Source organism: Bufo bufo, chromosome 3 (genome assembly GCF_905171765.1).
Source record: "Bufo bufo chromosome 3, aBufBuf1.1, whole genome shotgun sequence".
Taxonomy (NCBI): domain Eukaryota; kingdom Metazoa; phylum Chordata; class Amphibia; order Anura; family Bufonidae; genus Bufo; species Bufo bufo.
This window is the reverse complement of record NC_053391.1, coordinates 684,017,155-684,161,333: the sequence shown is the minus strand read 5'-3', so window position 1 is coordinate 684,161,333 and position 144,179 is coordinate 684,017,155. Positions and strand designations below refer to the sequence as shown.

Here is a 144,179-nt window from a genome sequence, read left to right as displayed (position 1 = left end):
ACAGACTGTACTATAAACAAGGACCCAGGTTAATCCTGAAGAAGGTAAAAAATAAGGTTCCTTCCTGAATCAACATTTTGGAAATACAGTATACCGGTACCATCATCTAGCTGAAGATTTCCCAGGTGGGCAATGCAGATATCCCATCATTCCGATTTTTGCCATGGGAAGATGATCCCATCATTGGCAAATATCGTAACCCTCGCCCAATCATATAAGAAGAACCCTATTCTGACCTGTATGAGGATCTTGTTCCCTTGTCCTCCATCCCTTGACTTTGAAGTGGGCTTGCTGCCTCCTTGGATGTCGGATTGGCACTGGTTAGCTTTTCCAGTTGCTGGATGACTTTAGTTTCCTCCACTACCGATACCAAAATCTCGGGGGTCACATTATACGCAATGGCTACCCTTCCTGCAACCTCAGCATCGCTTATCCTCTTGTCCACAGGTGGTAAGATAGAACCCATGAGATCCTTCTTCTTTCTGTCCTCGACAGGAGGAGCGTAAATGGGACCTTGGATGGGTTTAGGAATCCAAGGATGGTCATCTTGTCGAGGGATTGGCCATGACCTGTAGTCTTTCTTGTACTGGGTCTCTCTTTCCAGAGGAGCTTCAGAAGGCAGATATTCACTCCTTGGTTTGCAGCTTTGCTCGGGGGTTGCCCTCCAGGGCTTGAAATCCTGCCTGGTAACCGAACCCCTGGTAGACTCCCATCTCCTAGAGTAGTCCCTAGATGACCTAGACTGGCCTCCATAGTAGGAATCTGCCAGCGGTGGCTGAGTTTCTATGGCAGCAGATCCTGGGCGTGGTGGCTGGCTCAGATGAGGTCCATCTGTCACTTCGGAATATTTGGAGAACATTAAAGGGACTGCAATGTCCCCCTTGTCTTGTTTATTCCCAAAGCGAGCAATGCAACAAGCCCGGGTGACACAAGGCCATGCCATTTTTCTCAACCTTGAGGATTCCTAGCTTCTAGTGGATGAGAAGCTTTGTCTTTATTTCTCCTTAGATGAAGAAATTTTTGATCTATCTATTGCTGGTTACCAAATGAGGAAGCCAAAATTCCTTGGAAAACAAAAAACCCAAAATTCTTGTCCTGTAGTGCAAATAATTTTTTTTTTTTTTACCTAAAGGCTTCCATGGATTTACGAGGTTCTATGGCTGAACTGCAAGTAGAAGATGCCTGGGGTTGTCTCATGCCTCTTTTCCCATTGATTGTAAATTTTAATTTTGCATCCAGTGACCTCCAGTCACAGTCGGAAAAAGGAATCCGGCAAACATCTCTAAAAGAAGGAACCCCACCCACCTTGCTCTCTGCATCCCCAGATGCCAAGGAAAAAGAAGAGTGAGAAGAGAGGGGGAGGAGAATTTAATGCTGGCACAAGATCTCCACTATGCAGTACCTAAAATGTAATATCAAAGGAGGGAGCGGGAGCGAGGGAGGGCGTTCAATACATTTAACCCTCAATGGTCACATCTGACATCTGCACCAATCACTGGAAGGCTGAGGACTGCAAGAGATGCGGAGGGTGCAGCACTTGCCTTTCAGGCGATAATAAAGACGATTCAATGAGTCTCTAACCTTTGCAGTGCCGATGCCAACCCTCCAACAACTGCACCCCTTAATACCCCTGTAATACCATATATAATCCCAACACATCTATGCAGACCAGGGGCGTATACTGTCTCTGTAGGAAATTCTCTGCTCTGCAGTACTCCTCACCACCAGTTGGGTGGATTTCAGCACCAGAGTCTTTGGACAGTGCCCATCACATCTCTATGATATTGCAAATATACAGTCAACCCTACATCCAGCCCTCAGCTCCTAAGATGACGAAAATTGTTTTTCCCCTTTTTTTAAATGTTGGTTTTTTAAATTTCAAATTCCAAGAGTTCTCTTATTTTCCTTATCTACGCTGATTTATTAGGACCATCAAAGCTGGTAATCCCAAGCCTAGTAGATTCGTCACATTACATCTGCATAGAAATTCAATTATGTACATTCATGCTCTGGCATAAGACACCTTTGTTTTTGTTCTTTGGAACAAAAATTCTAATGATTTTTTTAAATGTTGTAATCTCAATCTCAAACTATATTCAGAGCTTAATTATGGAATGCTTGGTCATATTTAGTTACTATTTTTTTTTTTTATGGCAGAATTACAAAAATGACATTTATTATCTGATGTGCAAATGTTTTTGGTTCTATTATGAGACTTGGACGACGAGCAGCTGATTGTATAGAGCGGCTGCATAATCCTGATGGCTGCCTGGTTGCTAGGGAGTCATCCTGACCTGTTTACAGTTGCTAAAATTCCCTAGTGTGTAGAGCGTTTTCAAAGGAATTATGTCCCTTCTATCTACCAATCCTATTACATTTTTGGCGATTATATATATATTTATGGGTTTTTGAGCAGTAAAAAAAAAAATAATTAAGGAAAAATAGGGTGAAAGAAAAAGTAGCTAAAAATAGAACAGAATAGAAAAAATAAATGAATGAATATAAAATACATTACATAAAAATAAAATAAACAATGCAAATTGATTAAAATAAAAAACACCAGAAGAAATTAAGAATAATAAATAGTAAAAATAAAACTCGATAAATAAGTAAAATAAATAATAAAAAATGTAATGAAAAAAAATAAATCTGGTCCTGATAATATGACAGTGCTGAGATGTTTCACATAACATAATTTAGTCCTTTAAAGCATCTAAAAAATGAATAATTGGAGCTCGGCAATATCATCTCTGATGAGAAAAGAATAATGAATATAATCTCCAAGCTCTACATTTTTTTTAAATTGTTAGAATTTTTTTAAATTTGGCCCAGATGTATTTTGTAGGTATTTCATTGGAAAGCAAAATGAATGACAAATGAATAATTAATTGCCATTGTGCCTTTCTAGGCCATGGGATAATTGGCCTTAAGCTCTTCCATAATAAAACAAAAAAAGGTTGCTATTTTATTTTTGAAAAGTTATTTTGCAGCAACAGTCAAGCTGTTTCTATAGCAACCGTCCTATCAACCAACCAGATGCTTACATTTACTAGCCTGACTAGTCATAGCAACTCTCTGATTGGTCGCTATGGACGATATTATGTTTTGAGAGTTGCGATTGGGCCGTGGTGTTTACGAGGACTTTATGGGACAGGTGTGCGTGGCCCTACAAAATGTGAAGCCAATGATGCATGCAATGTATAGACATTTGCTGACCTGTATGAGGTGCCCACTCCTCCTTCCTCTTTGATCTGTCTGTTGAGTATGTCAGCTGCATCTCTTGGTCTCAGGCCTTCCATGGACCATCGTGTAGATGGAGATTTTTCCCTGTTTTGCTTTTCTTGGACCTCTTTATGACTGGACTGTATATCTGCTGCACTGCTAAAAGTAACAGATGCCTTGACTCTGGGAACCACTGTTTCTGTAGGCTCCGCTTTAGGTGGTTCCTCTGCCTTTTTCTCTGGTAAGGCTACTGGTGTTTTCTTAATTTTGGCAGCACTTGAGGCTGTTGGGGCAGTGAGGCCTGGCGAAGGCTTTGGAATCCATGGATGGTCCCCACGACGAGGAATGGGCCAAGCTTTGTAATCCTTCTGATACTGGGTCTTGCTGTCAAAAGGTTTTTCAGATGGTAGGTACTCACTCTTGGGTTTGCAGCTAACCCCTGGCTTTACATTCCAAGCCTTATAATCCTGACGCATGACCGAACCTGACGGCTCTTTGGTATGGCCAGGCCCAGGTTGGTGGGACAAGTCTCTGGTAGAGCCAGCACCATGATCTGCCTCTATTTGGGGAGGCTGTGCTTCAATGGCAGAAGAACTAGGACGGGCTTGCGGCTGTTGAAGGTGAGCCTGATATTGCTGACCTCCTTCGGTGGCTTCGGAATACTTGGTGAAGACCAACGAGACCGCAATGTCATCCTTATCCAACTGGTTCCAGAAACGGGCAATGCAGCATGCCCTGGTAATACAGGGCCATGCCATAGTCTCTACCCTAACAATAGTAAGGAGCCTCTTACAAACTAGAAAAAGGTGTCGCTACAATGAGGACAGTCGTCTTGCCCCTCCACCCACCTTGCAAGACGCTGAATAACACTAGTTTACTATGGTACAATCCTGATGATCTCCTTCCAAGAGATTGCACCACCAGATGTTTTGGGCTTTTCTCCTAAGTCATGGTGCAAGTAAACCTCTTCCAATGGTTGCCCCTTCAACGCCTTCCCCTTGTCGTAGTATCACTGCAAGGACCCCTCGGCAAGACAAGCCCTGAAATATGAAGATCTGGAAGCTCCTTCCCTTAGGTCAATCATGAAAGACTTTCTGCAACTGTCTCTATGGCATGATGCTGCAGGAGCTTGAGTCAATCCTGGTGGACATCCTTCCACACTAACAATTCGAGCAAATGGTGTTTCCTTTGCAATCCTGGCAGTGAGACCCTGCCACAATCAGAAAGCAAGATCTCTGCAGGAAGTGGTCCCACCCACCCTGGTATCTGCATCCCAAATGCTGCTGCTGATGATGAGGAGGTGGGGGTTTGGAGGAGGAGAGATGCTGGGAGAGAGAGATGGCTCCTCCGTCAGCACGCAAGGCAACGTCTCAAATGAATGGAGAGGAGGCAGCTTGTTACTGCAGCTTGTTAACTGTTCATTGTCTGGATGGGGGGGGGGGGGATCAGGCAGGGAGCAGATGGGTTTAATTACCCCATTGTCACTTTCCACTTAGCCGAAGCTTTGTTGCAGGTTACACATGGATGATGGAGCCCTCATGTGAATTATTTATGGTTGAACATTCACTGTCTCCGATGGAAGCGACACATCAAGGTCACCAGACATTCAAATAATGACATCAAATATTTAGTTTCATCACAGGCTCTTGACTCTGAAGCAAAAAATGTATATGTATCATGCAAATTTGCATTTTTTCTAACTTTTTGAAAAATGCTAATTTGCAAAAAAAGATACTAAATTTTTCTAATGTTACAGTTCAGTTTGCGGCTTTTTCAAAGAGTACTTTTTGGAAAGTTTGTAACTAATTTTAAACATTTTTAGGCACAAAATGAATACATATTGTGGAAGATTTATTAAGTCTGATTGACTCTGCTTCCCTCTTAGATGGGGTTTTGAAGTGAATTGTGGAACGGATGCGGACTAATTCATACGGTCGTATCCATGAGCCCTAAGAGTGATCTCCACCATGTAAATTAGAGGACGCTGTCCCATCACCAAGCCCTGTAGCCATAACACACTGGTTTGGGCTAATAAACTGTATTTGGGGGATGGGGGGAGGGTCAGTCTTCACTACCATGGACCCTATTGGGGTTATTCCTCTTCTGTCTAAATCTACGGAGAGAAGAGTCCTGTGACTGTCTGAAGATTTCCAGTATGGCCGGGAGTCTTCTAATCGTTGGAAGTTAACTGCGCAACAATTTTGCATTTTCAGTGGGATTCTCATGGGACTGTGCCTCCCTGTAAAGCCTGACACAGCATATCTCCTGCAAATTTTGATGAATTTTCTCCTCCATCAGTCTCAGGGCCCATTCACACGAGAATAAGGGCTCCATGTCCGTGCTCCAGACCGCAAATAGCGGTCCACAATGCACGGGTGCCGGCCGTGTAAATCCCATATTGCGGTGTGGACCCACTGACTTGAATGGGTCCTTGATCCACAAAATAAGGCAAAAGATAGACATGTCTTATCTTTTGCGGTGCTGAGGCACAGACCCGAAAACCCATGGAAGTGATTCCGAGTATTCCCTTGGGCTTCCACACCGCAAAAGATAGGACATGTCCATCTTTTGCCATATTTTGCAGATCGTGGACCCATTCAAGCCAATGGGTCCTCATCCGCAGCACAGAGTTCACACGACCGCTGCCTGTGTATTGGGGACCGCTATTTGCACTGGTATGGGAGCCAGTGACAGCAAAGGGGAACCCGGTTGAATTAGTTTTACCATCTCTCTGCTCAGTGGTGCTGTCCAGCATGGGTGGTCCTGAAATATGCTTTATACTGTACGTATTATAGGGACTGAGGGCCGATGTACTGACCCTGGAGCTAACAATAATCTATATCAATATAACAATAATCTATCGGATTCTGATCCCAGATGAAAATATGCAAGGAGAGGCTTAGGTGAAGCTCAATCCCATTCCAGTGAATTGGGCTCATCTGCAATACCAAGCACAGCCACTATCCCAGGGCCGGGACAGTGCTGGGTAAGGTGCGAGGAGGCGGTGGCTGATCGGCGGGGGTGCCGAGTGTTGGACTCCCACCGATCACATACTGATGACCTATCCTGAGGACAGGTCATCAGTATTAAACATCTGGAAAACCCCTTTTAAAAAAAATGAAGAATAGTGTAACTTTCCTATAGACTTTCTGTTTCAATTTCCTGCCACTTTCAAGATCTCTACTTGCTACTAAAGAACAGAAACAATATTGTTTATATCTAGAGGATGGAAATCCACTAGACCTAATGCTTTTCACAGCTGAGGGTTTGTTACAATCTAGATACACCTTTGGGGACATCATCAGCAGAAATCCTTCTCCTAATTACAATGTATCATTCTAGATAAAATGTATCAATCTAGAGTCCGGACTGTTACGTTCACCAAGGGTTGTCTCGGCTGGATACAACTGTAGCAAACCCCCAATTATCAGAATATATAGGTCTTTACAAGTGTTTATGCTCTAATTGTTCTCCTTCATTGAAAGCAAGCAGAGATCTTAACCCCTTAAGGACTCAGCCCTATTTCACCTTAAGGACTTGGCCATTTTTTGCAAATCTGACCAGTGTCACTTTAAGTGCTGATAACTTTAAAACGCTTTGACTTATCCAGGCCATTCTGAGATTGTTTTTTCGTCACATATTGTACTTCATGACACTGGTAAATTGAAGTAAAAATAATTCATTTTTATTTATAAAAAAATACCAAATTTACCAAAAATTTGTAAAAAAATTGCAAATTTCTAAGTTTCAATTTCTCTACTTCTATAATACATAGTAATACCTCCAAAATAGTTATTACTTTACATTCCCCATATGTCTACTTCATGTTTGGATCATTTTGGGAATGATATTTTATTTTTTGGGGATGTTACAAGGCTTAGAAGTTTAGAAGCAAATCTTGAAATTTTTCTGAAATTTTCAAAAACCAAATTTTTAGGGACCAGTTCAGGTCTGAAGTCACTTTGCGAGGCTTAAATAATAGAAACCACCCAAAAATGACCCCATTCTATAAACTACACCCCTCAAGGTATTCAAAACTGATTTTACAAACGTCGTTAACCCTTTAGGTGTTCCACAAGAATTAATGGAATATAGAGATACAATTTCAAAATTTCACTTTTTTGGCAGATTTTCCATTTTAATAATTTTTTTCCGGTTACAAAGCAAGGGTTAACAGCCAAACCAAACTCAATATTTATGGCCCTGATTCTGTAGTTTACAGAAACACCCCATATGTGGTCGTAAACCGTTGTACGGGCACACGGCAGGGCGCAGAAGGAAAGGAATGCCATACGGTTTTTGGAAGGCAGATTTTGCTGGACTGGTTTTTTTTACACTATGTCCCATTTGAAGCCCCCCTGATGCACCCCTAGAGTAGAAACTCCAAAAAAGTGACCCCATTTTAGAAACTACGGGATAGGGTGGCAGTATTGTTGGTACTAGTTTAGGGTACATATGATTTTTGGTTGCTCTATATTACACTTTTTTGAGGCAAGATAACAAGAAATAGCTGTTTTGGCACCGTTTTTATTTTTTATTTGCAACATTCATCTGACAGGTTAGATCATGTGGTATTTTTATAGACCAGGTTGTCACGGATGCGGCGATACCTAATATGTATACTAGCACTATTTTGGGGTGCGTGTGACTTTTTGATCGCTTGCTATTACACTTTTTGTGATGTAAGGTGACAAAAAATTGTTTATTTAGCACAGTTTTTTTTTTTTACGGTGTTCATCTGAGAGGTTAGGTCATATGATATTTTTATAGAGCCGGTCGATAGGAACGCAGCGATACCAAATATGTATACTTTTTTTTTATTTATGTAAGTTTTACACAATGACAGCTTTTTTCAAACGGGATGAGGTGACGGTTAGATTGGTACTATTTTGGTGGGCAAACGCCTTTTTGATCGCTTGCTGTTGTACTTTTTGTGATGTAAGGTGACAAAAAAATAGTTTATTTAGCACAGTTTTTATTTTTTATTTTTTACGGTGTTCATCTGAGGGGTTAGGTCATGTGATATGTTTATAGAGCCAGTCGATACGGACGTGGCGATACCTAATTTGTATAAAAAAAAAATTCCCCCTATTTTTTACCAATTTGTTTTAACTTTATTTTAGGGAAAATTATGTTTTTTTTTTTGTTTTTTTTTACTTGAAACTTTTAATTTTTTGGGGGGAAAAATTTATTTTTTAAACTTTGTTTTCACTTTTTTTTTGTCCCACTTTGGGACTTGAACTTTTTGGGGTATATTCCTTTACAATGCATTCCAATACTTCTGTATTGGAATGCATTGGTTGTATGAGTAATACAGCTTCCGGGGCCTGTGAGGTCCAGGGGGCTGGATCTCACAGGCTCTTCACCAGAAGGCAGTGCAGATGCCTCAGGAAGGCATCGCGCTGCCTTCCATGCCATCGGGTCCCCCCCACTGCCCCATGGGGACCCGATGGCACCTCCGATCACCGCCGCCGCATATGGTAAAAGCCGCAAACCGCAGGTCTGAATTGACCTGCGGTTTGTGGCGATCGCCGACACGGGGGGGGTCACGGGACCCCCCGCGCATTTAGCCGAGGTGCCTGATCAATGATTTGAGCAGGCACCTTGTTCCGATCACCGCCCGCCGGGCGGCGGTGATCGGAACAACACATGACGTACCTGTACGTCATGTGTCCTTAAGGACTCGGGAAATATGCTGTACCGGTACGTCATGTGTCCGTAAGGGGTTAAAAGAGAAGTGGCAAAAAGTTGCAAAGCCTTTCTGTATACAATGGTTATTAGCTGTGTGCAGGGAGAAATTAAAGGTTCTGCGAACATCTAATATATTTTGTATTTCAAGTCCACAACATTGCAAGATCTCTGCTTGCTGTAAAGTGAAAGGTTACCCCAAAGGATAAAAATGGATCCTGAGTTGACCAAATACTTCTTACAGCTGAGGGTTTGATACAAGTGTATCCAGTCTGGACAATCGATAAGCAGCACTTAGCCCTCTTCTGAAATGACGGTTTGTTACAATTAGAAATGAGCAAAGCTTTGAAAAATTTGATTTGGCAGCTTTGCCGAAGTTTGACAAGAAATTCAATTAGTTACAAATCGCTATTAATCAGGTATAGCCAGGCCAATCTGCCTAAAAGTAACAGTGGCCCATAATACTGATGCACAGTAACTCTACACCAAACAGAAGGGTTTAAAGGGGTTCTGCAGTTTTTTTAAACTGATGATCTATCCTCTGGATAGATCATCAGCATCTGATCGGCGGGGGTCAGACACCCGGGACCCAGGCCAATCATCTGTTTGAGAAGGCTGCGGCGCTCCAAGAGCGCCACTGCCTTCTCGCTGTTTACCGCAGGCCCAGTGACGTCACGACTAGTATCGATGGCCTGGGCGCGGCTAAGCTCTGTTCACTTGAATGGAGCATAGCCCGCCCAGGCCAGTGATACTAGTCGTGACGTCACTGGGCCTGCGGTAAACGGCAAGAAGGCCGCGCCACTACTGCCAGGGCCGCTGCCTTCTCAAACAGCTGATCGGCAGGGGTGTGTCGGACCTCCGCCGATCAGATGCTGATGATCTATCCAGAGGATCGATCATCAGGTTAAAAAAACTGCAGAACCCCTTTAACTATAAATATTGGTGCACTGCACACTTATGTACACGGTGATATATTAGACCTGCCTGTAATACTGATGTACAGTAACTCTACAGCTAAAAGAAGGGTTTAACTATAAATATTGGTGCACTGCACACTTATGTACACGGTGATAAATTAGACCTGCCTGTAATACTGACGTACAGTAACTCTACAGCTAAAAGAAGGGTTTAACTATAAATATTGGTGCACTGCACACTTATGTACACGGTGATAAATTAGACCTGCCTGTAATACTGACGTACAGTAACTCTACAGCTAAAAGAAGGGTTTAACTATAAATATTGGTGCACTGCACACTTATGTACACGGTGATGAATTAGACCTGCCTGTAATACTGACGTACAGTAACTCTATAGCTAACAGAAAGGATTAGCTATGAATCTTGGTGCACTGCACACTTGTGTACATGGTGATGAATTATAGCAGACTCTGTAGTTCAGCAGTCTCCCACGCTCTCCCTGCAGTCTCCCTCCGCAATATTGTCCTACTCTGTGTTAACAATTTGCAGCAGCGCTGTCCCCAGTGCATAGCGTCTTGTCACTTCTCCCCCTATGCTTAGCTCACTGGAAAATGGTGGCACTGGATCAGGGTTTAATAGGGCTCACAGGGTGATGGCCACCTGTGGATTGGCTGGCTGCACGGCATTATGGGTGACCTCGCATTCCCGGGCTTGAGCACCTACTAACTCCCCTCCCAATGTCCATTGTCACATCTCGTGGCTTCTTTATATTTCCAGTTACTTCCAGGCTCTGATCCTGGATTCTTCCTTGAGGTTTATACTGATGAGTCTGCAGGGGAGCTGCTAGGTTAAAACATTCGGGGCCTGGTCCCCTGAAGTTTTGTCCCAGGCCCGAATGTCCTGCCTGCCTGCTAGATACAACTGTATTGCCATCCTCAGAACGGCAATACAATTGAATCTAATGTCCTGCAAGAGCTGAAGGACCTATGATGACATCACAGGTCATGTGATCAGTGCTAAATGCAGTAGCTGAAAAGGACCTGCGATGATGTCACCGTCATGTGACCAGTGCAGGAGAGGACGGCTCAGCAGTGAAGAGAAGTCCTGGGAAGAAGCTGTGGTGAGGTCTGCTACATGAGGAGAGGTAAGTGAAGGGAGAGGCAGAGCAATGCTGGGAGTTGTAGTTATTTAACTGGGACTGTATGTTAAGGCTGAAGGGAGGGAAGTTATTTACATGGGACTGGAAGTTGAGGGGAAGATGTTATTTACATGGGAATGCATGTTGAAGGCGGCTGTGGGAGGGAGTGATATTATTTACATGGGACTGAGCATTGAGGGGTAGTGTGATTTACATGGGACTGTATGTTCGAGGTAGCTGGGGAAGAAATTATGTTATTTACATGGGACTGAATATTGAGGGGGGGATGTTATTTACATGAGACTATGTTGAAAGTAGCTGGGGAGGGGGTAATGTTATTTACGTGGGACTGTATATTGAGGGGGGCAGGAGAGATGGTGTGATGTTATTTACATGAGACTATTTTAGAGGGGGCTGTAGATAGAAAGGGATGTTATTTACATGGGACTGTATATTGAGGGGGGCTGGAGAGATGGTATTTACATGGCACTCTATGGCGGAGAAGGGAAATCATGTAATTATTTACATGGGACTGTATGGTGGAGGGGCTGAGGAATTATTAATGATCATTTTTGAGGACAGTAAAAGGAGGAATATAACTACAGGGGGCACTGAAGGGGGCATTATAAATACTGCCAGGGCTTCAGGGCGAGTATTATAACAGTAGGGGGCAGTATAAATACTGGGGGCACTGTGGGGGCATTTTAAATCCAGGAGACATTAGGCTTTCTTATTACTACTGGGGGCCCTACAGGAGGGACTTATAGATCTGCATTATTTCTACTAAGAGCACTGTGGGGGTCTTATTACTACTGAGGGGTCTGTAGAGAGCTTTATTACCACTGGGGGAACAATAGGGGGGCTTATTTAGAGTAGGGGCTCTGTAAGGACATTATTAATCCCGGAGGACTCTTCTACTAATGGGGGCACTCTTGGTGAGCATTATCACTGTTGGGGGCACTGTAGGGGGCAGCAATACTAATGAGGGTATTCTAGAAGGGAATTACTATTGGTGGGACTATGAGGAGCACTATTACTATGGGGGGCACTCATTTTTCTTCAGGATAGTATTTGGGGGTACAGAAAAATGAGGAAGCTAAGATGTCCGTGCATCACACTCTGCAGAGACGAGTCGCGGCTGAGAGAAGTTGTCTGAACTAAATGGAGAAGATGATGACAGAGAAGATCTACATCGGAGGAGACGTCACCTGGGAGGCCCTGGATGTGAGAGGTTCGGGCTGCTGTATAGCTATAGCGGGCTTAGGGGTCGGTTTGTCGACTTAGATAAGTGGGCCATATGCATTGGGGCTTCGTCCCCGGATCTTTTGAGACCCTAGCAACGCCCCTGTGAGTCTGGATCTGCTGGAGCCGAGCAGAAAACGCTGAATCACAGCCCCTCCTCTTATCAATGGGCCGTACGTACATCTCTGCATGACTATCCACCCTGGTCAATGCTGCCATAGGGACTGTAGGACAGGAGAATACAACCCACTGCTCCCTGTTATATGAGGACCATACACGTTCAGTATACAGTACCTGTAGTAATAACTCACATTAATGCATTAAACAAGGGCAGAAGGAGTTAAATGGAAAACGGGGACCCACCAGATGCGGCCCCTGATTGACCCTCCAGTCTTCACGGTCACCCTGGACATGCACTGGCCTCCCAAAAACAGCAAGTTCAGAAAAAGAGACAGAAACTGAAGCACTCCCCCCTCCCCCCCAAGTGCCAGTACATTAGAAACTGGGCAGACAGGGTGGGCTCTGGACCCCCGTAGCAGTAATCCACCCCTATGACGTATGGATCCCTCTCCCACATAAGACGGGCGTCAGGGCTGATTATCAGGGGGCCCTCCGCACGCTGACGCCCATCATTACTGACTGTGGCGTGATGTCTGCCGCCTGACAACCTTGGAGGTTTCCGTTGCTATGTGAGAGCGGCCCTCCGCACGCTGCAGGCAGATCTCTAATTAACCCTTCACCGTCATTAAAGACAAAGGATTCAACATTTATCATTCACCCCACATGTCACGGGGTGCACACTGATAAACTGCACCCCATTAATGCCCGGCTAATGCCAACACTGACGTAGACCATGTATCATTACAATGGTTTAGGTCAGTGATGGAGAACCTTTTACAGACCAGTGCCCAAACTGTAACTCAAAGCCCACTTATTTATTGCAAAGTGCCAACATGGCGATGTAACCTGAGTACTACGGTCCAATACAGTGTCTCCGCCATGTACTTTATCATTAGCTATAATAGCTGCCTGTGCCCTTCATAGTGCGCCCTGCAGGCAGGAAAAGTCTAAGGCATATTGGTACACCTTAGACTTTTTCCAGGGCATGGGTGCCCACAGGGAGGGCTCCGAGTGCCGCCTCTGGCACCCGTGCCATAGGTTCGCCACCACGGATTTTGGTTGACATTTTTATAGGAAAGTAGCAGAATTACCCTGTGTCACACAGGTCTATATTATCTGTTGTTTGTCTGCATAGTTTAAAGATATGCACAGTGCCCCCATAACAGTGACATCCACAGTGCCCTCGTAACAGTGACACCCACAGTGCCCCCATAACAGTGACATCCACAGCGCCCCCATAACAGTGACACCCACAGAGCCCTCATAACAGTGACACCCACAGTGACACCCACAGTGTCCCCATAACAGTGACACCCACAGTGCCCCCATAACAGTGACACCCACAGTGCCCCCATAACAGTGACACCCACAGTGTCCCCATAACAGTGACACCCACAGTGCCCCCATAACAGTAACACCCACAGTGTCCCCATAACAGTGACACCCACAGTGCCCCGATAACAGTAACACCCACAGTGTCCCCATAACAGTGACACCCACAGAGCCCCCATAACAGTGACACCCACAGTGTCCCCATAACAGTGACACCCACAGTGCCCCGATAACAGTAACACCCACAGTGTCCCCATAACAGTGACACCCACAGTGTCCCCATAACAGTGACATCCACAGTGCCCCCATAACAGTGACATCCACAGTGCCCTCATAATAGTGACATCCACAGTGCCCCCATAACAGTGATACTGTCGGGATTCGAACCCGTGACCAGCCACATCCCAGGCAGTACTAGGCTACCGCCCTCTCTGGACATTCCTCCCTGAGGCCTATTAGTTAACCTCAGTCTTGACAAGCCTTGCTCATTACCCTTGATTCCCCACACCTGGTACTTCCCTATATAAGTCCAGCCCCTTGCACTCCAGTTTGCTGATTATTGAGCTCCTGAGCCTTGATCAAGCTTCTCCTCATCTGCTGCTCTTGCTACTGCTGGAAGTCCACTGCTGACCAGGAATTGCCTACCGACTACTCTTCTGCTTTGTCCCTACCTACTGAACTGCTACCACCGTTGCCATCCGGATTGTCTGACCACGCTTACTGCCGCCCACCGCCTGCCTGCCCACCGCCTGCCTGCTGACTACTCTTCTGCTTTGTCCCTACCTACTGAACTGCCTCCACCGTTGCCATCTGGATTGTCTGACCACGCTTACTGCCGCCTGCCCTGACCCACCGCCTGCCTACCGACTACGCCTCTGCCAGACTTCCTGCACCTACTACCTGCCTGCGGTCCTTGCCACTGGGCTCCACTCCTACCTCCAGCAAGCGGTCCTCTGACTCAGGTGAGCCTGTAGGACTGTTACAGAATAATCAGCCCCACTATGGAGTCCGCAATGGCCACTCTGCGTAAGCAGGTCTCCGAACTTCAAGAATTTGGTACTACATATCAGGAGAAATTTGCCCAGCTCCAAGGCGTAGTCCAAAGCCAGCAAAGGGAGATTATTGAACTACAGAGGCAACACCTGGACGTCCGCGGAGCTGCCGCAGACACTCGCATGCCACTCCCATCAAGATTCAGCGGCGACAGACGCCAGTATCGGGGGTTTCTAAACCAATTCCGCATCTATTTTCAGATGTACCTGGCCCCCTTCACCACCGAGAAAAAGAAGGTGCTATTCATGGTCAATCTCCTGACGGAAGAAGCATTAGCATGGGCATCACCTTACGTGGATACTAACAGTCAGCTCCTGGACAACCTAAACAACTTCATCACCGCCATGAGCCAAGTCTTCGACGACCCCAACCGCTGTGCGACAGCTGAGGTGCGACTACATGGTCTGCGGCAAGGGAGACGCTCCGTCGCCGAATACACCGCCGAGTTTCGCCGTTGGGTCACGGACACCACCTGGAACCCAGCGGCACAGAGGAGCCAATTCCGGCGAGGCCTGTCAGAATTAATAAAGGACGAACTCGCCAGAGTTGAGGCCCCGGACGATCTGGATGACTTCATTCAGTTATGCATCCGGATAGATCAAAGACTCTCCGAGAGGAAGAAAGAAAGACTCTGGTCCTCGGACCACAGACCCACTTACTCCTTCTCTTCCAACGCCCAGCGCGACCCCCAATCAGCAACTGAACCTATGCAGGTCGACGCTCTACGTAGGTCTCTATCTACAGCTGAGAAGGAGAGACGGCTGGCCGAAAACCTCTGCCTCTACTGTGGGTAGCCGGGTCATTTTGCCATCAAATGTCCTCATACGATCCGAAAGACTATTGCCGTCACGGAACTAAAGGAGCAACCACAGACTCCAACCCCGCCAGCAGCCCCGGAAAATAACAACACGGCGGCTCATGGATCCCACTTCATCGTTCCCATCCTCATCGACATTGAGGGGCGACAACTTCCCTGTTCAGCGATGTTAGACTCCGGGGCGGGAGGCAACTTCATGGACCTAACCTTCGCCCGCGAAAAGAACATTCCACTGACAATCAAGGCAGCCCCCGTTGACTTGGAAACCGTCGACGGATCCCCACTCTCCTCGGGGCCGGCCACTCACGAGACCACTGAACTACAACTCCTCATAGAACCCGATCACCGCGAAAAGATCCACTTCTCGCTGATCGCTTCCCCGAAGTTCCGGGTGATCTTGGGCATCCCTTGGTTGGCCACCCACAACCCCTCGGTGGACTGGGAAAACCGCTGCATACGATTCCCGTCCGAGTTCTGCTCGCTAAATTGCTCCCACAAACCCGTCCTTCCACCCGAAGACACCACCATCTCAAAACTATCCGTCAAGGATCTGCTACCCCCTCAATACAGCGAGTTCCAGGATGTCTGCGACAAGAAAAACGCAGACAAGCTGCCACCACACCGACTCTACGACTGCCCTATAGAACTGTTGCCCAGGGCTGAAATACCCTTTGGCAGTATCTACCCCCTCTCAGAGCCTGAACTCAAGGCTCTGAAAGAGCACCTGGACGAGGACCTGAGGAAGGGGTTCATCCGGCCCTCTACCTCCCCAGCGGGAGCCCCCTTTTTCTTCGTAGAGAAAAAAGACTCCTCCCTGCGTCCCTGCATAGACTACAGAAAGCTTAACAACATAACCGTAAAAAAACGGTACCCGCTCCCACTAATTTCAGAACTTCTCGAGAGACTCCGGACAGCGAAGATCTTCGAGGGGCCTACAACCTCATCCGAATCCGCCCTGGGGACGAATGGAAGACTGCCTTCCGGACACGTTATGGTCATTTCGAGTACCTGGTCATGCCTTTCGGACTCTGCAATGCTCCCGCCACCTTCCAGCACTTCATTAACGACGTCCTCAGGGACATGCTGGATCTGTTTGTAGTCGTTTACCTGGACGACATCTTGATCTTCTCTGAAGACCTCGAGCAGCACCGCGAACACGTCCGCAGGGTACTGCAGAGACTCCAACAGAACTCTCTCTATATCAAGCTAGAGAAATGCGAGTTTGAGCGAACCACCACTCAGTTCCTTGGATACATCATCTCCCCTGAGGGCCTAAGTATGGATCCGGTGAGGGTCCAAGCTGTGATGAACTGGCCCGTTCCGAGAAACGAGAAGGAGATACAAAGATTCATTGGCTTCGCCAACTTCTATCGGAAGTTTATCCGGAACTTCTCCAAGGTCATAGCACCAATCACCCAACTCACCAAGAAGGCAGTCCCCTTCTCCTGGACACTCAAGGCCCAGGAGGCCTTCACCAAGTTGAAACTCCTCTTCACTTCTGCTCCAATCCTAATCCACCCGAACCCCGAGCTGCCATTTACAGTCGAAGTGGATGCATCAGACTCCGCGGTGGGGGCAGTTTTGTCACAACGGACAGGGGAGAGGATGCTATTACACCCGTGCGCATATTTCTCCCGCCAGATGTCCCCCTCCGAGAAGAACTATGACATCGGGAACAAAGAACTACTGGCGATCAAGGATGCCTTCTCTGAGTGGAGACACCTGATGGAGGGAGCCACCAACCCCATAATCGTACTAACTGACCACAAGAACCTCGAGTTCATCCGCAGCGCTAAGAGACTCTCAGCCAGACAGGCCAGATGGAGCCTATTCTTTTCCCGCTTCAACTTTCTCATCACCTATCGCCCCGGATCAAAAAACGGCAAGGCTGACGCCCTCTCCAGAATGTTTTCCGAGCCCTCACAGAGTAACAAGGGCCAAAATAACATCCTACCCGAGAGAAGGGTCGTAGGGGCCACCTACTCTAAAGAACTCCTGGGCGCAATCAAAGAAGGATATGAAAATGACCCCTTCCTCTCCCACCCCACAGGGAATGTCAGCCTTACGTTTAAGAACGGTTATTGGTTTCATCAGGACCTACAACTATATGTACCAGAAATCGCACGGCTCGAAGTGCTCAAACTCAACCATGACTCCAAGATGGCCAGCCATTTTGGCACAAGAAAGACCCAGGAGCTTCTCTCCCGCTCCTTCTGGTGGCCAACATACAAGGAGGACATCAAGAGGTACATCTCCTCGTGCACGGTCTGTGCCCGCAATAAGACTCCTCGTTCCTCTCCCGTGGGTCTGTTACAACCCCTCCCGATTCCCTCCCGCCCCTGGGGCTCGATCTCCATGGACTTTGTGGTAGACCTTCCTCCTTCAACAGGGATCACCATCCTGGTCGTGGTCGACTGTCTCACCAAGATGGCCCATTTCATCCCCTACAAAGGCCTACCCACAGCCAAACAGACGGCTGATCTTATTCTCAGAGAGGTCTTCAGGCTGCATGGGATCCCGGACGACGTGGTCTCCGACCGAGGCGTACAATTCGCCTCAAAGTTCTGGAAGAACTTCTGCCTTGCGCTCGGGGTTAAAGTGAACCTGTCCTCTGCTTTCCACCCTCAGTCAAACAGGCAGACGGAGAGAACTAATCAGACCCTAGAGCAATACCTACGCTGTTTCAGCTCCCACCTGCAGGATGACTGGCTTGATCATCTCCCCACGGCCGAGTTCGCCTACAACAATGCTGAGCACAGCTCAACCAAGCACAGCCCCTTCTTTGCTAACACAGGCTCGCACCTGGTGTTCATTCCCCACCTACCTGTCGCCTCCACCCTCCCAGCAGTGGCCGAACGCCTAACAACCCTACAGGAGGCACAAAAGAACATTATAGACAACCTCCAGCTTGCCCAGAGGTGCTTTAAACAGGGAGCAGACAGATGTCGCAAACCCACCACGGGCTTCCATGTGGGAGACAAGGTGTGGCTGTCCACCAGAAACCTCAGATTGAAGGTCCCCTCCAAAAAATTTGCCCAAAGATACATGGGTCCGTTCCAGGTCACCGCACAAATCAACGAGGTTACGTTCCGGCTCGACCTTCCGGACTCCATTAGGGTGCACCCTGTCTTCCATTGCTCTCTCCTCAAGCCATACGTGGAGAACACCTTCACAGGCCGCCACTCGCCCCCTCCACCACCCGTGAGGGTACAGGGTGAAGAAGAATACGTTGTCTCAAAGATTCTCGACTCCAGGATCCACCGGGGAAGACTACAATACCTAATTGGGTGGGAGGGTTACCCTCCCGAGGATAACTCCTGGGAGCGAGAAGAAAATGTCCACGCCCCCAGACTGGTAAAAGAGTTCCACCAACCAGTAAGCCTGCCCCTGCGGTGCCCGGAGGTCACCTTGGAAGGGGGGGAGTACTGTCGGGATTTGAACCCGTGACCAGCCACATCCCAGGCGGTAGCCCTGCTTACTAGGCTAACGCCCTCTCTGGACATTCCTCCCTGAAGCCTATTAGTTAACCTCAGTCTTGCCAAGCCTTGCTCATTACCCTTGATTCCCCACACCTGGTACTTCCCTATATAAGTCCAGCCCCTTGCACTCCAGTTTGCTGATAATTGAGCTCCTGAGCCTTGATCAAGCTTCTCCTCATCTGCTGCTCTTGCTACTGCTGGAAGTCCACTGCTGACCAGGAATTGCCTACCGACTACTCTTCTGCTTTGTCCCTACCTACTGAACTGCCTCCACCGTTGCCATCCAGATAGTCTGACCACGCTTACTGCCGCCTGCCCTTACCCACCGCCTGCCTACCGACTACACCTCTGCCAGACTTCCTGCACCTACTACCTGCCTGCGGTCCTTGCCACTGGGCTCCACTCCTACCTCCAGCAAGCGGTCCTCTGACTCAGGTGAGCCTGTAGGACTGTTACAGATACCCACAGTGCCCCCATAACAGTGACATCCACAGTGTCCCCATAACAGTGACATCCACAGTGTCCCCATAACAGTGACATCCACATTGTCCCCATAACAGTGACATCCACAGTGTCCCCATAACAGTGACATCCACAGTGTCCCCATAACAGTGACATCCACAGTGTCCCCATAACAGTGACACCCACAGTGCCCCCATAACAGTGACACCCACAGTGCCCCCATAACAGTGACACCCACACTGCCCCCATAACAGTGACATCCACAGTGCCCCCATAACAGTGACATCCACAGTGCCCCATAACAGTGATACCCACAGTGCCCCCCATAACAGTGACATCCACAGTGCCCCAATAACAGTGACATCCACAGTGCCCCCCATAACAGTGACATCCACAGTGCCCCCATAACAGTGATACCCACAGTGCCCCCCATAACAATGACACCCACAGTGCCCCCATAACAGTGATACCCACAGTGCCCCCTTAACAGTGACATCCACAGTTTACCCCATAACAGTGACATCCACAGTTCCCCCCATAACAGAGACATCCACAGTTCACCCCATAACAGTGATACCCACAGTTCACCCCATAACAGTGACATCCACAGTGCCCCCATAACAGAGACATCCACAGTGCCCCCATAACAGAGACATCCACAGTGCCCCCATAACAGAGACATCCACAGTGCCCCCATAACAGTGACATCCACAGTGCCCCCATAACAGAGACATCCACAGTGCCCCCATAACAGAGACATCCACAGTGCCCCCATAACAGTGACATCCACAGTGCCCCCATAACAGAGACATCCACAGTGCCCCCCATAACAGTGACATCCACAGTGCCCCCATAACAGAGACATCCACAGTGCCCCCCATAACAGTGACATCCACAGTTGACATAATATTTAATGAACTATAAATATGGAAGAAATTGCACTGTTAATCACTGCTACATAGAGATATAGCTATAAAATATACGGTAATACTAATCTACTGCCATAATCTGTTCAGGACTGGTTGAGTTACGATACTCTGCAGCTGTTTTAGGGTCTTAAAGCCGGGACTGACTCCACATTTGTTATTTATGCCAATTGCCATTTTATATGTACAATTTGTCAGTCATTTGTTATGTGCACAGGAGTCCCTCCCAGCTCTTTTACCAATTACGTGCTATGTATCCTATCCAGCTATGGCGGTGTAGTCGGTAGTATTATATTTTATAGCTATATCTTTATGTAGCAGTGATTAACGGTGCCATTTCTTCCATATTTATGGTTCATTAACCCTTTCATGACCAAGGGTCATTAATGCCCCGGTGTCCAGGTCACAATTTACAGTTCTTTACAAGTGCTTTGCATATCATAACTGTTTTGACTTTATTTTTTCCAAGACACCTAGGGTATTTATTTTCTTAACTGATTTCATAATGTTTTTTTTTTTTATTATTATGAGCAGATAAACAGTTTTTTGTTAATTTGGCCACTATACTCCCTTGATTAGTAGTACAAATGCAAATATTGATACCAAAATATATTACCTTACTAATTTGGATGTACAGAATATCTGAATTGTGTACGTGGCCCACTCCCAGGGCACTTCATCCCTTTCAAGACCAAGCCATTTTTTACCCCCGTGAACATGTCTAATTTTGCAAATCTGACATGTGTCAATTTATGTGCTATTAGTTTTAGAATGCTTTTACTTATCCAAACCATTCTGAGATAGTTTTCTCGTGACACATTATACTTTATGATAGTCATAAATTTGAGTCAATATATTTCACCTTTATTTATGAAAAAATCCCAAATTTTCCAAAAATGTCAGAAAATTCGCAGTTTTCTAAATTTCTATTTCTCTGCTCTTAAAACAGAAAGTGATACTTATAATAAAATATTTATTACTTAACATTCCCCATATGTCTACTTTATGTTGGCATCATTTTGGAAATGTCATTTAAATTTTTTAGGACATTAGAAGGCTTCGAATTTTAGAAGCAATTCTTAAAATATTTAAGAAAATTGCCAGAACCAACTTTTTAAGGACCAGTTCAGGTCTGAAGTCACTTTGTGACTTTGTGGGGCTTACATAGTGGAAACCCTCCATAAATAACCCCCTTCGCAGAAACTACACCCTCAAGTTACTCAAAACTGATTTTACTAACTTTGTTAACCCTTAAAGGAAAATGGAGATTAAATTTCTAAATTTCACATTTTTGGCAGATTTTCCATTTTAATCCATTTTTTTCTTTAACACATCGGGGGTTAAGAGCCAAACAAAACTCAATATTTATTACCCTGATTCTGCAGTTTACAGAAACACCCCATATGTGGACGTAAACTGATGTAAGGGCACACGGCAGGGCGCAGAATAAAATGAGCGCCGTATGGTTTTTGGAAGACAGATTATACTGGACTGGTTTTTAGACAACATGTCCCATTTGAAGCCCCCCGATGCACCCTTACAGTAGAAACTCCCAAAAAGTGACCCCATTTTGGAAACTAGGGGATAAGGTGCCAGTGTTATTGTACTATTGGTGTCTTTTCTGCTGCAGCTCAAGGGACGTGGCTTTTCTGCTGCAGCTCAGGAGGCGTGTCTTTTCTGCTACAGCTCAGGAGGCGTGTCTTTACTGCTGCAGCTCAGGAGGCGTGTCTTTTCTGCTACAGCTCAGGAGGCGTGTCTCTTCTGCTGCAGCTCAGGAGGCGTGTCTTTACTGCTGCAGCTCAGGAGACGTGTCTTTTCTGCTGCAGCTCAGGAGGCGTGTCTTTACTGCTGCAGCTCAGGAGGCGTGTCTTTACTGCTGCAGCTCAGGAGACGTGTCTTTTCTGCTGCAGTTAAGGAGGCGTGTCTTTACTGCTGCAGCTCAGGAGACGTGTCTTTTCTGCTGCAGCTCAGGAGGCGTGTCTTTACTGCTGCAGCTCAGGAGGCGTGTCTTTTCTGCTGCAGCTCAGGAGGTGTGTCTTTACTGCTGCAGCTCAGGAGGCGTGTCTTTTCTGCTACAGCTCAGGAGGCGTGTCTTTTCTGCTACAGCTCAGGAGGCGTGTCTTTTCTGCTGCAGCTCAGGAGGCGTGTCTTTTCTGCTGCAGCTCAGGAGGCATGTCTCTTCTGCTGCAGCTCAGGAGGCGTGTCTTTTCTGCTGCAGCTCAGGAGGCTTGTCTTTTCTGCTGCAGCTCAGGAGGCGTGTCTTTTCTGCTGCAGCTCAGGAGGCGTGTCTTTTCTGCTGCAGCTCTCTCCCTATCCCATCTCAGGAGGCAGTTGAAGGATGAAACTGAGCATGTGCGGCCTTCTCAGTGAGCAGGACAAAGAAATAAGAATAAAAGCAAACAGCAGGTGGCGCTATACAGGTACATTTTATTGAATAACTCAGTTGCTCTGATAAATTTTTAATTACATGCAATTATAAAAGTATTCAGGTCCAGGGGCTGGTTTGAAAACTGTTGATTTTTTTTGTGGGACAACCCTTTTAAATATTTTGGATTCAGGCAAGGTGGTAAGGGCTATTAGATGGACAAGAGTGAGGTATCATAAGTGTGCAAATAAGATAGATAAGCCGTTGGCCAATTTATTGAGAAGAGTGGAAAATATTAATGTGGTATATAAAATAAGGGACTCTAGAGGGGTTAGTGCATCCAGCTCAGATAGGATATGTGGCGAGTTTCCTAAGTACTATCAAAAACTCCTTGGTGAACCAGAAGAGGATTAGTGCTAACAGTGAAGAGTTTCTTAAAGGGTTTTGGGCTTCCTAAGATTAATAAAGATCAAATGGAAAGGTTGAATGGAGAAATAATGGAAGAAGAAGTGGGTCGTTATATCAAGACATTGAAAGCAGGGAAAGCTTTCAGGTCCTGATGGTTTTCAGCTGGTTGCTTTAAGAATTTCAGGGATTTATTGTCTCCATATTTAGTCAAGCTGTACAATTTTTTTCGAAAGGGGAACAGAAACTTAAAGAATTTTTAGAGGCTCTGATTACAAGGAAAAACCATACTAGTGTTAAGAATTATAGGCTCATATCCAATAAAGCTACTTACTGGAATCTTAGCTGAATGGTTAAATGGGGTTACAGGTCCTTAAATCGGGCGTGAGCAAGTGGGATTTATTCCTTGCAATGGAGCCAGCAGTTAGAAAGATTATATTTAGAGATGAGAGAATTTAAAAAAAATTCGATTCAGGCAGTTCTCTGAACTTTCTGAAAAAATTTGGTTCGATACAAATTTATTTGTGGCGAATCGCGTTAAAAAACATCTATTTCCTTGCTGCAGAGAGCCTTTATAGGGGTGTAGAACACTGTGCCTGTATAGTGGTGTAGAACACTGTGCCTGTATAGTGGTGTAGAACACTGTGCCTGTATAGTGGTGTAGAACACTGTGCCTGTATAGTGGTGTAGAACACTGTGCCTGTATAGTGGTGTAGAACACTGTGCCTGTATAGTGGTGTAGAACACTGTGCCTGTATAGTGGTGTAGAACACTGTGCCTTTATAGGGGTGTAGAACACTGTGCCTGTATAGTGGTGTAGAACACTGTGCCTTTATAGGGGTGTAGAACACTGTGCCTGTATAGTGGTGTAGAACACTGTGCCTGTATAGTGGTGTAGAACACTGTGCCTGTATAGTGGTGTAGAACACTGTGCCTGTATAGTGGTGTAGAACACTGTGCCTGTATAGTGGTGTAGAACACTGTGCCTGTATAGTGGTGTAGAACACTGTGCCTGTATAGTGGTGTAGAACACTGTGCCTGTATAGTGGTGTAGAACACTGTGCCTGTATAGTGGTGTAGAACACTGTGCCTGTATAGTGGTGTAGAACACTGTGCCTGTATAGTGATGTAGAACACTGTGCCTGTATAGTGGTGTAGAACACTGTGCCTGTATAGTGGTGTAGAACACTGTGTCTGTATAGTGGTGTAGAACACTGTGCCTGTATAGTGGTGTAGAACACTGTGCCTGTATAGTGGTGTAGAACACTGTGCCTGTATAGTGGTGTAGAACACTGTGCCTGTATAGTGGTGTAGAACACTGTGCCTGTATAGTGGTGTAGAACACTGTGCCTGTATAGTGGTGTAGAACACTGTGCCTGTATAGTGGTGTAGAACACTGTGCCTGTATAGTGGTGTAGAACACTGTGCCTGTATAGTGGTGTAGAACACTGTGCCTGTATAGTGGTGTAGAGCACTGTGCCTGTATAGTGGTGTAGAACACTGTGCCTGTATAGTGGTGTAGAACACTGTGCCTGTATAGTGGTGGAGAACACTGTGCCTTGCAGTAACATGCATAGGGAGTCTGCTGTGGTAGTGAAATAATACTGTGAGTCCGTATGACATGCAGATGACAGGCGTCGCTCTTAGAATCACTGCACACTTCACTTATTTGGGCCGTCACGGGGCCAAAACTGACCAAATAACTCGAAGTGTGAACTCAGCCTTACAGGTCGATGTTAGCGTCAGCTGATTCCACATGACGGAATGACTGACGAGGAGTGGAAGGGCGAGGAGTAGGAGCATCGGGACCAGCAGATGATTGGAAGGACAGACAGCTCCCTTTGGCTGAGGTGGTGGAGCCTTAACTGCCTGAAATCGGGTGCTTGCCAGTGGGTGATGCAGCAATTGATGCGGCAGGCTGGGCCACCACATCAGAGCCACGGTTCTCCCAGGCCACTTAATGGTGACGCTGCATATGTTGATGCAGGGCCGTGGTGCCAACATTGACACCCTGGCCACGCTTCACCTTCTGCCCACAGATTCTACATATGGCCATGTTCACCTCCGGCGGCTTAACAAAAAACTGCCACACCGCCGAGTAGGTGATTTTACCCCCTACACTACGCACTGACTTACTGCTATTGCCGCTGCCTCCGTGAACCCCTGCACTGCTACTTCCCGGACAGGTAGGCTCCTGCGAAGCGGGTCGTCTACCCCAGGCACGTTTGACTCCCGACCTCCCACTGCTGCCACCCTGCTGACTCCTGGCCACGCTTGCGACTTTCTGGCTCTGCTGCTGCCTAATGGGCAAGCTGCCATCCTCTTCTCCTAATGATGATGAAGCTTCTTCGTCACCCGGCTCCCAAGTGCAATCAGCTACATCATCATCGAGTACTTTCTGCACGTCACTGATGTCCTCCTTAACCACTCTCCTCATCACTACTTGCCGCCTACTGGAGGAAGCGGTGGATGTCTCCTCCACATCTTGGCTGGGCAGTAGCTGGTGTCATCTAGTAGCTCGTCCTCGCTGTATAATGGGGCTGAGCCCACAGCATATAATACTTCTCTGGCTGAGGGAACAGAAAAGGACAGAGGCAGGTTGAGGACAGGTGAGGGCACAGGGCCTGCTCCCGGGCCATGCCAACTGAGGGTTGTGTCTGACGAACCCACCGACTCTTGGCTGGGGGTGTCTGATGTCACTTGCGTCAAAGTCAAAGATGGAATCAACCATTCAAGAACCTCTGGGTTGCTGGTCAAAACACGACCGCTAGATGACACTGGGAGCTCAGGCCACTCGCTGCGACGCCTCCTGCCACGGCTCCTTACTCTGCTGCGACCTTTGCTTGAGCCAGAAACATTTAGGCCTGTGCCACTCCCCTGTGCAGGGCCTGACACTTCTCTGTCTGACATACTGTTAGATCAAATAAATAAATAAAAAGGAAATTAAAACACCCCAAAAAAGGGCCGTAATTTTCGCACTTCACCACACAACGGCTAATAAGCCCTTTTTTCCCAACTAATACAAGACAAAAAATGCTGTAACCTCCCCGACTAAACCCTGTTCTACATAAATGCTGTGGAATGATTCCTCCCTATCCTTTCCCTACACCTTGAATAATCTTTCCCTGAACTTGTAAATAGTTTTTTTTTACCACAATAAAGTCTTTCCTAGCACTGTCCCTAGCGCCTGCTGACGTCTCTCCCTGCACTAAGTACGCTGAAAAATGGCTGAATCCAAGATGGCTGAGGGTATTTATAGGGCTGTGACATCACAGGGCTGGCTGCTGATTGGCTGCATGCATGGCATTATGGGTGATACCTCGTTCCCAGAGTTATTTGCTCCATGTCCTCACACGTGCAGCAGCCATTTCAGGAAAAAATACGATTCGTTACCACGAAGCGTGAGGAAATTCGAATTCGGTGCGGATCGAATTTTTCCTGAAGTTCGGATCGAATTCCACTTTGTCAACTTCGATTCGCTCATCTCTAATTATATTTTGTAAGGATATCTCCGGAACAAACAGACAGACAGAAATTAAGGTATATATACAGTACAGTACAGTACAGATATTTGGCTTGTGGGTGAAATTTCAGGATGAATCTAAAATGTGACCTTCTCTAAACTTTTGAGTGCACATGTCCAACTCTTCAATGTTTCAGTGTAATGGTGCAGAACCTCAAACAACCAGACAGAGTTTAAACAATGGTGGATTTATTAAATGACGGCAGTACAGTCCAGACCAGAAATCCTATGCAGGTAATCAATCCAAATAATAACTTGTGCAGGAAAACTCACAAGGGACAGCCAGACCAGGCCAGAGTTCATATGCACAGAAATAGTCAGTGTAACGTAGTACCTAGGGACGAGACATTTCCAGGGTCCGATCTGAGGTCCAACACAAGACAAACTGTTCCGCATATAAGTTTCCCACAGGCAGTCTCTAGAGATGGATTGAGGAAGGCAGAGGTCATGCACAGGTAGTCTGGAAGAATGTAAACAGCAACATACATCTGGGTTCCAAAACAACAGTGGGCACTGACCAGCCAGGGAGATCACCTCTTAAACACCTGCTGGCCAATCACAGAGTGCCATGTGTCTATTCCTCATAGGCTATATGATTATCCTAATCCCAGACACTTGTGCGGCCTTGACTGGTCAGTCATTGATCACGTAACCCATGCCTGCCCTCTAATCTACCAGAGTTTATGTACAGGTATATTCCCCGTCAGCGGCCGGTGTAGCGAATAAGATGCACGTACGTTCGACCGCGTAACCTTTTGCGAACCTCCTCTCAAGCGTGCACGCGGATGCTCAAGCGGCCCAGCATGGATACGCGATCGCGTTGGCATGGACACCGGAACCATGTCCGCCCTCAAAGGAGTCAGAACCGAAGATTCCGCAGGCACATGCGTGACCTGTCCCGCTACTCCCATGGGGTCCCCCGAGCCCCACGACAATTCCTGGGGGCACCAGCGAAAAAGGAGAGTGTTTTACATTACCCCCCCTCGAGGAGGCAGCGCAGAAGACTCCAAACGGGCTTTCCCTGGATTCTCCGGGTGGAAAGCTGCCACTAATTCATCCGCATGAACCTGGTGGGCAGTTACCCAACATCTCTCCTCTGGACCAAATCCTTTCCAGTCCACTAAATACTGGAGGGACCTCTGGACAAAACGGGAGTCCAAAATCTTATTAACCTCAAATTCAGGCTCCCCTTGAACCTCCACCGGAGATGGAGTTTGAATGAAGGGAGTTGACTCGGCTGCTGATTTGAGCAGTAAAAACATGAAAGGTGTTCACTCCTCGAATCGATGGAGGAAGAGCAACCTTGTAAGTCACTCGATTAATCTGTGTCACCGGATATGGACCAATGAATCTAGGCCCCAGTTTGGCAGACGGTTGGCTCAAGGGAATGTTCCGGGTTCGATTACTATCAGCAAATCTTTTCTGTTGCGCCACCGCACTACGAAGATTCCGCCGCGCCAACAACCAAATGGGTTGCCTATCCTGGAACCATTGGTCCACCACCAGTGAGTCAGTGGAGGCCCCTACCAGAGAGCAGAGTCTTGGATTCCTGCCCCCCACGCACCTGAACAGAGACATCTTGGTAGAGGCATGTTCGGAGTTGTTATAAGCCACCTCCGCAAAGGGGAGGTGAGCTGCCCATTCCTCCTGGAAGTCTGACACAAAACACCGGAGATATTGTTCCAGAGTCTGGTTCGTTCTCTCTGTCTGCCCGTTGGTCTCTGGGTGAAAACTAGATGAAAATGACAGCCTAATCCCCAACCGAGAGCAGAAAGAACGCCAAAACCAGGAGATAAATTAGACTCCTCTATCTGAAACAATATCCTCCGGCGCCCCATGTAATCGGAAGACATGTTTGACAAAGAGATCTGCCAGCTCTCCAGCTGATGGTAATCTGGGGAGTGGTATAAAATGGGCCATCTTACTAAAACGGTCCACCACTACCCAAATTACCATACAACCAGAAGACCAAGGCAGATCTGTTATGAAGTCCATGGACACGTGGGTCCATGGGGCCGAAGGAATAGGCAGCGGAAGCAAAGTAACAGAGGGAGCGAACCGAGCCGGTTTACATCAAGCACAAATACTACATGCCTGAATTTAGGCTTTGATATAAAAAAACATCTTAGGCCACCAGACATGACGTTTACACAGGGACATGGTCTTTTTTATCCCCAGATGCCCGGCCGACTTAGAATCATGTAACTGTTGTATAACTCTGAGCCTGAAGTTAACAGGCACAAACAGCCAACCTTCAGGTTTGTTAGGAGGGCTCTCTGCCTGCAAAGGCAAAAGAAGAGAAGACAAATCCTCCATTATATCTGGGGTGTTCAAAGCTGCTACGAAGCACCTCGCAGGAATAATGGACTCATGCTCAGAGTCACGTACCTAAATTTCCTCTGGGAAACAACGGGAGTGGGCATCTGCTTTGAAATTTTTGGGTCTGGTTTGTAAGTTAACCCGTAATTAAAACGAGTGAAAAATAATGCACAACGAGCTTGATGAGAATTTAACCTCTTGGCACCTTCAATGTATTCAAGGTTTTTGTGGTTGGTGTAAACCGTAATGGGATGTTCCGCATCCTCTAGCCAATGTCTTCACTCTTGAAAGGCCAACTTAACTCCCAGAAGCTCTCTATTGGCAATGTCATAATTGCTTTCGGCTGGTGAGAGTTTCCGGGAGAAAAATGCACAAGGATGAAGCCTCAGGATTTCCAGAATACTGGAAGAGAACCGCCCCCACACCAACCTCAGAGAAGTCAACCTTGAAAAAAAAAGATTGAGAAGTGTCTGGATGAATGAGAATTGGAGCAGAGCAGAAGGCCTGCTTCAGCGTCTCAAAGGCTTCGCCAGCCTCTCTCGTCCACTTAGATGGGTTCGCCCCCTTCTTAGTGAGGTTCGTGAGGGGCACTACCACCGCTGAAAAGTTCTTAATAAATTTGCGGTAGAAGTTGGCGAAACCTAAGAAACACTGTAATCCCTTCAGGTCCTTAGGCAGAGGCCAATCCAGAACAGCTGAGAGCTTGGATGGTTCCATCGCCAAACCTCGTTCAGAGACAGTATACCCTAGGAAGGGCAATTCTCTCACCTCAAACAGGCACTTCTCAAGTTTGGCGTATAGGCGATTCTCCCTCAGCTTCTGGAAAACCTGACACACAAGATCCCGGTGAGTCTGCAGGTCCGATGAGTAGATTAGTATATCATCTAGATAGACGACCACGAATCTACCCAAGAAATCCTGGAGGACATCATTAATTAACTCCTGGAAGACCGCAGGGGCATTACAGAGACAAAGGCATTACGAGATACTCGTAATCCCTGTCTCTGGTATTAAATGCGGTCTTCCATTCATCATCCTTACGAATGCGTACCAAATTATATGCTCCCCGCAAATCGAGTTTGGTGAAGACTCGGGCCCACAGCACCTGAGAGACTAAGTCCTCAATAAGTGGAAGAGGGTACCGATTCTTCACCGTAATTCGATTGAGGCAGCGGAAATTGATACAGGGTCTTAATCCGCCGTCTTTCTTCCCCACGAAGAAGAATCCCACTCCTGCGGGAGAAGTAGACGGTCGTTCTCTTCTATATAATCCCGCTGAGCCTGAATCTCAAGCCCAGTGAGATTATACAGATGTCCTCTGGGTGGCATGGTACCTGGCAACAAATCAATAGGACAATCATATGGCCTATGAGGAGGTAACACATCAACCCCCTGTAGGCTGAACACATCCTGGAAGTTATGATAATGTTTAGGTAACACACTCTGAACTTCTGTGGATGCCAGTGGCAATTCCGGACAAATGCACCTAGTGAGGCAATCAGAACTCCACTGGCAAATTTGTCCGGAGCACCAGTCCACTACTGGATTATGAAGTCTCAACCAGGGGAGACCCAAAATCACAGGAGTGGATAGCATGTCCAGGGTTAAAAGGTTTAAGACCTCCCGGTGACCAGCCCCCACCGTTACTTGCAACCCGGGTGTCATCCACAACGACCGGTCTTCTTGAAGGGGAGACCCGTCCACAGCGGTGACGGAAATAGCTGCTCCGGCTTAACGACTGGAATCTGTGACTGTCGAACCAGGGAAGAATCAATAAAATTTCCGGCAGCTCCCGAGTCAAGTAAGGCGGAAAAAGGATGGTCCTTCCCTTGCCATTTAATAGAAATGGGTATAAGAAGCCGACTTCTTTTAAGAGGATGCAGCAGAGCACCTAGTGGGTTCTCCTCGATTCCCACTAGGCTTTGTCGTTTCCCAGCAGGAGTAATGGGCATCTCTTTAGCTGGTGACCAACTCCTCCACAATATAGGCAAAGACCCTCGTTTTGGCGACGAGCCCTCTCAGTAGGGGTAAGACGAGAGGACCCCAGTTCCATGGGTTTCTCAGCCGGTTTACTGGGTTTTGGAGATGGACTGGATGAGGCTGGGCAAGAAGCCCACTCCAGACGACATTCCCGAATTCGACGATCAGCGTCGATTGCCTGCTGGATTGCCATATCTAGTGATGGTGGGGATGGTAGAGATAACAACAAGTCTCTGACAGGGTCAGATAGTCCCAAACGGAACCGGTGCTGGAGAGCGGCATCCCCCCAGTTGGTAAAAATGGCCCAGCGATGGAACTCTGCAGCAAATTCCTCCGCTGGGCGTCGTCCTTGTTGGAGATGTTCCAGCTGGGTCTCAGCAGTACGAGTGCGGTCTGGATCATCATATAATACACTCATGGCATGAAAGAAAGTCTCTACTGAGCCTAACACGGGATCTCCCGCTGGGAGATTAAAGGCCCAACATTGCGGATCCTTCCTCAATCGGGACACAACAATGCTGATTTTCTGTTTGGTATTCCCCGAAGATGCAGGACGTAATTCAAAATATAAATAGCAGGAATCATGGAAGTTGAGAAACTCCTGTCTATTTCTAAAATTATTAGTTTAAGCTCTTCCCCGACTGTTGCCAGTTGTGCATGGATCTTGTTGAGATTTACAGCAGAGATGTTCATCCTCTGTTGGACCAAGAGATTGGCTGCTCCGGTCAATTCCACTCATTTCTGCTGGATACGATACATGATAACTGGAGGTTGGGGCCCACTGTTCTGTAATGGTGCAGAACCCCAAAAAACTAGACAGAGTTTAAACAATGGTGGATTTATTAAATGACGGGAGTACAGTCCAGAACAGAAATCATATGCAGGTAATCAATCCAAATAATAACTTGTGCAGGAAAACTCACAAGGGACAGCCAGACCAGGCCAAAGTTCATATGCACAGAAATAGTCAGTGTAACGTAGTACCTAGGGACGAGACATTTCCAGGGTCCGATCCGAGGTCTAACACGAGACAAACTGTTCTGCATAGAAGTTTCCCACAGGCAGTCTCTAGAGATGGATTGAGGAAGGCAGAGGTCATGCACAGGTAGTCTGGAAGAATGTGGACAGCAACATACATCTGGGTTCCAAAACAACAGTGGGCACTGACCAGCCAGGGAGATCACCTCTTAAACACCTGCTGGCCAATCACAGAGTGCCATGTGTCTATTCCTCATAGGCCACATGATTATCCTAATCCCTGACACTTGTGCGGCCTTGGCTGGTCCTTAGTCACTTAACCCATGCCTGTCCCCTAATCAACTAGAGTTTATGTACAGGTATTGTCACGGGGTTCCGAAGGTGCACTCGGTCCCCCATTGCCCGCAGAACTGTTGCTTAGCTTTTGGAATGAGGTTCTGGGTTTGACCTCATTCCCAGGGCGGCTTTACTAGCTGGGTGGCTCCCTGCATCTGGTCTACCTTGAGTGCCGAGCTGATCACTCGGTGCTCGACTGGTTGGTCTGTCGGTCATGTGACGCTGGCCACGTCACATGACCCTCACTCCCCACTATAAATACAGGCAGCCTGCTGGCTACAGGTTGCCTGTTAATTTCTAGGTTCCTGGCTATTTGTCGGACTTCTGAATACTTACCTGATCCTGTTCCCTGACCATCCTTTTGTCTGCTCCTCCTGTACTGCGCTTCCGTCCTGGTATTGTGACCTCGGCTCCCACCTGACTACTCTCTTAGGACTCCTCTTGTACTTCTCTGCTCTGGTATTTATGACCCCGGCTTCTCCTGACAATTCTCTGCTTGCTCCATTTGTACTTTGCAGCTTTCCTGGTATTGACTCGGTCCGTTCACGTCCTGTTGTTTGTCTGTCTGTCATCCCTGCACTTACTCCAAGTTAGGGATTGCCGTCCAGTTGTCCCCTGTCATTAGGACTCGCGAGGCAAGTAGGCAGGGCCAGGGGTAAGGGTGGAGAGCAGTGGTCACTTCCCTCCCCCCTGTGTGTGTGTGTGTACGCGACCGTTACAGATTAAGGCCTCTTTCACACTTGCGTTGTTGGGATCCGGCATGCACTTCCGTTGCCGGAGGTGCCTGCCGGATCCGTAACAACGCAAGTGTACTGAAAGCATTTGAAGACGGAACCGTCTTCCAAATGCTTTCAGTGTTACTATGGCACCCAGGACGCTATTAAAGTCCTGGTTGCCATAGTAGGAGCGGGGAGCGGGGGAGCGGTATACTTACAGTCCGTGCGGCTCCCCGGGCGCTCCAGAATGACGTCAGAGCGCCCCATGCGCATGGATGACGTGATCCATGTGATCACGTGATCCATGCGCTTGGGGCGCCCTGACGTCACTCTGGAGCGCCCGGGGAGCCGCACGGACGGTAAGTATGCTGCTCCCCTGCTCCCCGCTACACTTACCATGGCTGTCAGGACTTTAGCGTCCCGGCAGCCATGGTAACTATTCAGAAAAAGCTAAACGTCGGGTCCGGCAATGCGCCGAAACGACGTTTAGCTTAAGGCCGGATCCGGATCAATGCCTTTCAATGGGCATTGATCCCGGATCCGGCCTTGCGGCAAGTCTTCAGGATTTTTGGCCGGAGCAAAAAGTGCAGCATGCTGCGGTATTTTCTCCTGCCAAAAAACGTTCCGTACCGGAACTGAAGACATCCTGATGCATCCTGAACGGATTACTCTCCATTCAGAATGCATTAGGATAATCCTGATCAGTATTCTTCCGGCATAGAGTCCCGACGACGGAACTCTATGCCGGAAGACAATAACGCAAGTGTGAAAGAGCCCTAACAGGCCCAATAACCACTGTATTATGAATCCTCTGGTGACCCTGACTGACCATGTCTCTAATCTGACACAGAGGGTGCAGGAGTTAGGGGAAAAACTCAGTTCTTTTGAGTTAGGGCAAGGTTCTTCCACTCCTCAGGCCTCCAGTCCGCATTTTGAGCCCCAGATTAAGCTCCCAGAACCCTTTTCTGGAGACCGGAGGAAGTTTCTCTCTTTTAAGGAGAGTTGCAAACTTTACTTCCGTTTGCGCCCCGTGTCCTCTGGCCCCGAGAGTCAACGCGTGGGCATTATCATTTCCCGATTACAGGGTGATCCCCAGGACTGGGCGTTCTCTTTACCTGCTGGCACCAGTTGTTTATATTCTGTGGAGGGGTTCTTTCAGGCCTTGGGTACCCTCTATGATGAACCAGACAGGGCTCTAGTAGCCGAGAGGGCTCTAAAGGCACTGGTTCAGGGCAATTTACCAGCGGAGGATTATTGCACCCAATTCAGAAGGTGGTGTGTCCCCTCAGGATGGAACGAACCAGCCCTGAAGAGTCAGTTCAGGTCAGGTCTGTCTGATAAATTAAAGGATCTTCTGGTCAGTTATCAACTTCCAGAGACCTTAGAGGAGATGATGACCCTTGTTGTCCGACTTGACCGACGGGTTAGAGAGAGACGACAGGAACAACAGTTCTCTTCCCAGATGGTGGTCCAGCCAGAGGCCTATCCCAGAGACAATGCTGAGGTCTCCACCGAGGAACCCATGCAGGTTGGCATGACCCGAGGGAATCTTCGCCGCAGACGTGGAGATCCTGACCATTGGATCAACCAGTGTCCTAAGAAGGTCCTCTCTGTCAAGTCTCCTAAGACAAGGCAACCTAAAGACCAGGTACACCCTGAATTTTCTAAATGTAAGCTTTCGGTACCCATTACGATTTCTCTGGGAGTAGATAAATGGCCGGGTAAGGCCTTTATTGATTCTGGCTCAGCGGCTAGCTTTATTGACTCTGAGTATGCTGTAAGATTGGGTATTCCTATGTTTGCCTTACCAACTCCTATCCATGTCATGGCTATTGATGCTACTCCTCTTATTGGTGGTACGGTGAGCTTATTTACCTCGGAGATTTCTCTAACCGTGGGTGTGTGCCACTCAGAGAGATGTTCGCTTCTAGTCCTGGAGAACCTACCTGCTGAGGTGGTACTAGGGTTGCCTTGGCTCCGACTACATAACCCCACTATAGATTGGTCCAATGGGGAGTTGGTGAGATGGGGGCCTAAGTGTGACTCGTGCTTGTCTGTGGTACAGGCTGGGGTCTCAGTAAAGTCTGATACTTTACCCTCTGTTGTTAGAGAATATTCTGATGTATTCTCATCACCAACCCCGGAGGTTCTACCCCCCCATAGACCTTATGATTGTACCATAGAGCTAGTAGAGGGGGCCAAGTTTCCTAAAGGACGAATTTATAATCTTTCTATGCCCGAATGCAAGGCCATGGAGGATTATATTAAGGAGAGCCTTGGTAAAGGGCATATTAGACCTTCTGTCTCTCCTATGGGGGCGGGGTTTTTCTTCGTTAAGAAAAAAGATGGTGGTCTTAGGCCATGTATCGATTACCGGAGATTAAATAAAATCACTGTCCAGAATAGATACTCTCTCCCATTGATTCCGGATTTATTTAACCAGGTTCTGGGGGCAACCTGGTTTTCCAAAATTGACCTGAAAGGGGCATACAATCTAATCCAAATCAAGGAGGGAGACGAATGGAAGACGGCATTCAATACTCCGGTAGGACACTTTGAATATCAAGTGATGCCTTTTGGACTCAGCAATGCCCCAGCTGTGTTCCAAAACTTCATGAATGACATTCTTAGGGAGTACTTAGGTAAATTTGTTATTGTCTATCTTGACGACATTTTGATATTCTCTCCTGACTTCGAATCCCATGTGTCTCATGTTAAACAAGTATTAGAGGTGTTGAGGGAGAATCAGCTATCCGCCAAACAAGAGAAATGTGTCTTTGGTGTACAGGAGATTCTGTTTCTAGGGCATGTTCTGACTCCTCACGCCTTCAAGATGGATCCTGGTAAGGTACTAGCAATTAAGGAATGGGTAAGACCTTCATCCTTAAAGGCCTTACAACGGTTCTTAGGTTTCGCCAATTACTATCGTAAATTTATTATGAATTTTTCCGTAATTGCTAAACCGTTGACCGACCTTACTAAGAAAGGGGCGGATTTGGAGAATTGGTCTACTGAGGCCATTTCTTCATTTGAAAAATTAAAAAAGGCCTTCAGTAACGCTCCCATTCTGATCCAGCCTCATCAGGAGAAACCTTTTATTGTGGAGGTGGATGCGTCCGAGGACGGTGTAGGAGCAGTCCTTTCACAAGGTCCTGCTAGCCTCACTAATCTGAGACCATGTGCCTTCTTCTCCAGGAAATTCTCTCTCACAGAGAGAAACTACGACATAGGGAATAGGGAGCTGCTGGCCATTAAATGGGCATTTGAGGAGTGGAGGCATTTCCTGGAGGGGGCAAGACATTGTGTAACTGTTGTCACTGACCATAAAAACCTTATGTTTCTCGAGTCTGCTAAGAGGTTGAATCCCCGTCAAGCCAGATGGGCTCTGTTTTTTACTCGTTTTGATTTTTCCATCACGTTCAGGCCGGGAAGTAAAAATGTGAAGGCGGACGCATTATCTCAGAGCTTCCAGGCTTTTCAACCTACTGAGGTACCACCTGAGTCCATCCTACCAGCAAAAATCTTCTTAGCAGCTCTTACCCAGGATATCTCGGCTCGCATTAGGTCTGAACAACATCTGGCACCGGTATCCACCCCAACAGATAAGTTGTTTGTTCCCGTACAATTTCGTCTCCAGCTGTTGGGTGAGTGTCACGATTCTGCTTTTTGTGGACATCCGGGTGTTGAGGGCACTAAGGATCTGGTTTCTAGATCTTATTGGTGGCCCACTCTAACTAGGGATGTCAAGTCCTACGTGTCAGCCTGTGAGGTTTGTGCCAGGTCCAAGACACCTAGGACTCGCCCTGCTGGTAACCTACGACCCCTACCCATTCCCAGTAGACCCTGGTCCCATATCTCGATGGACTTTATAACTGACCTACCGCTGGCGGAGGGTAAGACTGTGGTTTGGGTAGTGGTCGATAGGTTTAGCAAGATGGTTCATTTCATTCCCCTGTCTAAACTTCCGAATGCTAAAACCCTGGCGTCTATTTTTGTGAGAGAGATTGTTCGTTTACATGGCATCCCGGAAAATATTGTTTCTGACAGGGGTGTGCAGTTTGTGTCCAAATTCTGGAGGGCCTTCTGTCAAAGATGTAAAATTTCATTGTCTTTTTCTTCCGCCTACCATCCTGAGAGTAATGGGCAGACTGAACGCCTTAATCAGTCTGTGGAACAATTCTTGAGGTTGTATGTTGCTGATGACCAGCAATTATGGGTCAAATTCCTTCCGTTGGCTGAATTTGCCTTGAATAACCGTGTCAATTCTTCTGCTGGGGTCTCCCCTTTCTTTTGTAACCATGGTTTTCATCCCCGTTTTCATTCTGGGTCGCCCGTCTCCTCCTCTAACCCTGAAGCGGATAAACTCTCCTCCGAACTGTGCACAGTTTGGGCCCGGGTTCAATCGAACCTAGAAAAGGCTCAATGTTCTCAAAAACTCAAGGCCGATAGGAGACGTTCAAGGGGGGCAAACTTTCAGGTTGGGGATAAAGTATGGTTGTCCTCCAAGAATCTATCTCTCAAGGTAATTTCTAAAAAATTTGCTCCTCGTTTTATTGGACCATATAAGATCACGGAAGTGATTAACCCGGTATCTTTTAGGTTGGAGCTGCCTGAGTCATTCCACATTCATAATGTGTTCCATAAATCTCTGCTTAAAAAATATTTTGAACCGGTAGTACCATCAAAAGCCTCGCCTCCGCCAGTTCTTGTTAATGATGCTGTCGAGTATGTGGTGTCTAAAATAGTGGATGTCAGGAAGGTGCATAATTTCTTGCAGTACCTGATTCACTGGAAGGGGTATGGACCTGAAGAGAGATCTTGGGTACCTGCCAGGGAGGTTCATGCTCCTAGACTTGTTCGTAAATTTCATTTAGAACACCCTGAAAAGCCATCGCCTGAAGTCTTGGGTCCGGTGGCCCCTCGTAAAAGGGGGGGTACTGTCACGGGGTTCCGAAGGTGCACTCGGTCCCCCATTGCCCGCAGAACTGTTGCTTAGCTTTTGGAATGAGGTTCTGGGTTTGACCTCATTCCCAGGGCGGCTTTACTAGCTGGGTGGCTCCCTGCTCCTGATCTGCCTTGAATGCCGAGCTGATCACTCGGTGCTCGACTGGTTGGTCTGTCGGTCATGTGACGCTGGCCACGTCACATGACCCTCACTCCCCACTATAAATACAGGCAGCCTGCTGGCTACAGGTTGCCTGTTAATTTCTAGGTTCCTGGCTATTTGTTGGACTGCTGAATACTTACCTGATCCTGTTCCCTGACCATCCTTTTGTCTGCTCCTCCTGTACTGTGCTTCCGTCCTGGTATTGTGACCTCGGCTCCCACCTGACTACTCTCTTAGGACTCCTCTTGTACTTCTCTGCTCTCCTGGTATTTATGACCCCGGCTTCTCCTGACAATTCTCTGCTTGCTCCATTTGTACTTTGCAGCTTTCCTGGTATTGACTCGGTCCGTTCACGTCCTGTTGTTTGTCTGTCTGTCATCCCTGCACTTATTCCAAGTTAGGGATTGCCGTCCAGTTGTCCCCTGTCATTAGGACTCGCGAGGCAAGTAGGCAGGGCCAGGGGTAAGGGTGGAGCGCAGTGGTCACTTCCCTCCCCCCTGTGTGTGTGTGTACGCGACCGTTACAGGTATATTCCCCATCAGCAGCCGGCGTAGCGAATAAGATGCGCGTACGTTCAGTTGAGTAACCCTTTGCGAACCTCCTCTCAAGTGTGCATGCGGACGCTCAAGCGGCCCAGCATGGATACGCAATCGCATCAGCACGAACGCCGAAACCGCGTCGGCCCGCAAAGGAGTCGGAACCGAAGATTCCACAGGCACATGCGTGACCTGTTCCGCTACTCCAATGGGGTCCCCCACGAGAATTCCTGGGGGCCCCAGTGGACTGCGAAACAGGAGAGTGTCTTACATTCAGTACTTTTCGCACAACTTGCTGTTCTCTAACAAGAAGTTTAAAGGGAACCGGTCACCGGGATTTTGTGTATAAAGCTGAGGACATAGGTAGCTAGATGGCCGCTAGCACATCCGCAATACCCAGTCCCTATAGCTCTGTGTGCTTTTATTGTGTAAAAAAAACTATTTGATACATATGCAAATTAACCTGAGAGGAGTCCTGTCCTTGACTCATCTCAGGGACTCATCTCAGGTTAATTTGCATATGTATCAAATTGTTTTTTTTTTTTTTACACAATAAAAGCACACAGAGCTATGGGGACTGGATATTGCAGATGTGCTAGCGGCCATCTAGCAACCCATGTCCTCAGTTCTGAACCCAAAATCCCGGTGACAGTTTCCCTTTAAAAGCAAAATTCACAACAGGTGAATGCCCAATACATTTCCTGGTTCAATTAGAATTGGTATTTAAACAGTCCTCCTCATCATGCTGTTCACATTTTGACATCATGAGACCAAGACGACACCTAACAACAATTGACCAACAGTACCTCGCCATTGCGAGGCTTCAAGCAGGATGTTCTCAGACGGAAGTGGCCACTGAGCTTAGAGAGTCCCAGAGTGTCATCAGCAGGTTGTATCAGAGATAGAGAGAGACCGGAAGAGTCACAGAAAGGCAGAGAAGTGGACGTCCTTTGGCCACATCCCCCATTGTGAACAATGTCCTGCGGAACCAGGTGATGAATGCCACACAACTCCAGTCAGATTTAGGGGAGGTGAGAGGCACCCAAGTGTCACGTCAGACCATTCTAAACCGTTTACATCAGCGTGGTCTGCGTGCTAGACGACCTGCACGGGTACCTGACCACAACACCAGGCACAGGCGTCATGGTTTTGCATGGGTCAGGGAACATCTACGCTGGAAGAGGGACCAGTGATGTTCACTGATGAAAGTCGATTCCCGCTGAGCAGAAATGATGGCCGACAACGATGTTGGAGATGCCTAGGACAGCGCTATGCATCAGCCACTGTTGTCACCAGACGAGCCTTTGGTGGTGGTGGTGTTACAGTGTGGGCAGGTGAGTCTACTCAATACAGAACTGCCCTACACTGCCTAATACATAACATATTCCTCACCTATAAAGGACTGTTCAGACACAGTATCGGGTCCGGCTCCCTCAGCCAATCCGGTCTGCATCCGATCCACAAAAACATGGAATGTATGTAGACCTTGTAGAAAGTGTGTGAGGAGGGACCGTACAAAGCTGAGCGTTTCTGCCTCCTTGCTTATGCTCTCAATAACCTGATTGCCACCAATCTAAATTGGCAGGTCACTATGACACATAGAAAGTGTTTTTAACCCCTTCTACCCCGGGCCAGTTTTTACCCTTCTGCCCAGGTCATTTTTTGCAAATCTGACATGTGTCACTTTATGTGGTAATAACTTTGGAACACTTTTACTTATCCAAGCCATTCAGAGATTTTTTTCTCGTGACACATTGTACTTCATGATAGTCATAAATTTGAGTCAATATATTTCACTTTTATTTGTGAAAAAATCCCAAATTTACCAAAAATTTTGAAAAATGCCTAAATTTTCAAATTTCAATTTCTCTACTTTTATAATAGATAGTGATACCTCATATAATACAGGTGAAACCCGAAAAATTTGAATATCGTGCAAAAGTCCATTTATTTCCATAATGCAAATTAAAAGGAATTGCATTAATGCAGCTTAAAATTAGAATTTTGTGAAAAGGTTCAAGTGTCAGCTAATTAATCCATACCCCCTGAGCAAAGGGGACCTGAGATTGTGACTTTGGGGTTTCATAAGCTGTAAGCCATAATCATCCAAATTATACCAAATATGTTAGTTTCACCTTTTAAGTTGCATTACTGAAATAAATGAACTTTGCACGATATTCAAATTTTTCGAGTTTCACCTGTAGTTATTACTTTACATTTCCCATATGTCTACTTCATGTTTGGATCATTTTGAAAATGACATTTTATTTTTTGGGGACGTTAGAAGGCTTAGGGTCCATTTACACGTCCGTATGTGTTTTGCGGATTCGCAAAACACGGACACCGGCAATGTGCGTTCCGCATTTTGCGGACCGCACATCGCCGGCACTCGCATAGAAAATTTCTTTTCTTGTCCACAATTGCGGACAAGAATAGGACATGTTCTATTTTTTTGCAGATGTGAATGCAGATAGCACATTCCGGCCCCATTGAAAATGAATTGCGGAACGGATGCGGACCCATTTTGCGGACGTGTGAATGGACCCTTAGGCTGGGTTCACACGGGCGTTGCGGGAAAATGCGTGATTTTTCTGCGCGAGTACAAAGCATTTTAATGCGTTTTGCACGTGCGTGAGAAAAATCGGCATGTTTGGTACCCAGACCCGAAACCGGACTTCTTCACAGAAGTTCGGGTTTGGTATTGGTGTTGTGTAGATTTTATTATTTTCCCTTATAACATGGTTATAAGGGAAAACAATAGCATTCTTAATACAGAATGCTAAGAAAATTAGGGATGGAGGGGTTAAAAAAAATTTAAAATATTAAACTCACCTCATCCACTTGTTCGCAGCCCAGCTTGTCTTCTTTCTTCTTCTTTGAGGACCTGGGAGAAAAGGACCTTTGGTGACGTCACTGCGCTCATCACATGGTCCATCACCATGGTGATGGATCATGTGATCGACCATGTGATGAGTGCAGTGACGTCACCAAAGGTCCTTTACCTCCCAGGTCCTCAAAGAAGAAGAAAGAAGACGAGCCGGGCTGCGCGAACAAGTGGATGAGGTGAGTTTAATTTTTATTTTATTTTTTTAACCCCTCCATCCCTAATTTACTTAGCATTCTGTATGAAGAATGCTATTATTTTCCCTTATAACCATGTAATAAGGGAAAATAATAAAGATCGGGTCCCTATCCCGATAGTCACCTAGCAACCATGCGTGAAAATCGCACCGCATCCGCACTTGCTCGCGATTTTCACGCTGCCCCATTCACTTCTATGGGGCCTGCGTTGCGTGAAAAATGCTGAATATAGAGCATGCTGCGATTTTCACACAACGCACAAGTGATACGTGAAAATCACCGCTCATGTGCACAGCCCCATTGAAATGAGTGGGTCTGGATTCAGTGCGGGTGCAATGCGTTCACCTCACGCATTGCACCCGCACGCAATCCTCGCCCGTGTGAAAGGGGCCCTAGAAGTTTAGACCAGTTCAGCTCTGAAGTCACTTTGTGGGGCTTACATAATAAAAATCACCAAAAAATGACCCCATTTTAGAAACGACACTCCTCAAGGTATTCAAAACTGATTTTGCAAACTTTGTTAACCCTTTAGGTGTTCCACAAGAATTAATGGAAAATGGAGATGAAATTTCAGAATTTCACTTTTTTGGGCAGATTTTACATTTTAATCAATTTTTTTCCAGTAGCAAAGCAAGGGTTAACAGCCAAACAAAACTCAATATTTATTACCCTGATTCAGCGGTTTATAGAAACACCCCACATGTGGTCGTAAACTGATGTAAGGGCACACAGCAGGGCGCAGAAGGAAAGGAACGCCATATGGTTTTTGGAAGGCAGATTTAGCTGAACTGGTTTTTAGACACCATGTCCCATTTGAAGCCCCCGTGATGCACCCCTACAGTAGAAACTCAAAAAAGTGACCATGTTTGGAAACTACGGGATAATTAGCCAGTTTTATTGGTACTATTTTGGGGTACATAGGATTTTTTATATTATATTAAGTTTTTTGTGAGGCAAGGTAACCAAAAAATTTATGTTTTGGCAACGTTTTTATTTTTAACAACATTCATCTGACAGGTTAGATCATGTGCTATGTTTATAGAGCAGGTTGTTACTGACGCAATGATATCAAATATGTCTACTTTCTATGTTTGTTTGTTTCAGTTTTACATAATAAAGCATTTTTGAAAACAAAAATTATGTTTTTGTATCTACATTTTCTGAACGCCCTATTTTTTTATTTTTCTGCCGATCGTCTTGTGCAGGGGCTCATTTTTTGCAGGAAGAGTTGACGTTTTTATTGGTATCATTTTTGGGTACATAGGATATTTTGATCATTCATTATTACACTTTATGGGGCAAGGTGACCAAAAAATTGGTTGTTTTGGCGCAGTTTTTTTATTTATTTTTACAGTGTTTACCTGAGGGATTAGGTCATGTGACATTTTTATAGAGCAGATCGTTACAGACGTGGAAATGCCTAATTTGTCAAATTTTTCTTATTTATTTAAGTTTTAAACAATAATAGCATTTTTGAACCCAAAATAATGTTTTAGTGTATCCATAGTCTAAGAGCCATAGCTTTTTTATTTTTTGACCGATTGTCTTTGGTAGGGTATCATTTTTTGCGCGATGAGGTGACTGTTTGATTGGGACTATTTTGGGGGGCATATGCCCTTTTTTATCGCTTTTTGTTGCAATTTTCGTGATGTAAGGTGACAAAAATGTATTTTCTTTTTTACACAGGTTTTATTTCTTTTTCAGGGTGTTCACCTTAGGGGTTAGGGCATGTGATATTTTTATAGAGCTGGTTGTTACGGACGTGGCGATACCTAATATGTATATTTTTTTATGTATTTCACTTTAGCACAATAATAGCAGTTTTGAAACAAAAAAATTATGTTTTAATGAAAGGGGCGTTTTTTTTTCTATTTTTACTTAAAAACTTTATTAATTTTATTAAAAACACTTTTTTTTCTTTACTTTTTTTCTGACGTTGACTTTTGGGGGTCTGATCCCTTCTGTAATGCATCACAATACATCTGTATTGTATTGGATTGCCTGTTACTGTATGACACTGAGTCATACACAAACAGGTTGCCTAGGAGACGGGCCTGAGGCTGGATCTCCTCGGCTACCGTAGAAGGCAGGTCCCGTTGCTGTGCAAGGCATTGGGCAGCCTCTGCATGGCATCGGGCTGCCTTGTGTCGCATCGGGTCCCCGCCACAGCAGTCTTCTACAAAGACAAACATATAAATGATAAAATTCAGTTTACCTTCAGTCACCACTAGAGGGAGCTCCCTGCATACTGTTTATACATTGAGCTGAATAATAACACAAAACGCAGTGAGCTCCCCCTGGTGGTGGCTGCACACGGTCAGAGTTTTATAATTCTTTCCTGGGCAGGGCATTTGAAAATCTGTAAAATGGAGCCTTGACCACTATAAAGATTTTAAGTATTAATCTGCACATCATTTTTGATCCACTTAGATTTTTTTTAAAACTGTTCAAGGATGAACATTCACTTTACGGGATGGATTTCAACAATAAGAAAATATTAGGGAATTTCTATTTAAAGGGGTTATCCAAGACAAAAAAATGTACCGCATATGCCCGGGCCCCTCACACTGAATATACTTACCTGGCTCCCCGCACCGCTCCTGGACCCCGCACCGCCGCTGCTGCTTCTCCCCATGTGCGGAAAAAACATCCGCTTTTGGGGTGGAGCCGCCAATGGCTGCTCACCCCTCCCCCTGACACGGATATTTTCATCCACACATGGGGGCAAAGCAGCAGCGGCGGTGCAGGGTCCAGGAGCGGTGCGGGGAGCCAGGTAAGTATATTCAGTGTGAGGGGCCCGGGCATATGCCGTACATTTTTTTGTCTCAGGTAACCCCTTTAAGAAAAGTAGAGATTTATTTTTCCCAATTGGTCGGGGGTTATCTTCAAAAAACAGGAAATGTGTAAAAATCATCTCATTATAATGTGTTTCCTATAATCCACGCATTCACTTGTGCTGTTCTACTCTCCCCCCCTTCCTGCGGTGTCGCCTCTGCATGCTATCCGGGGCAATATTAATCTGGTCAGCACTTAGCCATCTGTCACAGCTGTGCTCGCACACTGAGCACTTACAGAAAAACCGAAATCATAACGTATTATGAGCATTCATCCGCTACAATGTGAGAATGAAGTTATCATATGAGAGAAAAAAGATATATTACAATTAGTCCATGAGATAATCAATACCATTCAATATTCTTGTTATTTTACATCACAGCTCAGCACACATATGGAAAATCATATACCTATCCACATCCAAATGTAGCAGTACTGTTTTTGTACATTTGGGGCAATAATATAGCAGATTTATTTTAGGAGCAGTAGTATAGTAGTTATATTCTTGTACATAGGAGCAGTATTATAGTAGTTATATTCTTGTACATAGGAGCAGTATTATAGTAGTTATATTCTTGTACATAGGAGGCAGTATTATAGTAGTTATATTCTTGTACATAGGAGGCAGTATTATAGTAGTTATATTCTTGCACATAGGAGCAGTATTATAGTAGTTATATTCTTGTACATAGGATCAGTATTATAGTAGTTATATTCTTGTACATAGGAGCAGTATTATAGTAGTTATATTCTTGTACATAGGAACAGTATTATAGTAGTTATATTCTTGTACATAGGAGGCAGTATTATAGTAGTTATATTCTTGTACATAGGAGCAGTATTATAGTAGTTATATTCCTGTACATAGGAGGCAGTATTATAGTAGTTATATTCTTGTACATAGGAGCAGTATTATAGTAGTTATATTCTTGTACATAGGAGGCAGTATTATAGTAGTTATATTCTTGTACACAGGAGGCAGTATTATAGTAGTTATATTCTTGTACACAGGAGGCAGTATTATAGTAGTTATATTCTTATACATAGGAGCAGTATTATAGTAGTTATATTCTTGTACATAGGAGCAGTATTATAGTAGTTATATTCTTGTACATAGGAGCAGTATTATAGTAGTTATATTCTTGTACACAGGGGGCAGTATTATAGTAGTTATATTCTTGTACATAGGAGCAGTATTATAGTAGTTATATTCTTGTACATAGGAGGCAGTATTATAGTAGTTATATTCTTGTACATAGGAGCAGTATTATAGTAGTTATATTCTTGTACATAGGAGCAGTATTATAGTAGTTATATTCTTGTACATATAAGCAGTATTATAGTAGTTATATTCTTGTACATAGGAGCAGTATTATAGTAGTTATATTCTTGTACATAGGAGCAGTATTATAGTAGTTATATTCTTGTACATAGGAGCAGTATTATAGTAGTTATATTCTTGTACACAGGGGGCAGTATTATAGTAGTTATATTCTTGTACATAGGAGCAGTATTATAGTAGTTATATTCTTGTACATAGGAGGCAGTATTATAGTAGTTATATTCTTGTACATAGGAGGCAGTATTATAGTAGTTATATTCTTGTACATAGGAGCAGTATTATAGTAGTTATATTCTTGTACATAGGGGGCAGTATTATAGTAGTTATATTCCTGTACATAGGAGGCAGTATTATAGTAGTTATATTCTTGTACATAGGAGGCAGTATTATAGTAGTTATATTCTTGTACATAGGAGCAGTATTATAGTAGTTATATTCTTGTACATCGGAGCAGTATTATAGTAGTTATATTCTTGTACATAGGAGCAGTATTATAGTAGTTATATTCTTGTACATAGGAGCAGTATTATAGTAGTTATATTCTTGTACATAGGAGCAGTATTATAGTAGTTATATCCTTGTACATAGGAGCAGTATTATAGTAGTTATATTCTTGTACATAGGAGGCAGTATTATAGTAGTTATATTCTTGTACATAGGAGCAGTATTATAGTAGTTATATTCTTGTACATAGGAGGCAGTATTATAGTAGTTATATTCTTGTACATAGGAGCAGTATTATAATAGATATATTCTTTATCAAATTTCTTTTTATTTGAGAAAATACACAATCATGTAGAGAGTCATACATTTTGTGTCCAGACGCAGCTGAATAAGTGCATATTCAGCAAACACAATATATTTAAGATGATTGCATACATGACTTAAAATAATAGAGCGACATATGTAAACAAATATCTAACGAGGGGGGGCTATAACAAGACAAAGGAAGGTGGGTTGGGGGAGAGGGGAGGGGGAGAGTTGGATGTCAATCAAAATCTTAAGTCAAGACATATCTAAGCCTAGAATTTGCGGTATAGCTTCCAAGGAGACCATAGTTTTACAAAAACTGCTCTAGAATGGTTCTCCCAATGGGCTAATTCTTCAAACCGATATAGTTGGTCAATTTTTTCCGTCCACATCAAGAACGAGGGAGCTGATTCATTTTTCCACAGTAGAGGGATCAGCAGTCGAGCTGCTGTAATAAGCATGGTTTGTAGATTATATTTTGAGGGGGTTAGCGTGCCATTTGGACACCAGAGCAACAGGAGTTTTGCGTCTAAGGTAATCTGGCTATTACATATCTTGTTAATAGCTGCTTCTACTTCAACCCAAAACAGTTTTATTTTCTCGCAGCTCCACCAAATATGAGATAAAGAACCAATGTCTCCTCCACACCTCCAGCAACTGTTTGGGATAGCGGGATTGAGCTTGTGAAGGAATTCCGGTGTCTTATACCATCTTGTAAGTAATTTATAAGAGTTTGCCTGTATTCTAATACAACGGTTGAATCCATGTGAGTGTGTGAGGATGAACGCTTTTTCAGGTTCTGACAGAGTCAGGGACAGCTCCTTCTCCCAGGCTGCAAGGAACCACAGATCTGGAGGTGCGGAGGAGAGTAGCTCCCTGTAGAATGTGGAGAGAGGTTTCTTGGGGCGAAGGGCGTTAGAGATTTTCCCCTCCAACCAAGAGGGATCTACCGTAGGCCTGGGAAAAGATTTCAAAAGCGCCAAATCTTTCTTAAAAGCCATAAGCGCTAGGAAAGAGGCTCCCTGGACCCTAGGGATTTCATATATTTTACTCCAGTTTAAGGCACCTGATACAGTTATGATGTCTTTCAGTTTAAAGTTAGATAGTAAAGCCCAAATTCCTGTTGCATCAGAGGTGGTAGGGTGAACATGTGCCTGCAGCAGATCTAAGGGGAGACTCAAGCTTGGGAACCTAAGGGTCGAGGACCTATATAGTTTAGTCCATTCCAGTAACAGACCCTTCCATAAGGGCGAGGTAAACTTATTATTAGCAGTACATTTGCGCACGCCCCATAGAACTAACTTGTCCCTATATGAAAGCAAATTACACTCCAGTCGGGAGACAAGGCCGAGAGGGCGCCAAGAGATGAGGCTCAAAGCTCTGTTCAGCATCGATGCTTTATAGTAAAGGTAGATGTCGGGTAGGCCGAAGCCTCCCAACCTCCTCTCCCGAGTGAGAGTGGTATAGGCCAACCTGGGGGACTTATAAGACCAAACAAAGGTTGAGATGACCCTGCGGACCTCCACAAAGAAGGAATGGGGTAGCCAGATAGGGAGTGTTTGGATGAGGTAGAGCAGTCTGGGGACAATAAAAGCTTTAATGAAGTTTTTCCGCCCAATCCAAGAGATAAACGGAAGTTTTAGAGAGTGTAAGTGTGTTCTAATGGATTTCAGTAAAGGGACATAATTTAACTCAAAAAGATCCTCTGGTTTTGCTGAGATATGGGTACCTAGAAAAGGGATTGACTTAGGGGCCCACGAAAAAGCAGCGGAACCTTTAAGCGTGTTTACAGTAGCAGATGGGCAAGAAATATTCAGGGCCTGTGACTTAGTATAGTTGATCTTAAAATTTGAAACCGCTCCATATTCTTCAAAAAGGGCTTGAAGTCTGGGGAAGGAGGTTAGAGGGTTGGACGTTATGACCAAAAGGTCGTCTGCAAAAGCGGCCGTTAGATGGGTATGCGACCCCAAGGTGATCCCCTTAATGTCCGGATCTTGCCTGATCCTGGCCAGCAGGGTCTCCATGACAATAACAAAGAGGGCAGGTGAGAGTGGGCACCCCTGCCTCGTCCCATTAGTAATGGGAAAAGCTGGAGAGAGTGTCCCATTAATCCGTATTCTGGCAGAGGGGAGCGAATAAAGTGAGAAAACGGATTGGATGAACTGGTCCGGAAGGCCAAACTTTGACAGTGCCCGAGACATGAATTGCCAGCTGATCCTGTCAAAGGCCTTTTCTGCATCTGTACTAAGAAGAGCTAAAGGTATTGAGTGCTGACGAGCATGCGTGATCAATTGTATGACACGGACCGTATTTTCACTCCCCTGCCTGCCAGAAACAAACCCCACCTGCTCCTCGTTGATAATGCCAGGGAGAACCGACTGAATCCGTTGAGCCAAAATTTTGGCCCACCACTTCACATCAGTATTTAGAAGCGAGATAGGACGGTAACTCCCGCAATTTAGGGGGTCCTTATTTTCCTTGTGGATTACCGTGATATGGGCTGAAAGCGATTGGGGAGGAAGGGAACCTCCTTGGAGTAAGTGGTTACATAAGGTATTAAAATGGGGAATTAGGGTCTGCTTAAAGGATTTGTAGTAAGAGATGGTAAAACCATCAGGGCCTGGACTTTTCCCTGAAGGTATGGATGAGAGAACCTTACCAATTTCATCGTCTGTGACAGGAGATAAGAGCTGGGCTGACTGAGCGGGGGTAATAGTAGGTAACTGGAGGGAGGAGAGAAACTTCTCAGATGCCTCGCCTAATTGAGCTGGTGACATATTATCTGGTGTTTTAAGGTTGTATAGGTCCCTATAGAAGGCACAAAAGGTCTTTGCTATATCTGGGGTACCTTTATGAAGGACTCCTCTGTCATCTTTAACTGCAGCAATAAAGGAGTCAGTTTTTTGTTTCTTCACTAAAGCGGACATTAGCCTATTCCCTTTGTCCCCGTGAGCATATGAGCGGAATTTGGCTCTAAGTAACAGCTTAGCTGACGTGACATTTAACAGGTTCTTGAGCTTAGTACGGGCTTCTGAGAGCTCCAAGGCACAACTAAGGGCCTGGGAGGCTTTGTGCGTTAGCTCTAGAGTCTGAATCTGGGAGAGAAGTGTCGCCACAGCCTGATCCCGTTGTTTTTTAATATGGGCACCTAGGGCTATTAGTTCTCCTCTCAGGACCGCTTTGTGGGTTTCCCAAATAATGGAAGGGGAGGGAGCGTCAGGGCCTGAAGTATTAGTTGTGAAGAAATCAGTTATGATAGAAGATAATTTAGCAGCATGGGAGGGGTCAGAGATAATGGTCTCATTAATGCGCCAATTCCATTCCCTCTTTGGGAGGTCCAGCAGGGACACACTCAAAAATACCGGAGCGTGGTCAGACAGGGTGATGTTCCCTATGTGGGAATTTATAACTCTGTTAGCACAGGATTTGGATAAAAATAGATAATCTAATCTATGGTAAGATAGTTTAGCAGCTGAATAAAAGGAAAAATCCCTACCAGTAGGGTTTGTGGTGCGCCAGATATCTAGAACTCCTAACCTCTGTAGGGCCAGTTTAAGGCGCCGCAAACGGGCATGTGTAATGGCAGACTTCCCATTTGAGGAATCTAATGTAGGATCAAGGGTAGCATTAAAATCACCTCCTAGAATAACCATTCCCTCCTTAAAGGAGGATAGTAGGCCTAGGGTCTGAACGAGCCAAGCAACCTGCCCTCTGTTGGGAGCATATACAGTTGCCAGGGTAACAGGAGTGTCAGCGATAGTGCCCTTAACAAACAGGTAACGACCCTCAGGGTCTGCAGAGACGGCAGAATGCTTAAAGGGGAGCTGCTTGTGGATCGCTATGCTGACACCCCTGCTAGCCGAACTATACGTGCTGTGGAACCACTGGGAAAATCTTTTGGGGGGCATTTTGGGGGTCTTACCCTCTCGGAAGTGGGTTTCCTGGAAGAATGCTATAGACACTTTATCCCTCTGTAAAAGGGCCAGGATTTGGGACCGCTTGCAAGGCTCGTTCATTCCCCGGGCGTTAAATGAAGAAATCACAATAGACGACATTCTGAAATAAAAAATAGACAATCAGCATCTGAAAATGCAGTATATGACATCTGATGGAGGGGGAGGGGGGGGGGAAACACACGAGGAAAGGAGGGGAGACAAACAAATAAGCCACATAACAATGGTGCAAATACAATTTGCACAGGGAGCTCTACTGAGCACCTGACAGTACGACCCTTTCTCATCACGGCTACCAGCCGGGGTCTATCAGGTGGGGGGACCCGCAGAGCTATAGAGGGCCAAATACTGGCCATCTCACAGGGAAAAGGGGGTGACCCAGAGGTAATACCGGGTTAACCCCTGCATATTAGAAAATGAACAAAGAACAAGGAACAAAGAGTAGGCAAGGTCCAGAGCTTTAAGTGAACCATAAGATAGACTGGCACTGGGTAACCTTCAGCTGCACACCGGAACAATCTTCTCCACAACAGGTGGACATAACTGTCCTGACATCAGGCCAGAAGCCTTTAGGCAAAAGGTAAGCTCCAGGGCACTTCACCTTAAGGCAGTAAGTCCCAGGCACACCGGATTAAAACAGGAAACAGAACAAAGGTCCCCTAAGAGATCTCCATATTCAGGTAGGAGGGTGATCAGCCTTCTCAGCCCTAGCCTTGGGCGACTTTCTATTAAACACAGGGCGCCATTCAGCAGCCTGGGGTGGCGGGAGAGGTGGGTCCGCCATGTCGGCCGGCATCCATGAGGGGATCTCGATCGGACTTACCCCCAGCTGAGCCCAGCTAGCCTGCAGATCTTTTGGCGATCGGATGGATATCTGGCGTCCGTTTCTGAGGACCGCGATCCCGAACGGGTATAGCCACCGGAACGGGGTGTTTGCTGCTCTGAGCGCATCCAGAAGCGGCTTGAGGATGCGCCGCTTAGCTAATGTGGACGGGGCCAGGTCCTGAAAAAACATGATCGGCGTACCTCCATACTGCAGACGATCGGTTTCCCTGCCGGCTCTCATTAGCGCTGCGGTATCGATGAAACTGAGGAGGCCGCAGATGACATCACGAGGGGGATCTGTATTCTTAGGCTTAGGCCTCAGCGCCCGGTGGATCCTTTCTATGATTACACGATCCGCTCTCTCAGGGCCCAGCAGGTCGGCGAATATCTCATGCGCCACTTTCTCCAGCGCTTCACTAGCAAAAGATTCTGGGAGCCCGCGAATCCTCAGATTCCTCCTGCGGCTCCGATTCTCCTGGTCCTCGACCCTCAGGAGCGCCTCGTTAAGCAGGTCAGTGTGGGAGCTGATCGCTCTGTAAGATTTTTCTTCCCTCTGGAGAGCCGCCTCCTGCGCGCCCTCCAGGTCTGACACCCGGTGACCCATGCTCCGGAGGTCCTCTTTAATTTCGGACAGGTCCCTCTTGATAGGGGCTAGTGCCGAGTTCAGCACATCTAGGAGTGCCGCTTTAGTAAATGAGCCCCTCTGCTTCCTAGATTTATAAGTCGAGGCATCTGAGACACTGCCGCCATCTGTGTCTTCCTCCATGTCAGATGCCTGGGCCGAAGCGGGCGCCATCTTGGGGGTCTCAGCCGACCGAAGCTTTGCATGTTTTTTAAGGAATTGATCCATGTCGGGCTGTCTGGATTTCACAGGAGTAGGATCCGCTTGATCCCTGGATCGATCCTTGCCCGTTTTGCCCATCAGAGCGGTGCTGTTAGCGTATTATAAGGGTTAATTCGCCGGTAAGGATGAGGAGCTCAGCAACTTGCAGCCATCACGCTACACAGCCAGGCTCCGCCCATAGTAGTTATATTCTTGTACATAGGAGCAGTATTATAGTAGTTATATTCATGTACACAGGAGCAGTATTATAGTAGTTATAATCTTGTACATAGGAGCAGTATTATAGTAGTTATATTCTTGTACATAGGAGCAGTATTATAGTAGTTATATTCTTGTACATAGGAGCAGTATTATAGTAGTTATATTCTTGTACATAGGAGCAGTATTATAGTAGTTATATTCTTGTAGGAGCAGTATTATAGTAGTTATATTCTTGTACATAGGAGGCATATTATAGTAGTTATATTCTTGTACATAGGAGCAGTATTATAGTAGTTATATTCTTGTACATAGGAGCAGTATTATAGTAGTTATATTCTTGTACATAGGAGCAGTATTATAGTAGTTATATTCTTGTACATATAAGGCAGTATTATAGTAGTTATATTCTTGTACATAGGAGCAGTATTATAGTAGTTATATTCTTGTACATAGGAGCAGTATTATAGTAGTTATATTCTTGTACACAGGAGGCAGTATTATAGTAGTTATATTCTTGTACATAGGAGCAGTATTATAGTAGTTATATTCTTGTACATAGGAGGCAGTATTATAGTAGTTATATTCTTGTACATAGGAGCAGTATTATAGTAGTTATATTCTTGTACATAGGAGCAGTATTATAGTAGTTATATTCTTGTACATAGGAGCAGTATTATAGTAGTTATATTCTTGTACATAGGAGGCAGTATTATAGTAGTTATATTCTTGTACATAGGAGCAGTATTATAGTAGTTATATTCTTGTACATAGGAGCGGTATTATAGTAGTTATATTCTTGTACATAGGAGCAGTATTATAGTAGTTATATTCTTGTACATAGAAGCAGTATTATAGTAGTTATATTCTTGTACATAGAAGCAGTATTATAGTAGTTATATTCTTGTGCTTGGGGGTATTTTTTAGTTGTATACTGTTTTAAGTCATGACTAATCACATGTCATCAGTAAATCAGAAATGCTCTCCGAGTGGTTCTTCCTTTTCTTCCCCCGCTTGTCCTGGTAGCTTGTACACAGTTCATGAATTATTATAGGAAACCACTGCTATCTGAGGAGTGCTAGTCCTCTGGTAACGAGTTCCTGAAATGTGATTAGAAAGACATTCAGAGTATATAGCACTATACTATGATGTGTGGCTTATTATTACTAGGGCTTGTCATATAGCAGCTTTTCACATCCAGAATCCCCCCCCCCGCCTGGACAAGTCTTGAGTTCAGGACTGGTAAATAATGAATGGATCCTGTCAAGCATGAATGGTCATTCCTGGGAAAGTGCTGAGCCATGAAAGCAGTGCCTTTGTTCCAGGAGGCCCTTGTGTGTGCTGTATGGGGTATTGGCTCAGCAGGTATTTGGCAGGAGAGCTGCGAGCACTTGGATGACGGTCGGTCAGGAATTATTACTGTAGCACAGCATAGTTTGCAGTGTTACATAATAGAACGCAATAGCAATGACTTAGGCTGTGGCCGTGCACATTCCTGATCCCTTACACACATGCATAGCACACTATGCTTTGGCATAGCCGAGCATGCATGTGTTCTGAATGAGAGTAGTGGATTATGCCGCTTTTCCTTCCACACATCTCTGCGAGGCGTGTTAAAACACAACATAGTGCATATAATGGGAGGGCACAGGATGGCACTATTAACTGGGCAGCACTATTACAGCATTATTCTGCACTGGTCCATGATGCAAGGCAGATTAATGGACTCCACTAGGCGCTGCTTTATCTTTGGGTTCTGGACTGGTTTGCTACCCTCTTATTGTGAACCCCTTCATTAAAAAATAAAATTTTATATGTAATCAGCAGACAATATTTTAGCTGGGAAAATACAGACTAAAGTTAAATGAGACCATTTTTTAAATGACTGCCATCTAGTGGAGATGATGGTGAAGTGCAGGAAAAAAAATCTATGTCAAGAACTAGAGCAGAAACCTTTAAAGTAGAACATACTCTGGAGGTAAGGAAGTAGATGTGAGTATAATACGCCCTGACTGTCACAGGACCTGCGCCTGCGCAGCATCACAGCAATGTACAGAAAAGTGAACACAGTGAACCCGCTGCTTCTGTGGATTGACTTGTCAGCAAGCAAATATTAATTCACTGCTGCACTTTTCATGGTGCTTAACCATCTGCAGGGTAATTTAGTAGGGATTAAAATTATGGCTGCCAGATGGAGAAGGAGACTGACTTTGAACTTAACTAGGTACTATATTTACAGCTACCAGAGAGGGAAGGAGGCTGACAGGGAAACCTACCAGAGACAATAGTTACAGAGGCCAGAGGGGAAAGGAGATTAACTGGGGGACTTACTGGCAATATCTTTACAGCTGCCAGAGACTAGGGAACTAACTGGTTATTATAGTTACAGCTATCAGAGAAGTAATGGAAGCAGATGGGGGAACTTACTGGAGACCAAATTTACAGATGCCTGAGGGGGAAGGAGACTGAATGGGGAACATACTGGGTACTATAGTTACAGCCACCACAAGGGAAGGAGGCTAACTAGGGAACTTACTGGAGACTTAAATCATAGAAGCTAGAGGAGGAAGTAGACTGACTGGGAAACTTACTGGGTTTATTTTTACAGTTGCCTGAGGTGGAAGGAGAATGACTAGGGAATTTACTGGAGACTGTATTTACAGCTGCCTGCCAGAGGGGGCTGGAGACTGGCTGGGAAGCTGCAAGAAGGGGAAGAAGATATACTAGGGAAATTTCGGGGAACTATATTTAAAGCTACCGTAGGCGGAAAGAGACTGACTGATGATGTGGAACAGGAAGAAGTAAAAGGCATATAGTGGGCATACAAGCGGTTCAGATAAATGGATCATGAGACCCTGCCGAGCAGCCCTCCCACAATAGCCCAGAATAGAAATGATGGAAGGTGGCACAGAGGAGGGAAAAAGGAGAAAAATGTATATTTTTGGGTGGAAATACAGCAAAGTAGTTTAGAATATACTGTAGATCAATACCCTTTTTGTATTTATGTAAAATGAATTTGGGGGATAACCCCTTTAATTACTGTAGAATGATAAGTTCTGGAAGTTTTTAATACACATTGTCTAAGATCTCTGCTTGATGTCAGTGAACATGAACATATATATATATTTATATATCCTAGACCGCAGACCGATACATTTTACCTGCGCTGATACATTGTATCAAATGATCAGGGTAGACGAGACCTTTGATCGTTTCTTGGCATTAAAGAGTTAATGGCACTGGCTGTATCAGTGACTGATAAGTTTGTGCTTAATTGACTTATGTGTGCAGGGCGAATGGATCCGTATAATCTGCAGGTAGATAACGGTGCGTCTGACATCACACAGATCAGTCCCATGTGCAAACACAGCGGCTTACTACACGGAATTTCACCACCACGAGCAGGAGCGACGTTCACATTGCAACACGTCGTCTAGTAGTAGGCAGACTTTGTACCCCAATATCCAGCCGGCAGGAGTTCATTCTCTGCACGCAGGGCTCACAGCATGGCGATTGAATTTGCCTCGCGGTCCATTCCCTTAAAACGGAGGCTGCAGACGGTGTCCGTGCTCCAGTGGGTGTATTCCTTCCTGGCTCTGGGTAAGAACGTGGAGAGGTTTCCCTTATTTTATTGTAAGGTCCAGGTCTGACAGTAAGTAGAGGAGCGGTGCAAATATATTACCCGTGTATCTAATCCTGTTAGGTGTAATACTGTCTGCTAAGCTCCTGTATCTAATCCTATCCTGTGTGATACTGTCTGCTGAGCTGTGTATCTAATCCTATCCTGTGTGATACTGTCTGCTGAGCTGTGTATCTAATCCTATCCTGTGTGATACTGTCCGCTGAGCTGTGTATCTAATCCTATCCTGTGTGATACTGTCTGCTGAGCTGTGTATCTAATCCTATCCTGTGTGATACTGTCCGCTGAGCTGTGTATCTAATCCTATCCTGTGTGATACTGTCTGCTGAGCTGTGTATCTAATCCTATCCTGTGTGATACTGTCTGCTGAGCTGTGTATCTAATCCTATCCTGTGTGATACTGTCTGCTGAGCTGTGTATCTAATCCTATCCTGTGTGATACTGTCTGCTGAGCTGCTGTATCTAATCCTATGTGATACTGTCTGCTGAGCTGTGTATCTAATCCTATCATGTGTGATACAGTCTGCTGAGCTGTGTATCTAATCCTATCCTGTGTGATACTGTCTGCTGAGCTGTGTATCTAATCCTATCCTGTGTGATACTGTCTGCTGAGCTGTGTATCTAATCCTATCCTGTGTGATACTGTCTGCTGAGCTGTGTATCTAATCCTATCCTGTGTGATACTGCCTGCTGAGCTGTGTATCTAATCCTATCCTGTGTGATACTGTCTGCTGAGCTGTGTATCTAATCCTATCCTGTGTGATAGTCTGCTGAGCTGTGTATCTAATCCTATCCTGTGTGATACTGTCTGCTGAGCTGTGTATCTAATCCTATCCTGTGTGATACTGTCTGCTGAGCTGTGTATCTAATCCTACCCTGTGTGATACTGTCTGCTGAGCTGTGTATCTAATCCTATCATGTGTGATACTGTCTGCTGAGCTGTGTATCTAATCCTATCCTGTGTGATACTCTCTGCTGAGCTGTGTATCTAATCATATCCTGTGTGATACTGTCTGCTGAGCTGTGTATCTAATCCTATCCTATGTGATACGGTCTGCTGAGCTGTGTATCTAATCCTATCCTGTGTGATACTCTCTGCTGAGCTGTGTATCTAATCATATCCTGTGTGATACTGTCTGCTGAGCTGTGTATCTAATCCTATCCTGTGTGATACTGTCTGCTGAGCTACTGTATCTAATCCTATCCTGTGTGATACCGTCTGCTGAGCTGTGTATCTAATCCTATCCTGTGTGATACTATCTGCTGAGCCGTGTATCTAATCCTATCCTGTGTGATACTGTCTGCTGAGCGGTGTATCTAATCCTATCCTGTGTGATACTGTCTGCTGAGCGGTGTATCTAATCCTATCCTGTGTGATACTGTCTGCTGAGCTGTGTATCTAATCCTATCCTGTGTGATACTGTCTGCTGAGCTGTGTATCTAATCCTATCCTGTGTGAAACTGTCTGCTGAGCTGTGTATCTAATACTATCCTGTGTGATACTGTCTGCTGAGCTGCTGTATCTAATCCTATCCTGTGTGATACTGTCTGCTGAGCTGTGTATCTAATCCTATCCTGTGTGATACTGTCTGCTGAGCCGTGTATCTAATCCTATCATGTGTGATACTGTCTGCTGAGCTGCTGTATCTAATCCTCTCCTGTGTGATACGGTCTGCTGAGCTGTGTATCTAATCCTATCCTGTGTGATACTGTCTGCTGAGCTGTGTATCTAATCCTATCCTGTGTGATACTGTCTGCTGAGATGTGTATCTAATCCTCTCCTGTGTGATACTGTCTGCTGAGCTGTGTATCTAATCCTATCCTGTGTGATACTGTCTGCTGAGCCGTGTATCTAATCCTATCATGTGTGATACTGTCTGCTGAGCTGCTGTATCTAATCCTCTCCTGTGTGATACGGTCTGCTGAGCTGTGTATCTAATCCTATCCTGTGTGATACTGTCTGCTGAGCTGTGTATCTAATCCTATCCTGTGTGATACTGTCTGCTGAGCTGTGTATCTAATACTATCATGTACGATACTGTCTGCTGAGCTGTGTATCTAATCCTATCCTGTGTGATACTGTCTGCTGAGCTGCTGTATCTAATCCTATCCTGTGTGATACTGTCTGCTGAGCTGTGTATCTAATCCTATCCTGTGTGATACAGTCTGCTGAGCTGTGTATCTAATCCTATCCTGTGTGATACTGTCTGCTGAGCTGTGTATCTAATCCTATCCTGTGATACTGTCTGCTGAGCTGTGTATCTAATCCTATCCTGTGTGATACTGTCTGCTGAGCTGTGTATCTAATCCTATCCTGTGTGATACTGTCTGCTGAGCTGCTGTATCTAATCCTATCCTGTGTGATACTGTCTGCTGAGCCATGTATCTAATCCTATCCTGTGTGATACTGTCTGCTGAGCTGTGTATCTAATCCTGACCTTCTTCGCCTCTCCTGGATCTCCTCGCACCTTCCGGACAGAGCTGTCAGCGTTTCCCCCTCCCCCTCCTCACCACACCCCTCTCTGTTCGTGTCCCTTAAAGGGGTATTCCGGGTATAATAAGTTATTCCCCATCCACAGGATAAAGGATACCTATCAGATCAGTGGGGGTCCTACCACTGGGACCAGGGACGGCGTTAGGGGGGGGGGGGGGTAAACAGGGCAATTGCCCAGGGCCCCCTGCTGTTCGATACTTAAGTATCCCCCCGCGCACAGTCTCCCCATCTCACCGGAGCTCGGTGCCAGGCCAGCATTATCCACAATCCTGATGCCACAGACTGGCATCAGGACGTTCTGTGTGGCTTTGCCTGCACTTGCTACAGGCTGCAAGGCCCAAACATCAGACTGGGATGACTGGGATGACTGGTTCTTCTGCTGGCTCTGACCTCAGCTGCCGGACTGCAGGAGCTCCCAGGACCCTCCTATTAAAACACCTGGTAAGTCCATCTAGTAAGAAGCATGCAGCAGTGTCTGTGGAGGGGGGGGCAGGGCTGCGGGGGTCACACTCTCACTGTAGCAGCCCTGCACTGCCCTCAACTACTGACGGTCACTGACCTGTGAGTTCCCACTGTCGGCTCTGTGTTTCCCCTTTGCCCCCTCCTGTGCGCTCCCTGTGCCCCCTCCTGTGCGCTCCCTGTGCCCCCTCCTGTGCGCTCCCTGTACCCCCTCCTGTGCGCTCCCTGTACCCCCTCCTGTGCGCTCCCTATGCCCCCTTGTGCTCTCCCTGTACCCCCTCCTGTGCTCTCCCTGTACCCCCTCCTGTGCTATCCCTATGCCCCCTTGTATGCTCCCTGTACGCTCCCTGAGCCCCCTCCTGTGCGTGCTCCCTGTGCCCCCCTGTGTGAGCCCACTGTGTGAGCTCCCTGTGCCTCCTCTGTGTGTGATCCCTGTGCCCGCTGTGTGAGCTCCCTGTGCCCCCTCTGTGTGAGCTTTTTGTGTACTGTGGGCTCCGTGTGACTCCTGTGGGCTCGTGTGGTGCTTGTGACGTGGCCGTGCTGCGTTCAATTACCACATGGCTGTCTGGGCCATAGAGGGCTCTAGTTAAACTAATGCTGATGCAGGGGCGTAGCTATAGGGGGAGCAGAGGTCGCAGTCGCTACCGGGCCCAGGAGCCTGAGGGGGCCCAAAGACCCTTGTGCTGGATAAGAAGACACCAGTATTATAGAAAGTGCCTGCTGGTCAAGTTACACTGTTAGGCCTTCTGCACACCGTTGTGTGCACCCGTGGCCGTTGTGCCGTTTTCCGTTTTTTTTCGCGGACCCATTGACTTTCAATGGGTCCTTGGAAAAAACGGAAAATGCACCGTTTTGCAGCCGCATCCGTGATCCGTGTTTCCTGGCCGTGAAAAAAATATGACCTGTCCTATTTTTTTCACGGCCAACGGTTCACGGACCCATTCAAGTCAATGGGTCCGTGAAAGAACACGGATGCACACAAGATTGGCATCCGTGTCCGTGATCCGTGGCCGTAGGTTAGTTTTTATACAGACGGATCCGAAGATCCGTCTGCATAAAGCTTTTTTAAAGCTGAGTTTTCACTTCGTGAAAACTCAGAACCGACAGTATATTCTAACACAGAAGCGTTCCCATGGTGATGGGGACGCTTCTAGTTAGAATACACTACAAACTGTGTACAAGACTGCCCCCTGCTGCCTGGCAGCACCCGATCTCTTACAGGGGGCCGTGATCAGCACAATTAACCCCTTCAGGTGCGGCACCTGAAGGGGTTAATTGTGCTGATCACGGCCTGTAAGAGATCAGGGCTGCCAGGCAGCAGGGGGCAGACCCTCCCCCCCTCCCCAGTTTGAATATCATTGGTGGCCAGTGCGGCCCCCCCCTCCCTCTATTGTAATAATAGGTTGGTGGCCAGTGCGGCCCCCTCCCTCCCTCTATTGTAATAATTCGTTGGTGGCACAGTGTGCGCCCCCCCCCTCCCTCCCTCTATTGTAATAATTCGTTGGTGGCACAGTGTGCGCCCCCCCCCTCCCTCCCTCTATTGTAATAATTCGTTGGTGGCACAGTGTGCGCCCCCCATCGGCCCCCCTCCCGCTATAGCATTAACAACATTGGTGGCCAGTGTGCGGCCTCCCATCTCCCCCCCCCCATCATTGGTGGCAGCAGAGTTCCGATCGGAGTCCCAGTTTAATCGCTGGGGCTCCGATTGGTAACCATGGCAACCAGGACGCTACTACAGTCCTGGTTGCCATGGTTTCTTAGCAATAGTACAATAGTAGAAGATTCATACTTACCTGCTGCTGCGATGTTCGTGTCCGGCCGGGAGCTGCCTCCACCTACTGTTAAGTGACAGGTCTGTGCGGCGCATTGCTAAATGAACTGTCACTTACCAGTAGGAGGAGCTCCCGGCCGGACACGAACATCGCAGCTCCCAGGTAAGTATGAATCTTTTACTATTGTACTATTGCTAGTAACCCGCTGCCACCAATGATCGGGGGGGGGGGGGGAGATGGGAGGCCGCACACTGGGCACCAATGTTGTTAATACTATAGAGGGAGGGGGGGCCAATGGGGGGCGCACACTGTGCCACCAACGATTTATTACAATAGAGGGAGGAAGGGGGGGGCCGCACACTGTGCCACCAACGATTTATTACAATAGAGGGAGGAAGGGGGGGGGGGGGGCCGCACTGGCCACCAATGATATTCAAACTGGGGAGGGGGGGGGTCTGCCCCCTGCTGCCTGGCAGCCCTGATCTCTTACAGGGGGATATGATAGTACAATTAACCCCTTCAGGTGCGGCACCTGAGGGGTTAATTGTGCTGATCACGGCCCCCTGTAAGAGATCGGATGCTGCCAGGCAGCAGGGGGCAGTCATGTACACAGTTTGTAGTATATTCTAACTAGAAGCGTCCCCATCACCATGGGAACGCCTCTGTGTTAGAATATACTGTCGGAAATGAGGTTTCACGATCTAACTCATATCCGACAGTATATTCTAACATAGAGGTGTTCCCATGGTGATGGGGACGCTTCAAGTATAAAAGGGACTCCAGACTTTACATTGAAAGTCAATGGGGACGGATCCGTTTGAAATGGCACCATATTGTGTCAACGTCAAACGGATCCGTCCCCATTGACTTGCATTGTAATTCAGGACGGATCCGTTTGGCTCCGCACGGCCAGGTGGACACCAAAAAGACTTTTTTTTCATGTCCGTGGATCCTCCAAAAATCAAGGAAGACCCACGGACGAAAAAACGGTCACGGATCACGGGAAAACGGGACCCGTTTTTGCGGACTGCAAAAAAATACGTTCGTGTGCAGGAGGCCTTAGGCTACTTTCACACTGCCGTTTAGAGCGGGTTCGTCTGATGTCTGCTCATCATGAGAAAGTTAGTCAGACGGATCCGTCCAGACTTTACATTGAAAGTCAATGGGGGACGGATCCGCTCCTATAATGCAGACGTTTGGATCCGTTCAGAACGGATCCGTCTTTATTATAGTTTAAAAAAAATTCTAAGTGTGAAAGTAGCCTGAGCGGATCCGTCCAGACTTTACATTGAAAGTCAATGGGGAACGGATCCGTTTGAAGATTGAGCCATATGGTGTCACCTTCAAGCGGATCCGTCCCCATTGACTTCCATTATAAGTCTGGACGGATCCGCTCGCCTCCGCACGGCCAGGCGGACACCCGAACGCTGCAAGCAGCGTTCAGGTGTCAGCTCACTGAGCGGAGGCTGAGCGCTGGCAGGCAGATGCATTCTGAGCGGATCCGCCTCCACTGAGAATGCATTAGGGCCAGACGGATGCGTTCGGGGCCGCTCGTGAGCCCCTTCAAACGGTGCGCACGAGCGGACACCTGAACGCAGGTGTGAAAGGAGCCTTACTCTGGCTGGAGGGTAGGGGTAAGGTCGAGAATTTGGTATGGGGGGAGGTGCTGTTTCAATTTTTGCCTCAGCCAGCAGGAAGCCTATATGCCCCCCTGGCCACAAAGCACTGAGGGAAGGGGGCCCAAGCTGAACTCTTGCACCAGGGCCCATGAGCCTTTAGCTACGCCCCTGTGCAGATGACATTGTTTAGGTGGTCTGCATTGTTAATGAAATGGGGGGGGGGGGGGGGGGGGGGGGGGGGTAAATTATAGATTAAGAACCTGAGTCCAAATTAGCAGTGAGCTAATTGCTTCCAATACCCCCTCTGTGATGCTCACACCTACCTCTCCTCCCTGCTGTCCACAATCCCAGTGTGTCCATCAGCTATATCCTCTTTCTTCTTCTCCCGAAAACTGAATTCATCATCCTTCCCCCAAGTCACCGTGTTTTTCAGATTATAAGACACACTTTTCTCCCTCCAAAAGTCTTATAGTCCGAATGCTAATGACCGCTTCCATTGTGGTCGGTCATCAGTATGCGGGGGTTGCGGGGAGCGGTGAGGGAAGAGCTGCGCAGGCAGTAATCACCCTCCCTGGTCTTCTTCCAGGCGCAGGGAGCGGTGAGGGAAGAGCTGCGCAGGCAGTAATCACCCTCCCTGGTCTTCTTCCAGGCGCAGGGAGCGGTGAGTGCTGGATCTGCAAGATACTTTTTTTTCCCCTTAATGTCCAATCTGAGGCTGATGGGGGGGGGGGGGGGGGGGGGGGGAGTCTAATCTGAGGGTCTGATTTGAGGTGTGATGAAAAATATTTTTTTCTTATTTTCCTCCTCTAAATACTAAGTGCGTCTTATAGTCCAGAAAATACGGTAATAAAAAAAATAATGGAATAAAAGCCATTACAATAAAGGAGTTATTTAACCTATTTATCCCATTATAAAAGTTGATTGAAATTAAAATGTTACTTATGTCAAAACGTTATGGCTATGAATGTGAGAACGGCCGGGGGGTGCACGGATTGCCTGTACGGGGCCCTGAAGTTCCTGATGGCAGGTACAAGGGTTAGGAGGCTCTATGGTCGGCGGCCCCTGCCCAACGCTCCCCCAACCTCCCTAGATCCCTTGGGTGCTGCACCTACTGCGAGTGTCACTCACCCCACTTGCTCCCATGTAGTGTGGCTGCTCTACCACAAAGATCCCCACCAGTTACCGACCACAGGAATGCGCTCCGCAGAGCGGACTGTGCAGAGGAGCAACTCCTGACCCAGCCAGTGCTATTAACCCTTTACAATGCCGTTTCTCTATAGACACAGTGTGCTTTACATTAATTACAGCGCAGTGTCACCCTTTCTGAGGGTATATGGCACACACCAGCACTGGCCCAGTGTCTCAGGCCTCCTGTGATATCACCGCTCACAATAGACATGTCACACATGCAACCTCCTGACATAAGAAAATTGTAAAGCGGGAGAACATGTGCACCGCGGCAATTTTTTTCATACTAGGCCATGCCTCTAACTCCGCCCAAAGCATAAGTATGCACACCCAGTCCCCGTAATGCCCCCACATAGTAATTATTCCCCCTTTGCGTCAGAACACAGTAGTAATGCTAACACTGTGCCCTCTTCACAGTAGTAATGCCCACATTGTGCCCCCTTACAGTACATATGCCAAGATATGTGCCCCCTCACAGTAATTATGCCAAGATATGCGCAGCCTCTCAGTAGTTATGCCCAGATATGTGCACCCTCACAGCAATAATGCCCAGATATGTGCAAAATGGTTTGGGAAAACAGGTATTTTCCTCCCAGCGTGTGCTGCTGGGCTGATTTGCAGCCAGGTGGGGTCAAATACCGGACTGGATTTAAATTGCCGGTCCGGGTTTTTGGCAGCACCTGGCTGTCCTTAAATAGGCAGCTGGGCTCAGCAGCAGGATCTCTGTGTTGGGATCTGAGGCTTGGTGCCAGGTTGGAGGGCTGAGACCCATGGGCCGAGAAAACAGGCCCCCTAAAGCCTGCCGTGGACTGCTGGAGGCAGAACTGACATCAAAGTGACTTGTCTTATATGAACTTTCCAATTTGTGTGAAGTAACACCAAGACTGTAAAGTGACGCATTATTTTGTGCATTTTCCTCAAGTGTGAATAAACACTGAAGTTTTGCTTTAAGAACTTGTCTTTTGCCTCTGTACTGCGTCCGCTTACCCTATCTACTAGAGCGAAACCCCACAGCCCCCTTACAGCAATAATGCCCAGATATGTGCCCCCTTATATAATGCCCAGATATGTGCCCCCTCACATAATGCCCAGATATGTGCCCCCTCACAGCAATAATGCCTAGATATGTGCCCCCTTATATAATGCCCAGATATGTTCCCCCTCACATAATGCCCAGATATGTGCCCCCTCACAGCAATAATGCCCAGATATGTGCCCCCTCACAGTTTTAATGCTCAAACAGTAAATAGTCACCTGGTTCCTCTGATGATCACAGCTCAGATGCCGGCGCTCCCCAGCAGCAGCAGCATGATATGGTCACACTGGTCTATGGAGGAGCCGAGGCGTATTCCTCCGTTCCTCCTACACAGTGTGATGTCTGACAGTATATTGTGCCGCTGCTGGGGAGCGCCAGCTGAGAGGGTGAAGCGGGGAGCGGACGGCTTCTGCTTCTCCATTACAATCAGCTGAGAGCAGGACATTCCTCAGCCGTTCTGAGACTGCGGGACAGCCAGAAAAATCCGGGACTGTCCCACCGGATCCAGGACGGTTGGGAGGTATGCACATGGCTTAAAGGGCATCTGTCAGCAGTTTTGTCCCTATGACACTGGCTGTTCCATCTAGAGGCTCTGCACTCTTCTGTATAACTGTATGCTATCATATGTAAATGTGGGTCACGGAGTCCGCACCACAAGCCCACCCATCTCTCTGTGACTGACATCCCCCTGACCGCTAGCCTCATGTGTGCGCCATAAATACTCTCCCCATTAGCTGGTGTGCATATACCGGAGGAGGAGGGGAAGAGGATTTCAGGCGTGGCGAGATGTCAGGGGGAGGACTGATGACTTCATGACCCGCATTTACATATGAGAGCTTCATAAGACCCAGGAAAGGTTTTGCGGTGTATCTAAAGATTTAGCTGTGTATCTAAAGATTGAGCTGTGTATCTAATCCTGTCCTGTGTGATGCATCGGGGGTTGGGACCTTTCATACACTGTACATCTGATAATGCACCTGAGCCCCGGAGGAGGAGGTGACACTCCGCCGCCTCGAAGGTCTCCTGTTATAATAAGCATAATTATATTCTAAAAAATAATGGACAATCCTAATGTTATGTTCACTCAGCAGAGGGTTTGTTACAATGTATCAGTGCAGTATCAGATAGCAACATTTCTTTCTGACGGGATTACCTTACGATACATTGTAACCAACCAGTCAGTAGTGTGAGCAGGACGGCGCCAGGAGGGGTCTTCTACCTCCAGATGTAAACCAGACTTTTTCGGTTCACTGACAAGACCCCCACTGGTCGCTGAAACTGTGGCTGACACTGTACATGGGGGGTGAGGATGGCACTTATGGGGGGTGACACTGTACATGGGGGGTGAGGATGGCACTTATGGGGGTGACACTGTATATGGGGCTGAGGATGGCACTTATGGGGGTGACACTGTACATGGGGGTGAGGATGGCACTTATGGGGGGTGACACTGTACATGGGGCTGAGGATGGCACTTATGGGGGTGACACTGTACATGGGGGTGAGGATGGCACTTATGGGGGGTGACACTGTACATGGGGGTGGTGAGGATGGCACTTATGGGGGGTGACACTGTACATGGGGGGTGAGGATGGCACTTATGGGGGGTGACACTGTACATGGGGGGTGAGGATGGCACTTATGGGGGGTGACACTGTACATGGGACTGAGGATGGCACTTATGGGGATGACACTGTACATGGGGGTGAGGATGGCACTTATGGGGGTGACACTGTACATGGGGGTGAGGATGGCACTTATGGGGGTGACACTGTACATGGGGGTGAGGATGGCACTTATGGGGGTGACACTGTACATGGGGGGTGAGGATGGCACTTATGGGGGTGACACTGTACATGGGGCTGAGGATGGCACTTATGGGGGTGACACTGTACATGGAGGGTGAGGATGGCACTTATGGGGGTGACACTGTACATGGGGGGTGAGGATGGCACTTATGGGGGTGACACTGTACATGGGGCTGAGGATGGCACTTATGGGGGTGACACTGTACATGGGGCTGAGGATGGCACTTATGGGGGTGACACTGTACATGGGGCTGAGGATGGCACTTATGGGGGTAACACTGTACATGTGGGTGAGGATGGCACTTATGGGGGTGACACTGTACATGGGGCTGAGGATGGCACTTATGGGGGTGACACTGTATATGGGGGGTGAGGATGGCACTTATGGGGGTGACACTGTACATGGGGGTGAGGATGGCACTTATGGGGGTGACACTGTACATGGGGGTGAGGATGGCACTTATGGGGGTGACACTGTACATGGGGGATAAAGAAGGAAAGACCGGCACTCGTGATGATGATGAATGTTGCGTTTATTCAGTCACATATTAAGGACATATAGTGACGCGTTTCAGCACAACACGTGCTTTCTTCAGACTATACAATAAACTCCTATCACATCTCTTTTATACACAGAGAGAGGGAGGAGTAACCAAACAAAAGAGAAATGACATCATACTATGTAGCTCCACCCACCTCAGGGCTGACACAGGTGAAGTAATGAAAGATGCAATAAACCAAAAAAAATATCAAAAAAAAAAAATCTATGTGAATACATTGATGAAACAATGGAACAGTTGATAATAATTCAGGAATCAAATCCGCTGAAAGAGACAAATGAAATGTATATTATTATAATCTAAATTCTTATAATAAGAATAATATAGTCAAGAACTAAGTGAAACTGGAAATATTGTACTCGCGGTTGAGCCCCCTCGGATCCACAGTTTGTAACCGGTGGATCCAATAAGCCTCACGCTTTAAAAGCAAACTATTCCTGTCGCCGCCACGGCGAGGTAAAGATACGCTCTCAATCACTTGAAACCGCAACTGCGATATCGCATGACGCTTCTCATGGAAATGATGTGGTAGGGGTAACAGCAGTAAGTTCTCAGTGCGGATAGTGGACTTATGCTTACTTAATCTATCTTTAATCCGCATTGAGGTTTCCCCTACATAGACCAAACCGCAGGGACATTTCAGAATATAAATGACATCTTTACTGTCGCATGTGAACATGCCTTTAATAGGAATTTGTTCTCCAGAATGAGGGTGGGTCAGTGTAGACCCTCTAATGACACTCGGGCAGTTGTTACAATTTAAACACGGAAATGTGCCCTGACGCGGAGTAGTCAGTGTGGTCTGTCTGACTATAGGTTTGTTAGTGCCTATGTCTGCTCTAATGATTTTGTCACGAATGTTATCTGCTCTTTTGAAACACATCATTGGAGGATTTTGAAATATCTCCATATGTGGATATGATCTAGACATGATGTGCCAATGCTTCCTACCTACGAGACACAGGACATTTCTTGAGTGAAATACGTCCCCTTCACCTAGATAGAGACTGCATACTGGTCACTTTTGATGTATGCAGCCTCTATACTTCCATTACTCATGAAAAGGGTTTAGAGGCAGCATCCAGACTATTAAATACCAGTCATTATACATCAGCACAGAAGGATTTTTTTCTGACATTTTTAAAACTAGTGTTAGAGGAAAATTACTTCTTATTTCAAGACACCTTTTTTCAGCAGCGCCGCGGGACCGCGATGGGATCGAACGTCGCGCCGCCGTACGCAAACAGTTATATGTCATCGTTTGAAAGTGAATTTGTTTATTCCAATTCTTTATATTTAAAGCATTGTATATTTTGGCGTCGATTTATAGATGACGTGTTTTGCGTATGGCGAGGCGACGTTCGATCCCTCATGGAATTTAACAGTCATCTTAACTCCATTTGGAGTGAGCTTCAATTTACCATACACTTTGATTTTCAACAAATATCCTTTCTTGATACATGGGTAAAGCGCAAGGACGATGGCACAGTGTATACTGATTTATATATCAAGGATATATACTCACCTAAAGAATTATTAGTGCCCCCATACTAATACGTTGTTGGACCCCCTTTTGCCTTCAGAACTGCCTTAATTCTACGTGGCATTGATTCCACAAGGTGCTGATAGCATTCTTTAGAAATGTTGGCCCATATTGATAGGATAGCATCTTGCAGTTGATGGAGATTTGAGGGATGCACATCCAGGGCACGAAGCTCCCGTTCCACCTCATCCCAAAGATGCTCTATTGGGTTGAGATCTGGTGACTGTGGGGCCATTTTAGTACAGTGAACTCATTGTCATGTTCAAGAAACCAATGTGAAATGATTGGAGCTTTGTGACATGGTGCATTATCCTGCTGGAAGTAGCCATCAGAGGATGGATACATGTTCTCATTCTGTTTACGCCAAATTCGGACTCTACCATTTGAATGTCTCAACAGAAATCGAGACTCGTCAGACCAGGCAACATTTTTCCAGTCTTCAACAGTCCAATTTTGGTGAGCTCGTGCAAATTGTAGCCTCTTTTTCCTATTTGTAGTGGAGATGAGTGGTACCCGGTGGGGTCTTCTGCTGTTGTAGCCCATCCGCCTCAAGGTTGTGCGTGTTGTTGCTTCACAAATGCTTTGCTGCATACCTCGGTTGTAACGAGTGGTTATTTCAGTCAACGTTGCTCTTCTATCAGCTTGAATCAGTCGGCCCATTCTCCTCTGACCTCTCGCATCCACACGGCATTTTTGCCCACAGGACGGCCGCATACTGGATGTTTTTCCCTTTTCACACCATTCTTTGTAAACCCTAGAAATGGTTGTGCGTGAAAATCCCAGTAACTGAGCAGATTGTGAAATACTCAGACCAGCCCGTCTGGCACCAACAGCCATGCCACGCTCAAAATTGCTTAAATCACCTTTCTTTCCCATTCTGACATTCAGTTTGGAGTTCAGGAGATTGTCTTGACCAGGACCACCCCCCTAAATGCATTGAAGCAACTGTCATGTGATTGGTTGACTAGATAATTGCATTAATGAGAAATAGAACAGGTGTTCCTAATAATTCTTTAGGTGAGTGTAGATCGAAATAGTCTACTTACCTACACTAGTAGCCATCCCCCAGCAATCAAGAAGGCGATTCCTTTTTCACAGTACCAGAGGGTTAAAAGGATCGTGACTGATCCTGACACCTGTGAAATTAGGTTGCAAGAGATGACGAAAAAGTTCCTCAACAGAGGCTATCCCCTACACTTATTACAATCTCAAAAGCACAAGTTAGATCAACCGCAGGGACAGAAGATTATTAAACCACCACGTATCCCATTAATAGTGAAGTACCATCCTTGGACACAGAGAATGAGGAGCATAATCAATAAGCATTGGCACATCATGTCCAGATAATATCCTCATATGGAGATATTTCAAAATCCTCCAATGATGTGTTTCAAAAGAGCGGATAATATTCGTGACAAAATTATTAGAGCAGAGATAGGCACTAACAAACCTATAGTCAGACAGACCACACTGACTACTCCGCGTCAGGGCACATTTCCGTGTTTAAATTGTAACAACTGCCCGAGTGTCATTAGAGGGTCTACACTGACCCACCCTCATTCTGGAGAACAAATTCCTATTAAAGGCATGTTCACATGCGACAGTAAAGATGTCATTTATATTCTGAAATGTCCCTGCGGTTTGGTCTATGTAGGGGAAACCTCAATGCGGATTAAAGATAGATTAAGTAAGCATAAGTCCACTATCCGCACTGAGAATTTGTTGTTACCCCTACCACATCATTTCCATGAGAAGCGTCATGCGATATCGCAGTTGCGGTTTCAAGTGATTGAGAGCGTATCTTTACCTCGCCGTGGCGGCGACAGGAATAGTTTGCTTTTAAAGCGTGAGGCTTATTGGATCCACCGGTTACAAACTGTGGATCCAAGGGGGCTCAACCGCGAGTATAATATTTCCAGTTTCACTTAGTTCTTGACTATATTATTCTTATTATAAGAATTTAGATTATAATAATATACATTTCATTTGTCTCTTTCAGCGGATTTGATTCCTGAATTATTATCAACTGTTCCATTGTTTCATCAATGTATCCACATTGATCTTTTTTTTTGGTTTATTGCATCTTTCATTACTTCACCTGTGTCAGCCCTGAGGTGGGTGGAGCTACATAGTATGATGTCATTTCCCTTTTGTTTTGTTACTCCTCCCTCTCTCTGTGTATAAAAGAGATGTGATAGGAGTTTATTGTATAGTCTGTAGAAAGCACGTGTTGTGCTGAAACGCGTCACTATATGTCCTTAATATGTGACTGAATAAACGCAACATTCATCATCATCGCGAGTGCCGGTCTTTCCTTCTTTATTGCAAGTATTGGGACGTCTCCCCACCGACTCGTGCACCGCGTCTATTCCAGCAGTGCCGACCCTTTCCTATATAAGACTGTACATGGGGGGTGAGGATGGCACTTATGGGGGTGACACTCAGGGCTGGGACAAGGCCATTTGGTGCCCAGGGCGAAGATGGCAAACTGCGCCCCCCCCCGTTTTTAAGAAAGAATCAATGTTGTTTCAAAACAAGAATATACTTAAAGCAATAGCTGCGTTAGGTGGCACAGTGGCTGCATGATGGGCATAGTGGCGACAATTGATGGCACAGTGGCTACGGTTGGTGGGCACAGAGTGGCTGCATGTGATGGCACAGTGAAGCTGCAATTAATGTTTTTTTTTTTTTTACAGAAAAGGCAAGCTTAAAATAACACAAAATCATTTCTTTAAACTGCTTTTTTTTATTAAAAAAATTATGATCATCTCAGTCCAATCCCCCCCCCCCCGGGGGGGGGGGGGGGGGGGGGATTGGACTGAGATGACCATAATTTTTTTAATAAAAAAATTAGTTTGTTATTTGTATTACATTATTTTCTTACTTTTTACAGTCTGTGTGTGAGTAGCTGCTAGTGAAGGCAGGCTCCTCGTGGCTTGTTCTTCACGCGCCGACACAGCTCCCTGTAGGCTGCGCGAGTCCTCACACCTCGCCTCCGGCGTGAGCCGCGTGACGTCACACAGCGCACGCCGGTGGTATCAACCAAATGAATCCTCCATGGGGGGGGGGCGAGGAAACGCAGAGGAGGAAAGGGAGCCCGAGCCAGGAGCGCAGTCGGCACAAAATTCATAGGGGGAGAGAAGGAGCAGCGCTGACATGGCTGGTGTGGACGGTGTAGGCGGGTGCAGGAGCGCACTCAGCACAGCAAGCACAGCAAGTGGCGCTTGGCTAATGTGGTACAGTGAAGCTGTACACTCAGGGCCGATCCTAGGGTCACAGGCGCCTGGGTGCAGAAATATTTCTGGCGCCCCCACATGGGCGTGGTTATCTTACTAACTCCTCCCCTTTACAATGTTTCTATGGCAACAACTTCAGCCCCACGAATCGGCGGCTCGGCTGCTCGGCTTAAAAAAAAAAAAAAGTCCCGGCGGCTCGCTCGGCCAGGGCCGGACTGGGGATAAAAACCAGCCCTGGAAAAAGTTGCACACCAGCCCCACAGCATTGCGTCATTATTTACTTGTTTATAATAGGAGAAAGCATTCATTTTAAAACACGTGTGTAAACACGAATATGAACTTTGCCCCACGATAGCTCTTTTGTAGAACCCCCATAAAAACTTAGTTACTTGGCTTGGCCCTTGGGGATCTCGGACGCCACTTCAACACTTTGGCCGGGGGCTCGGCGGAGCTGATGTTGTGCTTTAACCTAATGAGAAAGATTTCATAATAAGGATTTGGAGAAAGGGCAGAGGGATAGCAGAGCAGGGAGAGGCTGGTGCTGCTACTAGGGGGTCATACCATGGGGGAGTAATAAAGCCCACCATAATGCCCCCCCAGTAGTAATAATTCTCCTTATAATATGCAAAACATTTGTAATGCCCCCAGTTGAGCTAATGTTCCCATAATGTGCCAATATAAAATACCCCTTCTCAGTGCCCCCGTAGATGACCCCCATAGTGCCCCCCCCTTCCCCATAGTACCCACCATAATGTGTCCCAGTATAAAATGCCCCTATACAGAGCCCCCATATAAAATATCTTCTTTTTTAGCCTCAGTAGATGCCCCTATAGTGCCCCCCAATAATCTGCAGTAAGATGTGCCCCCATAGATGCCCCCAATCATGTGCCAGTAATAAGAGCCCCCCCACCATCATGTGCCAGTAGCCAGAGCCCCCCCATATCATGTGTCAGTAGCCAGAGCCCCCCCATATCATGTGTCAGTAGCCAGAGCCCCCCATATCATGTGCCAGTAGCCAGAGTGCCCCCAATCATGTGCCAGAAATAAGAGCCCCCCCACCATCATGTGCCAGTAGCCAAAGCCCCCCCATATCATGTGCCAGTAGCCAGAGCCCCCCATATCATGTGCCAGTAGCCCCCCTTATGTGCCAGTAGCCCCCCTTATCATGTGCCAGTAGCCCCCCTTATCATGTGCCAGTAGCCCCCTTATCATGTGCCAGTAGCCCCCTTATCATGTGCCAGTAGCCCCCCTTATCATGTGCCAGTAGCCCCCCATATCATGTGCCAGTAGCCAGAGCCCCCCCCCTTATCATGTGCCAGTAGCCAGAGCCCCCCCCCCATATCATGTGCCAGTAGCCAGATCCCCCCCATTATCATGTGCCAGTAGCCAGAGTGCCCCCATATCATGTGCCAGTAGCCCCCCATATCATGTGCCAGTAGCCCCCCATATCATGTGCCAGTAGCCCCCCTTATCATGTGCCAGTAGCCCCCCATATCATGTGCCAGTAGCCAGAGCCCCCCCCCCTTATCATGTGCCAGTAGCCAGAGTGCCCCCATATCATGTGCCAGTAGCCCCCCATATCATGTGCCAGTAGCCCCCCTTATCATGTGCCAGCCCAGTAGTCCCCCCTTATCATGTGCCAGCCCAGTAGTCCCCCCTTATCATGTGCCAGCCCAGTAGTCCCCCCTTATGTGCCAGCCCAGTAGTCCCCCCTTATCATGTGCCAGCCCAGTAGCCCCCCTTATCATGTGCCAGCCCAGCCCAGTAGCCCCCCTTATGTGCCAGCCCAGTATTGTACCTATATAAAAAAATAAAAAAAAATAATACACTTATACTTACCTCCAGCAATGCGATGCGATGCAGGCCGCCTCTTCCGTCTGTGTCCCTCGCTATACGGCTCAGGCGACGCGATGACGTCATCGCGCCATCACCGGCCTCTGATAGGCTGCCGGCTTAGTGCTGGCAGCCCATCAGAGGAACAGGAGGGGACACACCTCTCCCTCCTCTGCCGCAGCATAGACATCGGTATCGTTGTCCTGAGGACGGCAATACAGATGACTATGGAGATGAGCGCTTCCGCAATGGAGGCGCTCATCTCCTGCTCTGCCCTGCCGCCGGCCGCGGCCGCCCCCACTTGTCACCAGGGCCGCAGCGCTGGGGTGCGGGGCACCTACTGCACCCCGTGTAGGATCGGCCCTGTGTACACACTGCTGGCACTTCACCTGCGCCCCCCTCCTGTCCGCAAATGGTAGCGCCATTTGGTAGGCCCCTGCCTTGTACCGGCCCTGGACTGTATATGGGGGGTGAGGATGGCACTTATGGGGGTGACACTGTACATGGGGGGTGAGTGTGTGAGATTCCTGCCCCCATATCCAGTGTTTTTTCTCTGTTATCAGCCATTTTGGGCTAGTTAGAGGCTATACAGTAACCGTGGGATGACTGGTGGTACCCCCATACGTCTCACCTCAGCCCCCATGTGCAGCGTCACCCGATGCATCCAGAAGTCTCCTGCTCCCACCATCAGTAAAGTCTGTCACATATCTCCTGTCTGTGTGATTTATAGCAGACGTTCCTCTGATAATGCCGCTGGACTATTATAAGAAGTAGGACTATTATATTCTTCTGGTCTGTTCTATTCTGCTGGGGTATTGTAATATGCTAGACTGTTATAGACTGCTAATCTATTATCATCTGCTGGACTATTAACCTGTAATATTATAAAATGCTGGACTATTATAGGATGCAGTTCTGTCACAATGTGATAGAGTATTCATTGTCTGGACTATTAGAACATGCTGGGTTATTATAGATACTGTGGACCCCATTACTGACCTGTGGCCGTGGCCTTTCTCCTCGCAGCGCAGACCTGCATCGTCCTGTTCTTTGCTCTTCTCTTCACCCGGTTCTGGGTCATCAGTGTCCTGTATGCGGTGTGGTGGTTCATAGACTGGGACACCCCCAGCCAGGGGGGCAGGAAGAGTCCCTGGCTGCAGAAGAGTGTGGTTTGGAGATACCTCAGGGATTATTTCCCTATAAAGGTAAGTGATCATCAGCATTAGGCCTCATGCACACGACCGTTGTGTGTTTTGCGGTCTGCAAATTGCGGATCCGCAAAACTAGGATGGCGTCCGTGTGCGTTCTGCAATTTGCGGAACGGCGCGGACAGCCATTGATATAACTGCCTATTCTTGTCTGCAAAACGTACAACAATAGGACAGGCTATATTTTTTGGGGCGGACCACGGAACGGAGCAATGGATGCAGACAGCACACGGTGTGCTGTCTGTATCTTTTGCGGCCCCATTGAAGTGAATGGGTCCGCACCCGAGCCGCAAAAACTGCAGCTCAGTTGCGGACCAAAACAACGGTCGTGTGCATGAGGCCTTACTATAATAAAATACTCCATGCGCCCTCTAGTGGTCAATTTGATAATATGTAGTGTGCGCACCTCTGGAGCAGTCAGATTCATAATATGTATTCCCTCTAGTGGTTAGTTCCATAATATGCAGCCTGCCCTCTAGTGGTTAGTTCCATAATATGCAGCCTGCCCTCTAGTGGTTAGTTCCATAATATGCAGCCTGCCCTCTAGTGGTTAGTTCCATAATATGTAGCCTGCCCTCTAGTGGTTAGTTCCATAATATGCAGCCTGCCCTCTAGTGGTTAGTTCCATAATATGCAGCCTGCCCTCTAGTAGTTAGTTCCATAATATGTAGCCTGCCCTCTAGTGGTTAGTTCCATAATATGCAGCCTGCCCTCTAGTGGTTAGTTCCATAATATGCAGCCTGCCTTCTAGTGGTTAGTTCCATAATATGCAGCCTGCCCTCTAGTGGTTAGTTCCATAATATGTAGCCTGCCCTCTAGTGGTTAGTTCCATAATATGCAGTCTGCCCTCTAGTGGTTAGTTCCATAATATGCAGCCTGCCCTCTAGTGGTTAGTTCCATAATATTTAGCCTGCCCTCTAGTGGTTAGTTCCATAATATGCAGCCTGCCCTCTAGTGGTTAGTTCCATAATATGAAGCCTGCCCTCTAGTGGTTAGTTCCATAATATGCAGCCTGCCTTCTAGTGGTTAGTTCCATAATATGTAGCCTGCCCTCTAGTGGTTAGTTCCATAATATGCAGCCTGCCCTCTAGTGGTTAGTTCCATAATATGTAGCCTGCCCTCTAGTGGTTAGTTCCATAATATGCAGCCTGCCCTCTAGTGGTTAGTTCCATAATATGTAGCCTGCCCTCTAGTGGTTAGTTCCATAATATGCAGCATGCCCTCGAGTGGTTAGTTCCATAATATGTAGCCTGCCATCTAGTGGTTAGTTTTATGATATGTAGCCTGCCCTCTAGTGGTTAGTTTTATGATATGTAGCCTGCCCTCTAGTGGTTAGTTCCATAATATGTAGCCTGCCCTCTAGTGGTTAGTTCCATAATATGCAGCCTACCCTCTAGTGGTTAGTTCCATAATATGTAGCCTGCCCTCTAGTGGTTAGTTTTATGATATGTAGCCTGCCCTCTAGTGGTTAGTTCCATAATATGCAGCCTGCCCTCTAGTGTTCGTTCCATAATATGCAGCCTGCCCTCTAGTGTTCGTTCCATAATATGCAGTCTGTCCTCTAGTGGTTAGTTCCATAATATGTAGCCTGCCCTCTAGTGGTTAGTTCCATAATATGCAGTCTACCCTCTAGTGGTTAGTTCCATAATATGCAGCCTGCCCTCTAGTGGTTAGTTCCATAATATGTAGCCTGCCCTCTAGTGGTTAGTTCCATAATATGCAGTCTGCCCTCTATTGGTTAGTTTCATGATATGTAGCCTGCCCTCTAGTGGTTAGTTTTGATATGTAGCCTGCGCTCTAGTGGTTAGTTTTATGATATGTAGCCTGCCCTCTAGTGGTTAGTTTTATGATATGTAGCCTGCCCTCTAGTGGTTAGTTTTATGATATGTAGCCTGCCTTCTAGTGGTTAGTTCCATAATATGAAGCCTGCCCTCTAGTGGTTAGTTTCATAATATGTAGCCTGCCCTCTAGTGGTTAGTTCCATAATATGCAGCCTGCCCTCTAGTGTTTAGTTGCATGATATGTAGCCTGCCCTCTAGTGGTTAGTTCCATAATATGCAGCCTGCCTTCTAGTGGTTATTTCCATAATATGCAGCATGCCCTCTAGTGGTTAGTTCCATAATATGCAGCCTGCCTTCTAGTGGTTAGTTCCATAATATGCAGCCTGCCTTCTAGTGGTTAGTTCCATAATATGCAGCCTGCCCTCTAGTGGTTAGTTCCATAATATGCAGCCTGCCCTCTAGTGGTTAGTTCCATAATATGCAGCCTGCGCTCTAGTGGTTAGTTCCATAATATGCAGCCTGCCCTCTAGTGGTTAGTTCCATAATATGCAGCCTGCCCTCTAGTGGTTAGTTCCATAATATGCAGCCTGCCCTCTAGTAGTTAGTTCCATAATATGCAGCATGTCCTCGAGTGGTTAGTTCCATAATATGCAGCCTGCCTTCTAGTGGTTAGTTCCATAATATGCAGCCTGCCCTCTAGTGGTTAGTTCCATAATATGCCTTTGGCTGTGCGGGCATGCTGGGAGGTTTAGTTTTGCAACAGCTGGAGGCACACTGGTTGGGAAACACTGCTCTAGTGGTTAGTTTCATAATATGCAGTCTGCGCTCTAGTGGTTAGTTCCATAATATGTAGCCTGCCCTCTAGTGGTTAGTTCCATGATATGCAGCCTGCCCTCTAGTGGTTAGTTTCATGATATGTAGCCTGCCCTCTAGTGGTTAGTTTTATGATATGTAGCCTGCACTCTAGTGGTTAGTTTTATGATATGTAGCCTGCGCTCTAGTGGTTAGTTTTATGATATGTAGCCTGCCCTCTAGTGGTTAGTTTTATGATATGTAGCCTGCCCTCTAGTGGTTAGTTTCATAATATGCAGCCTGCCCTCTAGTGGTTCGTTTCATAATATGTAGCCTGCCCTCTAGTGGTTAGTTCCATGATATGCAGCCTGCCCTCTAGTGTTTAGTTGCATGATATGCAGCCTGCCCTCTAGTGGTTAGTTCCATAATATGTAGCCTGCCCTCTAGTGGTTAGTTCCATAATATGTAGCCTGCCCTCTAGTGGTTAGTTCCATAATATGCAGCCTGCCCTCTAGTGGTTAGTTCCATAATATGTAGCCTGCCCTCTAGTGGTTAGTTTCATGATATGCAGCCTGCCCTCTAGCGGTTAGTTCCATAATATGTAGCCTGCCCTCTAGTGGTTAGTTCCATAATATGTAGCCTGCCCTCTAGTGGTTAGTTTCATGATATGCAGCCTGCCCTCTAGTGGTTAGTTCCATAATATGCAGCCTGCCCTGTAGTTCCATAACCGCATCATGGCCGCGCCGCGTGGTCATACCCTTATCTTCTTCAGTCCAATTCAAGAGAATCACACGGATCCGGAGTGGCCCGTTTTTCTAGATTTTATCTTCTCTACAGTCGCACATAACGAATTATAAATCGCACCGTCCTTCTGAACAGCTCTCAGCAGAGCGATACGGATAACCTAAAGTGCAAAATCATATTATAAAGTGCAACGTCCATGAAATATATTTATCAACCACGCTGCTCGGAGATACACATGGAGGTAGTGGGACGCTGCTCGGAGATACACATGGAGGTAGTGGGACGCTGCTCGGAGATACACATGGAGGTAGTGGGACGCTGCTCGGAGATACACATGGAGGTAGTGGGACGCTGCTCGGAGATACACATGGAGGTAGTGGGCGTGCCCTCATGCTGTGTGACGTTTTGGGAATGACGCCCCCCCCCACTTTCCCCATTCATTCTATGTGTTTAAATGCCCACAAGAGCTGCAGATATTAAATCCTAAAAGGCCAAATAACAACATGATCTTGTCTTTAAGGCCTCATGCACACGACCGTGCCGTTATTTTGCGGTCCACAAACCGCGGATCCGCAAAAAACGGAAGCCCATTGTAGAAATGCCTATTCTTGTCCACAAAACGGACAAGAATAGGACATGCTATTTTTTTTTTTGCGGGGCCATGGAACGGAGCAACGGATGCGGACAGTACACGGAGTGCTGTCCGCATCTTTTGCGGCCCCATTGAAGTGAATGGGTCCGCATCCAAACCGCAAAAACTGTGGCTCGGATGCGAAATTAAAACAACGGCCGTGTGCATGAGGGCTAAACAATATAGGTCGGATTAAAAGATAATAAAAATATGAACACATATAGACCGATCCACAATGTATGGCACAGATGTACGATATTTATAAGAAAACTAAACTAAAAATAAAATCGTAAAAATTAAAACTAACCGCCTCTCTCAATGTATATATTTCATGTTTTTGCCCCCTGAGTAATGAATGATTTGCTGCCAGACTTCCAGGATGCGCAGTAGTGCAGCCAGAAAATTAAAGAGGACCTTTCACCGATTATTACTCTATGAACTAACTATACAGACATGTGGAGCGGCGCCCGGGGATCTCACTGCACTTACTATTATCCCCGGGCGCCGCTCCGTTCTCCCGCTATGCCCTCCGGTATCTCCGTTCACTAAGTTATAGTAGGAGGAGATTCCAGTCCCTAAGTTATGGTAGGCGGAGTCTGCCCTAGCGCTGGCCAATCGCAGCGCAGAGCTCACAGCCTGGGAGGTTATTTTCTCCCAGGCTGTGAGCTCTGCAATGCGATTGGCCAGCGCTAGGGCAGACTCCGCCTACCATAACTTAGGGAACGGAGATACCGGAGGGCATAGCAGGAGAACGGAGCGGCGCCTGGGGATAATAGTAAGTGCAGAGAGATCCCCGGGCACCGCTCCACATGTCTGTATACTTAGTTCATAGGGTAAGAATCGGTGAAAGGTCCTCTTTAAGTAGGCCCGATGGCGACTGGCCATTAAAAGCACCTGCGGGGCTGCGGGCCCCTCTCTCGCCGGTCGCACCCTCTGCGACCGCAATCGTTACACCCCTGTCTGTAACCCTTACAGGCCTGGAATGTATTGGATAACACTGACATAATGCTGTCAGTGTTATCTAATACATTACAGAACTGTAAGGGTTACAGAGCATCATAAATCAATATAATGCTATGTGACCCGATCAGTGCTGGGAGGTCAGGACGGGAGCTGCTGCATATTCACACTGCGAGTCCAGAGTGTGCAACTCACTTGTCTGAAAGGTTAGTGTCTTACTTTTAATATGTCTCCTGCCCTCTAGTGGTCTGATTCATAACACGTCTCCTGCCCTCTAGTGGTCCGATTCATAACACGTCTCCTGCCCTCTAGTGGTCTGATTCATAACATGTCTCCTGCCCTCTAGTGGTCTGATTAATAACACGTATCCTGCCCTCTAGTGGTCTGATTCATAACATGTATCCTGCCCTCTAGTGGTCTGATTCATAACGTTTATCCTGCCCTCTAGTGGTCTGATTCATAACACACATCCTGCCCTCTAGTGGTCTGATTCATAACACACATCCTGCCCTCTAGTGGTCTGATTCATAACACGTATCCTGCCATCTAGTGGTCTGATTCATAACACACATCCTGCCCTCTAGTGGTCTGATTCATAACACGTATCCTGCCATCTAGTGGTCTGATTCATAACACACATCCTGCCCTCTAGTGGATAATAGTACCATCTATTCAGCAGGACCTGCGCTGACGTCCCCACGCTCACCACGTGGTCAGCGCGATTACGTCCTCGAAGGTCCTTTTGCAGGTCCTGAAAGAAGACGATGCCGACTGCGTGATCAAGTGGATAAGGTGAGGTTTTTTTTGTTTTTTTTAACCCCTCAATTGACATTTTAGTAAGCATTCTGTATTCAGAATGCTATTATTTTCCATTATAACCATGTTATAAGGGAAAATAATACAGGGAATTTACTGTAATGGGGTCCTGGAGTGCTCATCCCTATCATCTCTTAGCAACCATGCGTGAAAATCGCACCGCATCCGCACTTGCTTGCGGATGCGATTTTCCCGCAGCTCCATTCACTTCTATGGGGGCAGCGTTGCGTGAAAAACGCAGAATATAGAAGATGCTGCGATTTTCACGCAGCGCACAAGTGATGCGTGACAATCACTACTCATCTGCACAGCCCCATTGAAGTGAATGGGTCCGGATTCAGTGCGGGTGCAATGCGTTCACTTCACGCATTGCACCCCTAAGGCCCCGTTTTCACGAAGCAAGTATTCCGCGCGGGTGCAATGCGTGATGCGAACGCATTGCACACACTCCCATTCAATTCAATGGGGCTGTGTTCATGTGCGTTGGTTTTCACGCAACACTTGTGCGTTGCGTGAAAATCGCAGCATGTTCTATATTCTGCGATTTTTCACGCAACGCAGGCCCCATAGAAGTGAATGGAACTGCGTGAAAATCGCATCGCATCCGCAAGCAAGTACGGATGCGGTGCGATTTTCACGGATGGTTGCTAGGAGATGTTGTTTGTAAACATTCAGTTTTTTTAAAACTCATTGCACCCGCGCAATAAAAACTGATCAACTGAACGTGAGATTGCAAATAAAACTGAATGAACTTGTTTGCGAAAAATCGTGCCGTTTTCACTGAACGCATGCGGACCTAATCCGGACACCCTCGTCTGCAAGGGGCCTAATACTGCCGATGCCTTTTTATGTAAATTTTGCGACATTCACTTTTCGTAATAAATAACATAACTTTATTCTCTGGGTCAAGACAATCGCAGCAATAACAAAATGTTTTTTTTTGTTTTTTTTTTATGTTTTACTACTTTTGTACAATAAATCTCTTTAAAAAAAATTAAGTTTTTGCATCACCCCATCCCAAGACCCATTACTACCATTTTTGGGGTACATAATACTTTTTGATCAATTATTATTATTTTTTTTGGTGACGAATAATCAAAAAGCAGCAATTCACCGAGCAGGATAAATGACGTGATAATTGTGTAGTGCGGGTCATTACGGACCCGGTGATACCAAATATGTGGAGGGTGTTTTTATTTTTGCAATTTTTTTTATTAAAAAATAATTTCCCTAATAGAAAAAGGTGTCTTTTTTTAAAAGTAAAACTTAGTTTAATTTACCATTTACTAGTCCCACAAGGAGACTATGACATGCGATCCCTTGATTGCTTCTATAATTCGCTGTACTGCTTATGTACAACAGTGTATTACGTTGTCAGTAGGATCGGGGCTCATGCACACAAATATATAATTTTTCCGTGTCCGTTCCTTTTTTTTTTTTTTTGCAAAAATCTAAATCGAAATGACTCTGTGTGCATTCCATGTCCGTAGGTCTGCATGGCCGTTCCGCCAAAAAATAGAACACGCCCTACTATTGTCCGCATTATGGAGAAGGACAGGATTGTTCTATTAGGGGCCGGCTGTTCCATTCCGCAAATTGCAGATCCGCAAAACATGGATACTGGCCGTGTCTTTTCCGCAAAACGGACACGGTCATGTTTATGAGCCCTCATGCTGCGCCTGGCTGGTACTGCCTAATAGGTATACACTGACGGCAGACCTGGGAGAATTAATTAGGCCCCCGGCTGTTGTGTGAAGACAGCTGGCACCTGGCGAGCTCATTCGCGGTGGTGCTGATGGCTGACGGAGGGAGACCACTCAGATGCAGTGGTCGACATTGACTGTGGCATCTAAGGGTTTAAATAGCTAGTATCAGGGCTTCTGCCAATCCAGGTCATTGCTCCCCGTTACACGGGACAGCCGTGCAGTATTTAGACTAGGCCTAAGGCCCCTTAGTGACCGCCGTATAACGGCTTATCCTCGGTCACTAGTAGTCAGTGGCCACATCCTCAATAGGGGTTGCAGTGTGTAATCTCGCATACGGCCACTAGATGTCTCTAGTCTCCTCTCAGTAATATAGCAGTATGTCCAGCAGCAGGTAGGGGGCGTAATGTTCTCATTTTGTGACTTCTTTAGATATGTGACGGACTCAGATATGATCTCATCATCTCATGACTGCGCATTATATGGTAATTAAAGGGCCACGCCGTCTTCCATCATCTCCGTGGTCAGCAGACATTACATATCTGGCATTGTTCTCATGTCTCATCATTTCTGTGCTCGCGTATAAACTGACTTTTTGTGTCTCAGTTCCTCACCATTTTCAAGATCTGTTCTTGCTGTCAGTGAATGGCAGCACTTTTGTTTATATTTCTAGGTTGAACCAGGTTTCGGGCAGTTCAGCTCTTACCTTGCTCTCCCACCGTGGGGCACTGTAACAGATGATATCGCTCCTATATAACGGGTAACAGACAGAGCGGGTGTATTATATCCCGCCCTCGTAAACTGAGCCACAGTCACAAGGACGGGACTTGAACGAATGATTTAGAGATGCTGCTCTCAGGACGCACGCGAACTCCGGAGCTGAAATCCCCAAGATCATCTGCTGCAACACTTGGCAACGGCCACAATGATGGGGATTATGAAACAATGACTGGAATAATTAGGGACAATGATGGGGATTATGAGACTGACACAGGGGAGGGGATGGAACGCGGGGAGGAGGGGGGGGCACATAGAAATCACATGGTCCACAATACTCTGCTGATTAATTTCATAATACAGGAGTCAGAACACAGCTCCAAACCCTCTCCTATAATAAGGTAGAATCATGGCCAGCAGCCACCACCTGGGGGAGCTAATCCTGAACTCAATGGCAGCTGTGTGAATCTACGTGCAGGGAGCTCCCCCTAGTGGAGGCTGCAGGCAGAATCTTACTGACAAAGGTACAGGACCCCATAGCAGTGGCAAGATCAGTCTCTAATGTATGCATCTCCAGCTAAAGGCTCACGGGCCCTGGTGCAAGAGTTCAGCTTGGGGCCCCCCTTCCTTCAGTGCTTTGTGGCCGGGGGCAGGGGAGCACATAGCCTTCCTGCTACCTGAGGAAAAAATGTAAACGGCACTGCCCCCCCCCCCCCCCCCCCCACCCCCGGCCCCATGCCAAATTCTCAACCTAACCCCTTCCCTCCAACCCTACTGTTACATACAACATTACAGAACATCCAGGGTAATACAGGGCCACATACCTCTTACATCCAGGGTAATACAGGGCCACATACCTCTTACATCCAGGGTAATACAGGGCCCCATACCTCTTACATCCAGGGTAATACAGGGCCACATACCTCTTACATCCAGGGTAATACAGGGCCACATACCTCTTACATCCAGGGTAATACAGGGCCACATACCTCTTACATCCAGGGTAATACAGGGCCACATACCTCTTACATCCAGGGTAATACAGGGCCACATACCTCTTACATCCAGGGTAATACAGGGCCACATACCTCTTACATCCAGGGTAATACAGGGCCTCATACCTCTTACATACAGGGTAATAGAGCGCCCCATACCTCTTACATCCAGGGTAATACAGGGCCACATACCTCTTACATCCAGGGTAATACAGGGCCTCATACCTCTTACATACAGGGTAATAGAGCGCCCCATACCTCTTACATCCAGGGTAATACAGGGCCACATACCTCTTACATCCAGGGTAATACAGGGCCTCATACCTCTTACATACAGGGTAATAGAGCGCCCCATACCTCTTACATCCAGGGTAATACAGGGCCTCATACCTCTTACATCCAGGGTAATACAGGGCCACATACCTTTTACATCCAGGGTAATACAGGGCCACATACCTCTTACATCCAGAGATGTCTCCTTCCTCATCTTCTCCATTCACACCAGACCGCCATGATGACTTCTTTCAGCCATCTCTTCTCTCTGCAGAGTTTGACCCAAAGACGTCTTAGTTTCCTACTTTTCCATCATCCTCCCACCTGAACATCCCATCCTGCCACCCCCCCCAATGCTGTGCTCCCCAATACTATACTGCAGAAACAGACCCCCTGAAGATACTGCTGCCACACAGATAGTGCCCCTTCAATAATTACTGGCACACAGTGCCCTAAAAAATAACTGCACCCAGCAAATAGTGTCTCTGACCCTAATAGTGTAAACATAATGTCCCCCCCAAAAATAATTGTGCTAAGTTGATACTGTGCCAGGGTGCCCCCCACAGTAATAGTGCTCCCCAAATAATAATCATTATCTCCCAGAGTGCATAGGGTAACAGTGCCCCCAATAGTAATGCCCCCATTGTGCCCATACTAATAATCATGCTCCCCATAGTACCCCAGTAATAATACTTCTCCTTATAATATGTGCCAATACAAAAAATACTCCCTTACAATACGTGCCAGCAAAAACAATACCCCCTTACTTTTCAGATCAGACCCCCATATCTGATAAAGCGAAAAACACAGTAATTGGCAGTGCAGCAGTCACTTTGGGGCCCAGTCGCAATTTTGACCGCTGTGATCCCTATAGCTATGCCACTGTGTATCTGAGCTCTGGACGGGGAAAAGGTTTTCCTTAAAGGGGTTGTCAAGGATTTAAATATATAACATCATGTCAGCTACTCCAGTTACATCCAGAGCAGCATATATCTGATATCTGACTGCACCAGCAGAATAGTGAGTGCAGCTCTGCAGTATAATACAGGGTGTAACTCAGGATCAGTACAGGATAAGTAATGTAATGTATGTACACAGTGACTGCACCAGCAGAATAGTGAGTGCAGCTCTGGAGGATAATACAGGATGTAACTCAGGATCAGTACAGGATAAGTAATGTAATGTATGTACACAGTGACTGCACCAGCAGAATAGTGAGTGCAGCTCTGGAGTATAATACAGGATGTAACTCAGGATCAGTACAGGATAAGTAATGTAATGTATGTGCACAGTGACTGCACCAGCAGAATAGTGAGTGCAGCTCTGGAGTATAATACAGGATGTAACTCAGGATCAGTACAGGATAAGTAATGTAATGTATGTACACAGTGACTGCACCAGCAGAATAGTGAGTGCAGCTCTGGAGTATAATACAGGATGTAACTCAGGATCAGTACAGGATAATATAATGTAATGTATGTACACAGTGATTTCACCAGTAGAATAGTGAGTGCAGCTCTGGAGTATAATACAGGATGTAACTCAGGATCAGTACAGGATAAGTAATGTAATGTATGTACACAGTGACTGCACCAGCAGAATAGTGAGTGCAGCTCTGGAGTATAATACAGGATGTAACTCAGGATCAAAACAGGATAAGTAATGTAATGTATGTACACAGTGACTGCACCAGCAGAATAGTGAGTGCAGCTCTGGAGTATAATACAGGATGTAACTCAGGATAAGTAATGTATGTACACAGTGACTGCACCAGCAGAATAGTGAGTACAGCTCTGGAGTATACTACAGGATGTACCTCAGGATCAGTACAGGATAAGTAATGTAATGGATGTACACAGTGACTGCACCAGCAGAATAGTGAGTGCAGCTCTGGAGTATAATACAGGATGTAACTCAGGATCAGTACAGGATAATATAATGTAATGTATGTACACAGTGACTGCACCAGCAGAATAGTGAGTGCAGCTCTGGAGTATAATACAGGATGTAACTCAGGATCAGTACAGGATAAGTAATGTATGTACACAGTGACTGCACCAGCAGAATAGTGAGTGCAGCTCTGGAGTATAATACAGGATGTAACTCAGGATCAGTACAGGATAAGTAATGTAATGTATGCACACAGTGACTGCACCAGCAGAATAGTGAGTTCAGCTCTGGAGTATAATACAGGATGTAACTCAGGATCAGTACAGGGTAAGTAATGTATGTACACAGTGACTCCACCAGCAGAATAGTGAGTGCAGCTCTGGAGTATAATACAGGATGTAACTCAGGATCAGTACAGGATAAGTAATGTAATGTATGTACATAGTGACTGCACCAGCAGAATAGTGAGTACAGCTCTGGAGTATAATACAGGATGTAACTCAGGATCAGTACAGGATAAGTAATGTAATGTATGTACACAGTGACTGCACCAGCAGAATAGTGAGTGCAGCTCTGGAGTATAATACAGGATGTAACTCAGGATCAGTACAGGATAAGTAATGTATGTACACAGTGACTCCACCAGCAGAATAGTGAGTGCAGCTCTGGAGTATAATACAGGATGTAACTCAGGATCAGTACAGGATAAGTAATGTAATGTATGTACACAGTGACTGCACCAGCAGAATAGTGAGTGCAGCTCTGGAGTATAATACAGGATGTAACTCAGGATCAGTACAAGATAAGTAATGTATGTACACAGTGACTGAACCAGCAGAATAGTGAGTGCAGCTCTGGAGTATAATACAGGATGTAACTCAGGATCAGTACAGGATAAGTAATGTAATGTATGTACATAGTGACTCCACCAGCAGAATAGTGAGTGCAGCTCTGGAGTATAATAAAAGATGTGCAACATCATTAGTTTGATATCCGGTCGAACAATTGGCACCTTTCTTAAGGGTCCGCAAAATGGGTCTGCGACTCTGCATCCGTTCCGCAATTTTGCGGAACAGGTGCGGACCCATTCATTTTCAATGGGGCTGGAATCCGCACTTCCGTTCCACCAAAAAATAGAACATGTCCTATTCTTGTCCGGACAAGAAAAGGCATTTTCTATGAGAGTGCTGGTGATGTGCGGAACAGACATTGCTAGTGTCTGTGTTTTGCGGATCCGCAAAACACATACGGACGTGTGAATGGATCCTTAGGCTGTTCATATGACATCTCATGTCGCCACTGATTCACAGAATTGTCCCCTGCAGGTGGCAGTAGTGAGGAGAGCTGCGCTCCATGTCTTCCACAATGTCCGCAGTCTCTCCGAGCCGCTCATAGATCTTACAGCCCATCGCTCTCATTTTCCATCTGAAATCCACGGAATCGTCTTAGGCACCTTAGTAAATAGCCACTATTTTTAGGGACGGCGCTGACATCGTCATGGTAACGCGTCCCGTCTATAATCCATAATAATAATCCATAAGTCTAATCCTCAGGTGTTAAACCCAGAAAAACATATGTCCTGCGAGAGTAAGGCCGCGAATGGCCGCTGCGGACGGGGAAAGGTCACATGTTAAAGGTGAGAAACGCCAAGAGGGGAGCATGGCGCCGGCCCCCGGGTGCCCGATGGACATTTTCTACCCTGCAGCCCCAAATCTGTACCCTGATAGGGTCCACGTGGAAGGGACTTTGTGTTTCAATTCCTCACCACTGGCAAGTCTTAAAGGTACAGTACATCTGAAATACAGCACCTGCAATGAAATTTAGGTAAAAAAAAAGATAACAAAACGGCGGTCACCGGTTACAGTTCAATGTTAAATCCACTGTACACGCTTCCATTCACTGACAGCAAGCAGAGATCTTAACCAGCAACTGAAGCGGCAGTGGTTATAGATGGCTACTTTAACACCAGCATCACACACTGGTAAGATCTGGATTTCCCAAAGCTGAGGGTTTGTTACAGTCTCCACTCAGGACTGATACATTGTAGCAAAGGGAGGCGTTTACTTCCAAGAGGATTCATTAGACTGGATACAACAGTAACAAACCCCCAGCTGTGAGAGGTCGTTAGGTTTTCAGCCTCTTGCCATTTGCTGGCAGCAAGCAGAGATCTTGAAAATGATGTGGAATGGGGACACATTGTCTCTTGTCATTGCGCGTTGACATCGATCCGTACGGCGTCATTAGTAGCGTGGGGGGGGGGGAAGGGGAGGTCCGGACGCTAAAATGCTGAACCACAAGCCCCAGCATTTCTGAGATCACTGTGATAGTAGTGGCCCCGGGGGCCCCTATGTTGTGTACACGCCCCTTCCTGTACGCAGCAATAATAAGCACAAACATGTTTATCCCCGGGTCTTCCTGGAGTTCAAGGTCGTAACCGAGGGCAATGATTAACCGCTACGAGGAGCGCCTCCGTTCAATCAGTGACCGGGACACGGCTGCGATCGCCAAGATCGCCGCTACCCCCCCCCCCCCCCCCCCCGTATCTTATCTGTAGGACATCATGTGCCGACCTGGCGCTCACCTGCCGTTTACGACTTCACCTGGGATATACATTTCCTAGAAAAAGCTGAGGACACGACCGGCCCCGTCCTACTCTGAACATGTCCAAATCCACATCATTTTCACTGACTCTGCTTGCTGTCAGCGAATGAGAAGATTCTCGTTTACATCTATGTCCTCCTTTGTTACATTGTATCAAGTCTGGACAATTCTCTGTGAGCCAAACAAATCGGCAGCGCCAATCTCCTGATAGTTTGTTACAGTGTATCAGTGCAGGTATAATGTATCCACCTGGAACCGTAAGGACCCGTTCGCACAGCGTTTTTTTCTTCTTTTTTTTCCGGCTGAATTTTGGGGCGGACACAGATGCCGAAATTTCGATGGCAGCCCTCTCTTTTCTACCTCTCATTCAATGAAGGGACGTGACCCTTGTGATTTTTATTTTTTTCGCTTTTTCCAGTGTTTTTTTTCACACTTTTAGGCCTCATGCACACGACTGTTCCGTTCTTTTTTTTTGCGGTTCGCAAAAATGGTAGCCGCCCGTGTGCCTTCCGCAATTTGCGGAGCGGAACGGGCGGCCCATTGTAGAAATGCCTATTCTTGTCCGCAAAACGGACAAGATTGGGATAGGTTATATTTTTTTTTGCGGGGCCACGGAACGGAGCAACGGATGCGGACAGCACAAGGAGTGCATCTTCTGCGGCCCCATTGAAGTGAATGCGTCCGCACCTGAGCCGTGTGCATGAGGCCTAATGCCGAAATTCTTCTCCTTTCTACCTCCCATTCGTTTCAGTGGGAGGCGGCGCTGAAGCTCGGGAGCAGCGGTTTAATGTCGCGACCACCACAAGGGACGTACATGCCCCTTCTAGGCACGGTCGTAGCTGCTCCAAGATCTTCAGCGCTGCCTCCCATTGAAAAGTATGGGAGACGGAATTTCGGTGAAGGGCGCCTGCGGCAAAATTTGGCAAGAAAAAAAAAAAAAAAGCACAGTGTGAATTGGCCTTAACAAACGCCCAACTGGGTGGCGGTACTAGGTCTGCACAGGTTTCAGGTTTTGGTTCCCATTCAGTGACAGCAATCAGAAAGCTTGGAGGAATGGGGAGGAAGTGAAACCTGCAACTCGAGGTTTTTTTTTTTCTTTGTTTTTATGGCAAATTAAGTCCTAGTTCACACGATCGTTTTTTTTTTTCGAGTGTACGGGCCGTTTTTTTGTGTTCCGTATACAGTCCGTAGACGGAACCATTCATTTCAATGGTTCCGCATTAAAAACAGAATGTGTTCCGTAAGCATTCCGTTTCCGTATTTCCGTTTTTCCGTTGAAAGATAGAACATGTCCTATTATTGCCCGCAAATCACGTTCCGTGGCTCCATTCAAGTCAATGGGTCCGCAAAAAAAACGGAACACATATGGAAATGCATCCGTATGTCTTCCGTTTCCGCTCCGTTTTTGCTGAACCATCTATTGAAAATGTTATGCCCAGCCCAATTTTTTCTATGTAATTACTGTATACTGTATATGGCATACGGAAAAACGGAAAGGAAACGGAAACACAACGGAACTCAAAAACGGATCAGTGAAAAACTATAAAAGCCATACGTTCGTGTGAACTAGGCCTTACTGTCATTTATTAGAGGAGATGTAAAAAGCAGATTTCCTTCAGCATAAACCGTCCCATATGAGACTCACAAAGAAACCATTATGTTACACAATAAATACCGCCATCAATTACGTTCCGCTACACTGTGCCTAATGGATCATTACGGAACTCACGGCTCCGCATTTCTATAGATGTTATATATTCCGTTATATAAATGGAAATGCATGTGAGCTGTCATACGGCATCCAACTTTAGCACGGGGGAGGGGGGGGCGCGTCACGTAGTAGGTAAACAGAAGATGGGCCACCGAGAGACCAGTAGACTCCACAAGTTCAAAATGGCCGACTACGGTTGGGTTCGGTAGAGTACAAAGAGCAGCTCTGACAACTGGGCGCATGGACGTGTGGCTGCAGACGGCACTCGTGGGGGGGGTCGGTGCGGTAATTAGATTAACATTACAGCCATTACCCCGCGCGGTAAGCGCCCGGCTGATCCCATCATATTGATCCTCTTTCTGTATTTTGGGACTTTTAGCTGATTGCTTCCAGATAATGTTTAGTTTGATTAACGATTAGAAAAGTAATCCGGCACCAACGCATAGGATGTCTCGTGTAAGGACCCGGGCCAGTCCGATGTCCAGCACCGAGACAAATACAAATCTTCAGTCTTTGTTTCATAAATTTAGTTTAATCAGTTTCCATGATTAAGATCGTAAAGTTCGAAACGCGGCGGCAGCGTTACCGTCATCTACTATGTGAAGAAACTGTATTCTTTTAAATTTATAACATAAAGACTGAAGATTTGTATTTGTCTCGGTGCCGGACATCTCCTACTACTTCTCTTAGTTTGATTAACACATAAAGATATTATTCTCCGGTTCTGCTAAAGCTGCACACAAGCATTGGGCAGAAAGCAGACGGCCACTCGGGTACATACAGCAGAATGATAGAAATCTGAATCCTGGCAGCGAGGCTGATGGAATTGTGATGTTTTTGCAACTTTTTTCTTCTAGTTTTTATTGCATTTGTGCTTTGAATCATGTTTTTTTGTCTCATATGGACCCCCCTCTATTAGCAGGATGGAGGGTCTTTGTTCTAAGGTTCTAGATATTACTACTACTCTGTCTGTTGACGCATGTATAGGAACGGTCAGGGTCAGGTGACAGAGTGCCCCGGGGTCTGCACCCCCTGTACTCACCGTGCACGTCGTGGAATCCACTGGGGTCCTATTCATGAACTGTGGAACCTTATTACTTCACCACTACATAGCGCTGATCTTTTGGTGCTGTTGTGTCATTATATTGCAGTATTATGTTGGCACAGTTATGTGTATGACAGTATTATATTGTCACCATATTGCAGTATTATATTGGCTCTGTTATGTGTATGACAGTATTATATTGTCACCATATTGCAGTATTATATTGGCTCTGTTATGTGTATGACAGTATTATATTGTCACCATATTGCAGTATTATATTGGCTCTGTTATGTGTATGACAGTATTATATTGTCACCATATTGCAGTATTATATTGGCTCTGTTATGTGTATGACAGTATTATATTGTCACCATATTGCAGTATTATATTGGCTCTGTTATGTGTATGACAGTATTATATTGTCACTATATTGCAGTATTATATTGGCACAGTAGGGCTCTGTTATGTGTATGACAATATTATATTGTCACCATATTGCAGTATTATATTGGCTCTGTTATGTGTATGACAGTATTATATTGTCACTATATTGCAGTATTATATTGGCACAGTAGGGCTCTGTTATGTGTATGACAGTATTATATTGTCACCATATTGCAGTATTATATTGGCTCTGTTATGTGTATGACAGTATTATATTGTCACCATATTGCAGTATTATATTGGCTCTGTTATGTGTATGACAGTATTATATTGTCACTATATTGCAGTATTATATTGGCACAGTAGGGCTCTGTTATGTGTATGACAGTATTATATTGTCACCATATTGCAGTATTATATTGGCTCTGTTATGTGTATGACAGTATTATATTGTCACCATATTGCAGTATTATATTGGCTCTGTTATGTGTATGACAGTATTATATTGTCACCATATTGCAGTATTATATTGGCCCAGTAGGGCTCTGTTATGTGTATGACAGTAATATATTGTCACCATATTGCAGTATTATATTGGCCCAGTAGGGCTCTGTTATGTGTATGACAGTATTATATTGTCACCATATTGCAGTATTATATCGGCTCTGTTATGTGTATAACAGTATTATATAGTCACTATATTGCAGTATTATATTGGCCCAGTAGGGCTCTGTTACGTGCTCGCTATATGGCACTATTGCATTATTACGTTGGCACAGTATCGCGCTGTTATCTAGTACCACACGGTAAGAGCAGTATTATTTCAGTTCCTCCCCTTTACACCATCATATGCAGGACCAAAGAAAACATTGGCCCGCGGCAGCCAATCAGATCACTTTCAAAACCAATCCGGACAAACCCAGTAGAAGCTGGGATCTGATTGGTTGTGATGGGTGACACCCCCCCTTCTGTACGAGCCCACCGGTCTGCGGTTTTGTTTTGTATATGTTACTTATTGGGTGGCCGCGGCGTAACGCCAGGGGGCGGTTATTTTCATGCTTTCAGTATAACCGGTTTAGAGCAGAGAGCAGCAATAACAAACATTTGACCCCAAAAGACCCGAGTTCAGGGTAAAATCAATGAGGACGTGACGAAGTTAACCATGTCAGTTCTGGAGAAAAACCACAGCATTCTGAAGAAAGTGATTCTCCGACATTACAAACGGATTTACATAGAAACACAGAATCGGCAGATAAGAACCGTTTGGCCCAATATACTGAGTACTATGGATAGCCCCCGGCCCTATCTTATATGGAGGATGGCCTTATGCCTATCCCATGCATCCCATCCCATTTCTGGCTAAATCATGGCATCGAGAACCGTTCGCCATTTTGGCAAAATCTGGGTTCACTCTTGGGGCTATAGGGTGGGCCACGAAACACAGACCACTGCTTCGACCGGATAACGGAAGAATGGCGCACTTTCCCGTTATGGAAGATGCTGGAAGTGGTTTCGTACGAATTGATTCGGCTATGAAAACAGACTGCTTGAGCAGCGAGGGGCTTGCACGGCTGCCCTAGATACTCCCCACTCCTGCTTAATTGACGGGACTGGACATCTTACCTGGTACCCGGAAGTGTAGCAGCGCATGCGCAGTCACCATCTGCATTCCCATGGAAGCCCCTGCGCTCGCGCCACTACTCGGAGCAGAGATGTCCAGCTGGGTCAGTGAAAGGGGGACGGGCGGGTCTATTGAGCATAGGGGCAGCCATTTGCCATACAAGAAGTGATCTCTTTTCAAGACCTCCGACATTTTTCTGTTTTAAAGGCGTTTTCCAGAAATACATTATTAATGGCCCATCCTCAGGATAGGTCGCCAATATCTGATTGGTGGGGTCTGATTACCGGCACCCCTGCCGATCTGCTCTCCGGAGATGCTGTGTAGCTCCGGTGCATGTTGTTCCCCCCTCACAGTACAGCGCCACACATGATACAGTGGCTGTGCTTGGTATTGCAGCCCAAGTCCAGTCACTAGAATAGGACTAAGCGGCATATAAGCCATGCGAGCAATAAAAGTGACGTTGAGAGGTCGCGGCGCTCACCAAAATACCGTGGCTTCTTCGAACAGCAGATCAGTGGACCCCCTACCAATCTGGTATTGGGGATAGGTCATCAATATTGTACACTCAGAAAAACCCTTTGCGTTCAGGCACTGTCTAGGGATTAGTTTTAGAAATCCTTTACAGGCACATGTGGCGCACCGCTCGTAACGTATGTACACAGTGACTGCACCAGCAGAATAGTGAGTGCAGCTCTGGAGTATAATACAGGATGTAACTCAGGATCAGTACAGGATAAGTAATGTAATGTATGTACACAGTGACTGCACCAGCAGAATAGTGAGTGCAGCTCTGGAGTATAATACAGGATGTAACTCAGGATCAGTACAGGATAAGTAATGTATGTACACAGTGACTGCACCAGCAGAATAGTGAGTGCAGCTCTGGAGTATAATACAGGATGTAACTAGGTGATTTTCCTAGTCTATGACGGAAAGTCATGGTTTTATTAAAGACACGGAGGCGAGTATTGCTATCTCCTTCTTTACTGTCCACCTTATAGCAGCAAAGAAAAACTTTACATAACATGACGTAACCATGGTAACATCACCCCTCCCCTCATAGTCCATATAATAAACGGCTCCTCCTATAGATCCTCCTCTTTCTTTACGAGCCTGACACCATAACCGGAACCATCACACACGAAACCGGAACCTTGAATCTGGAAGAACGACCAGCATGGAACAACCGGAACATCCGAACGAACATCAGCTGAGATCACTGGAACCCTTCTTCCTTGAAAGCCAACATGGCTACAACTGGAGCAGAGCAATTGAAGCCCGTAGCGAATCAACTTCCTCCTGAAAGTAATAAACAAATTAAGCAATGGGCAGAAGAATACATCGCCAGTCATACGCGATCCTGCCATAATAAATATCTTAAGCCGACTATGCAGACAAAGCATGCAAATCAGAGTGAAAACCACAGAAAATACATTATAAGGGAGGGAAACCCAGGGTGGGCAATACTCGCCTCCGTGTCTTTAATAAAACCATGACTTTCCGTCATAGACTAGGAAAATCACCTAGTTTTACAGCAAGACACGGAGGCTCCTATTGCTAAGTTTAAAGTTGAGCAATCACAGCAGAAAACAAATGTGGAGGCGGTCTAAAATAATACTCCCTGAATGTCGATGCCAAAGACCAGTCCGCAAGACGTAGAATATCCTCCAATCGTGCCCCCGAAATAGCCAAGGCGGTAGCTGATGCGCCTCTAGCGGAATGAGCTGTAAATATGGAAGTATCAATTCCTGCTAACGACATAATCCATTTCATCCAGCGCGCCAAAGTAGGGCTGGATACAGGACCAAACGGATGCCGAATGGATAAGAAAAGCTGAGGGACCGAAGACGACCGGTAAGTACGCGTCCGGGATTCATACTCCTTCAAACAAGCCACCGGACAAAGAACCGGCGAAGCTGGAAATGATGGGTAAGAGACCGACCTAATGTTGGTCTTAGTACGTCTGGATATATTGAAGGTGACCCCCTCCGGAGTGAATGATCTGGCGTCGTGATCAAGCGCCCGAACATCAGAGACCCGCTTACAGGATATAAGGCAAAAAAGAACCACTAATTTGGCCGACAACTGCCGTAAGGTGAGATCCGAGTTACCTGGCCAGTTGGATAAAAAGGACAAAACCAAAGACACGTCCCAAGTCGTGGTAAAGCGAGGACGGGGAGGACGAGACATGCGGGAACCGCGAAGCAAACGTGATACGGAAGGGTGCTGTCCCGCAGGGACACCATCAAAACCCTGATGCGTAGACGAAATAGCGGATCTGAACAAATTAATTGTCCGATAAGCTTTACCCGCTTCGAAAAGGGAAGTAAGAAAGTCTAGAAGATGGTTCACAGGGGCCGAAACGGGATCCAAGTCCCGTTCCACGCACCAACCAGACCAAGCTCGCCAGGCTGCCCGATAAGATTTTCTGGTGCCGGGAGCCCATGCGTTGTCCAAAAGGCGTCTAGTTGCCTCCGAAATATCACCGATTTCTCCAGGCGTCCTGAGATCCGGCGGGCTATCAGACGTAGGGATCCGTCCACCAGGAGCGGGTGGTGTAATCCTCGAGGGTCCTGGAGGAGATCCATCCGATTCGGGAGAAGAAACGGCACCTCTATCAGGAGACCCAGAAGAGACGGAAACCAAGCTTGAGTCCCCCAGAAGGGGACCACCACTACCAATTCGGCCAGATGACGACGGACATGTAACATCATCCTCGGGATCATAGCAAATGGCGGGAATGCATACATCAGCGGGCCGGCCCAGGGTTGAAGGAACGCGTCCACTGCCTCTGCCGCCGGATCCGGGCGCCAGCTGAAAAACCGTGGAAGCTGGGTGTTCAGACGTGAGGCAAATAGGTCTATAGCAAAAGGACCCCAATTCCTGGATAACTCTGAAAATGTTTCTGGCGCTAGCATCCAATCGCTGCTGTCCGTAAGGTAGCGAGAGCCCCAATCCGCCCGACTGTTGTGGAGTCCCGGGAGATATTCCGCTTGAACCATGACCTCTCTGGAGAGACAAAAGGACCAGAAATCTTTCGCTAACCGAGCCAAGGTAGCCGAGCGCGTACCTCCCAACCGGTTGATGTATCGCACTGCAGACACATTGTCCATCCTCAAACGAATGCACGCCCGAGCCATCCCGTTGGTGAAACTCCGAATGGCAAAGGAACCGGCAAGAAGTTCCAACGCGTTGATATGAAGTCGTGCCTCTTCTGTGGACCACCGACCGCCCGTGGAGATCCCGTTGCAGTGGGCACCCCAACCGTGAAGACTGGCGTCCGATTCGACAGTGAAATCGGGATGTAAGCCGAATATCGCCTTGCCGTTCCATGCCTCCAGGTTGTCGATCCACCAAGAGATCTCTTCCCGAGATTCCGGGTCCAGGATCAGAGTGTCTGCGAACGTAGCGCCAGAGCGGAGATGCGCTATCTTTAAGCGTTGAAGGGCCCTGTAGTGCAATGGGGCTGGAAACACTGCTTGGATCGACGAGGCGAGAAGACCGATGATCCTGGCTAAGTGGCGCAGGGACAGCTGAGGTATAGACAGGGCATGTCTGAGTTCCTTGCGTATGGCACGCAGCTTCGTTATGGGTAGAGAGAGGGATTCGGACACCGAATCCACGGTGAAACCCAAAAACTCCATCCTCTGTGATGGTTCTAAGCATGACTTCTCGTGATTGACGAGAAAACCTAGACGGGATAGAAGGTCCGTTGACTGGTGCATTATCAGAATGTCGTCCAGGTAGATTATGAGGCGGACTCCACGACTGCGGAGCCAGGCCACCACTGGTCGCATCAGTTTCGTGAAGCACCATGGTGCTGATGAAAGGCCGAAAGGGAGGCAAGAGAACCTCCAGATTTCTCCCTTCCACAGGAAACGCAGTAAGTCCCTGGATGGGGCGGATACAGGTACTGTTAAGTAAGCGTCCTTGAGGTCTAGTTTCACAAACCAATCGCCCGGCATGAGGAGATCTCGGAGTAGATGGATGCCCTCCATCTTGAAGTGGCGATATTGGACAATCGCATTCAGAGCCCGTAAATTGATAACAGGGCGCATCTGACCCCCTTTCTTCTGGACCAGAAAGATAGAGCTGATGACACCTGACCTGTCTGGTGGTGCCCTCTCGATCGCCCGCTTGTGGTAGAGGGAAGTGAGCTCTAGGTCTACCAGCGCGGTGTCGGGGCGAGACAGCAGGGAGGTGGGGGGGGTAGGAATCTGGTCTGGCGAAGCCACGAGTTCCACGTGAAAGCCTTCTACAGTGGATAAAATCCAAGGGTCGGATGTTATTACCGCCCAAGCAGGGGAAAAATGCCGGAGTCTGCCCCCTATGCAATGCTCTAAAGAAACCCCCATCGGGGGAGGACTTACCGAAATGTCGTCGTGAGGACTGATTTCCTCTGTAGGGTCTGCCACGCCATTGTCCACCTCTTGCAGGGAAGAACGGGGATGGAAACCTCTGTTCCTGGAAGGCGGGGCGTTGCTGAAAGGAGCCTCTGCCCGCGTTGCGGGCTTGAAAATTGGAACGGCCGGACAGACGGCCCCTAATACTGCCGGCCCTGGTGGAGACCCGTCCCTGAAATACTCTCCTAATTGAAGATTGGGCCTTATCTAGGGCAGTGAAAGCTCCCACGAACCGGCTCAAATCCTTAATAAAGGAGTCTCCAAAGAGATGACCCTGAGCATCTGCGCCTGATTCGGTAAGGGCCAGGTTGGCCAGTTTCGGGTCAATTTTAAATAAAATTGCCTTCCTTCTCTCTATTGCTAGAGAGGAATTGGCGTTGCCAGCGATGCAGATTGCACGTTGGATCCAGCCTCTCATTTCCTCGGGGTCAATAGGGGACCCATCCGATCTGGCATTCTCAGCCATCTCAAAAAGTTTGGCTAGCGGACCAAACACATCCAGGAGCTTGTCCTGACAGCTACGCAGAGCTGAGTCTAACCCCTTACGGGGATTCCAGCCGGACTTGGCGAGGAATTGTGTGACCTTGGGATCTACCACAGGGGTGTCACAAACCTTATTAGGCACAATGGGCCTAGGGCATTCAGCCTTCATCTTATTTCTCGCCTCCTTACTAAGGGGGCGGCGGACCCAATGTTCCAAGTATTTGCCAACATGGTCCGTCGGCAGCCACTCCGCCGATCTGGGATGGTGGAGGGCGTTAGGGTCAAACATGGGCTCTCCCAAATGATCGACAAGGGAGGAAACCGGAGTGGCCCTAGCAGAGGAATCCTTCACTTGAGAAGTGGAAGGAATGGGGCAGTTTGGGGAACTGGGTCCCGCATGTGTATCTTCCTCAGACTCAGCATTTGTATCAGCAAAGGCCTCCTCATCTGACCCAATCTCGGCGTCAGAATCACTCAATTGTTGCGCTCTAGCGCATTTCCAAGGCCGCGCCCGTTCTGCCTGGCGCGGAAAGGCTCTCTTACGCGATCTATGCGCGTGTTCAAGGGTGGCCGGAGGCGCACCAGTCAATTGTACCTGTGACACAGGACTATTCCTAGGAGGTTGCTGAGCTGTGGGGGCCGCAGGCTGCACAGACCCTGAAACAGGATGGCCAGCCAGAGCCTGTGCTATCGTCTGAGATAGCACAGAAGACATGGAGTCCATTGCAGCAGTAATTGCGGCCGTGACAGAGCGCTGCAGCGCTACTGCCTGGTTGTCAGCCCCACTATGGGTATCCCTATCAGGGGAAGAGGGTGCCGAGGCCTCCATGATGAGTCTAAAGAAACTATATCTCTCAATATATATATATATGTCTCCCTGATGAAGATAATGGCAACTGAGCAACGGCTAATAATATATATGCGGCCTAATAGCGGCTAGCTAACAATAGTGCCGGGGAAGCGATTAGGGGAGGAAGGCAGGGTTAGTCACCCGATTTGCAGGAGCGCCGATACAGGCGACTGGATCACAGGAACAGATGCGGAGGAACAGGAAGTGCCGCCGAGGTCCCGCGATAGCCGGCGGGAAGAAACAGAAGAAATTAAAATGGCCGCCGAAATCCCGCGAGAACAAGCGGGAGACGGCCAAAGGAGTACCAAGATGGCCGCCGGGATCTCGCGAGATCACGCGGCCATGGAGAAGACTAAGGTGAGCGCGGGAAAACCGCAGCGCCGATGGGGAAAGACGGGGAAAAAACTGTAAATACACTGGAATGGGGTACAAAGACTCACCGCAAAAAGCGGAGCCTATGGGGAGGTAAAACGGAACCTAAAAGTCTTAGGAAAAGGAAAATCGCAAAACATAGGGTGCAGGGAAGGAATCCCAAGCAAACGCAGTAATATAAACGCTAGCAGAAGCTAGTACCAACAGCAGATGACAAATAACAGCAATACCAATAGAATGCACAATCTAATGCAAAATATATAGACACAGGAGCTGCCAAAATGAGTACTTATCTTGGTGGCAGCAGCAAAGAAAGAGGAGGATCTATAGGAGGAGCCGTTTATTATATGGACTATGAGGGGAGGGGTGATGTTACCATGGTTACGTCATGTTATGTAAAGTTTTTCTTTGCTGCTATAAGGTGGACAGTAAAGAAGGAGATAGCAATAGGAGCCTCCGTGTCTTGCTGTAAAACTCAGGATCAGTACAGGATAAGTAATGTATGTACACAGTGACTGTACCAGCAGAATAGTGAGTGCAGCTCTGGAGTATAATACAGGATGTAACTCAGGATCAGTACAGGATAAGTAATGTATGTACACAGTGACTGCACCAGCAGAATAGTGAGTGCAGCTCTGGAGTATAATACAGGATGTAACTCAGGATCAGTACAGGATAAGTAATGTAATGTATGTACACAGTGACTGCACCAGCAGAATAGTGAGTGCAGCTCTGGAGTATAATACAGGATGTAACTCAGGATCAAAACAGGATAAGTAATGTAATGTATGTACACAGTGACTGCACCAGCAGAATAGTGAGTGCAGCTCTGGAGTATAATACAGGATGTAACTCAGGATCAGTACAGGATAAGTAATGTAATGTATGTACACAGTGACTGCACCAGCAGAATAGTGAGTACAGCTCTGGAGTATACTACAGGATGTACCTCAGGATCAGTACAGGATAAGTAATGTAATGTATGTACACAGTGACTGCACCAGCAGAATAGTGAGTGCAGCTCTGGAGTATAATACAGGATGTAACTCAGGATCAGTACAGGATAAGTAATGTAATGTATGTACACAGTGACTGCACCAGCAGAATAGTGAGTGCAGCTCTGGAGTATAATACAGGATGTAACTCAGGATCAGTACAGGATAAGTAATGTAATGTATGTACACAGTGACTGCACCAGCAGAATAGTGAGTGCAGCTCTGGAGTATAATACAGGATGTAACTCAGGATCAGTACAGGATAAGTAATGTAATGTATGTACACAGTGACTGCACCAGCAGAATAGTGAGTGCAGCTCTGGAGTATAATACAGGATGTAACTCAGTATCAGTACAGGATAAGTAATGTAATGTATGTACACAGTGACTGCACCAGCAGAATAGTGAGTGCAGCTCTGGAGTATAATACAGGATGTAACTCAGGATCAGTACAGGATAAGTAATGTATGTACACAGTGACTGCACCAGCAGAATAGTGAGTGCAGCTCTGGAGTATAATACAGGATGTAACTCAGGATCAGTACAGGATAAGTAATGTATGTACACAGTGACTGCACCAGCAGAATAGTGAGTACAGCTCTGCAGTATAATACAGGATGTAACTCAGGATCAGTACAGGATAAGTAATGTATGTACACAGTGACTGCACCAGCAGAATAGTGAGTGCAGCTCTGGAGTATAATATAGGATGTAACTCAGGATCAGTACAGGATAAGTAATGTATGTACACAGTGACTGCACCAGCAGAATAGTGAGTGCAGCTCTGGAGTATAATACAGGATGTAACTCAGGATAAGTAATGTATGTACTCGGTGACTCCATGTTATCTCTAGATTAATACTACCCAGATGTGGACATTCCCTTTAAGCAGAATTCTGTGTATTTTGCAGTTGATTAAAACAGCAGATTTGGATCCAAGTAAGAACTATATTATTGGCGTCCATCCACATGGGGTCCTCATCGCCGGAGGTTTCACAAACTTCTGCACAGAGGCCACCGGATTTTCTGACTTGTACCCGGGAATTAATCCGTACCTCCTGATGTTACCACTTTGGTTCCGGGCGCCATTTTTCAGGGACTACATAATGTGCGGCGGTAAGTACTAGATAGGATGAGTGAATATTCGTGCATCTCAGATTTATTATCAGAATGGGCGGATCGATGGACCGATCCCTTGGATTTGGTGAATCTTATTTTATCCGATTTGCATTCTGAAAATTCTGGGGAATGACTGATCAAATTGATCGCAGGGGCATGGCCGGGGGGCGGGGTCTGTTAGGACATGTGACCCGGCTGCTCAATGTCAAGTGGGCACCAGCGAGCCAAGGCCAAGATATTTAGATACAGGGCAGGGGTAGCAGACTTACTGAACCAAGCCTAGCTCCGGCTATATGAGCCCTGATCGGCGGATCGAACGCGCATCATTTCCTCTGTGAATATGAAACATATTTACTGAAATATTCTTTAAAAACATTGCTATCTTTCAGGATTGATCCCGTCTGACAAGGAAAGCGCTTCCTACGTGCTGAGACAAAAGAAAAGTGGAACCGCGTTAGTCATCGCAGTGGGCGGAGCCCCGGAAGCCTTGGATGCTCGACCTGGGGCTTGTACCATATTGCTGAAAAACAGGAAAGGATTTATTAGACTTGCCATCGAAAATGGGTAATTTCAAATATTCACAATTCTTCAGCTTCTGAGCTTAAATCTCTCAGCATACCCTGCTTGTTCAGTGTCTGCACAGAGCTTGCTCTGACGATTTGTATTCTGGGAAATATTGACTTTATACTGTATTACAGGAGGCCAGGTAGGCTGTTAGGCGCCTTTCACACGGGCGAGTATTCCGCGCGGGTGCGATGCGTGAGGTGAACGCATTGCACCCGCACTGAATCCCGACCCATTCATTTCTATGGGGCTGTGCACATGAGCGGTGATTTTCACGCATCACTTGTGCGTTGCGTGAAAATCGCAGCATGCTCTATATTGTGCGTTTTTCACGCAACGCAGGCCCCATAGAAGTGAATGGGGCTGCGTGAAAATCGCAAGCAAGTGCGGATGCGGTGTGATTTTCACGCATGGTTGCTAGATGATCGGGATGGAGACCCGATCTTTATTATTTTCCCTTATAACATGGTTATAAGGGAAAATAATAGCATTCTGAATACAGACTGCATAGTACAATAGCGCTGGAGGGGTTAAAAAATTTTTTATATACAAAATTTAACTCACCTCCTCCACTTGCCCGGCTTCTCTTCTGTCTTCTTCTTTCATGATCTGTGAGAAAAAGGACCTGTGGTGACGTCACTGCGCTCATCACATGGTCCATCACCATGGTGATGGACCATGTGATGAGCGCAGTGACGTCATCAAAAGTCCTTTACCCAGGTCCTGAAGAAAGAAGAGGAGATCCCCTACGCGACCAAGTGGATGAGGTGAGTTAAATTTGTTTATTATTTTTAACCCCTTAAGGCCTCATGCACACGACAGTATTTTTTCACGGTCCGCAAAACGGGGTTCCGTTGGGCCGTGATCCGTGACCGTTTTTTCGTCCGTGGGTCGTCCGTGATCCATATTTTTTTGACGGACAGGATACACGGATCACGGAGGCGGATGACAAACGGTGCATTTTCCGAGTTTTCAACGGACCCATTGAAAGCCACGGGTGCACACAACGGTCGCGTGCATGAGGCCTAATAGACATTTTACTTAGCATTCTGTATTAAGAATGCTATTATTTTCCCTTATATGTCCCTTATGTCTGCCAGCAAGCTTGCTGACTGTTTCCACCGGCAAATTGTGACTATACACAATTGACAGGGAACTTAGGGTCCATTCACACGTCCGCAATTTCGTTCCGCATTTTGCGGAACGGAATTGCGGACCCATTCATTCCTATGGGGCAGCACGATGTGCTGCCCGGACACGGAATTGCGGACCCGCACTTCCGGGTCCGCAATTCCGTTCCCGAAAAAAATAGAACATGTCCTATTCTTGTCCGCAATTGCCGCTGTCCGTGTTTTGCGGATCCGCGGCTCCGTGGATCCGCAAAACACGTTGAGGACGTGTGAATGGAGCCTTAAAGTGATGTAATCAATAATTGAATAAACCTTCAGTCTGACATTAGTTACTATCTGTGTTCAGGGCTCACCTTGTTCCAGCTTTTTCTTTCGGAGAAAACGACCTCTTTGACCAAGTGGACAACCCGAGAGGATCACTGCTAAGAGCAATCCAGCAGAAGCTCCAAAAAGTCATGGGGGTGGCCCTACCTCTGTTCCACGCCCGGGGGGTCTTCCAGTACAGCTTTGGCCTAATACCATATAGAAAGCCGATCAACACAGTTGGTAAGTAGGGGGCGCTGTAGAGTTTTAACCCCTTAACGCCGTATATATACGGCGTTATGCGTCTGCATGTATATTTCCTCTGTAGCTCCATACACGGCGGGTGCTGGCTGTATCATACAGCTGGCACCCGCCCACACTGATTGGAAGCGGCGATCGCGCCACCCCTGTCATTTAACCCCTCAGTTGCTGCAATCAATGCCTTTTGCGGCACCTGTGAGTGAAGGCAGAGGGATGCGGCTCCCTCTTCCCTCCAATCGGAGCCCCAGCAGTGAAATTGCAGGGCTACGATCGTTTGCCATGGGAGCCTGGACACTTCTGAAGGGATCCAGGCCTGTCATGGCTTTCTCCATACTGAGCTATGCACGAGGCACAGCTTAGAATGGAGAGTGTAAAAATCCTATTCACCCTGATAGATCTCTATTAGGGCTCATGCACACGACCGTATTAATTTTGCGGTCCGCAAAAAATACGGATGACGTCCATGTGCATTCTGTATTTTGCAGAACGGAACAGCTGGCCTCTAATAGAACAGTCCTATCCTGGTCCGTAATGTGGACATTAATAGGACATAAAGACATACGGAAACGAAATGCACACGGAGTAGCTTTTTTTTTTTTTTTTTTCGGACCCATTGAAATGAATGGTTCCACAAAAAAAAAAACGGAACGGACACGGAAAAAATATACGTTCATGTGCATGAGTCCTTAGGGTAAATAGGAGAGGGGATCAAAAGTTCCCATGTACGAGGCCCCTATGGGGGCTAAGGCCTCTTGCACACGACCGTATGTATTTTGCGGTCCTCAAAATACGGATCCGGAAAAAATACAGATGACGTCCGTGTACATTCGGTATTTTGCGGAACAGAACAGCCGGCCCCTAATAGAACAGTACTATCCTTGTCCATAATGCGGACAATAATAGGACATGTTCTTTTTTTTTTTTGCAGAATAGAAATACGGAAACGGAATGCACACAGAGTACCTTCAGTTTTTTTTTGCGGACCCATTGAAGTGAATGGTTCCACATACAGATGCGCAAATTGCGGATCCGCAAAACACAGATGCCGCCCATGTGCCTTTCGCAATTTGTGGAACGAAGCAGGAGGCCCATTATAGAAATGCCTATTCTTGTCCGCAAAACGGACAAGAATAGGACATGCATCATAATTTTAGCGGGGCCACGGAACGGAGAAACGTTTGCGGACAGCACACGGAGTGCAAAAAGTGCGGCTCTGATGCGGACCAAAACCACGGTCGTGTGAACGAGCCCTATTAGTTATTAAAAAAGTGAAAAAAGTTTAAAAAAAAAAACTAATAAACCCACCTACAGTCAGGTCCATAAATATTGGGACATGGACACAATTCTAACATTTTGGGCTCTATACACCACCACAATGGATTTGAAATGAAACAAACAAGATGTGCTTTACCTGCAGACTGTCAGCTTTAATGTGAGGGTATTTCCATCCAAATCAGGTGAACGGTGCAGGAATTACAGCAGTTTGCATATGTGCCTCCCACTTGTTAAGGGACCAAAAGTAATGGGACAATTGTCTTCTCAGCTGTTCCATGGTCAGGTGTGTGTTATTCCCTCATTATCCCAATTACAATGAGCAGATAAAAGGTCCAGAGGTCATTTCCAGTCTGCTATTTGATTTGGAATCTGTTGCTGTCAACTCTCAAGATGAGATCCAAAGAGCTGTCACTATCAGTGAAGCAAGCCATCATTAGGCTGAAAAAACACAACAAACCCATCAGAGAGATAGCAAAAAAATTAGGCGCGGCCAAAACAACTGTTTGGAACATTCTTAAAAAGAAGGAACGCACCGGTGAGCTCAGCAACACCAAAAGACCCGGAAGACCACGGAAAACAACTGTGGTGGATGACCGAAGAATTCTTTCCCTGGTGAAGAAAACACCCTTCACAACAGTTGGCCAGATCAAGAGCACTCTCCAGGAGGTAGGTGTATGTGTGTCAAAGTCAACAATCAAGAGAAGACTTCACCAGAGTGAATACAGAGGGTTCACCACAAGATGAAAACCATTGGTGAGCCTCAAAAACAGGAAGGCCAGATTAGAGTTTGCCAAACGACATCTAAAAAAGCCTTCACAGTTCTGGAACAACATCCTATGGACAGATGAGACCAAGATCAACTTGTACCAGAGTGATGGGAAGAGAAGAGTATGGAGAAGGAAAGGAACTGCTCATGATCCTAAGCATACCACCTCATCAGTGAAGCATGGTGGTGGTAGTGTCATGGCGTGGGCATGTATGGCTGCCAATGGAACTGGTTCTCTTGTATTTATTCATGATGTGACTGCTGACAAAAGCAGCAGGATGAATTCTGAAGTGTTTCGGGCAATATTATCTGCTCATATTCAGCCAAATGCTTCAGAACTCATTGGACGGCGCCTCACAGTGCAGATGGACAATGACCCAAAGCATACTGCAAAAGCAACCAAAGAGTTTTTAAGGGAAAGAAGTGGAATGTTATGCAATGGCCAAGTCAATCCCCGGACCTGAATCCGATTGAGCATTTCACTTGCTGAAGACAAAACTGAAGGGAAAATGCCCCAAGAACAAGCAGGAACTGAAGACAGTTGCAGTAGAGGCCTGGCAGAGCATCACCAGGGATGAAACCCAGCGTCTGGTGATGTCTATGCGTTCCAGACTTCAGGCTGTAATTGACTGCAAAGGATTTGCAACCAAGTATTAAAAAGTGAAAGTTTGATTTATGATTATTATTCTGTCCCATTACTTTTGGTCCCTTAACAAGTGGGAGGCACATATGCAAACTGTTGTAATTCCTGCACCGTTCACCGGATTTGGATGTAAATCCCCTCAAATTAAATCTGACAGTCTGCATTTCAAATCCATTGTGGTGGTGTATAGAGCCAAAAATGTTAGAATTGTGTCCATGTCCCAATATTTATGGACCTGACTGTATATATTAAAAGTTTAAATCACCCCCCTTTCCCAATTTTACATAAAAAATATATAAACAGTAAAAAAATAAACATATTGGGTATCGCCACATCTGAAAATGAATTATTAAAATTATTTTTTTTTAAACCCTGTGCAGTGAATGCCGAAAGGAAAAAAAAAAAAAAAAAACACGCGATTTGCCATTTTTTTTTGTCATCTTGTCCCCCCCAAAAAATTTCATGACGGGGATCACAAAGTCTTAAATGCTACAAAAATGGTACCAATAAAACAATAAAAAACAAGCCCTCAAACAGCTCTGTAGATCGAAATATAAAACATTTCTGGTTTTCAGAATATAGTGATGCAAAGAATTTTTTTTTTTTCCAAAGGTTTTTATTTCTTTAAAAGTAGTAAACAAAAAAAATAAGTTTGGTATCGCCGCATTCATATTGACAGAATAAGGACATCAGGTCATTTTTAGTACATTGTGAACGCTGTGATGTCAAAACCCCAAAAACCTTGGCGGAATCCTGTTTTTTTATTTCTCCACACAAATAATTTTTCCCCGTTTTCTAATACAAGACGTGGTAAATTAAATGGTGGCATTAAAAAATGCATCTTGTCCGGCAAAAAATAAGCCCCTATATGGCTATGTGAACGGGAAAAATATAAAAAGTTATGGTTATAAGAACGTGGGGAGGAAAAATCTAAAATGTAAAAATGGAAATAGACCCGGTTTTTAAGGGGTTAAGGAGTACTCCTCTAAGGGAGAGATCACATCTCCGTTTAATTTTTCCGTTCTTGTGATCCATCAGAGGAACAGAAAAAAAAAGAGCGGATCCTGTTTCACGTTAGGCATTTGTTTGAGAACTTTCCCGTCTGAGATCCATCCTGCATGCAGTCCTTTTATTTCCGTCTAAAAAAACGGATCTCAGACGGAAATGGCTCAACAATTAGATTGTTTTATACCCGGTGACCTTGGGGGCCATTCTGTCGGTCCTCTACGCCCGATCCAGTGCCCAGGGAGTTGCACATCTCTCCATGCGGACAGCCACAGCAAAGTGCGGCAGTGCAACATCCTGCTGAAAGTAACACTTTCATACATGAGAAGTCCATTTACTACAAATTGCACCAGTTAAAAGGGGGTGTCCAAACTTTTGCCTCACCAGTGCCAGAAGGGTCAGACTGGGGTTCCTTGGGCCCACCAGAGGAAATTTATTCTTAGGGCCCAAACCTGGTATTATCAATAAAGTCTAAGATTTTGATTCAAAGAACTAGACCCTCGCGCAAGTTATCGGCTCCAGATGTTTTTTTCTCTTGGACCTTTTGGGGCCCTCTTTGGTATCAGAGCTGGGGGCCTGGTGGGGGATCCTCTGGTAGACCAGGTGCTGAGGCGTCACAATGTATCCTGCTGATCTGTAGGTAAACATTGGAATAATTGATGATGTCTGAGTCTCTATAACAGGACGGCGACAAGTTTTGTCCAATGAGGCGGAAAGGATGGCGGCACGCTCCATTTGCCAACAGGATCATTTTAAGCAATAAGTCACATGACTAAGGAGAGGTTAATGAGCAGAAGAGGCCTCCATGCGATGAGCCGGACGCAGGGCGGATGTATAATGGCCAGGACTAATGCGACAAACAAACGGTGCATTGCACACAGTGTCCTATCAGATACTATTACACAGGATGTCTGACCGCACGGCGGTATTAATAGCACCGCATAATTGTCCTAATGTCCACTCACACTCAGCACTTTTCATGACAATCAGAAGAGGAGATGCACTCCGGGTCTGTGGTGTGCCGCTATAACCCGGGCATCCTCTGCTGTATCATTTTATATGTATAATATCGCCCTGTATCTCTCTGCGGTATATAATTGTGCATTTCTCTGCTTTTGCAGTTGGGAAGCCAATTCCAGTGACGGAAAATCCGCACCCATCCAAGGAGGAGGTGGACCTCCTGCACAAGCTCTACACGGAGAAGCTCTCGGAACTCTTCGAGGAAAACAAAGCCCATTATAACGTACCGGCCGAGCGACACCTGACCATCGTATAGTGACCTCTCCCCGTGGACACTGTGATTCCTGCTCATTAATGTGACCCTAATTACCGCATTCATAATGACCTCCGATAATTATCCAAAAGTCATGAAAAACAAAGTAACAAATTTCACAAGAAATTCCTAATATTTACAAGATTTTTTTTTTATTATTAGATTCCGATACTTTTTTAAAGAAATAAAAATATTTTTAACTAATTTTTTTCAGCCATTATTCTTTCTTATTTAATGACATCTTAAATATAAGCCGCATTGTTTAGTAAGGGGCGCTGTAGCCCACTCATGCCATGCCAGGATCTAATTTTTTAAATCCAGAGCTCCGACAAAACAGGACAAAAAACTGTCACCACTGGAGGGAGCTCTGGAGGTTACTCTGCTATTACTTTTCAAAGTGTGCAGTGAGCTCCCTCTAGTGGTAGCTACTGGCAGCCAGAATTTTATTACATATCTATCGCTATGCAGGAGATTTGGAGCTCTGTCTCAGAAAATCGGAGCGGAGATATAATATGAAATTGATTATTGCAGAATTTTGAACCCTTTTTAAACGAAAGCAAAAAAAAAAACAACAAAAAAAAAACAGGTCAAATGTTTTAAAGGGGTATTTTTATGACATTCCCAGCTTTGCTCTCTGGTCTGGTATTGCAGTTCAGCACATTAAATTGAACACAGCTGAGCTGCAATACCACACGTGACCTGCGGAGAGGTGTGGCGCAGTTTTGGAATGAAGAAGCCCTGTTTTCTGATCCTGGAAACCCCTTTAAGAAATAATTTACTTCATTTTTTGGGGAGATAATTGGAGTTACTGTTCCTTGTCCTGAGATGACTTCAGCTGGGGTTTTGTGACTATAGTATATGTCATATTGCCATCACTTTGCAGTGCACCGCGATTTAATCCCATAACAAAACCCTGTTCTATTCATTGCTGGGCAGTCTAATGTAAGTGACAGTCTCACGGTGATTAAGCCTATTTAACGCAGCTGCAGACGGTTTCCCACAATGCACCACGGCATCTAACCTGCTGTAAGTTACGAGCTGAGTCTGTCTCAGATTATACATTTTCCTGTGAATATTTGGGGGATAACAAAAAAATAAATAATGCACAAAACACAAAAAATGGTTTAATGCTAACAAATCCCTGGTAGAGGGGGGCAGTGACCTCTCGGCTTGGTTCCCTTTGTTTTAGAAAATTTTATCTCCATTCTATCTCTAGTCAAAGTAAAGATTTAGAAAGTAAAAATGTTTAGGGTTCATTTGTTATTGACATACAGTACAGACCAAAAGTTTGGACACTCATTCTAAGAGTTTTCTTTATTTTCATGACTATGAAGGCATCAAAACTATGAATTAACACATGTGGAATTATATACATAACAAACAAGTGTGAAACAACTGAAAATATGTCATATTCTAGGTTCTTCAAAGTAGCCACCTTTTGCTTTGATTACTGCTTTGCACACTCTTGGCATTCTCTTGATGAGCTTCAAGAGGTAGTCCCCTGAAATGGTTTTCACTTCACAGGTGTGCCCTGTCAGGTTTAATAAGTGGGATTTCTTGCCTTATAAATGGAGTTGGGACCATCAGTGGCGTTGAGGAGAAGTCAGGTGGATACACAGCTGATAGTCCTACTGAATAGACTGTTAGAATTTGTATTATGGCAAGAAAAAAGCAGCTAAATAAAGAAAAACGAGTGACCATCATTACTTTAACCGCCTCTGGACCACCTAACGCAGGATCGCGTTCCGGAGGCGGCAGCTGCAGGCACAGTCACGCATATACGTGTCATCTCGCGAGATTTCCTTTGAGCGCGCGTTCACAGGATCAGAAGGTAAGCGAGTGGATCTCCAGCCTCCGCAAAACACATACGGACGTCTGAATGGAGCCTTACAGGGGGGTGATCAATGACAGGGGGTGATCACCCCATATAGACTCCCTGATCACCCCCCTGTCATTGATCACCCCCCTGTAAGGCTCCATTCAGACGTCCGTATGTTTTTTACGGATCCACGGATACATGGATTGGATCCGCAAAACACATACGGACATCTGAATGGAGCCTTACAGGGGGGTGATCAATGACAGGGGGGTGATCACCCCATATAGACTCCCTGATCACCCCCCTGTCATTGATCACCCCCCTGTAAGGCTCCATTCAGACGTCCGTATGTTTTTTACAGATCCACGGATACATGGATCGGATCAGCAAAACACATACGGACGTCTGAATGGAGCCTTACAGGGGGGTGATCAATGACAGGGGAGTGATCACCCCATATAGACTCCCTGATCACCCCCCTGTCATTGATCACCCTCTTGTAAGGCTCCATTCAGACGTCCGTATGTTTTTTACAGATCCACAGATACATGGAAGTTGGGCAATGTGTTTTGGGGTGTCATTTTACATATATCCATGCTGGGTGAGATAAATATCTTGGTCAAATGCCAACTTTGTATAAAAAAAATGGGAAAAGTTGTCTTTTGCCAAGATATTTCTCTCACCCAGCATGGGTATATGTAAAATGACACCCCAAAACACATTGCCCAACTTCTCCTGAGTACGGCAATACCACATGTGTGACACTTTTTTGCAGCCTAGGTGGGCAAAGGGGCCCATATTCCAAAGAGCACCTTTAGGATTTCACAGGTCATTTTTTACACATTTTGATTTCAAACTACTTACCACACATTAGGGCCCCTAGAATGCCAGGGCAGTATAACTACCCCACAAGTGACCCCATTTTGGAAAGAAGACACCCCAAGGTATTTCGTGATGGGCATAGTGAGTTCATGGAAGTTTTTATTCTTTGTCACAAGTTAGTGGAATATGAGACTTTGTAAGAAAAAAAAAAAAATCATCATTTTCCGCTAACTTGTGACAAAAAATAAAAAGTTCTATGAACTCACTGTGCCCATCAGCGAATACCTTAGGGTGTCTACTTTCCGAAATGGGATCATTTGTGGGGTGTGTGTACTGTCTGGCCATTGTAGAACCTCAGGAAACATGACAGTTGCTCAGAAAGTCAGAGCTGCTTCAAAAAGCGGAATTCACATTTTTGTACCATAGTTTGTAAACGCTATAACTTTTACCCAAACCATTTTTTTTTTTACCCAAACATTTATTTTTAATCAAAGACATGTAGAACAATAAATTTAGAATAAAATTTATATATGGATGTCATTTAAAAAAAAACATTTTACAACTGAAAGTGAAAAATGACATTTTTTTTGCAAAAATTTAGTTAAATTTCGATTAATAACCAAAAAAGTAAAAATGTCAGCAGCAATGAAATACCACCAAATGAAAGCTCTATTAGTGAGAAGAAAAGGAGTTAAAATTCATTTGGGTGATAAGTTGCATGACCGAGCAATAAACGGTGAAAGTAGTGTAGGTCAGAAGTGTAAAAAGTGGCCTGGTCATTAAGGGGGTTTAAGCACTGGGGGCTGAGGTGGTTAAGAAATGAAGGTCAGTCAGTCAGCCGAAAAATTGGGAAAACTTTGAAAGTAAGGGCTATTTGACCATGAAGGAGAGTGATGGGGTGCTGCGCCAGATGACCTGGCCTCCACAGTCACCGGACCTGAACCCAATCGAGATGGTTTGGGGTGAGCTGGACCGCAGAGTGAAGGCAAAAGGGCCAACAAGTGCTAAGCATCTCTGGGAACTCCTTCAAGACTGTTGGAAGACCATTTCAGGGGACTACCTCTTGAAGCTCATCAAGAGAATGCCAAGAGTGTGCAAAGCAGTAATCAAAGCAAAAGGTGGCTACTTTGAAGAACCTAGAATATGACATATTTTCAGTTGTTTCACACTTGTTTGTTATGTATATAATTCCACATGTGTTAATTCATAGTTTTGATGCCTTCATAGTCATGAAAATAAAGAAAACTCTTTGAATGAGAAGGTGTGTCCAAACTTTTGGTCTGTACTGTATATATTGATCTGTTGCACAGTTTTATATTTTGGAGAAGCAGGATATGCAGAATCTGTGTCTCCCCTGCCTTTCTATCCACAGCAGATTCCTCTCCTCCCAGCTGCTAATTAGTAGAGTTGATGCACAAGGGCCCTAAGGGCTCATGCATGTGAATGTATTTTTGTCCATGTCCGTTCCCTTTTTTTTTTTGCGGCCCATATTCGGGACTGGAGCTCAGGTGTGACTACTATGTACCTGTGGGACTATCCCCCAAATCATCTCCACCATTCACTTAAATGGGGCCACCAAAAAACGGAAACCCCTCTGTGTCCGTATCTCTGCATGTGGACAAGGATAGGACTGTTCTATTAGGGGCTGGCCCTTCTGTTCCGCAAAATGCGGAATGCTCAAGGCCGGTATTCATGTTTTGCGGATCCGCAATTTGTGGACCGCAAAACACCAGCGGTTGAGGGCCTGAGCCTTAAAATAAATTCTGGAACTGGGCCCCCACGTGCTGTGGGCCATTGATATTACTGGAGTCCTTTTATGTGGCTGAGGGACCTTTAGGTCCCCTTCAAACCCTGGTGTGACTACCACCTTCGGGACTATCCCCCAAATCATCTCCACCTTGCTATCCTAAACCACCTGTGATAAAGCGCTAGCACTTTAAACTGTCATCCCGATTTTGGACTGTTATCTGCAGTAATACAGGAGTAGTTCTGCCGATACGAAGCCCAGATCACTATTTTTTATGTTTTCCTACTTCCCCCCGTTCTCCGCTCTCCATTATGTTGGAGCAGAACAGCAGTCCGGACTGTATAATTCAGTGCAGCGTTGAGTGCAGCCAGCAGAACAATTGGGGGCAGTAGGAAAATAAAAAATTGCGATCTGGACTCCTTATCTGCAGAACCTCAGAAAATAGTCCATAATGGTGGTGAAGGATTCCTGAAAAGGATTTGTTTTGTAACTTCACTCTTGTTATCAAAATTTAGACTTTTCAAAAAGCAGAAGAGACAGCAGCTGTGTCTCCCCTGACTTTCTACAGCAACAGATCTGTAATAATCAGTCTAAAGAATACTAATAATTTCTAGAGGTGGACTGAATCCAATTTTTTTCAAATCCGAAAAGGTTCTCGAATATACATCGAATCTCGAATCCTACGAATCCTGTACATACCAATTGTGTGAACAGTGTAAGAAACAAAGTGTTCCAAACTGTGGATGACACTGCTATGGGGGGGGGGGGGATCTGTGGATGACACTGTTATGGGGGGGAGATCTGTGGATGGCACTGTTATGGGGGGGATCTGTGGATAACACTGTTATGGGGGATCTCTGGATGGCACTATTATGGGGGATCATCCGAATGGTACTGTGATGGGGGGGATCTTTGGATGGTACTGTGATGGGGGGGATCTTTGGATGGTACTGTGATGGGGGGGATCTTTGGATTACATCCACAGATATCCCCCATAACAGTGTCCCTGCAGTGTGAATGATCCCCAATACAGCGGCTGGGGGCCGGCATCTGGATTAGGAATGACAGCGGGGACCGGTGCAGTCGCTGTATTCTAATGCATCGGCCCCACTCACTGTTGTATAATCTTATCTAACCTGCATTGTTAAAATATAATAATCATTTGTAATCCAGCTGTATTACATACAACTAAGTTCCATAACAAAGAGGAGGGAGGAGGCAGGGCGGGAGGATGGGCGGGCGAGGCGTCACTCACTACGTCACGCGACCGCGCCGCCTGCTTCATTCATAAAGTGGGCGGTGCAGGTGCATAACCTAGTGAGTGACGCGCCGCCCGCCCTGCCTCCTCCGGAACTTAGTTGTAAGTAATACAGATGGATTACAAATGATTATTATATCTTAACAATGCCTGCAGGTTAGATAAGATGATACAACAGTGAGCGGGGCCGGTGCATTAGCCCCTCCTCCCTCTGTTGATACACCCGCCCACTGCGCTGTGCGGCATGGCAGCGGACGTGTATCATTCGGTAAACTAATCGCAGCATTTTTGGGTCAGCCAAATCGCCATATCACGTCGCGGGATTCGTCGGATTCGAATTTTACTAAATTGCGTCGGGATTCGAGTCCACGAATCCCACAAGATTCGAAGGATTCGTGGATTCGACGGATTCGTCGTCCCACCTCTAATTATTTCCCTTCAAACTATGGTCATAAAGAATTTCCTGAGATACAGAAGCCAAATTTAGGACAGCCACATATGGTGGTCGTCGGAGGTTGTCCTCAGGATGTAGAGCTATGGACCAAAACTCACAAAAATAGCAGTGACTTGGGCATAAACAGGTGTATAACCTTAAAAGGGTATGCCACGATTGATGTAAAAAAAATCAGACATCATATAGGACATGACAACCTCTCTCTAACAAAGCTAGAACCAGCCCTGTACCTCATGGATCCAGAGATCTCCAGATTCACTGCTCCCATTGTTCTGCTAGATTACCTTCACCCTGACAGCTCAGGGGGGTGTCCTTTCTGCTTCAGCTCTATCCCTGTAACTGGCACAGAACATATGGCTGGTGACAGATGAAGATTTAAACTGAGCACATTCGACCAGCTAAGTGAGGTGGACAAGAAATCGGGAAAAGAACAAACAGCAGGTGGCGCTATACAGATACATTTTATTGAATAGATCAGTGGCTATTAATTTTAAATAATACATTTTTAATGACATGCAATTACATAAGTATTCAGATCCAGGTGCTGGTTTGAAAAATGTAGACTATGTTTCATGATCCAAGATTTTGATATTTGGTGGGGGTCCAACTCCTGGCACCCCCGACGATCAGCAGCGAGCGCTTAGGTTTCGAAGGCCAGTGACGTCACATTTATTGGTCACATGACCTAGGCGAAGCTCAGTCCCATTTAAGTGAATGGTGATGAACTGCGATACCAAGCACAACCGCTATGAAATGGACGACTCTGTGGTTGGTGCGCTGCAAAAGGGGCCGCCGCGCTCACAGGGAATGGCAGATATCAGACCCCAGCTGATCTGATAGCGATGGCCTATCTTGGAAACGCCTTTTAAATATCATATACTTTCAACCAATGCCATGTCACAATCATCCGAACCGGAATCAGTGGGTCACCTAAACAAGATATATTCAAATTAACTCCACCCATGAGCAACTTAACCCCTCCCATGATCAACAAAACTCCACCTAGCACGAATCCAGTAAATGAGACTCTCCAGATCCCTGAACATCTTCCTAACCTCATCCCTCTGTGCACTATGAGCTCAGGTAAACAGTAGTTACCACAGGTGCGGTGGACCAAGATAAGATTCACAAGTCACAGCAAATTCTTCTGTCCCTGAGATTTACATTATAAACACGACACAGTGTCCCTGGAAGAATATAAATGACACGTCATAAATTATATGGTTATATTGGTTATATAGTGCTGCTATATCATCTATAGTCAAAGCATATGTGTAATACTGACTGACTGAGGGAACCTCATGACTCTACAGCCTCCATGTATCTAATGTGCACCCTATGTAGATGATAGATGGGCACGCAAATCATCAAGATCCACTGCTGTCAGCTCCCTTTGCAATTGCCGACCAATGACGTCCCAGATGTGCTCGGTGTCTAGTCCGGAGTAGCCTATTTAGGCCACACAGACTGCTCACAGTAGTACATATAACATGCACCAGGAATTATTTTGTTGATAAACTGTTTCTGGGACACTTTGGAGAAATGGCCGGATCATTGGTTCCTCGACCAAATCAATGTAACGTCGAGCTGTTAGTACCTAAAATGAAGATTGCAGGGGTCCGGCTACCATACATTATACCACCACACACCATAATCCTGGAGTAGGACCAGTGTGAGGTTCCCTTGTGAAGGCCTCTTCATAGCGTTGCCCACATGTTCTCCAGCAATCATTGTGTCCGAGACAAAAGTGGGTTCATCTCTGAAGAGGACAGACCTCCATTCCAGCCTCCATTGCCGTCTTTCTGTGCACCATGACAGCCTTAGAAAGCGTTGGGGTGAGGTCAGTGGACCTCTTTAGCTGGACCTCTGGCTCGTAGCCCAATGTCACGCAGATGCCTCCTGATGGTTTGCATAGACGATGTTTGCCGCCCTAGGCTTGGGATGTGACAATTCCATTTGCAGTACAGAATGGATCACTAAGCGCCATTCTTCTAATTAGACGATCCCTCCATGTAGAGGTTCTCCTCTCTGCTCCTCTTGATGTCATTCCAGTTCCTTGTCATTCTCCCAACCACCAGGACGTGGAAAGTTGAGCAGCGCTGACATCTCGGCCTAGGCGCGTAGCGATCTTAAAGGAACACTGACAGGCCCTATAAACATATTTAGTTATTCCTATGCAGTCATAGATCTATTAAAGTGTATTCCAATGATATAGGAGTACCCCCTGTCCGCATTGTAAACCATGTAAAAACCACTTTATATTCATCTGTCAATCACATTTCTTTATGCCCAAGGGGCGTTTTTTCTCCTACCTTCGTGCCCAGCCGCGCCTTAACTGTCGCTTCCTAGCGCCGCCCAGCTCATTATTATTCACTGGTTTACAATGCGGACAGGGGGTACTCTTATATAATTGGAATACACGTTAATAGATCTATGACTGCATAGGAATAACTAAATATGTTTATAGGGCCTGTCAGTGTCCCTTTAAAGAGTGATAAACCAAGGTCTCTCAGGTCAAACATTCTCTCCCTCTCAGTTTCTGGTGATAACTGGGACGCTGATGAACAGGAGGCATCACATAATCATCCCACATGACTCGATCCGATATTTGATGTTTCATGGAGCTAAAAACTTTGATTTCTATCTGGCTGTATGCCCCCCCCCCACACACACACATTGGAGCTAGGTGCTGAAAATTTCATCATCTGCAAATCTTAGTGACACCTGCTAAATCCTTGACTTAAATAACCGTACAGCTTGTTCTTCTTGGTGCTGCAATTTCAATGTTATGGAATGTAGATAGATGATAGATAGATAAAGATAGATAATAGATATGAGATGGATAGATATGAGATAGATAGATAGATAGATATGAGATACATATACAGTACAGACCAAAAGTTTGGACACACCTTCTCATTCAAAGAGTTTTCTTTATTTTCATGACTATGAAGGCATCAAAACTATGAATTAACACATGTGGAATTATATACATAACAAACAAGTGTGAAACAACTGAAAATATGTCATATTCTAGGTTCTTCAAAGTAGCCACCTTTTGCTTTGATTACTGCTTTGCACACTCTTGGCATTCTCTTGATGAGCTTCAAGAGGTAGTCCCCTGAAATGGTTTTCCAACAGTCTTGAAGGAGTTCCCAGAGAAGCTTAGCACTTGTTGGCCCTTTTGCCTTCACTCTGCGGTCCAGCTTACCCCAAACCATCTCGATTGGGTTCAGGTCCGGTGACTGTGGAGGCCGGCTCATCTGGCGCAGCACCCCATCACTCTCCTTCATGGTCAAATAGCCCTTACTTTCAAAGTTTTCCCAATTTTTCGGCTGACTGACTGACCTTCATTTCTTAAAGTAATGATGGCCACTCGTTTTTCTTTACTTAGAATTTGTATTATGGCAAGAAAAAAGCAGCTAAGTAAAGAAAAACGAGTGGCCATCATTACTTTAAGAAATGATGGTCAGTCAGTCAGCCGAAAAATTGGGAAAACTTTGAAAGTAAGGGCTATTTGACCATGAAGGAGAGTGATGGGGTGCTGCGCCAGATGAGCTGGCCTCCACAGTCACCGGACCTGAACCCAATCGAGATGGTTTGGGGTGAGCTGGACCGCAGAGTGAAGGCAAAAGGGCCAACAAGTGCTAAGCTTCTCTGGGAACTCCTTCAAGACTGTTGGAAGACCATTTCAGGGGACTACCTCTTGAAGCTCATCAAGAGAATGCCAAGAGTGTGCAAAGCAGTAATCAAAGCAAAAGGTGGCTACTTTGAAGAACCTAGAATATGACATATTTTCAGTTGTTTCACACTTGTTTGTTATGTATATAATTCCACATGTGTTAATTCATAGTTTTGATGCCTTCAGTGTGAATCTACAATTTTCATAGTCATGAAAATAAAGAAAACTCTTTGAATGAGAAGGTGTGTCCAAACTTTTGGTCTGTACTGTATATGAGATAGATAGATAGATAATAGATACGGTAGTATGGGGCAGCTTGCTTGTTGTTTTCATATATTATAGACATTTTACCCTCCAGGATGAGTTTCGATCATTATTCCTCATTTGTCCAGATACATGATAAGATATAAACGCTGTGTATGTAAACACTTGCGACCTTTGTATTGTGGATCATAAGGTCGGCGCAGTAGTACAGGGCGGTTTATTACTGTTTAGTCAGGGATTAGTATAGTTTTCATGTTCAGCACTGATAAAGGGTATACTGGACTTCAAGGGGATGTCCACACTTGAAATCAATCTTTTTATTTCCACAGACACAATGGATATTGGTAAAGGGGAAAGGCGCACTAGATCCAGCTCCTGGGACCACCTGGCCATCAGCTGGTCATACATTTCCCCTGCAGTGGTCACTCTTTGCATCTCTCTGCTCTGTGGGTCTCAATGGATTAATATCAGTGCCACAAGTCCCCATCACCAATGGAGGACGGAGCCACGTGACATGGTGTATCGCCACTATGGCATAGTCCACTAATTGGAGCGCAAGGGGAACGTTTTGGTAGTAATAATATTACAGACTTTTTTTGTTTTTTTCCTTTTTGGTCCAAAGATTGCATCATGTATGTTTACAAGGACAAGAACTCTAAATCCTAAATTCTCTGCTCTCCTTCACAGAGTTAAATTATAAAATCCCTTCTGAATGTAGTCACCACTAGGGGGAGCTCCCATTAAACTCAATACTAGCTTTTTCCCTTTGTCCCCAGATGACGGAATTTGACTTATGTTATGTCATTCTTGGTATTGTAAGGGATTGCTCTCTCAAGCAGGGCGGCGGTGACAGATTCCTTTGCAGACAACAGGATTAAAGTCTAAACAATGCTTTATTTAAGGGTACATTCACACGTCCGTAAGTGTTTTGCGGATCCGCAAATTGCGGATCTGCAAAACACTGACACCGGCCAGTGGGTCCGGACAAGAATAGGACAAGTTCTTTTTTTTGCGGAGCCGCGGAACAGAAATTCGGGGCCGTGGACCGGAAATTCAGGGCCGCAGACCGGAAATGCAGATGCGGACAGCACACTGTGTGCTGTCGCATCTTTTCCGGCCCCATTGAAAATAAATTGGTCCGCACCCATTCTACGGACATGTGAATGGACCCTTATGGAACTTTAGTAATTACAGGTGAACCCAGTTATGACTCACTGGGTAAGATGAGGTTCCAGCATCACCAAAACAAACCAAACCTGCCCGTCTAGGCTCTAGCTAATACAAATTCGTTTCTATCTCATCTATTGAGCGTAGTTCACAAACAGAGTATCAGGTTCCGACACTCAGCCGGTCAGCTCACCAAACACAAGTCCAGGGGAGAGATCCAGCTTCTCTAAGCCGCACGGTCTAGCAGCCCACCTGGCTGTGACCACACAAGCCTCCAGGCTTTCCTCTCTGTAGGGTCACTTCCTCTCCCCCCCCAGACTCATACACATAGGGTTGATTTATCCAGCTTGATTAACCTGGCTGGCCTCACCTGCGATCACCTCCGGCAAAAGACAACACCCGTACTGGAAGGGTGTGGACTGGCAGATCCCACTACCAAACCTATCCACCAGTCCAAATAAAATCCAGCCCAGAACAAAATATAGACAAAACTGTCTAAGCAAACTACACTTTGCTGAAACCACTGGATTTCTGGATTTTAGTTATCTCACCCAGCTGAGGTATCTGGGTGGGATATACACGCCTTCCAGCACTGTACACATTACCACAGTATATTTTACTCTGTTATCTTCTGCTGCGGCTTCACTACTGCATCCAAACTGTGCACAAAAATAATGAAAATTAGCAACAGCAGTAATACAGATCATGAGATATTTGAGGAAGTTTCTGCTGAAGTTCCGTAACATTCCCTACTTGTTCCTGCTATAGTATATGGCACAGACCTCAGTGTTAATCAGTAATACTCACCGTCTCCTGATGAGCAAAGCACTTCCCGCTCTCCCCAGCAGGCACCATGCAGTGAGGTAATTGCATATACTAGGATATGAGGACAGGCCGGGGATAATCCTCGTCCCGAGCGCTCTTCTATTCACTCCAGCAGGTAATGTTACTGCATGGCTCCTACTGGAGAGAGCACGGCCTGGAATGAGGAAAGACAGACATCCATTACGGCCCGGGCCTTGCCTGGGTGCACATGCTGTAGTCCTTATTACTGTGGGTTCTGGCAGAAGGGGACCACTTTCATAACCCTGAAAAGGAGGACATCACACCCCCCAAAAAGGAGGACATCCATAGTTGCCAACAGAAGCGTTGGTAAATACGGACATCACACCCCAGAAGGAGGGCATCACACCCCCAGAAGGAGGGCATCACACCCCCAGAAGGAGGGCATCGCACCCCCAGACTGAGGACATCACACCCCTGGAAAGGAGGGCATCACACCCCTGGAAAGGAGGGCATCACACCCCTGGAAAGGAGGGCATCACACCCCGAGAACGAGGGCATCACACCCTCAGAAGGAGGGCATCACACCCCGAGAACGAGGGTATCACAACCCCAAGAAGGAGGGCATCACAACCCCAAGAAGGAGGGCATCACAACCCCAAGAAGGAGGGCATCACAACCCCAAGAAGGAGGGCATCACAACCCCAAGAAGGAGGGCATCACAACCCCAAGAAGGAGGGCATCACAACCCCAAGAAGGAGGAGGGCATCACACCCCAAGAAGGAGGAGGGCATCACACCCCAAGAAGGAGGAGGGCATCACACCCCAAGAAGGAGGAGGGCATCACACCCCAAGAAGGAGGAGGGCATCACACCCCAAGAAGGAGGAGGGCATCACACCCCAAGAAGGAGGGCATCACACCCCAAGAAGGAGGGCATCACACTCCCCACAACACATTGAAAGGAAACAAAAGGCCACCTGCACACGTTGCAGAATGCAGAACAGCACTGTGTATGGGATCTGACAAACCTCATGCACACAGATATTTTCTGTGCAGAAATAGACCCGCCATGCGGATTTAGAAGTCCTCAGCACATCAGTTATGATTGTGGTTTTATTTGCGGATTTCACCCTTTTCTGTAGCAAAACTGTATAAAATCTGCACCAGACATTGTAGTTTTGGGTGCAGAAATCCGGAGGGAACTCCGTGCGGATGTTTTGCACATTCACCCGTACCCTGATAATACAGGGAGGAGGTATGATAGGAAAGAATTACAACTCCCAGCATCCCTAGACTGTTATGTGATAACAGAGGAGATTACAGGAGGAGGCATAAGAGGAGAGAACTACAGCTCCCAGCATGTTCAGGCTATTATGTGTTATGAGAGGAAATTACAGGAGGAGGAATAAGAGGAGGGAACTACAACTCCCCACATATCCAGACTATTATCTAATATCAGAGGACATTACAGGGAGCAGGTATAAGAGGAGACAACTATAACTCCCAGCATTTCTCTGGCTCTTACATTGAATCCATGCTTCTTCAGTTTCTTCTCCTCCATAAAAGCTTGGTCCTCTCATGTCACATGACATCATTACAGGTCCTTCACCACCTCTTTGCCTCTCCACTGCTAAGCTCTGCCCCCTTCCTGCACTGGTCACATGATGGTGATGTCATCACAGGTCCTTCACCACCTCTTTGCCTCTCCACTGCTGAGCTCTGCCCATCCTGCACTGATCACATGATGTGACATCCAAAAGTCCTTCAGCTCTTGCTTAAGGCTGTTACCATCCCCTAGGACAGCACTCTTACTAAGGGCAAGGGGGGTAATAGGAGGACATGCAGGCAACCACCCTGTACAGTGGTGACAAACCCTGGACACTCACGTTGGATCTGGACATTATCTACCATGGCCGTTCCCGTCTGGTATCTGTGGAAGGAACATTGACCTTCCTATGTCCAGGACATCATGAAAGCAGTCCTACTGTCTTTTTTGACACAGGAGACATGGTGTTACAAGATAACACCGCCACATACTGCATGCTCCACACAACGTGCTCTTCAGGGTCTCCAGCAGCTCCGCTGGACAGCTCCATCACCAGATCTCTCCCTCATTGAGAATGTCTGGGAATGGATGGGGCCCGAGTACAGCAGACGATAACCACCTTGTCTGAACTATGGGTCCAAGATGGAAGAGTTTGGAACGACCACAGGAGGATATCCAGCATCTGTATGACCGTCACCTTGCCAGAGTGGCCGCCTGTATCTAAGGTAGCCACCCGGCCGGTAACTCACTGGCCAAGCCGGTAATTTAGTGGCCTCCTCCATTTAATATCGCCGCGGTGAAAACTTGCTGCGAGACATCATCACGGTGGAGCGCAGGTCCTGTTCTGATCTTCCAGTGAAAAGTGAGGGTTCACCACAGAGCCATCAAATGGTGGAGGTGAGTTTTTTTGCAAAAGCAGAGAAGGGGCCACAAATGGGGGCATTACTATTACCGGGGGGCACTAATGGGGGCATAACTATTACTGGGGGGCACTAATGGGGGCATTATTAATTCTGGGGGGCACGTTAATGGGGGCATTATTAATTCTGGGGGGTACTAATGGGGACATTATTAATTCTGGGGGAACTAAAAGGGTCATTACTATTACTGGGGGGCACTAATGGGGGCATAACTATTACTGGAGGCACTAATGGGGGCTTTATCAATTCTGGGGCGCATTAGTGGGGGCATTACTATTACTGGGGGGCACTAATGGGGCATTACTATTACTGGAGGCACTAATAGGGGGCATTATTAGGTCCTGTTCTGATCTTCCAGTGAACAGTGAGGGTTCACCACAGAGCCATCAAATGGTGGAGGTGAGTTTTTTGTTTGTTTTGCAAAAGCAGAGAAGGGGCCACAAATGGGGGCATTACTATTACCGGGGGGCACTAATGGGGGCATTACTATTACTGGGGGGCACTAATGGGGGCATTATTACTACCGGGGGTCACTAATGGGGGCATTATTAACCTCTTGGGGACATATGACATACCGGTACGTCATGATGTCCTGGTACTTAAGGACACATGACGTACCGGTACGTCATGTGTAGTTCCGATCACCGCCACGCGGCGGGCGGTGATCGGAACTGGGTGCCTGGGACAATGTGTGGGCGGGTCCCGTGACCCCCCCCCCCCCCCCGTATCGGCGATCGCCTCAAACTGCAGATCAATTCAGCCCTGCGGTTTGCGGCGTTTACGGGTCGTTGCGGCGGGGATCGGCGGTGCCATCGGGTCCCTGTGCTGCTGTAATCGGGACCCGATGGCATGGAAGGCAGCGCGATGCCTTCCTTAGGCATCGGCACTACCACTCGGTGAAGAGCCTGTGAGATTCAGCCCCCTGGATCTCACAGGCAGGAAGCTGTATGAGTAATACACACAGTATTACTCATACAGCCAATGCATTCCAATACAGAAGTATTGGAATGCATTGTAAAGGGGCTTAGACCCCCAAGAGTTGAAGTCCCAAAGTGGGACAAAAATAAAGTGAAAAGAAAAATTGAAAAAGTAAATTTCCCCCACCCCAAAAATTAAAAGTTTCAAGTAATAAAATGAATAAAATGTCATTACCCCCAAATAAAGTAAAAAAAAAATTGGTAAAAAATAGGGGGAAAAAAGTAGACATATCAGGTATCGCCATGTCCGTATCAACCGGCTCTATAAACATATCACATGACCTAACCCCTCAGATGAACACTGTAAAAAATAAAAACTGTGCTAAATAAACAATTTTTTGTCACCTTACACCACTAAAAGTACAACAGCAAGCGATCAAAAAGGCGTATGCCCACCAAAATACAGGGTGGGCCATTTATATGGATACACCTTAATAAAATGGGAATGGTTGGTGATATTAACTTCCTGTTTGTGGCACATTAGTATATGTGAGGGGGGAAACTTTTCAAGATGGGTGGTGACCATGGCGGCTATTTTGAAGTTGGCCATTTTGAAACCAACTTTTGTTTTTTCAATAGGAAGAGGGTCATGTGACACATCAAACTTATTGGGAATTTCACAAGAAAAACAATGGTGTGCTTGGTTTTAACGTAACTTTATTCTTTCATGAGTTATTTACAAGTTTCTGACCACTTATAAAATGTGTTCAATGTGCTGCCCATTGTGTTGGATTGTCAATGCAACCCTCTTCTCCCACTCTTCACACACTGATAGCAACACCGCAGGAGAAATGCTAGCACAGGCTTTCAGTATCCGTAGTTTCAGGTGCTGCATATCTCGTATCTTCACAGCATAGACAATTGCCTTCAGATGACCCCAAAGATAAAAGTCTAAGGGGGTCAGATCGGGAGACCTTGGGGGCCATTCAACTGGCCCACGATGACCAATCCACTTTCCAGGAAACTGTTCATCTAGGAATGCTCAGACCTGACACCCATAATGTGGTGGTGCACCATCTTGCTGGAAAAACTCAGGGAACGTGCCAGCTTCAGTGCATAAAGAGGGAAACACATCATCATGTAGAAATTTCGTATATCCAGTGGCCTTGAGGTTTCCATTGATGAAGAATGGCCCCACTATCTTTGTACCCCATATACCACACCATACCATCAATTTTTTTGTTCCAACAGTCTTGGAGGGATCTATCCAATGTGGGTTAGTGTCAGACCAATAGCGGTGGTTTTGTTTGTTAACTTCACCATTCACATAAAAGTTTGCCTCATCATTGAACAAAATCTTCTGTGTAAACTGAGGGTCCTGTTCCAATTTTTGTTTTGCCCATTCTGCAAATTCAGTGCGCCGATCTGGGTCATCCTCGTTGAGATGCTGCAGTAGCTGGAGTTTGTAAGGGTGCCATTTGTGAGTAGCTAATATCCGCCGAAGGGTTAGACTAATGCCACTCTCCAGTGACATGCGGCGAGTGCTATGCTGTGGGCTCTTGCTGAATGAAGCTAGGACAGACACTGATGTTTCTTCATTAGAGACAGATTTCATGCCTCCACATTTTGGCAAATCCAACAATGAACCAGTTTCACGAAACTTAGCAAGCAGTTTGCTAACTGTAGCATGGGAGATGGGTGGTCTCGTAGGGTGTCTTGCATTGAAATCTGCTGCAATGACCCAGTTACTGCGTTCACCAGACATCAACACAATTTCTATCCGCTCCTCACGTGTTAACCTCGGCGACATGTCAATGGCTGTAAACAAAGAAAAACTTGTAAATAACTCATGAAAGAATAAAGTTACATTACAACCAAGCACACCATTGTTTTTCTTGTGAAATTCCCAATAAGTTTGATGTGTCACATGACCCTCTTCCTATTGAAAAAACAAAAGTTGGATTCAAAATGGCTGACCTCATTTTTTTAAGGTATATCCATATAAATGGCCCACCCTGTAGTAACAATTGACCAACAAAAAAAAAAACTATGGCTCAGAATATGGAGACACTAAAACATCATCAAGCTGTTATTGTGTAAAACTTAAGTAGATTAAAAAAAGTACACATATTAGGTATTGCCGCGCCCGTAATAACCTGCTCTATACAAATATCACATGACCTAACCCCTCAGGTGAACACCGTAAAAAAAAAAAAGTGTAAAAAAAGCTATTTTTGGTCACCTTACATCACAAAAAGTGTAATGGCAAGTGATCAAAAAGTCATATGCACCCCAAAATAGTGCCAATCAAACCGTCATCTCATCCCGCAAAAAATGAGACCCTACCCAAGATAATCGCCCAAAAACTGAAAAAAATATGTCTCTCAGACTATGGAGACACTAAAACATGATTTTTTTGGTTTCAAAAATAAAATCATTGTGTAAAACTTACATAAATAAAAAAATTATACATATTAGGTATTGCCGCGCCCGTAATAACCTGCTCTATAAGAATATTACATGACCTAAGCCCTCAGGTGAATACCGTAAAAAAATTAAAACGGTGTAAAAAAAGCTATTTTTTGGTCACCTTACATCACAAAAAGTGTAATAGCAAGCGATCAAAAAGTAATACGCACCCCAAAATAGTGCCAATCAAACAGTCATCTCATCCCGCAAAAATCATACCCTACCCAAGATAATCACCCAAAAACTAAAAAAAACTATGGCTCTCAGACTATGGAGACACTAAAACATGATTTTTTTTCTTTCAAAAATGAAATCATTGTGTAAAACTTACATAAATAAAAAAATTGTATACATATTAGGCATCGCCGCGTCCGTGACAACCTGCTCTATAGAAATACCACATGATCTAACCTGTCAGATGAATGTTGTAAATAACAAAAAATAAAAACGGTGCCAAAAGAGCTATTTCTTGTTACCTTGCCTCACAAAAAGTGTAATATAGAGCAACCAAAAATCATATGTACCCTAAAATAGTACCAACAAAACTGCCACCCCATCCCATAGTTTCTAAAATGGGGCCACTTTTTTGGGTCCTTTCCTTCTGCGCCCTGCCGTGTGCCCGTACAGCAGTTTACGACCACATATGGGGTGTTTCTGTAAACTACAGAATCAGAGCCATAAATATTGAGTTTTGTTTGGCTGTTAACCCTTGCTTTGTAACTGGAAAAAAATTATTAAAATTGAAAATTTGCCCAAAAAGTTATGTTTTGAAATTTTCTCTCTATTTTCCATTAATTTTTGTGGAACACCTAAAGGGTTAACAAAGTTTGTAAAATCACTTTTGAATACCTTGAGGGGTGTAGTTTCTAGAATGGGGTCATTTTTGGGTGGTTTCTATTATGTAAGCCTCAAAAAGTGACTTCAGTCCTGAACTGGTCCTTAAAAATTTGCTTATAAACTTCTAAGCCTTCCCAAAATGATTCAAACATGAAGTAGACATATGGGGAATGTAAAGTAATAACTATTTTTGTAGGTATTACTATGTATTGAAGAACTGAAGAACCTAGGGCGGGCCACAGGGGTGAAAGGGGAGGGTTTTCATATGAAAAAGCGATGGGCACCTTCAGAAGCTAATTAACATATTGAATAAAAGTGTTTTTTTGCAAAAAAACAGGCTGTTTTCCAGCTGATCCAAATTTTAGGACCACATGCCTTTAAAAGGCCAAATCTGTGCAAAGATGTGGATTCATTGTCATTCTCTGTCAGGTAGTCACACGTTGTGATGGCAAAGGCAAAAGAACTCTCCCTTTTTGAACGTGGTCGGGTTGTTGAACTGCATGAGCAGGGTCTCTCACAGCGCGCCATCGCTGCTGAGGTGGGACGCAGTAAGACAGTCATTTGGAATTTCTTAAGTGATCCTGAGGGTTATGGAACAAAAAATTCAAGTGGAAGACCCAACAAAATGTCATCAGCACTGAGCCGGAGGATCCAATTGGCTGTCCGTCAAGACACTGGACGATCCTCGGCCCAAATTAAGGCCCTTACTGGTGCTGACTGCAGCCCCATAACCATCAGACGGCATCTGAGACTGAAGGGCTTCAAAAACAAAAAACGTCTTCAAAGACCTCGTCTCCTTGAACGCCACAGAACTGGTCGTTTGGACTTTGCAAGAGAGCACTAAACATGGGACTTTCAAAGGTGGAAGAAAGTTTTATTCTCTGATGAGAAAAAATGTAACCTTGATGGTCCTGATGGTTTCCAACGTTACTGGCAGGACAAGCAGATCCCACCTGAGATGTTTTCTACGCGCCACAGTGGAGGGGGTGCCATAATGGTCTGGGGGGCTTTTTCCTTCAGTGGAACAATGGAACTTCAGGAAGTGCAGGGGCGTCAAACGGCCGCTGGCTATGTCCAGATGTTGCAGAGAGCATTCCTCATGACTGAGGGCCCTCGTCTGTGTGGTAACGACTGGGTTTTTCAACAGGACAACGCTACAGTACACAATGCCCGCAGGACAAGGGACTTCTTCCAGGAGAATAACATCACTCTTTTGGCCCATCCTGCGTGTTCCCCTGATCTAAATCCAATTGAGAACCTTTGGGGATGGATGGCAAGGGAAGTTTACAAAAATGGACAACAGTTCCAGACAGTAGATGGCCTTCGTGCGGCCGTCTTCACCACTTGGAGAAATGTTAGCACTCACCTCATGGAAACGCTTGCATCAAGCATGCCGAAACAATAACGGCGGAGCTACTCATTACTGAGTTCATGTTTGGAATTTGGATTTCTGTTTTGGGGGGGGGGTTTAGTTTTTTTTTGGAGGTGTGGTCCTAAACTTTTGATCAGCTGAAAAACAGCCTGTTTCAGTTTATTCGTTGTTTTCATTAAATTGAATGAAAAAATGTTTTGTCTCCCTCCCATTTCTTCTTGTTGCATGTTGAAGCTCTACTTGGAACCTTGTTAAGATCCAGCCATGCTAAATAGGATTTTCTTGCCATTTTTCAAGTGGTCTTAAACTTTTGATCAGGACTGTAGGTGAAAGACTCTCGTTAATTCTGGGTGGCACTAATGGGGGCACTACTATTACTGGGGGCACTAATAGGGGCGTTATTAATTCTGAGGGGCACTAATAGGGGCATTACTATTAATGGGGGGCACTAATGGGGGCATTACTGTTACTGGGCAGCACTAATGGGGCATTACTATTACTGGGGGCATTACTATTTCTAAGGGGTACTAATAGGTGCATTACTATTACTGGGGGGCACTAATGGGGGCATAACTATTACTGGAGGCACTAACACTGGCATTATCAATTCTAGAGGGCACTAATGGGGGCATTACTATTACTGGGGGGCACTAATGGGGCATTATTAATTCTGGGGGGCACTAATGGGGGAATTAATATTACTGGGGGGCGTTAATGGAGGCATTATGAATTCTGGGGGGTACTAATGGGGACATTATTAATTCTGGGGGCACTAAAAGGGGCATTACTATCACTGGGGGGCACTAATGGGGGCATAACTATTACTGGAGGCACTAATAGGGGCATAACTATTACTGGAGGCACTAATGGGGGCATAACTATTACTGGAGGCACTAATGGGGGCATAACTATTACTGGAGGCACTAATGGGGGCATAACTATTACTGGAGGCACTAATGGGGGCTTTATCAATTCTGGGGAGCACTAATGGGGGCATTACTATTACTGGGGGGCACTAATAGGGCATTACTATTACTGCAGGCACTAATGGGGGGCATTATAAAATCTGGGAAGCCCTAATGGGGGCATTATTAATACTGGGAGCCACAGTATGACATAGTGACTTAAAGGGAACCTGTCACCAGTTTTATGGTGTCCTAACTAAGGGCAACATAAATAAGTGACTGATTCTCTTAGCAAAATGCTGGGTCACTTTCTTTAATTGACCCAGTCAATCTGCCAACATCTTGTATTGAAAGGCTCCAGCTGATAATGATGAGTCATAAATATTTATGAGCTCCTGACTATCCCCGCCTACCTGCTGCTGATTGACAGTTATTTTCCATATGAATCAGCAGCAGGTGGACAGGGGAGTGGCTATATCTCTGAATTAAAAAAACGCTGGACTCAATGACATCACGCTGGACTCAAATCAGCTCATTAGCATGCGGCATGCGGCATCTTTGTGTGTATATTATGAGGTAACCATCTGTCACACCAGTAAGTGAATACATCTAAGGTACTTTTTAGTAGTTAATGATTGTATATAATTAGTTAGATTATAATCAAATATCCACATGACAGGTTCCCTTTAACACCCCGTTTTAAGCCGTGCCCCCACAACCACACCCCCTTTGGGGTGTGACTTAACTTACCGGTATTTTTATTTTGGGAAAGGTGGCAACCCTACCTGTGTCCCAGTGTGGGGAGATGCCACCCAGTATAAATGTGCCCTCCACATACAGTGCCTTGCAAAAGTATTCACCCCCTTTGTCTTTTTTTGTATTTTGTTACATTACAGCCTTAAATTCAATGTTTTGTTAATCTGAATTTTATATGATGGATCAGAACACAATAGTCTACGTTTGTGAAGTAAAATGTGAAAAATATATAAATAAAACTATTGTTTAGAAATAGAAAACAGAAAATTGGCCTGTGCGTATGTATTCACCCCCTTTGTTAGGAAGCCCATAAAAAGCTCTAGTGCAACCAATTACCTTCAGAAGTCACATAATTAGTGAAATGATGTCACCTGTGTGCAAACTAAGTGTCACATGATCTGTCATTACATATAAACACCAAAGGCTGCCACACCTAAGCAAGAGGCATCACTGACCAAACACTGCCATGAAGACCGAGGAACTCTCCAAACAAGTAAGGGACAATGTTGTTGAGAAGTACAAGTCAGGGTTAGGTTATAAAAAAATATCCAAATCTTTTATGATCCCCAGGAGCTCCATCAAATCTATCATAACCAAATGGAAAGAACATGGCACAACAGCAAACCTGCCAAGAGATGGCCGCCCACCAAAACTCACGGACCGGGCAAGGAGGGCATTAATCAGAGAGGCAGCACAGAGACCTGAGGTAACCCTGGAGGAGCTGCAGAGTCCACAGCAGAGACTGGAGGATCTGTACATAGGACGACAATAAGCCGTACGCTCCATAGAGTTGGGCTTTATGGCAGAGTGGCCAGAAGAAAGCCATTACTTTCAGCTAAAGACAAAAAGGCGCGTTGTGAGTTTGTGAAAATGCCTGTGGGAGACTCCCAAAATGTATGGAGGAAGGTGCTCTGGTCTGATGAGACTAAAATTTAACTTTTCGGCCATCATAGAAAACGCTATGTCTGGCGCAAACCCAACACATCACATCACCCAAAGAACACCATCCCCACAGTGAGACCTGGTGGTGGCAGCATCCTGCTGGGGGGACTGGGAAACTGGTCAGGGTGGAGGGAAAGATGGATGGGGCTAAATACAGGGATATTGTGGAGGAGAACCTGCACCACTCTGTGCGTGATCTGAGGCTAGGACGGAGGTTCACCTTCCAGCCGGACAATGACCCCAAACACACGGCTACAGCAACACTTGAGGGGTTTAAGGGGAAACATGTAAATGTGTTGGAATGGCCGAGTCACAGCCCAGATCTCAATCCAATAGAAAATCTGTGGTCAGACTTAAAGATGGCTGTTCACAAGCGCAAACATCCGACCTGAAGGAGCTGGAGCAGTTCTGCAAGGAGGAACGGGCAAAAACCCCAGTGGTAAGATGTGGCGACTGCTCCTAGAGACTTATCCAAAGTGACTTGGAGCTGTGATTGCTGCAAAAGGCGGCTCTACAAAGTACTGACTTTAGGGGGGTGAATAGTTCTGCACATTGACTTTTTCAGTTATTTTGTCCTATTTGTTGTTTGCTTCACAATAAAAAAAAAACAAAAAAAAAAAAAACACATCTTCAGAGTTGTCGGCATGTTCTGTACATTACATGATGCAAATCCTCAAACAGTCCATGTTAATTCCAGGTTGTGAGGCACCAAAATACAAAAAAGTCAAGGGGGGTGAATACTTTTACAAGGCACTGTATACCCTGCTGCAAGACCCAAGATAAAGGGGGCACCACCTGGCGTGATCAGTGACCGAGCATCTCTAGCGGGTTATACTCGGTCAGTCTCATCTCATTCCATTTTCCCGGTGGGTTTTCTTATCTTCCGCCTACAGATTCCACAATGCACAGAGCTCCTCAGTCTGAGGCGTCAGGTTCTCATGGCCTCTGAGGTTACAGTCTATACGGACATTGTGTCCCATGGAAAGGAATCATTGCCAGGCGCTGCATGTGCCCCATACCCAGCGTCGGCGGGCACAGAGGGCACTCTCTCCATGGGCATTCTTCTGGAGCCAAGCACAAAGACTCCCACAGTGATAGAAGGTTCGGACACAAGGTCATTTCCAAAAATCATATTCAGGGTCACACTGACAAACATTAGGCCAGTGTTGTGAATTAGAAAATGGTATCACGTGCTTACTGTCAGTGAATGGGAACCTGAACAGACCTGATGCTTCTCACAGCTGAGGGTTTGTTACATTTATATCCGGCTCAGATTCAGAGGCTACGGACCTGCCCTGATAATGTTCTGCTGCTAGGAGCCATCTGGTACGCTGTAACAAGCCCTGAACCAGTGTCAGACATTACGTAACAGGACAATGATGGTTCCAGTCACTAACAGCAAGCAGAGATCTTGCAATAGTGAGAAAATAGAAATACAAAACGTCCCATTATGAAATTATCAGGAGAATTCGCTATTGATTCTTCCACCCACTTCCCATTGTGGCGGTAGATGGAGGTTACTGCCTGTACTCAGTATGGCGGCATGTTTTCCGCCACGATGCGTGCTGCCCGAGTCTGGGGGGTGTACCTACTGCAGGTAGGACGGCACCTAGGATATGATCTGTGTGCCCTGCTAATCCAGCATCGGAGCTGGATGAAGTTGAATCCCAGGCAATGAGATAAAAATCTAGAGACAAATTCCTTTAATCCAGAATCCTGTAATCCAGAAAAAGAAAAACCACGAGTACTGAGTGCGCCAATCATGGAAAATAAACATGGAGGAAAAGTATGTGAACCCCTGAGTACCACACCTACCTGAACTCGCTGTCACTACTACCTGTGCCTGTCTATGGCAGTGACATGACTGTGTGCTTGATTCTATGCATCTTTTTTCTTTTGCAGTGAACTGAGTAATTAGGAGGGGGTTCACATACTTTTGGCTATCAGGGGTGTATATATATAGGACGCGGCCTTTGACCTTCCAGCTGTACAGTGGGGCGTCCCCGCGGGCAGTGATTGCAGTAATGCTGCTGCTGCTGCTGCTTGTTGCATAATGACATACTTGGAAAGAAGCCAAATGATAAAATAAAATCGCTGAACACGACAGTTTCTCTCAATAGGAGGTCAGCGCGGAACGTGACAGCAATTGCCGAATTCTGCAACCATGGGCGTCGGTGCACAGGTAGAGGTCACACCCGGCCCTGGTGCCAATCCAGAAGCCCTTTGTCACCAGTATTATAAATGGCACATGATAGGTGAGGGCCCTGCGGCTGCAGCCCAGGAGCTCCAGGTTACTTACACCTCTGTCTCCACCACTGACCACCAGGGCTGCACCACTAACAACCTGGGAAGTGCCACTGACCACCAGGGCTTCACCACTGACCACCTGGGCTGCACCACTAACAACCAGGGCTGCGCCACTGACCACCTGGGCTGCGCCACTGACCACCTGGGCTGCGCCACTGACCACCTGGGCTGCGCCACTGACAACCAGGGATGCGCCACTGACCACCAAGGCTTCACTACTGACAACCAGGGATGCGCCACTGACAACCAGGGATGTGCCACTGAAAACCTGCACTGCACCACTGACAACCACCAATACATCCACTAAAAAATATTGTCTGTCTGTGATTTCGGGAAAACTTGTCCAGAAAAATTCTGGTTGGCAACCCTGGCTGTGTCCATTGTCTACTATGTATACCTCTGGAAACTGGGATTTGGCAGTTATTCCAATGTAAACCAGAGAGCAGAAATGAAAGCTGCGCTCTGATTGGTTGCTATGGGAAACACATAAAACTGTCTAAAAGACAAACTGACTACATTTCCCACATCAACCAATCACAGAGAGGCTTTAATTTTTCAAGAGCACTGTAAAAAATGAAAGCTGCGTTCTGATTGGTTGCTATGGGAAACACATAAAACTGTCTAAAAGACAAGCTGGCTATTTCTCTCATCAACCAATCACAGCACGGCTTTCATTATCGACGAGAACTATGAGAAAAAAGAAAGCGGTCCGTAGATTGGTTGCCGTGAGCAACAAAGGCCGTTTCATAAACCTTCCCCTGTAGTTTTTCTCTTAGGCCTCTTTCACACGAGCGTGACGGATTGGCTCCGGATGCGTTCAGTGAAACTCTTCCACCATTTTGCAAGCAAGTTCAGTCAGTTTTGTCTGCGATTGCGTTCAGCTGTTCAGTTTTTTCCGCGTGGGTGCAATGCATTTTGATGCGTTTTTCACGCGCGTGATAAAAAACTGAAGGTTTACAAACAACATCTCCTAGCAACCATCAGTGAAAAACGCATTGCATCCGCACTTGCTTGCGGATGCAATGCGTTTTTTCGCTGAAGCCCTATTCACTTCTATGGGGCCAGGGCTTCGTGAAAAACGCAGAATATAGAACATGCTACGTTTTTCACGCAACGCAAAACTGGTGCGTGAAAAAAAACGCTCATGTACACAGACCCATTGAATTGAATGGGTCAGGATTCAGTGCGGGTGCTATGAGTTCACATCACGCATTGCGTCCGTGCGGAAAACTCGCTCGTGTGAAAGGGGCCTTAGGGTATGTCTACACAGCGGACGTTTCTGTCAGAAAAACCTGCGGCTGACCCCAAATTTTGTTCTCGGATTTGCATTAACAGCCCCAAGAATGAGCGGGTGTGAATTCTTGCTATGGTTTTCCGCACGGGTTTCTGCTGCGGATTTCATGATAAATACACAGTGGGGGAGATTTATCAAACTGGTGTAAAGTAGAACTGGCTTAGTTGCCCATAGCGACCAATGAGATTCCCCCATTCATTTTTGACAGTTCCTTTGGAAAATGAAAGCTGGAATCTGATTGGTTGCTGTGGGCAACTAAGCCAGTTCTACTTTACACCAATTTGATAAATCTCCCTAATGTGTTTTCCCGATGTGTATTTTGGCTGTGTGAACAAGGCCTTATATACTTCTCATAAATTCCTCTGGAAATTCGGGGAAAGCTGGGTAACAACCAATATGGCGGCCATTACAGGACTTAAACAATGTGCCACCCCGCTTTCCAGGCTTCTGATTGGCCCATCTTAGGGTAATTGCCCTTTAAGCGATACGGTAGAAGTGAGTGTTTTTTTTTTATCCCTCTTTGTGAAGATGAAATGAAAAAAATAAATGAACTGATCATGAAAATTATATTTATATGTACAGGAATAATATGTAATACCTGGGGCAGGGTGGCGCTGGCACCCTGGCACCTGGCGAAGGAGATGTAAAAATAAAATGTGGTGCCTATTTTTGGAGCCTCTGCTCTGGGCACAGACAAGATAAAGAGCGGCAGATGGAGTAAAATCCAGGCCAGCGTTACTATAGACATGTGCAAGGATTCTGGGGTCAAATCAACCCCCTTGATGCTTCCTCAGTTCTGCCGAAAATTAAAAGCTGTGACAATTGGGAGGATCTTGAGGTAATGGGCACTGTATAAAAGTATGTAAGGCACTGTGAGATAAAAGTATGGCACTCCCTGGGCACCGTAAGGCACTATGAGATAAAAGTATGGCACTATGGGCACCGTAAGGCACTATGATATAAAAGTATGGCACTCCCATGGCACTGTAAGGCACTGTGAGATAAAAGTATGGCACTCCCTGGCACTGTAAGGCACTATGAGATAAAAGTATGGCACTCCCTGGGCACCGTAAGGCACTGTAAGATAAAAGTATGGCACTCCCTGGCACCGTAAGGCACTATGAGATAAAAGTATGGCACTCCCTGGCACTGTAAGGCACTATGAGATAAAAGTATGGCACTCCCTGGGCACCGTAAGGCACTGTAAGATAAAAGTATGGCACAATCTGGATATTGGTTACCTATAGGCAGGAAAAGCACATTAGGTGGTGGGTGCTTTTTGGCTTTAGGTTGGCGTTGCATCACCGCACAGGATGGCACTCTGGGGCTGTAGAACACAATAGTTTGCACTTTAGTGGGACTGAACTGCAATAAAGATTCCACCATGGACAAGGGTGAAGCGCTCTCAGTAAAAAAAGAAAAATGCATGTTTTATAATATCAAACAACCGCTATCTGTCATCCCTCCATTACATCAGAAAGTGTCTGTCTAGAGGAGAGGTGACCAAGTTCATCTCACAGAGCAAACAAAGGATCCGTGATCTAATGATGACATCTGTGAGCAATAATGTGCAAAAAGTAACCACCATATACCGCACATTACTTATCCGATACAGAGCCTGAATTAAAACTTGCATTATACTCCAGAGCTGCACTCACTATTCTGCTGGTGCAGTCACTGTGTACATACATTACTTATCCTGTACTGATCCTGAGTTACATCCTGTATTATACCCCAGAGCTGCACTCACTATTCTGCTGGTGGAGTCACTGTGTACATACAGTACTTATCCTGTACTGATCCTGAGTTACATCCTGTATTATACTCCAGAGCTGCACTCACTATTCTGCTGGTGCAGTCACTGTGTACATACATTACATTACTTATCCTGTACTGATCCTGAGTTACATCCTGTATTATACCCCAGAGCTGCACTCACTATTCTGCTGGTGCAGTCACTGTGTACATACATTACATTACTTATCCTGTACTGATCCTGAGTTACATCCTGTATTATACTCCAGAGCTGCACTCACTATTCTGCTGGTGGAGTCACTGTGTACATACATTACATTACTTATCCTGAACTGATACTGAGTTACATCCTGTATTATACTCCAGAGCTGCACTCACTATTCTGCTGGTGGAGTCACTGTGTACATACATTATATAGGTGTTCCATTCATTTCAATCTGCATGTCATTACCTTATGTAAATTACATTGCGTCGGGAGCAGTTATATGACGTTATAATATGCCTTTTGTTCTAATGCCTCATCGTTTTCCAGATCTCTGCTTGCTCTAAACTTTACTAATATTCTAGCTTACATCAGCTGAGCGTTTGTTACCATGTATCAGTTCAGGCCATCCTCTGAGTAGTTGAACTGACTAGTCTCTTCTCCCAAACCTGAGCATTTACCTGCACTGATACATTGTAACAAAATGCAGTTGTGTGGGGGGGGGCAGTAGGTCAGGATGGGTTATCTGCGAGCAGTAATATGGCTAGACAGGGAAAAGAGACATTTGTACAAACTCAGCAAACTTTGTACAAGAAAGGGAAACTTTTGAGTGGCGGCAGATAAAGGAGGTGAGAGGGCAGAGGGAACAGGCGACGGTTTCCAAACCTCATTGTGTAAGAGAAAACTTAATGTAAAGGGAGGTTACATCATACTGGGGGCGAGAAGGTCAGCCCCTGGCTCAGTGCACGTCTCCAGTACTGTATTACTAACATGGCACTGTGTCAGGAGGCACGAGGGCGACGTCCTGCCCGGCCAGGGTCATGTCCATTGCCCTCAGTTATTGGGGGGACAGCCTTGTATATAGGACAGAATGTAGAGCATGACAATCAGCGTCTCCCGTTCACATATTATACAGTTAACCCCTCCAGGCTCCAGTGAGAACAGTGTAATACTTCATTTGTCCTGTGGGGGCACTGCAGAGAAACTGAGCACCTGCTACCAGGTATCCCTCAGATTGCATCTGATTGCTGAGGGTTCCAGCATCACAAGATTACCTTATTATAGGGAACCTTCAAACTTAAAGGGATCGGTCGTAGTGGAGCATCCTATTAAATAATAAGAACTCTAAAACAAAAAAAAGGTAAATATATTAGTAAAAGAAAGATACCATTGAACAGAAGGAGGCGGCTCAGTACCTGCGGGTTCTTCACATTATGATAACAAGCTTCTCTTTGTTTCACTACCTCTATAGTGTAATAAAAAATACATCCTACAAGTCCTGTGTAACCGTAATATTATGACTAGAGTTGAGCAGACACCTGGATGTTCGGGTTCGACCGAATTCACAAAAAAGTTTGAGTTCGGTACCCGAACTTGACCCGAACTTGACCCCCATTGAAGTCAACGGGGGCCCAAACTTTTGAGCACTAAGATGGCTCTAAAATAGTAATGGAAAGGGCTAGAGGGCTGCAAATGGCAGCAAAATGTGGTTAGGAGCATGGCTAGTGCTCTGCAAACAAATGTGGATAGGGAAATGACTTAAGATAACCTAAAATACGTAAAAATATAAAATAATAATCTTGATCTAGGAGGACGAGGTCCATATGGAGTAGGAGGTTGAGGAGGCGGTGGATGTGGCGGTGTAGGTGGAAGCGGCGGTGGAGGAGAAGGAGGTAGCCTACACTGGTTTTTGGTTTTTTTAAATTTTTTTTTTTATTATTATTATTTTTTGTTTAAATTTGGGTAGACCCCAAAACATTGGGAAGTATAACCTGTGATAACCCCCTCCAGCCGTGCTAAACACACGTTCAGACAATACACCGGCTGCAGGGCAGGCCAGCACCTCCAAGGGGTAAAGGGCAAGCTCAGGCCATGTGCCCAATTTGGAGACCCAGAAGTTGAAGGGGGCAGACCTATCAGTCAGTTCGTGTAGGCGTGTGCACACATACTGCCCCACCATGTCGCACGTCCCCGTGATGTCCACGATCCAATTGGATATCTGCTCTATCAACTTTCGATGTTCTTTTCTGCGCCTACCATGTTGATCACGGTTAGCGGGGAATCAGGGTTCCAGGCCGGAGAGGGAGCGTGAGAAAGGGAGACCACATCCAAGGGAGGTCAATGGCTGAAATGTGATCGAGCGGAAATGTGGGACAAATTATTGAAGCAGAAGCTTCCAAGTAAAGGAGGGGGCGCGCGGCAATTACCCACTCCCGACTCGGTGAGATAGTGACGATAAATAACAATACAGGACTCTTAAGATGCCCTGTTATTGGAATGATTAATACAAAATTATAGCGAATGTCACTGCAGTATTTTGGATTTGGAAACGTTATACAGGAGAGGCCCTGCTTCCGCTTTGTTGACTCTAGATAACTTCTGCCTGATGGAACGTCCCCGTGATGTCCACGATCCATTTGGATATCTTTTCTATCAACTTTCGATGTTCTTTTCTGCGCCTACCATGTTGATCACGGTAATCAGCGAATCAGGGTTCCACGCCGGAGAGGGAGAGTGAGAAAGAGAGACCTCATCCAAGGGAGGTCAATGGCTGAAATGTGATTGAGTGGAAATGTGGGACAAGTTGTTAAAGCAGAAGGACCGAATGAAAGGCGCGCATGAATTAAAGACGAATTTTAGAAATTTAAGTCTCTGTCACCTATGCAGAGCAGGGGTTTTTCATCGGCAAAAATGGGTTAATGTCACCCACCAGTGGAACAGACGATTTTCAAAAATTTCGGTCCCTGTCAACTATGCAGAGCAGGGGTTTGTATACGGCAAAACTGTGTTCATGTTACCCACCAATTGAACAGTCGATTTTACAAACATTAGGTCCCTTTCACCTATGCAGAGCAGGGGTTTGTATACGGCAAAATTGGTAAAATGTCACCTGACAATGTAACAGGCGATTTTAAAAAAATTATGTCCCTGTCACCCATGCAGAGCAGGGGTTTATTTACGGCAAAAATGGTAAAATGTCACCCAAGAATTTAACAGACGCTTTTGCACCCTGCTCCCTCTTTTTCTGTGCTGGTGCCTCTGTGTGACCACCGCCTCTTCCACCGAACTAGACAGGTCACTCGCATGACATTGATTCCATGTGGGGTCATCATCCTCCACATCATCTTCCACCCACTCTTCACCCCTGCCCTCCTTGTCGGTCTGCATACTGCAGAAAGCCGCAGCAGTTGGCACCTGTATTTTGTCATCAGAGACCTGCTGCGGTGGTCTTCCAATGTCCTCATCCTGAAACATAAGTGGTTGGGCATCGGTGCACTCAATCTCTTCCACTTCTGGTGCAGAGCTGTGTGGATGTCCCACGGAAACCCTGCCAGCAGAGTCATCAAAAAGCATAGGAGACTGCTGCATGACTTGGGGCTCAGACTGCTTGCCTGATTTGCAAGGGGTGAGTTGAAAGACAGATGGCCATGGGCTGTAGGTGCCAACTCTGACCTTTTTAGCAGGGGACTGGGTAGGAGACAATGTGAAGGAACTGTAGGCACTGTCAGCCCTCCCAATCTACTATAGCCTGTACTTGTTCTGGCCTCACCTGATTCGTACTGTCCTAAATGCAGTGTAGGCTCCAAATGTACTTTCTAGTGCAAAAGATAAGCATTTGTCACCCATCAATGTAACAAATTAGTGAAATGTATTTCCTTGTCCACTATGTAGAGCAGGGGTATATCACAGCCAAAAATTGGTGAATGTCACCCAACTATGTAACAGACAAACTAGTGAAATGTATTTCCCTTTTCACTATGTATAGCAGGGGTATATCACAGCCAAAAATTTGGCAATTTCACCCGACAATGTAACACACAAATTAGTGAAATTTATTTACCTGTCTACTAGATAGAGCAGGGGTATATCACAGCCACAAATTGGTGAATTTCACCCGACAATGTAACAGACAAATTAGTGAAATGTATTTCCCTGTCCACAATGTAGAGCAGGGGTATATCACAGCCAAAAATTTGGGATATGTAACCGCGCTAGGCCCAGAGCTGCTAAGAAACTCCACTAGTAGGCATGGCTGTGATGGCTTCTAAGGGCACACGAGTTAAGCGCTTGTTGATTGGCTGCTCTGCAGCATTTCAAAAAGCGCCATTAACTCGCCGAACACCGAACTCAAACGCAAACTTTTACTGAAAAGTTCGGGTACGGGGTCCAAAAATCCTAATGTTCGGTATGAACCCGAACTTTACAGTTCAGGTTCTCTCAACCCTAAATATGACATCGGTGTCCTGACCTCCTGTTTAGTCTTGCAGTAAATTTTGAAGTTATATAATATGACAACCACACAGCGTATAAAGTAGTTATATTCTTGTACACAGGAGCGGTATTACAGTAGTTATATTCTTGTACATAGGAGGCAATATTATAGTAGTTATATTCTTGTACATAGGAGCAGTATTATAGTAGTTATATTCTTGTACATAGGAGGCAGTATTATAGTAGTTATATTCTTGTACATAGGAGCAGTATTATAGTAGTTATAGTCTTGTACACAGGAGGCAGTATTATAGTAGTTATATTCTTGTACATAGGAGCAGTATTATAGTAGTTATATTCTTGTACATAGGAGGCAGTATTATAGTAGTTATATTCTTGTACATAGGAGGCAATATTATAGTAGTTATATTCTTGTACATAGGAGCAGTATTATAGTAGTTATATTCTTGTACATAGGAGGCAGTATTATAGTAGTTATAGTCTTGTACATAGGAGCAGTATTATAGTAGTTATATTCTTGTACATAGGAGGCAGTATTATAGTAGTTATATTCTTGTACATAGCAGGCAGTATTATAGTAGTTATATTCTTGTACATAGCAGGCAGTATTATAGAAGTTATATTCTTGTACATAGGAGGCAGTATTATAGTAGTTATATTCTTGTACATAGGAGCAATATGATAGTAGTTATATTCCTGTACATAGGATCAGTATTATAGTAGTTATATTCCTGTACATAGGAGGCAGTATTATAGTAGTTATATTCTTGTACATAGGAGCAGTATTATAGTAGTTATATTCATGTACATAGGAGCAGTATTATAGTAGTTATATTCTTGTACATAGGAGCAGTATTATAGTAGTTATATTCTTGTACATAGGAGGCTGTATTATAGTAGTTATATTCTTGTACATAGGAGCAGTATTATAGTAGTTATATTCTTGTACATAGGAGGCAGTATTATAGTAGGTATATTCTTGTACATAGGAGCAGTATTATAGTAGTTATATCCTTGTACATAGGAGCAGTATTATAGTAGTTATATTCTTGTACATAGGAGCAGTATTATAGTAGCTATATTCTTGTACATAGGAGCAGTATTATAGTAGTTATATTCTTGTACATAGGAGTAGTAGTTCTCCGGGGACTTTTACCTCTGTGTTGATCTATGGTGACTTTTGACCTGATTGATGTTTCCATCATTGACCATTATTACATTGAGCTTCCTGGACTGGTCCATTTAGATTATTCTAGTTATTTTTTCCATGCTGGCTGCTGTTGTATTATTTTTTAGAAATTCAATTTATAGGTACTGGTACCAGTAGGTACAGAAGCCAACTTCGGATCCCAGTTTTAAAATGGTTTTCAAGTTCAATAAGCGAATGCCGAAGTTATACACTGTAGTCTCACGAGACTTCGGTGACAACGAATTTCACCTCGCCTGAGTCCATACATTTGGCGCTTGGTTCCGCTGACCTTGTGACATGGTTTAAACAAGGGAGCTGGCGTACTTTAAGACCTGGCATGGAAAATAGTAAATGTGAGGGGACGACTGGCCTTCCCTTTTCCCCACCCACGCCATGCCCCCTTTTCCCCCCACCCACACCATGCCCCCTTTTTCCCCCACCCACGCCATGCCCCCTTTTTCCCCCACCCACGCCATGCCCCCTTTTTCCCCCACCCACGCCCCCTTTCCCCCCCACCCACACCAAGCCCCCTTTTTCCCCCACCCACGCCATGCCCCCTTTTTCCCCCACCCACGCCATGCCCCCTTTTCCCCCCACCCACGCCATTACCCCTTTATCCCCCACCCACGCCATTACCCCTTTATCCCCCACCCACGCCATGTCCCCTTTTCCCCCACCCATGCCCCCTTTTTTCCCCACCCATGCCCCCTTTTTTCCCCACCCACGCCATGCCGCCTTTTTTCCCCACCCACGCCATGCCGCCTTTTCCCCCCACCCACGCCATGCCCCCTTTTTCCCCCACCCACGCCATGCCCCCTTTTTCCCCCACCCACGCCATGCCCCCTTTTTCCCCCACCCACGCCATGCCCCCTTTTTCCCCCACCCACGCCATGCCCCCTTTTTCCCCCACCCACGCCATGCCCCCTTTTTCCCCCACCCACGCCATGCCCCCTTTTTCCCCCACCCACGCCATGCCCCCTTTTTCCCCCACCTCTGAAAGGTGGAGTCAGCAGAAAACTGGCACAGATTTTGGAGCAAAACCCCTTTTCCGACAAAACCTGTGCCTTAAAGGGGTTGTCTCACTTCAGAAAATATCCTTTGTCATGTAGAGAAAGTTACTACAAGGCACTTACTGATGTATTGTTATTCTCCATATTGCTTCCTTTGCTGGCGTCACTCATTTTTTACATCGCATTATACACTGCTTGTTTCCATGGTTATGACCACCCTGTAGTCCAGCAGTGGTGGACGTGTTTGCACATTATAAGAACATTCACCGGCCTCTCTAGTGGTCAGGACCAAGGGAGTATATATAGGTCGGTGCTTTTTCCTTTAGTGTGAAAGCACGGCCAACGCTGCTGGATTGCAGGGTGGTCGTAACCTCTGGATACGAGCAGTGTATGCAGAGGCGGCTCTAGACTTTGTGAGGCCTTAGGCGAAACTCGAACATAAGGCCCCCACGAAGATTGTTGGGATGCTCGTGATCTCCCGTGCGGCACCCCGGCTCAGTCCTCAAGAAATAAGCTGTGTCAACCACTGCACGG

At 46.1% G+C, this 144,179-nt stretch overlaps 2 protein-coding genes across 2 annotated transcripts in view; one reads left to right on the top strand and one right to left on the bottom strand.

Moving 5' to 3' along the window:
• The window catches only part of MAP6 (microtubule associated protein 6), a 46,046-nt gene extending 45,103 nt beyond the window's left edge, over nt 1-943 (bottom strand). Inside the window, exon 1 of the mRNA XM_040426471.1 lies at nt 237-943. Coding sequence (XP_040282405.1) covers nt 237-943 — 707 coding nt within the window. The remainder of the gene's footprint in view (nt 1-236) is intronic.
• A 54,970-nt stretch (nt 944-55,913) lies between these two features.
• On the top strand, nt 55,914-109,198 carry MOGAT2 (monoacylglycerol O-acyltransferase 2). Its single transcript, XM_040426472.1, has 6 exons — nt 55,914-56,092; nt 74,707-74,885; nt 101,567-101,771; nt 102,164-102,338; nt 103,815-104,014; nt 108,843-109,198. The coding sequence occupies exons 1-6, from the start codon at nt 55,999-56,001 to the stop codon at nt 108,995-108,997; spliced, it is 1,008 nt and encodes a 335-aa protein (XP_040282406.1). The 5' UTR covers nt 55,914-55,998; the 3' UTR covers nt 108,998-109,198.
• Nucleotides 109,199-144,179: the final 34,981 nt, after the last annotated feature.

Bases quoted from the DNA above. Each gene is read 5' to 3' on its own strand.
- MOGAT2 (XM_040426472.1), top strand. From the start codon at position 55,999: ATGGCGATTGAATTTGCCTCGCGGTCCATTCCCTTAAAACGGAGGCTG. The intron at 101,772-102,163 runs GTAAGTACTAGA...GCTATCTTTCAG, and splicing joins GGACTACATAATGTGCGGCG to GATTGATCCCGTCTGACAAG. The intron at 104,015-108,842 runs GTAAGTAGGGGG...CTGCTTTTGCAG, and splicing joins AAAGCCGATCAACACAGTTG to TTGGGAAGCCAATTCCAGTG.